We start from the raw sequence: 144179 nt of genomic DNA, 5'->3' as shown, positions 1-144179 counted from the left end.
CAACAAGACTATAAAATAAGAGCTATTTTCTATTTTGATATTATTAAGACTATAAAATTAGAAAGTTATTCTCTACTTTGATACCAGCAAGACTACAAAAAAAGAGAGTTATGTTTTACTTTGATATAATCAATACCATAAATTAAAAATTACACTAATTACACTTCTAGAAATCGATTGTGGTATTATGCACATTTCAAATCGCTTTATTTTATAAAGCGAAACAAATACCACAAACTAATGATACGTCACTCGACCACACTTCTAAATTTTTAATAATCTATACTTCAAATCTAATAAAATCAAAAGTCCTTAAAACTTCTGTGATTATAATGCAGTAAATTATAAAGTATCTAACCACGTGAAATCAAAAATAATCTTTCAACGGCTCTTCAATAAAACCCTCTCCTTGGAATTTCTTGGAATTGCTATAGAAATCGCGAGAGAATACTTATATGTGGAATACCAGCCACATAGTTACAGCTGTTGAAAAAGTAAAGCAGTCACTAGAATTACTTAGAAGCCTTCAGATTAGAAAATGTGTGAAATCTGTGTTTAGAAACCTACTGCTTTCCTTTCACGAACTTCGACTCTGCGGGAATTGTTCTATACCATGTAATGATACGTGTTTCAAAATGTCGGATATGACCTCGTGATAAGAATATTCCTGGTGTAAATTCCAAGATCCGAGTCACGATGTACTGTTTTACAGGGTCCATATTTTCAACTGTGGGGACATTGTACCTCTGAAAGTTAAATCCGCCATTCACTTAAAATTATATATTTTGTTGGTTTTTTTTGTTTTATAAAAATGCTGTATTTGGCTATCTGCTGTGTTTACCACAGAAATAGAAACCTGGAATGTAGGTTCTTAGACTTACCTCTGTCCCCGCCCTAACAGAGCGACTATGTACGGTCTTATAAAAATATTGAAGAGGCAAGTGAATGATGGCTTACCTTCTTGATCGATCTACATATTTACAATAAACTCAGAGGTTCGATTCCCCTCGGTAGATTCAGCAGATAGCCTGATGTGGCTTTGCTATAAGGAAAACACACACCTTCTTGATCAGTGATTTTAAATTAGTAAAGTGTTCAATAGAATGCTTTACATGTTAAAAATACTTTAAAAATATATTTTGGATATTCAAAACTTGTGAAACAACCAAAAGAGATAAAAACTTAAAGTTTGTTTGTTTTTGAATTTCGCGCAAAGCTACACAAGGGCTACCTGCGCTAGCCATCCCAAATTTTGCAGTGTAAGACTAGAGGGAAGGCAGCTAGACATCACCACCCACCACCAATTTTTTGGGCTACTTTTTTACCAGCAAATAGTGGTATTGACTGTAACGTGTTAATGCTCCCACGGCATAAAGGGTGAACATGTTATCAAAGGAAACAATATATAAAAAATTTCAATGCATCATACAACTTATTAGCTCTTCTTTTGTATTTTCTATGGTAATATTTAGTCCTGTTAAACAAGTTCACCATCTGTCTCCATTACTCGTGGTTTGCGAGAACTGCATTGGTAGCGCTTCTGTCTTTCCGTAATTATTTCTTTACATAACACACACACACGTATCCAAATACTTTAGTTTCCTACAAATTTTCATCATCTCAGGAAATAAATTAAGTTTTGAGTTTGGTAAGCTTCCCTTGGTAACACCGAGAGTGAATTATACATACTTGCACAATGGTTATAATTTCTATTGTAAACTGCATTGCTTTGTTGACGAGATTAATCAAGTTGCTGCTTGGTGCACCTCTGGGACTGTAATAATGCTCTAGGCATTTTCCTGGAAATATTAAATCATGACAGCTTACTCAACTTTAAAACAAAAGGAAATCGTACTGTGACTAGCATCGCGTAGTTTGGAAACCTTCTTAGCAGTTTTAATGTTAGACTTTGATCGAAACAGTTTTCATGTGTTAGAATATTATTGGTTTTGTTTGTTTTTAATGGACTTGTTGTATTATCCCATCTGCATATTGCACTTGCTATTCTTTGTCTCAACTGAAGCTCTGTATTGGACTTGTCAGGCTATTCTATCAGTATATTGCACTTGCTGTTGTTTATCTCAACTGGAGCTCTGTATTGGACTTGTTAGATTATTCCATCAGTATATTCCACTTCTTACTGTTGTTCGTCTCAACTGTAGCTCTGTATTGAACTGGTTAGATTATTTTATCTGTATAGTGCATTTCATTTTATTCCTGCAAAATGGCCTATCTCCACAGTACCAGTCACGAATATCTGATCAGTGTTTTTAGTATTGTAAGCCTAATATATCCCGCTGAGCCACTGGTAAGCATAGAATGTAAAGAACACCCGATAATACAGCTATATTTATCTTACTTTTTTCTTTGTTTTTTGAATTTTCGCGCAAAGCTAGTCGAGGGCAATTTGCACTAGTCGTCCCTAATTTAACAGTGTAAGACAAGAAAGAGGGCAGCTAATAATCACCACCCGCCGCCAACTCCTGGGCTATTCTTTTACCAACAAATAATGGGATTTACCGTCACAATATAACGCCCCCTTGGCTGAAAGGGCGAGCATATTTGGTGTAATGGACCTACCACCATCAGATTACGAGTATACTAACTAACTGGGCATGCCAGGCCATTTTTAGCTTATTCTAACAGTTTAGGTTTAACTTGGAGCACAAAACACGTAATGACATTTTTATATAGATTCTAAAGATAGAAGTCCTCTAATTTTATTTAACATTAAGTGTTTCACAGTTGTCACCTGCTGACACTCCAATGATTGAACGTTTCGGTTGCATTTTGTATAGTTATTCAACACAGTTCCAATATATCGGGCCACGAAACGTGAACTAATAATTCATCTTTTTTTTCAATCTGCTCCTTAAAGAGTTGAAAATAAATTCACTGTGTTTGTTGTCGCAATACAAAGAAAAAAATTTTGCTATTGTTATAACATATGTTTTTAAATATGCATTCATAATTTTGATAGAAATGTGTATAAATGTTGTATAGAGGAACAGTTTGTTCTATTTCTGTTGTGTAGCATAATACAATAAGGAAATTATGGAATGAAAACATAATGTGAACTGTCTTAAATGCTTTTTTTTCAAACTGATCTCAAAGGGTAAATTTTCTATTCTTTCATTGAAAAACGAAAGGTAAACTCTCAATGAAGAATAATTGAAACTACCATAGGTCAATCCTCATTATTGTATTACCGTTGAACCAAGTTTACGAAAACCGAATGTATATTTCATGGAAGAAAACATAAACATTAAACGAGCCACATCATCATTGGAAACCAAATGCCCAGTTCTTTTACGTAATTTTCCGTAATGCTAGAAATAGGGGCATGACCGGTCGTTTTCTTCTTTTGAGCTGTGGCTCAGAAACCTATCGTTGCAACGATACACATCTTAATCACAACATTAGGAACCACTTTTATAAGTTTTCAGCTTCGCGTGGTTGTGGTCTCGTTTCCAGCATTAAGGCGGTAAAACTAAAACTAAAGTAGTTGTTAGCTGCATAAACTATATTTTAACGAAAGCGTACAAAGTCCACGTTCAACAAACTCAGAATTTCAACACAACTATTTGAAAACGCCAACACTATCAGGGAGATTTTTGGATAACTAACTTTAATATTATAAGCATAATATTAATAAAAATGAAATGATGAACAAACTAGAAGTTACATAATACATGATGAACCAAGCACTAAGTAACTTACAGACCAGTGTCAGGATAATTGAATCGTAAGCACAAACGTAGCTTTATTTTAAAATGATTTTGTATGTAAAAATAAAGTTATGTGTGTGTGTACATGAGTGCTAAGTAGAACTGTATTGTGAACATGGATTAATAGTGTAATCATACATACGTAAAGGTAGTGAAAATATGTAGAACTGTATTGTGAACATGGACTAATAGTGTAATCATACATACGTAAAGGTAGTGAAAATATGTAGAACTGTATTGTGAACATGGACTAATAGTGTAATCATACATACGTAAAGGTAGTGAAAATATGTAGAACTGTATTGTGAACATGGACTAATAGTGTAATCATACATACGTAAAGGTAGTGAAAATATGTAGAACTGTATTGTGAACATGGACTAATAGTGTAATCATACATACGTAAAGGTAGTGAAAATATGCGAGTTAATATTACCTCATGAACTGGACATGGCACCAACAAGGTATGTTAATCAAAACTGTGGACAATGGACAAAATGTAACATACCATTGTAAATGGTAAATGTAAATGAGTGAAGCAACAACATAACAAGGGTTATCACCGAGGGTTGAGAAACAGTGTAAACAAAATAACAATTCCTGAGACGGAACCTGACCCTCCCTTGTCCACAACGTGGATCGAGTTTCGATGAAGTCCCATTCCAATTGTTTGCTTCATTCAAACACAATCTCTGATGTAGTAGTGAGAGGCTTCCATCCGAGTTTCTATCGGAACTTGTTAACATCAGAACAGCAAAAAGACAGACATACTGACATTCTTGCCTGACACGTATAAATTATGTTCCTAGTCCGAGTCTGAAACTCGTCCACAAAAGCAGGAACACATATCTGTAGTAGTTATTATTTACAGTCTCCTGAGGTCAACAACCTTGCTCTTGTGTGTACACTATCTCGTATGATATTTCTTAATTTCCTTTGTGAGGTGCACGCATAAAGCGTATTATACACGTCTCACTATCTTGTAAGATCCACGCTCGGCACTAATGAATGAATCACTAGTCCACGGTTAGGCTTGAGTTTTTTTTTTGTTATAAAGTATTTAAATAACAGTATATGCATTAAACTAAGGAAACTTGAATAGAATTAGGTCTTAGATGTAATCTGCTAAAAAACATGATATAAAACCCGAACCGTTCAGTAGACTCAACTTTCTTCTCTGTCTACTATACAGAGATGATAAGGTTATCTATTTCTCTGATACGTAATATATTTTATTTTTGCTATTATATATGCACTCATGCATAGTCGTACTTCTAAAATTAAAATACGAGTTTGTAGAAATATATAAAGAGCTTAGTTATTCTGGATCGTGTCAGTTTATGGTTACTTGCCAAATCTATATTTTTACAGATTCGTACTGAAACTTATTCTTGACTAAAAACCTTGGTTTAAAAGGACTCCACTCTCCAGCTTTTGACAAAGGTAGAGATTTCAAGGAGATCTGGCATGGCCAGGATTTTAGGGCGCTCGACTGCTAATCCGGAGATCGCAGGTTTAAATCCCTGTCACACCAAATATGCTCGCCTTTTCAGCCATGGGGGTGGTATAATGTGAGGTCAAGCCCACTATTCTTTGTTAAGGCCCGGCATGGCCAGGTGGTTAAAGCATTTGACCGGTAATCCGAGTGTTGCGGGTTTGAATCCCCGTTACACCAAACATGTTCGCCCTTTCAGCCATGGGAGTGTTATAATGTGACGGTCAATCTCACTATTCGTTGGTAAGAGAGTAGTCTAAGAGTTGGCGGTGGGTGGTGATGACTAGCTGCCGTCCCTCTAATCTTACACTGCTAAATTAGGGACGGCTACTGCAGATATCTCTCCTGTAGCTTTGCGAGAAATTCTAAAAACAAACAAAGATTTCAAGTAACCCCTATTGTAAGAATTTCAAATATATTAGATGTTTTTTTTACACAGAAATCCTTGGCTTGAAAAACAATATACTTCAGAAATGTAGAGTCTAACATTAAAAATATATTGAAGCTCAAGTACCAAGAATTAATTCGCTAAACCATCGTTGCCGGTGGTTAATATAATAGAAACGAAAGAGCTGAAAACGTTAAGATATTTTTTATAAAGAACTTAAACTACTCTATTAATTGTATTACTACATAAATTTACTTCAGTTCGGAAGAACTTTTTTCGATGGATAGATATTTTATGTAGTAGTTGTTGTTGTTTTGAAAAAAGAGTACCCTAAGGTCTGGCGGTAGGTATTGATGAATAGCAGCCTTTTCTCTACACTTTCACTGGTAAATTAGGGACGGTTAGGGCAGATAGTCCTTGCGCAGCTTGGCACAAAATTCAAACCATATAAATAAACTATTACAGAATTCAATATTATCTTTCTCGAAATTTTTGATTAAAATTTCGGACAAACTGTTAAAAAAGTCGTGTTACAGTATATGCATCTCCTACTGTACATACCATAATTATCAGCCAAAATAAACCGACTGTTAAACAGTGAATTTGCAGGAGACAGGAAGGAGAGAGAAGTTCATGCGTTACGAGTAAACAGTAATAATAAGGACAATAGTATGTTGGAATCGGTAGTTGATCAAACAACTGTGATTATTGTAGTAAGAATGGAAGATTATGTAAAACCGTCTTGCTTCAATACAAACAACCACACAAACCGTCCAGCTTAAATACAAAAACACACAAACCGTCCAGCTTAAATACAAACAAACACACAAACCGTCTAGCTGAAATACATACAACCACACAAACTGTCTAGCTTAAATATAAACAAACACACAAACCATCTAGCTTAAATACAAACAACCACACAAACCTTCTAGCTTAAATACAAACAACCACACAAACCTTCTAGCTTAAATACAAACACACAAACTGTCCAATTTAAATACAAACAAACACACAAACCATCTAGTTTAAATACAAAATAACACAGACAGTCTAACTTAGCTACTAATAAACATACAAACCGTCTAACTTAGCTACTAATAAACATACAAACCGTCTAACTTAGCTACTCATAAGCATACAAACCGTCTAGCTTAAATACAAACAAACACACAAACCGTCTAGCTTAGATACAAATAAACATACAAACGGTCTAGCTTAACTACAAACAAACATACAAACAGTCTAGCATAACTACAAACAACCATACAAACCGTCTAGCTTAACTACAAACAAACATACAAACCTGTAAATATTTATTTTTCTCAAGAAGAAGGATCAACTGTTCGAAACTCGATTTTTTGTTTTGTTTTCAGTTCGACTTGTCTGTGAACCTGCATGCTAACTGTTATCATAACTGTAGACAATAAGTGGTAAAACTACCCTTATGAAATCAGCACATATTTCGGTTATAAATTAAAATGTAAGAGAAGCATTTAAACATACTTGGGTATACGTTATATACTCTCGGTGTGTTCATTCGATTAGTAAGTATTGAACTGTACATAACATTTTGGTGTGTTCATACAGTCAGTAAGTATTGAACTGTACATAACATCTTGGTGTGTTCATACGGTCAGTAAGTACTGAACTACATATAACATATTCTTGGTGTGTTCATACGGTCAGTAAGTACTGAACTACATATAACATATTCTTGGTGTGTTCATACGGTCAGTAAGTACTGAACTACATATAACATATTCTTGGTGTGTTCATACGGTCAGTAAGTACTGAACTACATATAACATATTCTTGGTGTGTTCATACGGTCAGTAAGTACTGAACTACATATAACATCTTGGTGTATTCATACGGTCAGTAAGTTCCGAACTACATATAACATATTCTTGGTGTGTTCATACGATCAGTAAGTATATAACATTCTGTCGATGTGTACATATTGCTTCTCAGCATTTCGTTCAAGTATAATATAAAAGCTGTGAATGTACCATAGGCAAGATAGAACTTTAAGTTATCTTGCCTATTAAAGAAAAGTTGAAGTTTTCATTCCCATTATAAAACAATATCGAATAGTTTCCATGTTAGATTTTTAGAATGTGTTACGCTGATTTGTATTCACAGGTTAAACTAACCCAAGAAATTACAAAATGGCGAGCACAGAGTTTAGAATAGAAAAATTTTCTCTCACTGGTTGTAGTAGAGTTATCGTCGTCTTCTAGTGAAATGCGTGCCTTGCATTTGGTATGTCTTACATTCTATCTCGTGCAGTAGAATAAAACTCCAACTGGATCCGTTGTCTAGACAGCAAAGCTGTCCGAAATTCCCGTGGCAACAATACAATCTCAACTGCGAGTTTTTTATTCCTGTTACTTCGAAGATTTTTTGTATCCTTTAAGATGTTGCTTTTATTTTGCATTTAGGCACAGAAAACGAAGGGTAAGATGTAATTCTAAGGTATTGTGGTGAACGAAATGAATAGTAGTAAAAACCCTTACGTTTATAATGCACTCTAAAGGGAAACCACGCGAAAATGATTGGGAGATTTTAGGGGAAAAAATAAACATATATCGTATTATGAATTCTTCCTGTTGTATTAGGCGTACTTATCTATTCGTATTTCGACTTAAATTACTTTAATACGTCTTCCTTACAAACTGATGACAAGAGGCTCTGGATCGAGAATATGACAGGTATGTAAGAAACGCTCGACAGCAAAAAGATAAAGTTTCATAAAAGTTTGAAGAAGAGACTTAATATTAAATTTGAATGTTGCACGAATTACTATGAATGATAAAAACACACGTTAGAAAGAATTGTAACGAAACACCTAACACAAAATATGTCAGCTTTTTATGTAGTGAATTTTTGTAAAAGTTTCATAAACGTTCTTTTAAATTATAGGCTGTCTCGTAAATCTGTTTCTTAGCAAGATGTTAATAAAATCTGTCCAACATTTTCTACTATGTGTCGAAAATCTAGCAACCTGGTCGTTTTATTAATGTCTCAAGACAACTTTGATCATCAAAAAACATTCTTGAAAATAATTTAAACTCCTGAGAATGAATAGAGTTCCTAATGGTTTTTTCCACACCTTTGACTAATGCGAGTATGAAGTTTTTGCGTGTGTTTTTTTAAGTTAGTATAAATAAAACTAGAATGACGGAATTTCATTCTTTATACGATATAACTGTCATTTGTACTAAAATTCGAACACGCTAGTTACTCTCTGACGATCGTTGCGTTTTGCGCGTAACATTTTGGATGAGAAACTGATTGTTGATGTATATAACCTCTCGTGCTTTTCAGCGCAAATAATCGAAATTATTGGAATATTTTTTTTTTTACCCACGACTGAAACATCTGATATTATTACCAAAAGCCTCCCAGTGACACAAAGGTATGTCTGCGGGCCTCGCACTGCTAAAAACTGGGTTTCGATACCCGTGGTGGGTAAAGCACAGATAGCCCTTTGCATAGCTTTGCGCTTAATGACAACAATATAATTATCACTTATTTCGCTATTACTAACCAGAAGGTTAAAGGTCAAGTCACCCACCAGCTTACATGTATGTTAAGTACCACGGCTAAGCTTTAAATATAACAATTCAACATTAAACTAAACGAGTACTTTGAAACTTTCTATTTATTTTATGTATAATAAGACCTCTGGAGATTCATAGAAACGTTTCGATCGCTGCATATCATAAAGCAAGTCTTTTTGTTGTTGTTTTTGTCAACTAGTGTTTAAATGCTAGATAATGTTTAATTTAAGAAATCATCTAAAAACTACAAACTACAAGATTCATGCAATCTTGAACTACTTATAAATGTATAGTCTGAGAAATCATTTGCTAAAGTAAGAGAAACGTACGTTGTTCCTAAACGTTAGTTTTAAATAATTATTACTGGTTCGGAAGGCCACGGCCAAACAATTAGAGCGCTCGACTCCTAATCTACGAGTCCTGAGTTCGAATCTCTGTCCCACCCCACATTCTCGCGCTTACAACCCTGAGAGCTGGCCAATTAAATTGTTATAAAAAAAAACGTAAAATATTTATTTGGAAATTTAGATACTCGTTCCAAACAAAGAAAAATGTAAAGTAATTTAAGTTTAAAAGACGTGTATTGTACAGAGCAGCTCCCCAGTGGCTCAGCGGTATGTCTGCGGACTTACACACTAAAAGCTGGGTTTCGATACCCGTGGTGGGCAGAACACAGATAGCCCATTGTGTAGCTTTGTGCTTAATTCTCAACAAATGTACAGAGCAAGCAACTAAACAATGCTATCGTTTTAAACACCTTTTTCCTACACCTATTTTTTATCTATACGTAAAATCTTGGGTGTGAATTTTTTTTTAGTTTATTTATTTGTTCTTTTCTGTAGTTTTGATCGATTTTTATAAAGTCCAGCGGATACTTACCACTCAAACAATAGTCCAGTAAATAGGCTGGAGAGTAAAGAAAAGGAAAACCGTTATAATAAGAAATAACTGTAAATTTTCAAAACAAGTGGGCTGAGATGTCTAGGTAAGGAAGGCCTATATTATGTTTATTCATTGTTCCTTTCATTAATAATAAATTCGAAAGAATCTACTTTTATTTCATTTGAAATCTTTGCTCGTTTTTTATATTTTTATTATAAATTACTGATTTTTCTTGTTAACCTTTTTGTTTAGTAGTAACCTAAATCTCCAAAGCTAGCCGAACCTCGTGAGATATTGCTGGGTTTATGGCCGAAAATATTGTTACGAACAATGATACTCAACTCATAAAATAATGAATTCTGATCTTTATAAATAAGAATAATACAGTTGGTTTGCTATATTTATGGCCAGGTTGATTTTTAGTTTGGATTTGGGTACATAGATTACTCTTATCGGAAATTATTATTATTTATGAAATTAAAAATTGTTTTCCCTAGTGAGATAGCACTAAAGCAATATTTTCTTCAATGTACGGTTAGCGTTTTCGCAGTACATAATTAGTGTTTATTTTGCGACTACTGAAATAATCTAAATTTAATGAAGTTAAATTGTTTTAAACACAACAAGTATTTCATATAAAGAATGTCCATACTGTTCTCTCGCGGTGTTAACTTCGTGTATACAGTAATACCTCGAGTGTTCGTTCCCTGCAGGCAAAACGTACCCTAACGTCCAATATTCTTGGAATGTGAAGTCGGTGGTTCATGGTTCGTAATCCGTGGTTTAAAAAAATTACACCTCGTACTTTGAAGCAGTTGATGCGTATAAAAGAGAAAGTATTAATTCCCACTATTCGATCTGACAAGACTGAATATTTAAGAGTTAACGACGGGTGCTGTCAATTCGTTACCTTTCTTCTAATCTATCGGCTAAAAGATGGGGTCAGATAGGCGGCGGTTATACCTTTGTGAAGTTTTGCACAAAAGTTGTAGAATAAACGAACAGTCGTTCACCTGGTGGCATTACCAATGTAAGTCACGGAGTTTTAGCTACGAATACCAGTCTTAAACGTTCGTTGTAGTGATTAATGTGCTAACCAAGTCGGTTTTTTAACTTTTAAATTTAGAGCCGTTAAAACATGCATTTATAAACTAACACTACTATAGACAGATTCACGATAAGCATTTATAAGAGTTCAAAACATAATCATCCGAAAACATAATGCGTGTTTATGTCCCAATAAACTATAAATTTAGGAAGTTAAAATTTAAATGTATCTGAATTACAATGATGCGTAGACAGACTATGGAGAGAAAACAGAAGATAAGAATGACGCTGATTATCTGCGATAAATCAAGTAGTTCTGACATCTTTCTTCATTATAACATAAAGATACTGATCACCAGACCTGGAGCTAATGGTGATGCCAACCTGACACCATCTACATGATCATAAAAATATCGTTAAACAGAAAACGAGCGTCTATATTAGGGAATAACAGTGAAAACATATCTTGAAATATGAATTTGGGTATTATATGATAAGATTTAAACTAGCGCTATATGATAGAATTTAAACTGGTATTGTATGATAGGATTTAAACTGGTATTGTATGATAGGATTTAAACTGGTATTATATGATAGGATTTAAACTGGTATTATATGATAGGATTTAAACTGGTATTTATTTCTACGTTAAGAGAAGAAATGTCGCCGTGTGGTAATTTTAAATCAAGACCGAAAAAGATCGTTCCATTTTGTCCTAAGAGGGTAGGAATGGAGTTTAGTTCGCAGGAGTAGGATTATTCTTGTTTTGTTTTTGAATTTCGCACAAAGCTACTCGAGGGCTATCTGTGCTAGCCGTCCCTAATTTAGCAGTGTAAGACTAGAGGAAGGGCAGCTAGTCATCACCACCCACCGCCAACTCTTGGGCTACTCTTTTTACCAACGAATAGTGGGATTGACCGTCACATTATAACGCCCCTACGGCTGAAAGGGCAAGCATGTTTAGCGTGACGGGGATGCGAACCCGCGACCCTCAGATTACCGGTCAAGTGCTTTAACCACCTGGCCATGCCGGGCCAGGATTGTTCTTAATAAAATATTTGGAAAACAAGTTACCGTCAGTTTATATAGGGGATATTTGTGGAACCCAGTTTTGGAAATATAAAAGCACATAGACTTACTGTTGGAAATTACAGACCCCAAAACCAAGTTCTGAAAATGACAGGACCAAAAACCCAGTGTTAGAAATAACAGAGCCATAAATCCAGTGTTGGAATTGATAGACCCGTATACCCAGTTCTGGAAATGATAGGACCATAAATCCAATGTAGGAAATGACCCAGTGCTAGAAACCCACATATCTTAAAATGGTTTGTCACCTTAGTGTGGATCTATACATCTACTGTTCACGTTATCCAACAACGATACGATTGATTTCACGTTTTCTGTAATTTATTACTTCATTGGTAATGCAGAGAAACATAGACACACCCTCTGTTGTTATCGAGGTGTATCACACCATTCACACTCGTCTTCGTGTCCTTTATGCAAATATTTATGATTTGTTCATTGTCCAAAAAATCCATATTTTTAGGCTTAGCATTATTACTCTCTCTGTAAAACCTATTTAATAGCAGATAGTCCGATGTGGCTTTGCTCTAAGAAAACAAACAAATGTATTAAAAAATATTTCTATAATGCTCGATTCATCGGTAAATATAACTACAGAGTGAAACTTTACACTGTTGAGTACAGTTGAAAAATACGAAAATTTTCACCTGAGCGCATAATTTACTGAATCCTGGACAGGATACATTGACAATTATAACGGTACTTTATACATATAACATTTATCTAAATTGTGTTTTACGTTATTTAAAACATTTTAATGCTCTTGACATAAAAAATGAATTTATTTAGTTCTGAGCGTGAAACTTCGTAGGTCCTAGATGTTATGTATTATTTTTGGGGGGTATTTTCATAACATGTGAGTTATAAAAATGAAAGGTCTAATTATTATTTGATCACAAACCGCTCATGGATTCATGTTGATAGTGCGGTTAAGGTGATTTAGCATTTTCAGATTAACTTGATAAAAAAAAATGTAAAAAAACTTTTCTGACAAAAATCATTTGGTCATTGAAGGAACGAATCACGTTCTGGTATGGAGATCTAGAAGATGGAATCTTTCGCGGACCACATTGCTTTCGTTATCCCTCTGAGACAAAGATACGAATGAGATAGTAGGTGACTGACACTTGCTTACGGCTAGGAAAATTCGATCTCTCGGTCTAAGTTGGACACTTTTACCCAAGGGGCGTATTTCCATTTCATACGTCTCTGCTGCTGTCCCAAAGGAAAAGCATCAACGCTAGTTGAATGAACAGTGGGAAAAACTATCGAACTCTTTGAACTAACGATCACACCAAGACAAAGGAAAAAGACAGTCATTTGTAATTTTGGTTTAAAGACGACTTCACGAGAAATTTTCTTAGATTAACTACGATTTTACAAGTAATGTTACTAAATTTCCTTTGTTTTAATACATTTTTACAAAAATATAACATCGTTCAATGAAATACCATCCTCCAAGAAATTATTAAAATGTACACCATTTCACAACTAATATTTTTAGTAATTATGCCCTAAGAAAAATAGTCCAAAACAATAAGAAGTATACATCCGATGAAGTGATTCTGTTAATATTAAAATAAAATATTTATTGTTAATTTCCCAACATTATCCTCCAACAATAATGCATTTATTGTAATAAATTGATTATCTTTGATATAAAAAATATTATATTAGGTATATCCTAAAGTATTGTTTTTCTTTACACATCGTTTTCGTCTATGCAATAAACATAATATTGATCTATTTCTATGAGTGCTAGTGATAAGAGTTAGTAGCAAGCGAGTATTTTTGATCGAACACATGTGTGTGTGTTTATGTAGTTCTTTCAGTTATCTCCCGGTAGAAATCACGCTTTATTCTTACCGGACAATCGGAACACATATATTATGTAGGGGGGAGAGAGTTAATGCCTTAAAAAGAACATTCCTCCTGATTCTATAATAGTGCCTTCAGGCTCTTTGAGCTCCTACCTGAGAGTTGCCATGGTGTTTAGATAAACGCAATCCTGGGCTGAAAGGTGATGCTGTGAGCGAAAATAAAACTAGAATATCCAAAAGCAGAAAAATGTATATGAAAAACATAAATTTTAACTGCAGAGAAAGAAGTATTTAAGAATTCTAAATAGATATTCTATTGTTTTTATAAGCGGACGATTCTTAGAATCTAAATAAGACGTAGAATGACTAAACTGACTATTCTTTCAGCCTAAATGAGACCCGAAACGTACGAATGGAAGAAATAAACAAATGCCATAATAATAACAAAATTTAAGTTATATTCTTAATTGTTGTTGTTGTTGTTGTTTTGAATTAAGCACAAAGCTACACAATGGGTTATTTGTGTCTGCCCACCACAGGTATCGAAACCCGGATTTTAGCGTTGTAAGTCCGCAGAAATACTGCTGAGCTACTGGGGGGGGGGCTTAGATTCTTAATATCATGAGCCCGGCAATGCCAGGTGGTTAAGGCACTCGACTCGTTATGCGAGGGTGGCGGGTTCGAATCCCATCACACCAAACATCCTCGTCCTTTTAGCCGTGGGGGCGTTATAATTTTACAATCAATCCCACTATGCGTTGGTAAAAAAGTAGCCCAAGAGTTGGCGACGAGTGGTGATGACTAGCTGCCTTCCCTCTAGCGTTACACTGTTAAATGAGGGACGGCTATCGCAGATAGCCCTCGTGTAGCTTTGTGCGAAATTCAAAAAAGAAACAAACAAATTCATTTCCGGTTCTCTTGTATGTACCCAATGGTGGTTTTACTTGCTAAACCATGGTCGTGAATAAATAATGTATTTCATGAGGACGATAGACCCACTTGAATAAAAATGTATCTCGGAATAAAGCAGAGAACCACATTTCGACCTTATAAGGTCATATTCAGGTTAACAAAAAAAATCATGTTTTATTTTAGTAAAAAATGTCAATACCCATACCAGCCGTACTGAGATGCAAATAATGTATTTGTGAGACGTACAGGTGTCTTATTTTTCTTCAATTTTGTAATTATATTTCACCAAGTTTCTTACGGTTTCAAGGATAAAATACATGAAACTAGAAAGATTAGTTTTAATGTTATGTTCCAACACTATTGCTTTCTGATGTCTGTAACTTAAAAATCTTAGATTATTAATAATTTATCGAGAGGGGAGTGTTTGTAACAAAACCTTTAGCTCCGTATGTTTGTTTCACTCAACAAAGCCACATTGAACTATCTGCTCATTGAGGACAGTATTAACAACATTGAAAATGGTAATAATTTTCTCAGTCACAGACTTCAGTTATGATTAATAATGTGTTATTTCTTTCTCACTCTTCTTCACCCATTAGCTCAGCTGATTTCGATACCCGTGGTAGCCACAATACAGAATGGCCATTGTGTTGTTTTACGTTTATGAACAAAGAAACAAAATTCTCTCTATGTAACGTGTTCTTGGTCATATTTAATATATTATTAACCTTGCATTGGTCTGCTTGTTTTAAATAAAAGTGAAAAAACATATACAGATAATTGTTCACAATGGAAAATGAACAATAAACTAGAACTATGTGTCAATGGTAACAAAGATTATATTAACCCAGGCTATTGTACAGTGCAATTATATACAACTTGTTTCTATGTCTTGCATTGTTATACCAACATATGAAAAATATTTTAATATTTATACTACACACACAAACACACATGTATATTTACATATAATTCTTTAGTTCAAGTGTAACATTTGAGCTGTTACACTGTGGGAGAGCTGTGACTTTAAAATCTTAAAACGCTGAAATTTGGGGTTCGATTCCCCCTGCTGGACACATCAGTTAGCCCAATGGTTCTTTGTATCAACCGTGTGGTGGAAAACGTAGCTGAAAAATATATTAACACGATAAAATTTCGCTACACACTTTGGGGTCGCTGGGGTGTTATAATAAGTACAAAAGAAGCCCAATAATTGGTGCTAGTGGTGATGACTAATTGCCTTCCATTTTGTCTATCAGTTCCAAATTAGGGACAACAAGACGCAGAAAGCGTTTCAAGACAGTTGCACGAAGATCCGAAAATAAACAAAACCATTGTTTATAGATATAGTCCAAGTTTACTATAAGATACACTGACCATATTATCAATATAGAAGATAACAGAAAATTAATTAACGACGAGATGATAAAATCCCATAATCCGAGCGTTTTTCGCAAGGCTTGCCCCTCAAGGTCCATCTTTCGAAATTGCTCTGGTTATAGAGTTTTTATTATCTTACATCAATACTTCTTGAACCTACGTGCTTTTCCGACATATTTCACAATAAGATATATTCGCCACATTATCATTATACTATTAAGAGTCCTTTCAGTTGGGCCCGGCACTCGACTCGTAATCTGAGAGTCGCAGGTTCGAATCCCGGTCGCACCAAACATGCTCGCCTTTTCAGCCGTGGGGGCGTTACAATGTGAAGTCAATTCCACTGTTCGTTGGCAAAAGAGTAGCCCAAGATTTGGCGGTGTGTGGTGATGACAACTGCCTTCCCTCTAATCTTACACTACTAAATTAGGGACGGCTAACGCAGATATCCCTCGAGTAGCTTTGCGCGAAATATAAAAACAAACAAAGAAACCTTTCAGTTGAGGGACTTCTTTTATACTAGCTTCAAATTAATTTGAAATTGTTTTCTTAAAAGAAAATATTCAATAGAAATAGACCAGCTTTCTTTTTTTACAATCTGTAATATATTTGGAAATATAGATTTAAGAGATTAAAGAAAGCTTACCATTTGGTTATAGTTCCGTGGGTTAACGAAATTTTAAAATGACAAATTATCGCTTCTACACCATTATTTTATCTTATTGAAATATTACTGCAATCTTTGCTATTGAGTACCATCTCCGGTGTTGTTTTCATTAAAACTATGCGTTATACTCTGTAGTATCCCATGTATGTTTTCATTAAAACTATGCATTATACTCTGTAGTATCCCATGTATGTTTTCATTCTTCTCTGCGCTGAATTATGTTTCAAGAAGAAATCATGACTCTTATATCAGAAAATCCGTATTTCTTCTTGGCTGTAAAGTTTCTCTACCTAGATTGCATATGGACTTTTCCCGATTAATTCACGCATACAGTTATTTAATAAATTTACATTAACGTTCAACCCTTTCCAAAGTTATCAGTAATGCCTGAAAATAAAGTAGTGAGAACAAAATGCATGTATTATACTTGAGTGCTAATCTTCCAAACCTTAAATGAAGTAGGAGTGTTATTCATGTGGTATTATCTGACAATCTCTTCCATGCAACTTAACAATAGTTAGTCAAATTTGGCCAATAGTCTGGCTTAACTCACAAGATTTATTAATGCAAATCATATTGTTGTTGTTGTTTTGTCTACTTACAGAATTCGAAATGCAGCAAATACGTTTTTACTTTATATACAACCCACCGATGCCCTCCTCTGAAAAATCACTGGCTTTTTTAATTAAACTCGTTGAAATATTTGTGGTACATATGATCAAAAAGTAGTTGTTATTAACTCAGTAACAATCATAATGGTAGCATTATTATTTCTGTGGCGATAAAATTACAGTTTTATTAAATCTGTGGTGATAAAAACCAGTAATTTTATTAAAACTGTGACTATAAAAGTGGTAGTTTTATTAAATCCATGGCAATCAAATAATAGTTTTATCAAAACTGTAGCGATAAAAATTGTAGTTTTATTAAATCTGTGGGGATAATATGGTAGTTTTATTACATATATGGCGATAATAATGGTACTTTTATTAAATCAGGGGCGATAGAAATGGTACTTTCATTAAATCAGGGGCGATAGAAATGATAGTTTTATTAAATCTGTGGCGGTAGAAATAATAGTTTTATTAGGGTAAAACGTATGTCTTTGTTAAATAATAACTGTCCTCCAATTCGATTATAAATGTTTTAAACAAGTGTCGTCACCTAGAATGCCGTATAGCCTGCCTGTTAATTGTAAGTCATTTCAGATTAACTCGACCGCCGGGTATTTTGTGTTTCATTGTTTGTTTTGGGCCTAGTGTCAGCCCAGTCGCGAGCCCGCTAGGCTGTGGATCCAAGATTCTGTGATTCGTTCCCCGTCATATAAAAAATCAAAAACCACACTATGCAATTTGTGATCATTGTGTTTTAAGAGTGACGGTCAAATCCCACCACTTCATTTGAGTGGTCCTCTAGTTGACGGTGTGATGACTAGCTTCCTTCTCTCTACTCTATCACTTCAAAATTAGGGACGACTAGTTCATGTAACCGTTGTGTAACTTTATTTTAATATCATAACACAAGCAAACAAAACTCACTGTTTGTGGAAGGTTTGGGTTAACTCTACTTAACGGGAAGACCAAGTTAAGTACGAACAAAATAAATATATATAACAACTTCTAAGTGCATGAAGAATAAATATTATCTTATTGAGGTCACCTGAGGTCTTCTTGTAACACAGTGGTACATCTGCAGACTGACAACGTTTGAAACCGGTTTACGATGCCCGTGGTGGGCGAATCACATATAGTCTATTGTGTAGGTTTGTGTTTAACTTCAAACAAACGAACAAGTCACGTAAGTAGTGTTTAATAACGTAGGTAAAATATGAAAGTTGCTATTTTTGTATTGAGCACATATAAAAAAACGTACTCTTTCCAGTGTTACTCAAGCCCGGCATGACCAGGGGGTTAAGGCACTCGCCTCGTAATCCGAGGGTTGCGAGTTCGAAATCTCGTCACACCAAATATACTCGCCTTTTCAGCCATAAGGACGTTATAGTGTGACGGTCATTTCCACTATTCGTTGGGAAAAGAGTAGACCAAGAGTTGGCGGTGGGTGGTGATGACTAGCTGCCTTCCCTCTAGTCTTACACTACTAAATTAGAGACGGCTAGCGCAGATAGCCCTCGTGTAGCTTTGCGCGATACTCAAAAACAAACAACCAATCAATCTCTTCAAGCCATTTCATGTTATTTAACGTAGGATTGTTTTCTTTGCACTAAATCAATTCAAAACACGAATAAAACTAAGAAATAACAAAACTTCATAAACTTCATTGGTGTTCTCTCATTTTCTATTTTTCGAACACTTTAATTTGCTTTTTTTTTATCTTCAGATCCTACACCAATAAACTAGAAACATAATACATGTTATTACCAATAATCCAATGTGATCGGCTTATTTTCATACGAAAAAACATAATTTTTAATTAATAAAAGTAGCTTGTTCAACGCCATCTGCAAATTAATATAATTTCTTTCTTCTGCGTAACCGTAACTATAACTGTGTATCTCGAAAGAAAAACTAACAAACAAAAAAAGCTGTTTGGACTCCAACTATATTGTTACTCATCGTTAAATAAAACAAATATCCTTTCTGGGTTGGATCGGATTGGATTTAGGATCTTATAAAAAGGCTTTGCTATGGAAATTGAATATGTTAATCATTCAAAGTCAAGGACTTGAAGTCGTTGGTTCCACATGGTTGGCAAAGCTGAATCACAATTTTGTTTGTTTTGTTTTTCAAAACTTGTGGTACTCGAAGTTTCGAGATTAATATAAGCTTACATATAACTTATCCTTGAGACTTAATATACAGTGCGATGTTTTGTTCGTATAGCAAGATTTGCTTTGTAAATCAAATATTGTAGTAAACCAGGAATGACTTGAGTTCAGTATAATTAAGGTAGCTATATTTTGCAATCTCTTTGCCTCTTCATTAAGTTAATTAGATTCACAAAAAACAATTTTAGTATAGTGGTTTGAATCAGCTCAGATATTCTAAGTAACGAAAAAAAGGTGTAATTTTATTTTTAGAATTCCAAACCAGTATGTGTTTCTTTGTTGGCCCGGCATGGCCAAGCGCGTAATGCGTGCGACTCGTAATCCGAGGGTCGCGGGTTCGCGCCGCGTCGCGCTAAACATGCTCGCCCTCCCAGCCGTGGGGGCGTATAATGTGACGGTCAATCCCACTATTCGTTGGTAAAAGAGTAGCCCAAGAGTTGGCGGTGGGTGATGATGACTAGCTGCCTTCCCTCTAGTCTTACACTGCTAAATTAGGGACGGCTAGCACAGATAGCCCTCGAGTAGCTTTGTGCGAAATTCCAAAAACAAACAAACAAACGTTTCTTTGTTTAGAATTGTTTGATTATAACTGAAAACTGTTTACGTTATTAAAATTATAGCAAAATATTATCACTTGAGAACTAACAATCAGTTATCCTCGGTGAGGCTGGATTGACTTTTCTTTTAGGCCCAGCATGGTCAGGTGGTTATGGCCCTCGACTCGTAATTTTAGGGTCGCGAGTTTGGATTTCTCTTACATTCCACAACACGCTTTTCAGCCGTCGGGACGTTATAAAGTCCCGATCAATCCCACTATTCGTTGGTAAAAGAGTAGCCCAAGAATTGGCGGTGGATGGTAATGACTAGCTGCCTTACCTTTAGTCTTACACTATTAAATTATGGACGGAATAACCCTCGTGTGCTCTGCGCGAAAATTCAAAACAAACAAACTTTTATTTTATTATATGGTTAAACTAAAATGAAAATATATTGAGACATTTATTTTCTCTTTTAAATAAAGCTAATAAATCAAGAATCCTTGATAATTGTTTGGAGACTTTTTAACAATTTTAGTTAACAGATTTTTTTTTACAACTTGGTAGAGCCTGGTGGTTAGGGTGTTCGATTTGTAACCTGCAGACAGTCGCGGGTTCGAATCCCCGTCATCGAACGTAGTTGCCCTTTCATTATTTATGTGACGATCAGTTCGTTGGTAAAAGAGTATCCCAAGAGTAGGCGGTGGGTAGTGTTGACTAACTGCCTTCCGTCCAGTCTGTTACCGGTAAATTAAGAATTGTCAGTTGGATAAGCCTCATGTAGCTTTGCGCGAAATTAAAAATCAAGGAGAGCTTGAATATTTTTTGTAGGTTTTACAACGAAGAAGTTCCTTTTACGTATTTAAAAACAAACTTTGGTGATTTGAAATGTACTGATGTTCACGTCTCTATCCGTTTCGTCTGTATAAGAGTTATTACATCAACTGTTCTTTCGATGTAATATTTTCCATCAGTATTCCCTGTTTTGAAGCCTGGTTTTTGTCGAGTTAAAGCAAGCTAATGTTTCATTTCTATAGATCGATAAGATTTTGAATGATTTTTAACAGTGGATGTTTCTCTCTGTATGTATTTTTTTTATAGTAAAGCTAGTAAAGCCACATTGGGCTATCTGCTGAGTCCACATAGGGGAATCGAACCCCTGATGTTAGCGTTGTAAATCCATGGACTTTAGCAGTCCTACTTGTGGTAATGATAATGTTTACAGCTTGTTGTGGTTATTTATTGACTTAGATACTACCTTTTGTTCTGTTAATTATTCTGTTAACAGTTTTTAAAAGATAATCGTCTTTAGGCTTAAGGTTGCAGTCTATTATTAAACTTGTTTTGAGAACAGGTATCAAGAGTCAACTGAATAAGTCCGCTTCACAATTTTCGTCGTTCAGAGTATGAGGATTTTCGGTTGAGGAATTGCCATAATTGCGCACGTCAAATCCTGTTCGTTTTCTGATGATATGAACACCAAAAGAGTGAATGGAAAGCTTTTCTTCTTCTTTTTTGTGAAATGAATCCTGGGATGAAAACTGTTGATGTGTTTTGTTTTTGGTTGTTAAGTAAGCAATATGTAAAGAGACGTGAACATCAGGCTAAAATATATTTAAAAAAAAAAACTCAGTCGATTATGGTACGTTTCTGAGATTCTCGAATAAACGAAACATACCTGAAAGAAAAATGTTAAACGTATATGTAGATAAACCTCACATAGACGAATGGAAAATGATGAAGTTCTGTATTTTGAATCATGTATTGGTTATTATTTTGTTGTTAAGCGCAAGGCTACATAATGGAATATCTGTATTCTGCCAACAGCGCATATCGAAACCCTATTTTTATCGTCTTAAGCCCTCAGAAATTTTGCTGAGCCACCAGCAGGTTTGAATCTTGTAAAAATTCTTCGACCGTAATTAAATAGTAAAATATATTCCTACTGGAGTTATTTATTACCCATCACTTAGCATTCTAAAGTTTTGACAGTGTTTGAACACTAGGTGTAAAGAACTGAATAAAATATTGGGTGAAACCAATTATGTTCTGTCTAAAATACTAAGATAATTTATAATTTTACCTATTGCGATTAACTGTAATATTGATATAAATTTCATTTATTTTCTGCATGATTTATAAAGTATTGTGGACCCTATTAACACAAACATAGACTCAAAATAAAATTTAATGAATGTAAGCTTCCGAACAAAGCACGGCTTACTCAGAGCGAAACTGAAATTCATCCTGGTATTGATTTTAATAATTAAATATACGTTCCAAAATATTCTTTCTGTATAAAAATTATAATACATTATTTCATCAGTTGGTTACCATAGTTGTTAGCGATATTTTCGACCGTAATCCAGTAACAGCTCACAGGGTTAGGTTCGTCCTAAATTTGTTTAGAAAAAGCCTAATGAGGTCCATATAGATTCCGTATCGGCAACTATAGGGTTAAAAGTAGTAGAAAATGTCCATACCTTATAAACTACAGAATTTTTAAAATATGTAAACTAAAAAAAAAAAGAAATAGGGTGTGATGAAAGACCACATAATCTGATGATTTTATCACATACATCATGCCTATTAGTTTTTTATGTTTCAACATTTAAAACGTAACCTTTAATCTTTAAAATCTTTACATATATGAATCACTTGCCAAGCTGACAAGTAACAGTGGTAGGATTATAGTTTCTTTTGAATTTCGACCAAAGCTACACGAGGGCTATTTACGCTAGCCGTCCCTAATTTAGCAGTGTAAGACTAGAGAGAAGGCAGCTAGTCATCACCACCCACCGCCAACTCTTGGGCTACTCTTTTACCAACGAATAGTGGGATTGAACGTCACATTATGACGCTCCCACGGCTGAAAGGGCGAGCATATTTGGTGTGACGGGGATTCGAACCCGTGACCCTCGGATTACGCGTCGAGGTAGAAGTCTAATTCCTCAGATACTCGCTAAACCGCAGACCCGGCATAGCTAGGTCGTTAGGACGCTCGACTCGTATTCCAAGGGTCGCGGGTTCGAATCCCCGTCGCATCAAACATGTTTACCCTTTCAGCTGTGGGGGCGTTATAATGTGACGGTCAATCCCACTATTCGTTGGTAAAAGAATGGCCTAAGAGTTGGCAGTGGATAGTGAAGACTAGCTGCCCTCCCTCCAGTCTTACCCTATTAAATTAGGGACGGCTAGCGCAGATAGCCCTCGTATTGCTTTGTACGAAATTTAAAACAAACAAACTCTAAACCTCAGTACCGTCCAGTGAAAATATGAAACAGAGGTCACACGGTCAACTACAAGTCTGGAATAAAGAGGACTGAAGCGGAACGGGAACGTGTGAAAAGAACGTGCCAGTTTCGGTGCCAGACTCTGCAAATGTCTAATAGTTCTAAAAATTGATGGTAATGAAATCATATTTAATTACCTGAGTGTTAGAGTAAAAAGTAAAAGTAGTTCCTGTTGGCGCTTTAGCTCAAGATAGTCAGTTTTGTTTTTGGAATTAGGGACAGCTGGACTCAAATTGATAAAGGTGCTGTGCTTCTTGTGTGTGTGTGTGTGTGGATGGATGAGTAGGGACATGTTGTTTAGTCAATGCTAAAAACTCATATGTTGTATAAATAGATAATTAAAATTCGTATATAAATGACAATTTAGGTAAACTGTTGTCTCTCATTGACCATCCCTGCTCGTACATAATGCTGTTAAATGAGAAATCTTCTGGGCAGTGGCTTGTGGAGATAAAATATAAGACTAAAAATCCACTTTTAAGCACCTCTTATCTGAGATCGAAGCAGACTTAATAAGATGATTTAGGGGACAAACGTTTGTACTTTACGTATTTTTTATGTCATATATTAGAGCTACTAGTAATATTAACGTCCAAAGTTCTCTCTACTACTGCAGAACAAAGGCGTCAATAGGCAGTGGCACACGTGGCTCTTTCCCCAATTCTAGTTGACAGTACCCCAAGTCCTCAGCTCGTGTCTTGAAAAATAAATGTAAAAAAGCATGATCGGTATTATGATGGAACATCGAAAATTCCCGCGCTTATGGTTTCGAGCCTTAGATCTTTTAAGCACCTACTGAAACCTAGCGTGTATCGATATAAATACAGTTTAAACCATCTTTTTATTGTCTGACTCAAGAGTGTCACACAAAAGTCTCATTTTTTCCTTATTATTGATCAACTCGTGGCCAGAAAGGTCAAAACCTCATAAATAATCTATAATCGTTTAATACATAAGATATCATATCAATCCACAGTGTTACTAATCAACCATACTAAATATTTTTTCTCCTATTAATACTTATAAGACGCAGTTGTCACGATGTCTTCAAATTAAAAAATGTATCGGAATGATGGCTATGAATAAAGCCATCATTTAGGGATGTTATGTATTCTCTGATGGTGAAGAAGAAAATGGATATTTGTTCTTCTTTCGTCTTTTTAAACAATGAGTTAATTTGCTGCTTTGGTTCTGTTGTGCTTAATGTTTAGTGCTTTTGTTTCGCAAACATATGTCACTCAAACTCATTAGATGTTTCAGATATAGAACAGACGTGAACGGCAACTCACTGATGATGTTACTGTAATCTAATCTTTATGGGAAATATTCGTGTGAACCAACTCGTTATCGATATAAAGAAAAACCACGGCCTTATCCTACTTCTAGATGCAATGATTGTCAAACTGCAAATCAATTTTCTATTACACAATACCTTAGAAGCAGTGAGTGAATAATGCTTTATATGGAAGTTTGTGGCACATCACTGTTTGCCCAAATATCTAAAATATGAAATCATTTCTTTTGTCGTAAAGATTAATATTACAATAATTATTAATTATCCTAATCCTTAAACCTTTAACGTAGATTACAGTTACCTATATAATTACTTATTTCTGGGTTATTAATGCTAATCAAATCGTCATTATATAAAGGAAAATAATTTTAGATTTGAAAAATTACTTGTGGATTTATTTTCGTTTGAATGAAGATATAAAATTGACAAAACAGATCGAATAGTGAGCACCCATTGATATGTCTATTTGATTATAAACGTGCTTATTAAAATAAATATCATTATTATATACCGAAAACTAAATATGCTTTTGATCTTATTTGTAGTAAATGTTTGTTTGTATGTTTCTGTGGGTATATCTGTAAATTCGTCTGTAATGGTATAGACATAAACAAATAATGGGCTGGCACAGCAAGGTATTATGGGTATTCATCTCACACTAGATAGGTAAAAGGATCAAATCTCTTCACTATGTAACTTTTCGGTTGCATTTGTATTAGTTCTGAAACAAGATATTGCTCCTTGACTTTTGGACCTTAGTGTATTGAAACAAAGCAGTCACTCTGTCGTTAACAGTTTGTTACTAGTGGGTGTTTCTTTTAGCACAAAGCTATGCAATGTATAATCTGCGATCTGTCTATCGATGAGAATCAATCCTCGGACTTTATGGTTGTCAGTAAAACACATACTGTAGAGGAGGACATATACTAGTGTTGTTGTTGCTTTCTTATTACGATGGGCCACGTGCACAACCTGTCCACCAGAAAAAAAGTTTTATTTTGTTTGTTTTTTTTGGATTTCGCACAAAGCTACTCGAGGGCTATCTGTGCTAGCCGTCCCTAATTTAGCAGTGTAAGACTAGAGGGAAAGCAGCTAGTTATCACCACCCACCGCCAACTCTTGGGCTACTCTTTTACCAACGAATAGTGGGATTGACCGTCACATTATAACGCCCCCACGGCTGAAAGGACGAGCATGTTTGGTGTGAAGGGATGCGAACCCGCGACCCTCAGATTACAAGTCGCACGCCTTAACGCGCTTGGCCATGCCGGGCCCCAGAAAAAAAAAAACGAAACCCCATATTATGGCGTCACAAGTCCATAAAGTTACCGCTAACCTGCAGGAACAGAAATGGAGAGAAAGGGTTTTTTATTTGTTGCTAAGCACAAAGATCTATAGAGGATTAACTAAGCTGTACCTGACATAGATATCTAAGCTCAAATTTTACGTTATAATCCCTCTGATTTACCGCTGAGCCAGTACAGGAGAATAGCAAACTACACAATTAGTTTCCATCTATACTTTATCCTCTAACTGAAAACCAGCTTTTACAAAAGTAACGTTAATAACATATGCTTCTAAACGCAGTGCGAGATAAAGCAAAAAAAAAAAAACAGCACAGTTTTGTAAGTTAACTAGTTTAGACACCTACATCTGTGTGCATTTTTTATTTTACACTCACGCTTAACAGATTCGACAAATAAATCACGTTGGCGGATGGCATTTAATTAAGGTCATTAGGAATTGTTTCAAATACGAACATGTGACGAATAATCTTTATTTACATACAAGAGAGAAAGAGCGCGTCACTTCTGCTGTTCTAGTTGCGAAACTTTGAACAAAATGTACGATAACGACTGCACCCATTTTTGCTTCGAGTAAACGTTATTCTATACACATGCGCGGTATACAAATCACGTCACGTGCTGTTACGTAATATAACGTTTTACACGTCATTTAACTGTTTGTTTGTTTTGGAATTTCGCACAAAGCTACTCGAGGGCTATCTGTGCTAGCCGTCCCTAATTTAGCAGTGTAAGACTAGAGGGAAGGCAGCTAGTCATCACCACCCACCGCCAACTCTTGGGCTACTCTTTTACCAACGAATAGTGGGATTGACCGTCACATTATAACGCCCCCACGGCTGGGAGGGCGAGCATGTTTGGCGCGACGCGGGCGCGAACCCGCGACCCTCAGATTACGAGTCGCACGCCTTACGCGCTAGGCCATTAACTGTCTGTCCAGTATACTAATGTATAATTTCACTTGTTTGTTTCAAACCTTCAGCGTTCCTGATCCTATTAAAGACCATTATGGGTTCTTTTAGTAAACTATGTCTTTATTTTTCTGATCTTATTATATAAAAACTATGTGTTCTTATGAACATTTCGTACTTTTCTAACCCTAGTATACACCACTATGTTTTCTGTTAGTGAACTATTTCGTGATGACGAGAAACCAACTTAAAACCAAGTAAAAATGTATTCTAAAGATGGCTGGTATGGGTATTAAAACTTTAATTAAAATAAAGTACAGAACAACGTTTCGAGCTTCTTACATCATCCCTATATTAACCTGTTAGTTTTACTTTGTTTAATTAAAGTTTTAATACCTATACCATCCGTATCGCGAATACATTGTAAACAAGCTGTTGATATTTCTAATCCTATTATACACCAATACGTGCTCTTCTAGTGAATTTTATTGTATTTTTCTCATCATATTCTACACCACTACAAATGTGTTCTTCTAGCGAACTATTTCTTTATTTATTTTGCTAATTAAATCAAATTTCAGGAAAATCTAAAATTAAAACTGATCACCGAATAGCTGTTGTTACTTAACAAGAACAAAGCTACAAAAATGGCTCTCTCTGCTCAGCTCACCAGGGGTATCGAAACCCGGTTTCTAGAAGTGTAAGTCCGCAGATATACCGCTGTACAAATGTGAAGGGAGGAGTGAATAGTCAAAACTAACAGCAAACCTGAAGTCTAAACATTAACTATGATATAATTTCGAATACTCTGAACTAACTTTCATTCCAGGAACTCTGTGTAAATCATTTTCACACGAACAGTTCAAAATTTTTGGCAATTACCAATTTTTTATTTTTCTATGCTACGAATTGTAAATCATATCGACTTGTAGAATTTATTCTTTCTCTAGCAAACGACATGACTTTGTAAAGATTAAAATGGGATTTTATGAATTGGATGTTGGCCGGTCCTCTTCAATATTTTGAGCAGTTGAATGCAAAAGGTACCGGTCTTCCCTATGGGTTACAGCAAGTTTATGGACTTACAATTTTAAATCCCGGGACTCGATTCCCCGTGTTGAACTCAGGTGATAGTTTTAAGTAGATTTATTCAAACAAACAACCACACTACAAATATCGAATGTTAGGATACATAATTCTCTCGAGTTTTATCGCATTGTAGTTCTTCGTATATTTTTTAGCTGTATTTTGTTATGTATAAAGCCGAAAAATGAACTATACGCACCTATGGAATCAAACCCTAAATGTTAGGATGTTAAGCTCTTAAGTGATTTAAGGATATCGTCCGAGTAGGTATATAGATAAAAATGATAGCGATAATAAATACCACAGAGATCAGCGATTAGATATAACAACGACACCTACATTAATAATTAATTACTTACCTTCTGTTTGTACTCAAATAACTGAATTGAATAAAAAGTCACTCCATTAGGTATACATTGATTTTAGCGTTTAAAGTTTTTTTTAATAGTTGTAAATACAAACAAAATGTACTTCTTTCAGTCAGGTGATTTAATTTATCCTATAAATTTGAACGTGTCACGGTTTCTTATTGTCAGGAAGGACTAAATGAGTGGTCCAGCATGTTCAGGTGATTAGGGCTCTCGAATCTTAATCTAAGGGTCGGAGATTCGAATCCTCATTGCACCAAACATGCTCGCCCTTTGAGCTGTGGGGCGTTATAAGTGACGGTCAGTCCCACTATTCGTTGGTAGATGAGTAGCCTAAGAGTTGGCGGTGGGTGGTGATGACTAGCTGCCTTCCATCTAGTCTTACACTGCTAAATTAGGGACGGCTAGCCCTCGTGTAGCTTTGCACGAAACCCACAGAAACATTAAAAACTAATAACAGGAGGTTTCACTCAATTGAAGACATGTTTCAAATAATTTACTCCCGCCATCTCTTTTTGAAGTTATTAACGTTTTCCGTGAGAGGCTATAGATAAAGCCATTACTTTCAAATGTATATATACATATGTATATATATTTTTTTCTGTTTAAACTAGGTTACGTTAGTATCGGGCGTGGCCCTACAATAGGTATTTCGGTCTGTAAGTACGTTATAAAAGTGACAGTGCGCCATGCTTTTCAATTCAAGAAGCCAAATAAGCTCCTCTGATGGCGAATATTGCTTTACTCGAATCTGAGCACGGGTTGACGCTTTCAAATTAACATAGGAATCATCTTATACATCTAGAAACATCTAGTGACAAGATTTGTTTATCTGTGCAACTCGCTGACGCTCAAAGGAAAAGATAAAAAACTCTCATGGTTGTCACTGTGTCACCATGAACGACTGGCACTTTCTGTGTCAGCAGTTTCACAAACTCATTTATGTTGCTTTTTATCTATTCTGACTTAATAGTACCTCAATAGAAAATCCCTTTTCATTGTTAAAACTAGTTGTTTATCTTGAATTAGGATAAGTCATATACGGATATGACATAGTATAACTGTATAATCAACACGTCTTCAGTATTTTTAAGCGAAATTGGAAAACACCCAGGACCTAAACCGCATCGATAGCATTAAATCTAATACGACATCGTGTTTGTTTGTTTGTTTGAAGTTAAACACAAATCTACACAATTGGTGATCTGTGTTATGCCCACCACCGGTATTTGTAGTCAAAGTTATAAGTATTGCTTCTATCTCCTCTTACCATTTTCGTTACAAATTTTAAATGAGAAGAATGTATCACAAGTGTTAAGCCTAATGGTTTCCATTGTTTTGCCAATTTTCGAATTCAATTTATGTTCGTTTTATTAAATTTTGTTCAAATTTATTCAAGGACTATCCTGCGTTAGCTGGTTTTAATTTTGAATTGAGAGAAAGAGAGAGAATGCAAGTAGTCAATACCCCCCACCGCCCACATCTTGGGCTGTTCTTTACGAATAAATTATAACTTCTGCAATCTCGCCAACAACGGATTGCAAGTCCAGCATCTTAACAGCTGGGCCACATGAGGTATAGACGTTTAACATTTCATTTAAAAATAAAACTTAAACATTCTATTACCTATATTTTATGTTTGGTAAAGACTATATTCGCCGTCTATTGAAAGTATCTAACCAGAAATCTTCTCACTAGTGTTATTTGACTATAAAACTTCAAGACTTTTACTCCTCCTCATCTAAACCGATTGTATCTGTTACATAGCAGAACAGTATGGTCGGAAAAACTCTGGGAACAGGTTTATTGAATTCGCAGTTCTGATATAAATTCTAGGTGATACTAAACCAAGGAACAAAACAAACCTAGCAACCACTTTTAAATCTAGGTTAAAACACCCTATCCAGTAAGAGGGACTAAACGTTTAGACATTCCAGCACATGTGTACATAAATATATATTTTAAAATCCAAAGTAACTTGGGTATGTCGGATAGAGAAGTAAAGCTCACTGTTTTGTTTCTTTTTATCTGCCATCAAAGTTGAATGAAACGTTTTGAGGGAGTAACTCCTTGAAGTAGTGTGTTTTAATCTTACCGTTCAGTATTAAGACACAATTGAAGACATAGCCACGCAGGAAGTAGCACTGAATGATTCAGACAGTACCTTTCATGTGAAGATCAGCTATATGCATTAAGTTGGCTTTTCTCTTGTCTGTTGAGTGTTTAACTTGTTGCAGCATAAAGTGGCTCAAGCAAAGTTTCTCGAAACGTTAAGATGGTAGATGGACTTTTTTATGCAAATATATAGAATGGGCTGTATGGGTTCGGTCCATCAAGAGAAATCCAGTCTCATAGTTTAGCGTTTGTCGTTGTTGTTACTCTTGTTGAATTTCGTGCAAAACTACATGAGGGTATCCGCGATAGCCATCTCTAATTTAGTAATGTAAGACTGGAGGGAGGGCAGCTAGTTATCACCACCCACCGCCAACTCTTGGGCTACTCTTTTACTAAAGAATAGTTGGATTGACCATCACACAAAAACGCCTTCACGTTATAGCGTTTTACACATGGAAACTTTGCAGTTACCCATGAGAGGCCAAAATAGTTATGTGTCTGTGGAACATTCTCTATGTGTTTCGTAATTAAGTCTTTCTGTACAAGCTTATGATTATAATTAACGGTCTTTTAATTAACTAGAAAATGTAAAGCAATTAAGGTGAACTTAGAGAACATATACGGTTATTAGAATTATATATATTTAAATACGTGTTATAATGTGTAAAATAAACGTCTCCACCATACAAATGTACCTCTAGTCCGAAAGACCAGTAATTCGATAGCTTTATATTCAATTCATATATTTTATATTTATATCTGATTTTTGTTCAGCACTTTTTAAATATGTTTGCAAGTTTCTTTTGTAATGGAAATTTGAAAAGTTTAAAATATTACAACCATATACAATACTTCGGAATATAGCGTTAAGAATGAGGACATCTTGTGTTTAAAAATCAAACAGTTGTGATTAGCATAACACTTTCATACCAAAGACAGGTTGTTGTTCCAGCTGACGAACATTTGGCACCGTTTTCCCTCAGAGAGGACATTTTTACGATTTCTTCTCTTATTCGATGGCCGACTTCTGTTTGGCAGATATACTGAAGTTTGTGAACAACAGCAAAGTTTGTCAAAGTTGGAGAAAAATTCGATCGAGTGTAAAAAACAACAAAAACTTCATATAAATTACTTTAGAAGTTAATACTATAGATATGAACGTGTTTCGTAAGTCATATGGTTAAACTTAGTCGCCTAAAATCTATGAAACATATTACTATAACCATAACTTTGAATACATTGGTTATTGTTTTAATGATAACTGGTTATGGAAAAAGGTTTGCATTACTATAACATTAACTAACGTTACCTAATAAAGTCAAGTGAATAATGTTTTGTGGTGAATGTAAATGACAATCCAACTCGTTGATTCTATGTCTGGGAAGGTTCTGCAAGTCTTGGACAAACATGGAATTCTTGGCAAAAATTAAGCATCATTATTATAACTTCAGATTGAGCTTTGTAGCTAAATAAGACGTTTAGATTATGTTCATATAGATTTGTTTTTTCATGACGTCACATTTCTAAAAGTATTGTCATATGTAAAACATTTGGTCATAGTTGTTAATTATTTTATTTACATAGATGATGCTTTAAGATAAGATTCCTTAGCTTGTATTATGTTTGGCCAAAGGAAAAAAAGCTTTTAGTGCAGTGGGTTTACTACGCTAAAAATCGAGTTTCGATACCCGTGGTGGACAGAGCACTGATAACCCAATGTGTATCTTTGTGCTTGAAATCAACCAAGCTGGACACAATAACTGTTACTAATCCTTCAGATGTGTTTACTTTATATTAGACTTCTGTAAAATATATAGTTCCATGTATAACTGTTACCAATCCTTCAAATGTGTTTACTTTATATTAGAGTTCTGTAAAATATATAGTTTCATAATCAGGCCAGTTATAACTATTACCAATCCTTCAGATGTGTTTACTTTATATTAGACTTCTGTAAAATATATAGTTCCATAACCAGGCCAGCTATAACTGTTACCAATCCTTCAAATGTGTTTACTTTATATTAGAGTTCTGTAAAATATATAGTTTCATAACCAGATCAGTTATAACTGTTACCAATCCTTCAAATGTGTTTACTTTATATTAGAGTTCTGTAAAATATATAGTTTCATAACCAGGCCAGTTATAACTATTACCAATCTTTCAGAGTGTTGTAAAATGTTGGTTTTATGTTGTATACAACTCAAATATAAAGTAAAAGCTTCTGAAGGTTTACTAACAGTTATAACTGGCCTGGTTTTTAATAATATATATTAAGAAAGCTTCCTTCTCAGTAAAATTACAAATATTAAAAACTAAAGGTTTAGGCCTATCATATAAATAAAATCATAAATCATTGGAACTGTTATAAAGCCAGGTAATAATTTATACCGAAACACATTTTAAAAACAATCAAAAGCATAAGCTAAACAGAAACAAATTGTTTGTTTTGGCAAAAGTAGAAAGTAGAGTCAATTAAATACAGACATTGGTTAAAAAAAACACCCAATGAATCCTTCAAAAATTCACTTTAAAAACACAAAACTTCAAGAACTATCATTTGAGTTTTAGAATAGCTTTACTTATCATTTAAAGGAAATATTTGTTTTGAGGCATCAGTTAAATAGATCTATTAGCGTCAGCAAAAACCGATTTAAAAGTTATTTAAAGAAAACGATTTGTTCTAGAAACAGACGTTAGTCGACGAATAATGTAAACAAGTTTTGATAATGTATAGTAAATGTATAAAATTCGGTTAAAAAACAAACAAACAAAGACGCCAAAAAAGAACATTCAGGAGAATCAGTTAGCCGAAAGTATTAGTTTAAAAACAGCATCTATGACCACCATTTAAACAAAACCATCAGTTTTGGAACAACCAGGGGTATTATTTAAACAAAACCCATCATTTATTGAATAACCAGGGATATAATTTAAACAAAATCACATGTTCTGGAACAACCATGGGTATCAGTTTTAGAATTTAAAAATAACCATAACGAGTAAGTAAAATCTATCGTAACCAACTGATTACCGTTTCGAAGGCACGAACAGTAAGTGAGTTAGTGGTAAGTTTGAATCCTAGCACTGTCACAGTGATGACTGTTTGTTGTGAAAATAAGTTCAATGATCATGGCAGAATAGTAGAACTATTGCCTGCTTTCTTTCAGACAACTGCAGAAGGAAGGATGAAAATATCAAGAAAACAATAACTTTAAGTGTGTAAAAAATAAATATCCAACGTCATCATTAAACAAAAAAAACTTTTATTTTAACAGACAGGATTATCATAAAACAGTTTACCGTTATTTCCTTTCGTAATGGTAGCCCTCAGTTTTAGGACAAGGAGAAATAAATAAACTATAGTCATTGTGGATAAAGCATTAGTTTGATTTAAAAACCAACTGAAGTGTTTTTATTTCAATAAAATTATCAAATTAATTTAAAAACGAAAAAAATATAATGAACCAAGCGCAACCATCAGTATCGGAAACATGGATTCAAAAAATTAAAATATTTTATATGTTGTTTGATAGTACAGCAGCGTTAAATTACAGTCTGTCTTCTATGGCAGCAATAACATAGAACAGTCATAGTTACAAATAAAAGTAACAACGATTTGATATTCTTCTGGTTGACTATTAATGTGTTCACTTGAAAACGAATCAAACAATCTAGCTTGTATTCATCTTTATAAGACTGCTAGAATCCGGGTTTAGATACCCGTGATGGGCAGAGCACAGAGAGCCAGATATGTAGGTTTGTGCTTCAGTTCACACAAACACATTTCAAGGATAATTTAAACATAGCGGGGAAAATAAACTCAGACAGCTTAACTTTTACGTAAACCTTTTCAAAATTAAAAAGAGAAAATTTAGTTGATTTCTTCCATCATAAAATATGTGTTTATTTTCGTTCATTTGATGCAGAATGGTTAATTGTAAAAAAAAAAAACAGTCTTTCGTTCATCAAAACGAAGAGACCGTTTTTGAAAAGCAGTTACCAGTTTTGATCTCCCTTTTCTTAACTAATTGGATATTGAGATCGAACTTCGTTCGTGAAACTTTTCTGCCTCACTAACAGTCAATTCGTTTTGTTTTCTTTCCTCTTCCCCCAGAAAACTCGAGGAACCGTGAAATAGCATGAACAGGCTTTTAAAGTAATAAGATTTTTTATAGAACATTTCGCTGCATTTTTTTCTTTTTAAATTATCTATGACAACAACAGTTGTGAATTTCTAGCCAGTCGTTGTATTTGGATTTATTAGGGTTAAAAACGTAGTTAAATATCTGTATATGTTTTTGTATTTTACAGTCACTTTGTTCAATTATGCTAAAAATATTACTTACTTTTAAATAAGCGAAGGAACACTAATTGGTATCACTGACGTAGGAATACGAGGGCTATTCCCTTCCCCACTTTGCAGTCTTTCTCAGTAAAAAACATGCACCACAGTTAGAAAGGTTCCTCTCAGGAAAAGCAAGAGAATGCAAAAAAATGTAATCAAGAACCTGAGGGGTACCAGAGCTTTATAGCACGCCCTGGATCATAGTCGTAATGGATATATCTGTGGGGCACATTCCCTCACTTTGCTCGTTCAAATAATCTTTGACTCCCTAACACACATACACACTTTTAATTTGCCTCCTACATCTCTGGATATCGAGATAATGTGTTTGTTTGTTCGTTTGTTGTTAAGCGCAAAGCAACAGAATTTGCTATCTGTGCTGTGATCTCCACAGGTATCGAAACTCTATCTCTGAGTCTCTAAGGGGTGATTAGATGTGTGTTTAAATAAATTAGTAAAAAACAACGACACCTATGTTAAGTTTGTCATTGCACTCTACTGTAACGTAATCAAAATGAAATTATTTCAAGGTTTGGATTTAAATTCAGCACGGCCTGGCATGGCCAGGTGGTTAGGGGGCGTTCGACTCGCAGTCTGAGGGTCGAAGGTTCGAATCCCCCTACCGACAAACATGCTCGCCTTTTCAGCTGTGGGTGCGTTATAATATGACGGTTATCCATCATGCTTTGGTAAAAGAGTAGCCCAAGTGTTTCATTACTAAATTATGGACTGATAGCGCAGATAGCCCTCGTATAACTTTGTGCGAAATTTAGAACAAATTTAGAAATTACGCAGATACTTTTAACTTTGCGAGTAGCTTAGCTTTTTAGTTATTTTTTGCTTAGTTTGGTAAACACAGGCTTGAAGAAGCATATATTTTGCCTTAAACACTAATATCGTATAGGTTTTAGTCTTCTAAATTAATAAGAGCAGCATGTGACGTAGACATGACAAGTATATGTTCGCACTTAAGGACGTTATTTTAATCACAAAAAGAACTCGATGAAAACTTATTTTCTTAGTACATTCTTCCCCTGTCTAATAACAATACAGCGAAACACAAGCACAGTGCTCCCAAGAGTTACAAAAAAAATCCACATGATTCGAGTCTGCAATACGTAATGAATAAAAAAACAACAGACCACAACAATACGTGCTATTTCATTCCAATCCCGGGAGGAACTGACTGGCCAGTAGATGGTTACAGCGTCTCGTTGGCCAAACGACTAAAATACAAAACGAAATATAAAGAGATGGAAGTGCAAGGATAGGAAGAAAAGTGGATGATACGGTTCAGAATAACTCAGAGAATGAGGTACATTCAAGGAACCAGCAGTGGAGTCCATGAAGTTTCGGGATAGATGAAAGATGGAAGAAGGGACGTCTGTACCTCAAGGTGCTGGGGGTTATCAGGCGAAAGCAACATAACAAAGAGGTTAATAAGATAACAGGCTGGTGCCAAAATTACTCTTCTGATACGAACAGTGAACGTAACTCTTCTGGTACAAACAGCGGTGGTTTGAACGTAATCCTTCTGGTAGAGACAGTGGTGACGTGAACGTCGGAGAAAATAATATTTTGGTCATGAAAACATTTATTAGCAGAACGAGTTCGAAGCTGTCAAAGGTATAATAGTATGTGACAAAGGTTAAGAGGGCTATACAATTCTCGAGTAGTTCTAACTAGATTAATGTGGAAAACATGGCACTACAAAACCGGAAGACCAAAGAAGTAGTGATCCAGGTGGTATGTTCATAAGTCAAGCAGAGTCTGATAAAGGTCTTGTACGTGTATCACAGAAGAGGATTCAGGTCTCAGAATGTACCAGCGAGAGATTGGAGTAGATTAAGATGGCGAAAAACCTTGATAGGGGTAGTGGACAGGTGTGGTTTACATTTAAGATTCCTATCAAAGACGATCACCAAGAAAGGTCACCAAGTCAGAAAGGTGGGCGAGGACGATTTCAAAACGAATATCAAGCAAAGACAGATCATAGCGGAAGTAAAACTTACGTTTCGTGGGACCAAAGATAGTGTCACGTGTTTTGGGTGCATTGTGGGATAGATCACAGCATCTACACCAACACAAAAACAAGTTCACAGCAGACTGGAGCAGCTTATTTAGGACAAACGTAGCAAGACACCAAGACAGTATCATCAGCGTAGTGATACAACTGAAGAGTTGGACGAGGAAAAGGCATATCGGTAACACAGAGAACCTACAGAAGAAAGGATAACACTGAACTTTGGGGGAGGATTCTGACATGGAGTGTGAAAGATCGAAAACAACAATTAAGAGAAATCAGATATCTCCAATTGATGAGAAAAGGTAAATAAGACAAGTATATGGAACAGAAAAGTGAAACACATGTGAGCTTCGATGCCAAACAGAATCAAAAGCTCACCAAAAATCAAAAGGTACCACACAGAATGGTCTGTGAGTGATGAAATATTTGTAAACGAGTCATACAATTTAAGACATTGCTTCAAGGTAGAAAGATGTGGACAAAGCGTCGCTTGCATATTCAGCAACAGCTTGTATCCAACAATGAAGTGATGGAGATTGGCAACAAGAATACAATCAAAGGACTTTCAGCAAATACCAGTGAGACTAGTGAGGTAACAAGAGCCAATCTCAGAGGCAGACTTACCTGGTTTGAGGAGAAGAGGGGCAGTGGAAACTTTCAAAACCTAAAGAAAACCCCTAGGGAAGAAAAAAGTGCAAAACAAACTAAGAAGGAGAAAGAATCGTGATATTGCATTGTGAAGTTGGTAGTAAATGATACTATCTGAGCCAGAGAAGAGTTATATCGGTTTTTGAGCACTCAGCAGATATCAGCAACAATAATGTCATCATATAAAAAAATCAGTGTCTTGAAGATGGGAAGAACTTGGAGTGAGGTCAGAGAATGAAGCAACAGTTGGGACAATAATTATGTAATAAGTAGGAAGATCTGTATAACAGTTACACGGTTGTTCATGGTAAGCCTAGTTAGTGGGAAGCTGAAAATAAACATGGTATATGTAAGGTTCTGGCATTGGAGTTGAGAGTGGTGAGAAAGGTGGTAAGCGAGTCAACATATACAAGAGTAGTAGGACGAAAGTTGGAATAATTCATTCGGAAGCAAATGGAGCTGAAGAGGACAGCAAGTGAATACAAGTTTTAAAGGGAAGATGATTGTTACCAACAGCAGAACACAGTTGTGGAGATATAAGAAGGATCAGGTTGGCAGAAGTTGTGTGTGGATTTCAAATCTTAACGACAAGCAGATGGAGCAGAGAACCAGATAGGGAGCATAAGAATGACTTTCAGCCAAGCATGTTTAGTAGAATTCCTACTGTGGTAATTAACGTGGACAACAAGGATATAGCTGCGAAAAACCTATCCAGAGAGGAGTCTTGAAAGTCTTGAAGCAAAGGGATTCCAGGATAAACATAGATCATAAAAAGAGTGATGATGCAGAAGGGGAAGCACATGGTAACTATCATGTGCTCTGGAATATAGAACTGTGAAGAGAATGTAAATGTACAGGAAGATAACAAGTGCCAATGGTCACACATATCCTAGTCAAACTCAGAGGATGACCACAGTAATTAAGAGTATAGCCTAACTAATCAATCTTATAGTGTGCTTCAGAAACAATTCATTGAAGAGGGTGCATTTATATGATCCAACATCATTTAAAGTATATAGAAGTGGAAAGTTGTAAAGGAGAGAAAGAATGTTAATAAACAAAAACATTAACATGTAACCTCGGTGGAATCCCATAAACGACAAAACACAAAGTGCAAATTAAGACCAGAATAAATAGCCTCCATGATGATGTGAAATATGGTGCGAGCAGCAGGGCTGATAGCATCGAAAGTAAAAAAGTACATTGGAACTTGAGGGTAAACATGATAAAGAAAATAACATCTTCATTGATGAGAAATATACTGACGAAGTTACAAAGAGGGGTAATGACACTGGTGACTGGAGAAACAGTAACAGGATCGTCAGGCTTAGGGAGAGGCTTACCTTGACACTTGGAAAAGTAGATGGGATGATTAAAATAACAGGTATTACATAGTGGAGGAAAGTCTGAGCAGATACACTGTTGGACCAGATGAGATTTACAACAATGGGAACAAATGGATTATGATACTTTTCAGTGGTGTGTTAATTGTAAGTGTAACGTCCCCCTAGGGACGATGAATAAAAGCTCCATGAGACACAAGAAGGTCAACAATGTCATTAGTTTTGGCTAAGACACAAATCAAGAATGTAGAACCAGAAGACTTTTGGATATAAATGGCACATTTGACAGAGATTTGTTTGAGATGCTTGGAAATTATCTCCTTCTCGGTGATGGCAGAATCAACACCACGGATCATATAAGAGAAAAGTCTTGTATGACGAGATGGAGGTTGCTGCTTGAGAGAGGGAGAGAAAACGATTGTAAGACTGGTGGATTGACCAAGATTAAATGGAACCATCTTGGTTCGTAGAACATCATATAACATCAGTAGTCTTTACATGGTATTATTTGCTGAGTGTCAGAAGACAAACAATATCAAGAGAGTTCAATGAAGAGGGTTCTGGTAGAAAATAACTAAGGATCCATTCCAGAAAGGGGCAGCAATGTAAGTGTAGGAGCTACAATAGTATCCATGGGGCTAGGAAGACACTCAAGAACGTCTGATAGGGTGGTAGCAGGTGGAGGGACAGAATGGACTACAGTAATAGAACCAGTTGGAAGAACCAGAAATCTACTATGAAATGACAGTAACATATGTAAGATGAGGAACACAGGGAAACGAACTGTCTCAGGCCAGAAAGGAGAAACACCAAAAAACGTTAAGTGGCTTGGGACAAACTCGTCGAGGAGACTGGTCCAGTTCGTTGGACAGAAGACAGGGTACTAAATAACGGCCGGCAGAGTAGACCTGAATGCATAGGAGAACACAATAACACAAAAAACATAATCAACAACAAACATTTACACAATCCAGATCAATCCAGGAGTTGTCTCCAACTTGAAAGCAAGATAATCTTCTGTGGTTTTAAGCAAATATGAGTCTTCAAACGTACAGTTGGTATTAACATAATTTGTAGTTTATACGAGAAAAACCTATGCATTGAATAGGTGAAGAAAAGGTGTCATTAGACACTTCAGCTCTTCACTTTCTATAGCTACACCATAGCAGGTATAACAAATAAACTTAGCATTACGAAAATTCTTTCATTTAGAATTCTAAATTCAAGGAAGATCCAGTTCAATGTCCCTTTTGATCAACTTGTGTTATTGAGTTACACCAGTTTAGGAGAATTCCACTCCTCGTCACTAACTCTGAGCACAAGTTAAGCAAAGAAGAAAACTATGGCAGATATTTAGTTTTGAGAAAAGATATTCCACTTTCCCAACTGGGGTGTTCAGGGATACAGATTATTACCCTTTATTACGCTTACGAATAAATTTTTTTTAAAAAAAGGGAAGAAATTCATTCTTTCGGAGTTGGTAGAAAGTTGTGTTAATGCCTATTGCGAGCTTTGGTGAGACTTAGTAAATATTTGGAGGACGTCAAGGCAAGCGAAGACCAAGGTCTTCAGCGATGGAGGTGGTGACCTCAGAGATGTCAATAGAGTTGTAAAAAAAAAAGCAAGATGGCAGGATCTGGACAAACCATTAATTTAAACGATTGACCTTTACCAGGGTGACTTGGTGGCAGGGATCTATAAATCCAATGTCTAGGTAATGGTAGAGCGAACGAGCCAGAGAATTAGATGTGGAGAAAAGGGGAGATCCCCGAGAAATCTCACTTTCACAGAGCAGGCGCCGAATAATCTAACTGGTTAAACAAAGAGAAATAAGCTGGACCTATATCATAATGAAAAGTGTCAGACATGTTGTTGGTGTGATCATGCGTTATACTAATTATAAGGATAATCTATACACTGGATAGGTGGAGTGAAGAAAAAATGTCATTGGTCACTGTTTAGTTCTTCGTATTACATCGCCGCACAACAGCATGGTTACTGATTTGGAATGGAATTCTCCTAAACTGGTGTAACCCACTAACACATGTTGATAAAATTGTAGATTAAGCTGGATCCCCCTTGAACTTAGACCTAGAAATTAAACAATTTTCGGAATATTGTTGGTCATAGTTAAACACAAAGCTACACAACAGCCTATCTTGCTCTGCTCACAACATGTGTCGAATCCCGATTTTTAGCGTTGTAAATCCGCAGACCAACCACTGTGCCACTGGGGGGAGCTTTCGGTTGTTGTTCTTGGTTTGGAATTAAGCACAAAGTTACACAATGGGCTATCTGTGCTTTATCCACCACGGGTATTGAAACCCGGTTTCTATCGTTGTAATTCGCAGACGCATCGCTGTGCCACTGGGAGGCTTTCGTAACACTCAGTTAATTTATAACATGGACATTATTATCTGTGCATAGATTAAGGTAATATAATTTCTTCAAGTTTTAGCTAAACGTACGAAATTTACTATAACAAGGAGTCAAACACCGGATAATTTTAATGATTCGTCTAAATGTGAATTTAAATTGGCCAAACATTTTCCTGTCACCAAATGATTATATACTGTTATTTATAACACTTTACTAGTAGCTAATATTGATCTCCTTGGCATTACCGCCTAAACAGTTTAGCTTAGTGAAGCAAGTAAGTCCCGGCCGTTAGTTCAGTGCTATTAAGAAAATGAATCGCTGGAAGTTTAAACTTATATTAGATATAAGTATACACCGCTGAATACAAAGTCAATGTATTTCACTGAATCGTTCGTCTTTTGATCTATTCCTCAGCGGCTTCTCCTCGTGATCTAGTAACAATCGTTTTAGAAACAAGTGATTATGTTGCCGTGGCTGTCGTTCCGTTCCGGTGTAAATAGTATGGAAAATAAAACGAGAAATTCAATGTTGTGAGACAAGACGATCAACCATCTAACTTACTGTAAATGACAAAGAGATATTATACGGTAAAAGTTATGAGAGTCATAAGATATGCTGGATGCTGTAATCTGTATGTTATTTTTAATATTTAAATGAGTTACGTTCTAAAATCACTTTCAAAAGCCTCTGAATTATCTTTATAATACTCTACTCACTTATTACTTTATTTTATGTAAAACAGCTACGTAAACAATGTTTTACGTTGCTGGTGTTCTGGCGTAAATCTTAATTCTGTGTAGAGTGGGAATCAAGCTCCGAATTTTAACGTTGCACGTCCGAAATTAACACCCGACTCGACTCCGACAAGGGAGAAGGGCATAACAGTGGGGAAAACAGGCTTTAAGGCCTCAAAATAAATGTTGAAGAAAATAGTACAGAGAAAGTAACCATTGAACCACCCACATCTAGAATAGTACAGAGAAAATAACTATTAAACCACCTACATCTAGAATAGTACAGAGAAAGTAACCATTGAACCACCCATATCTAGAATAGTACAGAGAAAGTAACCATTGAACCACCTACATCTAGAATAGTATAGAGAAAGTAACCATTGAACCACCTACATCTAGAATAGTATAGAGAAAGTAACCATTGAACCACCTACATCTAGAATAGTACAGAGAAAGTAACAAATAAACCACCTACATCTAGAATAGTATAGAGAAAGTAACCATTGAACCACCTACATCTAGAATAGTACAAAGAAAGTAACCATTGAACCACTTACATCTAGAATAGTACAGAGAAAGTAACCATTGAACCACCTATATCTAGAATAGTACAGAGAAAGTAACCAATGAACCACCTACATCTAGAAGTAGTACAGAGAATGTAACCATTGCATCACCTACATCCACAAGTAATGCAGAGAAAGTAACCAGGGAACCATCTACATCCACAAGTAGTACAGAGAAAGCAACCAATGAACCACCTACATCTGGAAGTTCTAGAGAGAAATTAACCATTGCACCACCTACACCTAGAAGTTATAGAGAGAAAGTAACCGTTGAACTACTTATATCAACCTCAAATCTTTTATGTTAGATGCTCATTTGTAACACCATTCCTAAAGAGACAGACAGACTACACAGAACGCTACAAACTTGGTCCCAACAGTGACTGAGAGACAATTTCTGTGTTCACGAAGAGGAACAAGTATTAATAGCTACTAAGCACAAGGAAATAGTTCTTGTGGTTAACATCAAAAAGGCTTAAATAAAGAAGTTCGTGGGTATTTATTCATTACAGAATTTAATGAGATTTTATAGCTTTCTTATGTTTAGAGCAAAGACACATTGTGTCCACCGAGCCCCATGTTTTAGTGTTATAAGTCCAAAAACTTTTCACTGTTCCACCAGGGGGCTATTTGTCAGCACTATGAAGTTTGAAAATCTTGTCATTACTGATTTGATAATATCTTACAAATTGATATTGTTACTTTTCTACTATACAAAGCAGTTGTACATCTAGAAATTTATAATATCTGTAATATACCTTTGCTATAAACGATGTCCTCCGATGGTATAGCGATAAATATGCAGACTTTCAATGCTAAAATTCGGATTCAATGCCTCAGTAAACACAGCAGTTAGGCCAAAGTGGCTTTACTTCAGAATAATTAAACAACCAAAGTAAATCGATACTTCAATTATTAATATCGACGTAAATAATAATTATATAAATAAATAAATAATAATAACAATTATTCATTGTGAAAGTAAATTTAGCCACAAAAGTATCCAAGAAAATAAGACACAAAATCGTTTTTCAAACACTTTAATCAAAAGCCATTTTACAATATTACTCATAATAATGATGAATACGAAACCATACGCTGTTTTTCCATTTGTTTTATATAAGCATCTTACAACAATGAGAAAAATTAAAATGTTTAAAGACAATATTCCTGTAACATTTTGCATCAAAAAGTTTAATATGGTGATTTTTGAAAATGATTTCAAACCAATAAAAATTACTGGTATTTAGTTTAATAGAAGGGCCCGGCATGGCCAGGTGGATTAAGGCGTGCGACTCGTAATCTGAGGGTCGCGGGTTCGCATCCCCGTTGCGCCAAACATGCTCACCCTTTCAGCCGTGGGAGCGTTATAAAGTGATAGTCAATCCCACTATTCGTTGGTAAAAGAGTAGCCCAAGAGTTGGCGGTGGGTGGTGATGACTAGCTGCCTTCCCTCTAGTCTTACACTGCTAAATTAGTGACGGCTAGCACAGATAACCCTCGTGTAGCTTTGTGCAAAACAAACAAACAATTAATAGAAACTCGGAAACGACACCTAGTGCGTTAGAACTATATTTGAAAGTTAATATAGGAAATCTGTATTTGGCAAAACGACTTATAATGTCAACAAAGTTCAATTATTATCTAGGGTGGGGGAGACAGCTGGTGCGCAGTGTCCTACGACCCACTATTTATCCTCGGGGATTGACTTCTCCCTCGTTGAAGTGCGGGTAATATTTTTATTGTAGCGTACTTATTATTTTAATCTAGTCTGCTTGTTACAAAATCCGGAGATTTACAACAAAGCCAACTCTCACTCGAATTGTAAGTAAACTTTCCAAATTATCGATTTAGTTTTCGGGTTAGTATTTACTTACTTATTACGACTTATGCCTTTTCACCGAGAAGAAAATTACAAGTGTAATCCAGAGCTCTTTATTTCTCTACCACAAAGCCAGCCCAAGCCCCGTTAGAGGTATTACACATTTCACAACCACTAGGTGTCTACAACACAAACATACCTGTATTCAATTTTCATCACAGGTTAGTATGTCTTATTCAGTCAGAAAAAAGGCATTGCTAAACGCTAACAAAACAATGAATACAATTGAATCCTATTTCGACATCTAATACGTTTATGAAAGTATAACCTTGATGGTCTACATTTTCCTGAAAGGTTAAACGTTCTATATTAATTAGGTACATAATTTAAAGGTTACATAATGGCCATTTCCATTATTAAATATTGATGACCAGAAACACGAATCAAGCACATTTTCTTATGCATAAAATTAGCAAGTGTTTATTGTTAACCATCATACGCAAATATTAAAATATATTCAAAAGTCGGTTGTTGCAGACGAAGAAATAATGGATTTAACTCACGTTAGGCCTAATTTTAATTTGCTTAAATGTATATGTAAATATTAACATGAAATACGTTATTAGAATTGTTTTGTTTTAGCACAAATTATACAATGGACTGAATATTTGGACAGTTGTCTCACGTAGATCAAGTCCTTATTATTGGAAATAGTAAGGTACAATAAAGCGTTAAATATAAAGTTCATAATAGTTAGATATAATATGTAAGACTTATTCGAACAAATATGCAAAGATATTAAGGCACAAAGAATCTGTCTCTAAAAATACTGTTTCAATGTACTTTTGGTAAAGTTTCATCCATCTAGGACTAGCAGTTTTTAACATATAATTATGATAAATAAGTTGTCTATACTTTTCTTTTTAAGTTAAGACTAAATAAAAAATTCAGCAAATTGTTACGTTGTTTATTACTCATATTTTGAAACTGGCATAACAGAAAAAGTTATTCAAGCGTTATGATTTTATTGTTTTATTTTTATAAATTATATAGTCTGGGCGTGGCGTAATGGTTAGTGAGTTCGTAATATTGGTTCGTGGCTCTTGACCCATGACACCATAAACGCGTTCAGCACTTCCTATGTTTTCAAAACCATATAATTCTAATTTATGGTTATTACGTAAGAGAAAATAGTCAACAAGAATTTATAAAGTAACTTAGATTTTATATTATATATATGTATAATATGCCTACATTTGTATCTTCGTATGTGAGAAAACAGAAAGTATAGATTATATTTATTACTCAAAACTAGCGGTTTATCATATCCTAAGACGTAAATACCTCAATTTTTATCTCGCTATGTATTTGTTTAGAATAACATTATGGACGCCACTTTCTTTACCGTCCCACGCTAGTACAATGCTTTGTCTTTGGATTTACAACGCTAAAATCAGTGGGTCGATTCCTCTCAGTGGATTCAGCAGATAGCCCAATATGGCTTTGCTATAAGAAAAATACACACACATACACAGATCCGTATTAAAAATATTCGAGTGGGTCAGCCACTCAGCAGTGTTTAAGGACATAATTATTATTCGAGTAAGTAGATATATGGCTGTTGTTACATTAAGTTGACGTTCATATTCTCAGGTCTTTATTCTTGGTGTTCTATTAGGATAGAATGTGCAAACTAGGTTTCATATCGAACTCGTACTTAAGTATTTCATTATTGTCAAATATCTGATGGTCTGTTGAATTTCAGAATAAGGTTATTCATCTTTTCCGCGGGAACTGTTGTCAACATCGCTTAATATTTAAAAAAAACAAACTAATATTGCTCTAAGGTACCATATTTTAATACATACACGCTTAAGGTTTGCCATGTTTTTTTTCTTTTACTTATATTCCCTGTAGATTAATCTTCTCTAGATGATTTTGGTTTTCAGTGAAATCTCCAGTCTTGAGAAACTCGTTTTCTCTTTTTTTTTCTTTATCACTGTCTTCTGTCGGTCCTAAATGAAAAATTATTTTCGATTGTCAAAGATATTTCTTCGATACATGAACGATAAAAAAATTAACAAACATAAATCAACAAAACGAAGAGCAATGTATACATTTTTCTGAAATCTGTAAGAACTGAACATTAAAATCAACAAAAACACAGGGTTTGATTCCCGCTTGCGGATGGAACGTAGATTAACTATAATATATATAGAGCTGCGCTAAAAAGACAAGCAGTAATAATATTTAGGTCTTCAAATGAGTCGGCGGTAAGTTTATGGAATTAGTGCATTAACATCTAGGGTTCGAGTCCCTGTGCTGGCCAGAGAATAGACAGTCTATTCTGTATTTTTGTTCCAAAAAGCAAACAAAAACGGTAGAGCATAAATCAGCTCTTATATCGACTTAACGTTTGATGTTAACTGTTCTCAAAAAATGAAATTTATTTTTATGTTTTCAATAACTTGACTTCACTTACCAAACATTTTCACAGGGAAACGATCTTTATTTTTTGTCATGAGTTTTTGTTAGACTTAATTATAAGCAGATTATACACTTGTTATTTGATATTTAAAGCAAAGGTTATATATGCTGTGCCCAATGCGAATATCGAAACCCGGTTTTTAGCGTTATAAGTCTCAAGACTTAGTACAATGTAAGTAGAAGTAGCAGTAGAATAAATGGATATTTCTTTCGTTTTTTCTGGTTTTATTTATTTATATGGTTCCTTCGAAGTTACTTTTTACTTGTAATGTTTAATAGTAGTCTTAAAATACTATAATGCAGAATTACGCATTATGCCTTTCCCCCAGTGTATCAGCGATGAAACTAAAGGCTTATAACGCTAAAAATTAAGTTTCGATACCCGAGATTTGCACAGCGCAAATAGTCAAATTGTATAGCTTAGTGCTTATTAAGAAGCCAACAAAAGGCTCATTGTGAGATTGAATCTGTAAAATCAATAGTCGTTTTTGAAGAAAAGTAGAGATAGAAAAGTGGCCCAAATTGTTTTTGAATCATTTCTACCAAGGTTATTCGTCACGAAAGGTGGGTACATCATACAGTTCTAAAAGACGTTCATCTATTTATTTATTTTTTTCTCAACGTTTCTTTAAAAGATACAAGGATAAATATGAAAACCAATAGTAACTTCCCAAACCTTAACAACAGTTGAGTCTCCGTGTTTTTCTTCTCCTGAGGTTTAGGGCTAACAGAAACAAATATATTACTTTACTACTTTCTGCAGGTGATTACGAAACAATCTTTTATTTTCCCTCCTCTCCCCGGAGTAATCTTTCTCTTCCTTCTCATTTCAAACTTCTAAATTCGTTGCACCAAGAGTCCGTCCCTCAATAATGGAAAACAGACACCACGTTCTTTCCATGAACAACTTACACGAGTCTTATAACAAGAAAAAAGTGCCGAACAAAATGCAATAGATCTGTTTGCTGGGAGCGTTAACTGCTTTATGAATTACTTGCGTATTTGCTAAATGCACTAATTACGTTTTTTGGGTAACGTGGTTTTGAACTCAAGTGGATAAAAACAAAACCGATCGAAATGACTAATTTCATGCTATTGTTGTTTTCTCAATACGTAAATCAACCGTTTCATATTTCTTTCCATATAATTTTGCAATAATTATCACCATATAATGATCAAAAGAAGCCAAGCTTCCATAGGTAGAAAAGTGTCTATTTAAAGGCATCCCTTCAATCATAATTGATTCAACTTCCTAACACTAGTATATTTTGCTTCTATTTTATCAAAACTCTCCTATCCCGCATGGCCAGGTGGGTTAAGGCGTTCGACTCGTAATCTGAGGGTTGTGGGTTCGAATCCCCAGCACACCATAATGCTCGCCCTTAGAGTAGCACAAGGCTTGTCGATGGGTGGTGATGACTAACTGTCTTCCTTCCCTCTAATCTTATACTACTAAATTAGTGGCGGCTAGCGCAGATAGCCCTAGCGTAACTTTGCGCCAAATTCAAATCGAACAAACAAACAAATATTGCCCCTCCCCCCAATTTCATAGAGAAATTTTCGAGAGCTTATACCGCCAAAACCAGGTTTCGATATCTGTGGTAGGGAGAGCACATATAACCCATTGCGAATCTTTCTACCTAATTTCAAACAAACAAAATCATCGTCAAAAATACAGAAAATATCTCTTAACTTGAACAGACGAATTTCCGTAATGCCTTTACTTTACTTTCAGAAATTATGAAACAAACCTACTTAATTATTTAATTAAAAAATGACAAAATGTTGTCATATTCAGAAAAAGAAACCTCTAAAAATTGCAACATTTAATTAGCATGCTAAGTAAGAAATGATCTCCCACTTTGACCTCAATTGAGCTTTTTTGAAAGATGCGCCTTTGGTGAGCAGCATTGAGGTTACAGACGCTAAAATTCGGGGTTCGATTCTCCACGGTGTACAGTGCACAGGTGAACCTATTTATTGAGGTTTGCACTAAACAAAACAAGTGTGTCTGGCAGATTTATATTGATGTTTACCTAATTATTTATGGTGTTCACTAACATTATTGTCAAAGAAATGGGCATGACAAGGTTGTTATGGCGCTCGACTCACAGTCTGAAAGTCACGGCTACGAATCCTTGTCGTACCAAACACGCTCACCCTTTCAGCCATGGAAACGATATAACATGACGGTTAATCCCACTACTTGTTGAGAAAAAGTAGCCCAAGAGTTGACGGAAGATTGTGACGACAAGACGCCTTCCTTCTAGTCTTACACTGCTAAACTAGGGACGGTGCAGATAGGCCTCGTGTAGCTTTGCGCAAAATTCAACAACAAACAAATAAAACTATAGAAGTGTGATAATTTACACTAGAAGTACTTTTATACTAACGATTTTTGAAAGTCATTAAATTAGTGTTGAAAGCAGTCTATTTACAGGTACAAGAAGAACCATTATGAAGAAAATATACTCTTTGAAAAATATCAAACAGCATAGTTTTAAACCATTTTGTAAACCCAACAGAAACCTTACAACAGTTCTTCATTAAATACAAGATTTCTCTAATAATACAAAATAATTCCAATCAGAAACACCGAAATCTGTTATTTCACTTGTCTTAGGCCTAGAAATAGCTACGTTTTCAATAAATAGGGTCTGTATTCGATAAATAGGTAAACTGGAACAGGAACTTAAGTACGTTTCTGTTTGTTTGTTTTTCGCTTAAGTTTAATTAGGCCTAAACTTTACCGTACTTGATACTATCAATAATAATCTGAGGGTCGAGGGTCCGAATCCCCGTCGCACCAAACATGATCGTCCTTTCAGCCGTGAGGGCGTTATAACGTGACGGTCAATCCCTCTATTCGTTGGTAAAAGAGTAGCACAAGAATTGGCGGTGGGTGGTGATGACTAGCTGCCTTCCCTCTAGCCTTGCATTGCTAAATTAGGGACGGCTGGCGCTGATAGTCCTCGTGAAGTTTTACGCGAAATTCAACAAACAAGCAATGCTATCGATAAAAGTTTATATTGTTATTGTACGACTTAAAGTTACACTTCTTTTAGAACATGCGATAAGCTTTTAATATGTTGTGGTACAAAATATCTACTGAAGTATATTTACATCCCGTAAAATGAAATCTACGCACGCGCAATTACATGGTAAGATGAGCGCATATTTTCACTACTAGAATGGACTTTTAAGGGGTATAGAATAAATTTTCTGATATTTTTTACAGTTGTCTGTCACCGCAAGAATGACTAAGTTTCTAAATACATTCAACTACATCATTGTTTAAGGCATAACTAGAAGTTAACAGAAATAACAAATATATTTTAAAATGTTTAAATAAACGGTTATTATACGGATAATTGTTTTTAATTTCGAACTGATGAATGGGAGGAAAAACATAATCAAAGCTATCCACCACTTGATTGACCTAGTGTAACCAGTGCCCCAACGTGCGGATATTGTTTATACGGCGACAAGACGCAAGCCATGAACCTTTATATTCATAGTACACGATGGACAAACACAAGAAAATTCACAGGTAAAACAAATAGTACACTTACGATACACACAAATACATAGAGAGAGAGAGATATAGAAAGATACGGTGTATCCCTATTGCTGTAAGAACCCTACCCCTAGATACTTCTCTAACTTACGTAATATTTATTGTAGTTTAGATTCACCCACTTGTATTTTATGTGTCAGTTCTCTTGTTTATCATCTTGCTGTAGGTAAAGTTTATTTAAAATAACATGGATATACAATTTACAGGTCATTAATCTTTGAGTTAACACATGGTAACTGACCTTCAGGTGAACACGTGTTTAGAAGATATCAAACTCGGGTCAAGTTTGTTGAAGAAGGAACGTTTTAATATTGCTTACTGTTCTTTGGCTGTTAACTTTAGTGTGGCTGTTGTGTACGTATTTAGTAAGCAAAGTTAATAACTACAATTACATATATCAACATGTTCCAATTTATTAAAGAATGATATTATGTACTAACGTTACCAACTTTTCAACATATGGGAAACCTAGAAGAAATTTCTAAAGATATTCCGTATAATCATTAAATGTGTTACAGCAGTGACGTCATACAGCTCGTGTTTTTTTTTTTTTTCCTTCTTTTTTGCTTGAAGGTAAGAAGTCATAAAACATAATACTTTTAGATGTTTTATATTTGTTTAGTGAAATGTTTATACATTGATTTGTTATCACTCACACATTGTGTTAAAAACATTTGTAAGGGGAGGAGCGTGACTATCAGTGACTTATGTGCACAACGCCTCTGTATTACAACGTGTACCATTACACTACGTAACAAAATTTTTACTTTTTCTTGTTCCTGGGCAGAAAGTGTTATTTCCCGATTACTTATGCCTAAAGTAAATGGAAAAGACCTATTTTTCTCTTCAAACTTTGCTTTTGTGATCTGAATAATGAAATTTTCAAATTTACCCATTTTCCAGAACATTCTAAGTAGATTCAGTGCTGAGTAGCTGATAGAGAATTTTTTCGAACTTACAGAAATTTTCTAGAATGTTGTAGACCTTACGAGAATTTTCAAAAACCTTTTAGAATTGTCTAGAACTTTCCATAGTAATATATATATATACAGGAGCTCACCACCTCAGTTTAGTTCTAGATGCCTAAGTGAACACGTAGACCTATCTGTATGAGTATGGCTGGGAGGTTATCGAAAATTTCAAAATGGTGACATTCCTGATGGGTCTCCAAGGAGGCTTTATCAAATTTCTCTGTTATCTTTGCCTTGGGACAGCAGGAACACCACAGCGCACTACAACAGGAAGCACTGGTCACGACGGACCGAGTTGTCTATGGGGAGGCACAATGTCAAGTGTGAGCCACTAGTGGACCTACAGAAGGTGTTGTTCTCACTATTGCACATAAAATTGGGTTTTATGAAGCAGTTTGTTACAGTTCTTGATAAGGAGTCTGCAACCTCAAAGTACCTTTGAAACTTCTTCCCTAAGCTGTCTGAGGCACAGGTCAAAGCTGGTGTTTTCGTTGGACCACAAATAAAGATGATCCTGGAGTGTACAAAATTTCCCAAGAAGCTCAGTAGGAAGGGAAAAAATAAACTTGGGACAGCTTTGTCGCAGTGGTTTGGGGCTTCTTGGGTAATCAATCACAAGGCAAAAAATTATGTGGAACCGGTTGAGGCTCTGTTGAAGAACTACGGCAAAATGGGCTGCAGGTCGTCCCTGAGAGTCCATATGCTTGATACTCATCTTGATAAATTTGAAAAGAACATGGGAGCATACTCAGAGAAGCAAGGCGAGCGCTTCCACCAAGATATACTGGACTTTTGAACGCTGCTACCAAAGAGCGTATAACGAAAACATGATGAGAGACTATATTTGGAGGCTGATACGTGAAAGTGATTTACATTACAGTCGCACATCTCGAAAAACTACTCACTTCTAAACATTTTGTATAACTTTAATACAAATACATGTAAATCTTAATTCATATGTTGTTTTATTTAGACCTTATGTAAATACAAATGTGCAAATTTGCTCGTTTTACATAGAAAATAGGTTAATTTCTAAATTTCATTATCCAGGTCACAAAAGCAAAATTTGAGGGAAATAATGGTCATTTTCTGTACTTTTACAACATGTATAATTAAGAAATAACACAATCCAAGAACAAAATTTGTGTTACATAGTGTTATGGGTCAAAATAATTATTCCATGCCTGATACAGCGTGGTGTATGTAATACAACGGAAGGTAGGACAAGGTTTGTAACAAAAGAACAAACGCAAAGTCAACGGTTTACTCTAGGTTTGTTTTCAGAAATTAGCACACTCTTCATGTCGCAGAGTTTCTATGACTCAGTTGTGCGTGGTTCTGCTCCACACGTGCTCACTAACTCCGCCAACAAATGTAATACAATTAAGAAAGGAAGTCACCTTGTTAACAATTAGCCTTTATCGTAATAAGTACAGTTCAGACGTTGATTATTTTATTCTCTCAGAGTTAGGTATGAAGACATATCTGTACCAAAGCATCGTTCGGTTCGTATCTGCTTAGTTGAATTTCATTGTTTCGTTGAGTTTATTCTACTGAAAAGAACATCTCGTGCTAAAATTAAAAAAAAACAAAAAACAACAGCTCCTTCTATGGGACAATATCACATTCATTATGTAGAAATGTGTATATTATAAGTAAATGTCCCCTTAAATCCAAAACTAAGCCTATAGGTCATGACACAAGACCTCAGATTATATTAACACAACAGAGAACGTTACTTAGTAAATAATCAGGCCGTGACTATTTTAGTGCGCGTAGTTATTACAAATATCACAGAGTGTTATTGATAAATTTCGTTTTAATGTTAATGTAAATAAGTCGTTTATTTTATTGTGATTTTTTAAAAGTTATCTTGAATGTAAATTGTGAGCAACGTTTCTTCAGGTATCTTAAAAAGTTGTTTTGTTGACACACTATCATACCTTAGAAAGTTGTTTTGTTGACACACTATCATATCTTAGAAAGTTGTTTTGTTGACACGCTATCATACCTTAGAAAGTTGTTTTGTTGACACACTATCATATCTTAGAAAGTTGTTTTGTTGACACACTATCATATCTTAGAAAGTTGTTTTGTTAACACGCTATCATATCTTAGAAAGGTGTTTTGTTGACACACTATCATACCTTAGAAAGTTGTTTTGTTGACACACTATCATATCTTAGAATGTTGTTTTGTTGACACACTATCATATCTTAGAAAGTTGTTTTGTTGACACACTATCATATCTTAGAAAGTTGTTTTGTTGACACGCTATCATATCTTAGAAAGTTGTTTTGTTGACACACTATCATATCTTAGAAAGTTGTTTTGTTGACACACTATCATACCTTAGAAAGTTGTTTTGTTGACACACTATCATACCTTAGAATGTTGTTTTGTTGACACACTATCATATCTTAGAAAGTTGTTTTGTTGACACACTATCATATCTTAGAAAGTTGTTTTGTTGACACGCTATCATATCTTAGAAAGCTGTTTTGTTGACACACCATCATATCTTAGAAAGTTGTTTTGTTGACACACTATCATACCTTAGAAAGTTGTTTTGTTGACACACTATCATACCTTAGAAAGTTGTTTTGTTGACACGCTATCATATCTTAGAAAGTTGTTTTGTTGACACACTATCATACCTTAGAAAGTTGTTTTGTTGACACACTATCATACCTTAGAAAGTTGTTTTGTTGACACACTATCATATCTTAGAAAGTTGTTTTGTTAACACGCTATCATATTTCACGTCTCTTAATATTCTCGCCACCAGAAATTTGATAAGCTTGAGGGTTTGTAACAGTAACATTCAGTGTCTGATCCTTGCGATTGTCACAACTCATTTTGCAGTTTTTGTGCTTAACAACAAAATGAGCAAATAAAAGCCATAAGAAATGTAGTTCGTATTTAAAACCAACCAAAAGCCATTAGAAATGTAGTTCGTATTTAAAACCAACCAAAAGCCATCAGAAACGTAGTTCGCTTTGAAACCAATCAAAAACCACTAGAAATGTGGTTTATATTTAAAACCAATTAAAAGCCTTCAGGAACGTAGTTCGTATTTAAAACCAGTAAAAGCCGTCAGAAACGTAGTTCGTATTTAAAATCAAATTGTTGATAAACATGACAAAAATAAGACTTGATTTCTCCCCACAATAAAAAAAGAAAACTTTCAAATTTCATTTAACTAAAATACAACAACGCTCCGATGGCAGTAAGATAAGCATGTCCAGTATAACTAGCTATAGATCAAAAAATTAACTAATGGTAATTCTAGTTCTTTCCGTTCCTATACATCAGAATATTCTTTACAGCCAGTCTCGTGCAAAGACATTGTGACATGTTTTAACAAAAAACGCTGTGAAAATCACGGTGAAGGCTATGAATATATTTTCCCCTTAAACTATGTACTTCCCAACTTGATATGAGTGGCTTTCAGTAGATAGCTTGTAAATTAATTTTTCGTCCTTAGTTTTGTAGCAACCAAAGAAATTTTGTAAACTATAGAACATTTCCTGGTAAACTTCCGTTAGCTGCGAGGCTTTTTGTTTTCATCGAGCGTTAACATTGGTCCTGGAACTAGTTACAAAGCAGTCAACCATTTATTTCTAGATTGCTGACGTCATTAAAACAATGCTGGACAAACACCGTGTAAATGTATTCGTTGAAACATCATCTTAATACATTTAATGTACTCAACCTCCGTGTATGCGTTTGTCATAAGAACGGATCTTTGACTCAAAATAAAAATGAATGGGGTCTTAGGTAATTGTCCTTTAGGGTGTCTTTAATGTGTTGGGAGGATAAAAAACAACTATAGTTCCTTTACTGGCTTTACCCAGAATAGGTTGAAATGATCTTTGTCTATAAACAGCGAGCCCAGTTGTGAGCGCACGAGCCTTTCAATCTACCAAGACAAGTAGAATATTATATACTGTTTTTCTTTTTTCTTATATTATTTCTAAAGCCTAAGAAATGTGTTTTCTCCCACAGAAAATAAAAATAACTTTAAGATCTCTCGCTTAGCATATAATTCACTTTAAGTTATCACAGCAAATGAAAATAAATATTTAGATTCTGAAACACCTGCTCCGCTAATAGTTTTATTCGTTGCTTCAGCTTTGCAATATTTTTAAAGCAAAGCAAAATATATCTCTGTGATTAACGCACGTAATTCAGAGAAGCAAAATATTAGCTAATAAATTTAACTCTAGTGATCTCATAAAACATGATAAAAGCTTCAGTATAATTTTATATTATTCAGCCTAAAGCTATAATTCTATTCTAACTGTAAGGTTTATGAACGAAAGTGTAAACATTTTGTTTAAATTTATATGTTTTTTTTAAACATTTCCGATGGGAATTAGCACATGAATTTTATGCCGAATATATAGGTGTTCAAATTCATTCGTTCAACAAAGAATACACACTTCAACAGAATAACAATCAGGGTGGACGATGGGTAAGTTTTCAGTGCTTGATTAGGGTGAACTATGGGCAAGTTTTTATTGTTTGGTCATGACAGACGATGGGTGTTTTTAGTGCTTGATGAGAATGAACGATGGGTTAGTTTTAAGTGCTACTCTTTTAGAATATGAAAGGAAATGTTTGTATTTTATTCGTCTAATAATATTATTTTTTCAGCACAAGGGTCTTAAGTTTTATTGCACCCATTAAGTAGGCACGTGACAATTATAAAGACTTGAGTACCAACCACAGGAAACAAACCTCCAGTTTCCCCCACATCCAAATCTCAGACATTGGATCTTCTGTTTACTGTTAATTAAAAAACCAACAATTTACGAATAATTTAAATACATATATACTTTTCTAAGTTGTACATTAAACCATAAGATACTCTGTAATATTATTTAAAATATTCACACTAGTACAATATCTACTTTAACAATAATAAGTATCACGTGGTTGTGATGAGCCATCTTTTGGCCGAAATATTGATGAAGTCTATTTTTTTACTTCAGCTTTCTTGGTCATTTTCAAATTGTGATATTGTTTGTTTGGAATTTTGAAGCTAATTTCCATTTTTTGCTTGTTTCTCCAATACAGAAATCGTGGCAGTTGTTGCATTGTATTTTATAAAATATGTTAGTGTTGTGTTTGTCAGTGTACTTTTTATAGTATGAACTTTAGGTTTGAACCTGGTTTTTGAGTAAATTTTGTGTTTACTGTAATATCAACATTTTAAATCACTGTTCACATAAATACCACGAATATAATTTTGTGTTTTCATGACCTAGTCAGCTGGTGCTGTTATCTTTCATTGTGTCTAAACACATTGTGATGGTTCAGTTCTAATAGAAGTTGTTATAATAAAAATAAATATGAAACCAAATCGATCATTCGATTCACCACTGAGTTCTATCGGGTTCAGAAAATTCCGCCCCGTCATCAGTAACACTGAACAAGGGCATATCAAAAGACAAGGTTGTGCTTCTTGTAATAGAGAACTGAATATTGTATGTAAGGTCTTTTTAACTGGCTTTCACTCACCACAGTAAACCTATATGTATACAGAATTCATTGATGTAGAAATAGGTTCACTGTGGCGTTTTTCATTATCTTTTGCTGACCACAGTGAACCTATATATATATATGACTTCTAGATATAAATATAGGTTCACAGTGTCATTTTTAATTCATTTTCATTCACCACAGTAAACCCATATCTACATAGAGTTTATTGATATAGAAAGAGATTCGCTGTAGCGTTTTTAATTATCTGTTGCTGACCACAATAAACCTACATAATCATAGGTTCCCTGCAGCATTTTCATCTGACTTTAAATCACCACAATAAACACATATATTTAGAATGTGTTCACATATGAAGATTGTGATATTTTCACATCGCAATGTAAATCGTTTCTCTATCAGGTTTTTCTGTTTTATTGTTCATAAATAATTAATTCTCACTTAATTAATTCAGTTCCAACCTGCAGATCTTTCTTCCTACGCTATCATTTAATGTGAGAACAGATTTCTTTAATGGATTTATTTGTCTCACGTAGTTTTGTGCTCGTGTTATTGTATATGTTTGTTTCAGAACAAAGCTAATACTCAGCTGTCTACAGTGTACAACGCGGGGAAACTTCCTCGATATTTTGAGAGTGAGAGACTCGGTGTAAAGTGATCACAGGGCAAAAATTTGTGTGTTCTATATTACGTTAATTTCTTCGTCACAAAATAAAAATTATTTTTGCTTTTATGACACAACTCAAGGTGGCCCGGCATGGCCAGGTGGGTTTAAGCGTTCGACTCGTAGTCTGAGGGTCGCGGGTTCGTATCTCCGTTGCATCAAACATGCTCGCCCTTTCAGCCGTAAGGGCGTTATAATGTGACGGGTCAATTCCACTATTTGTTGGTAACAGAGTAGCCCCAGAGTTGGCGGTTAGTGGTGATAGATAGCTGCCTTCCCTCTAGTCTTACACTGCTAAATTAGGAACGGCTAGCGCAGATAGCCTTCGTGTAACTTTGCGCGAAATTTAAAAAAACAAACAAACAAATAAAGGTGATGCATTAAAGTACAACAACGATACATGTTTTTTATTCGTGTTTTTCTTTTTAGCTGAGCCCTAGTGATTTACCTTTTATGCCAGTTTTGTGGCTGTAAGTTTAAAATATACAGCATCAGAAATTTACATATTTATATACTTTCTTGTCTAACTTTTCTTGCCTTTCAGTGCAAGAGTTTCTTGAGAAATTTTATAGAAAAGTAAACACAACTATTTAAAAACAAACTACTGTTAAGATACAATATACTTAGAGCTCATATCACTCCTCTTAAAAAAACGCAAAAAACAAGGTATGTCTACAAATTATAAAGAAAATCCCTGAAAGTGGGAAGAAAATAGCTTTGAGTTGTCACTTGTTTTTCCCACTTGTCCCATACAGTAACGTGTTGTCTGTCAGTAAATCGGTAGACACTTGAATAACGTCACGTAAGGGACGCTTAACGATACAATTCGTACTGTCGTGGCATCAGTAAAACGTGCGCATACCATGCATCCCGAGAAGACTATGCTCTCTATAGGCTACAACATAGGATGACATATGACTTTTAAAAACAAGGAATAAAAGTATTTGCTATTTAAAATTGATTGTATTTACCCTTAAAATAGAACATTTTCTGGGACCCTTCGGAAGTACATCTAGCTTTGCGTATTTATATATCGACATTGTTTTTTGAAGTACCAAAATATATCTGTTAATTGCTTTTTTCAGAGTAGTCGTTATTTACAGACAGTTTAATACAATTCAGCGACTTCAGTGATGCTGTGATTCATCAAGTATCAATAAGTTTAACTTATTAAATCTCGTGCACTAGAAATGCTAAATTTACTTTTCTCAAAAAGTTGGGTTTCGAAATAGATATAACTAGACATTAGATTCTGGTGTTGTAGTCACAGTCTGTTCTATTGATTTATATGGAGAAAGATGTGGTCAACATGCCCACCAGGTGACGGATGACTACCAAACGTGAGTGAAGATGAGAGAGAGCTATTTTATAGTGCAATATAATACACTTTTGACATGGAACCAAAGAAAAAGAGAAAATTATTTTCTTCGGAATTCTCGAAAAATAGGAGAAATTTGTAATGATAAATGACCCAAATCTCAGCATTTTTTAAACTTCTATATGTATCTGGCGAAAAGAATGGCGAGACGGGAATCAGAAAGGGGACGTCCATATAATAAAAACAAACAAAAAACTTTTATTTCCTTTCCTCGTCACTAGGTGAAAAAAGTTGTTTATAACTTTAATATAAAAATAATGTTACAATCTGAGTGTGTTTGAATTAATAAGTGTTGTGAGTTTGTTTTTCAGGACGATTTTGAAGGTTTCTTATAAATACTTTTTGGTGATAATTAGAACTTCCACTTCATTTTTTTTATCCTAATAATCGAAAAAATTCGATTATAACAATTATATTGAAAGATAGGTCACAACTATCCACCCATTATTCTGCTGTCTGGCATCCAGTGTATTTGAAGTATTTCTGAAACTAATACTCAGGTGTGATTACACACCATTTTACCATGTGGTTGAAACCCGCTGGTAGCCAAATGTTATGAACATTCCAGCCACTACCATATTACCATCCATGATAATCCTGAATGCGATTTCGCGGGAACAAGTAGCAAGTCTTGACACTTAAGACACACGGCTCGAATGCGCTGAGCACTTAGTCACGTTCAGCTCAAGTATCACTAACTGATGATAATGTATCATTGGATGACAAGAACCTTATTAATTCACATCAAATAAATCTATATATAAAACAAGGTTGTTCTTCTGTTTGGCATCTGATGAGGAATTTGACAAAGAAATACCGAAATAAATGGCAAAAGAGGACAAGGGGATTTAGTTTATTGTTAAGTCCGAAGCTACACAATACGCTGTGTGAGCTCTGCCCACCACTGGTGTCGTAGCTCTCTATCTAGTTTTGTAAACGTGCAGACTTACCTTTGTGCCACTGCGGAGTAAACACTGGTACATTTACCAGTGTTATATCTAGTCATATATTGTCATGTTTGAATAAAATATCATCGTGTTATACATTTAACAGAAATAGAGAATAAACCAGCAATTGGTCTTTACATTACGAAACATTCTGTTTTAATAACACTATCCTACCCCAGTGGCACAGTGCGGAATTGTACCTCTAAAATCCGGGTTTCGATACCTGTGGTAAGCAAAGCACAGCTAGCTCTTTGTGTAGCTCTATGCTTAATAACAAATAACAATTAATAACACATATAATAAAAATAGCAGATTTTTTTAAAACAAAGTTTGCATTTTCGATAAAATAACGAACTTCTATTCGTTTTCGCAAGCAGTAGTCATGTTTTACGGAAAGGAAAATAAAATAAAAGCACTCTGTGTTTATGGCAAAGTTACTAAGACTGCCTGTCGAAGACCCTAATGTTGAATTAGTTACTAGTCACTTTCTTAACGTACCCACAGTTTAAACTTCAAGGAACATTCTGGGATATCGAGCAGGTTCGAATCCGGTTTACCAACTCCAAAATCTAGAGCTCTACCACGCGACCCTAAAAGATGTTGGAATATAGCGACAGCTTACTTGTTATGAAGCCATTTCTAGGGCATCATCACGATTCTTATTTGAGAATACTTTTCTCATCAGATGGTAGGAAAATACATAGAACAACAAATAAAGTGGATACATCAGGTTGTTTTGGCAAATGTCAATACAATCAAAACCAAATGTGATCTTAAAGTGGAAAAACAAACAGAATATTAACTGTTTACCTATACCTTTTAGCCATCTTTTTATTTATGGTGTTAACAAAACTTTTTGGAATTATTTTTAACACGTGATTTTTGTAACAGACTACCGAATGCAGGTACAAAGATGGTTTAGTGTTTGACCGTGAATATATGTGAATAATTGTTTGAGTCCCGTTACCACAAGAATAATAAACATACTATGGGTCCATGGGAGCGTTATAAAGGCGATGGTCTAATATCATTATTAGGTTATTTATAAAAGTTAAAAATAAGTACAAAACAATACCAAGTGTATTAATATTCATGGCCAGGTAATCTGATGGACGCGGGTTCTAATCCCCGTCACGCCAGACATACTTGACCTTTCAGCCGTGGGAGCGTTATAATGTTACGGTCAGTCCCACTATTCGCTGGTAAAAGAGTAGCCCAAGAGTGAGTGGCGATGACTAGCTAGCTGCCTTCCCTCTAGTTTTACACTGCTCAATTAGGGACAGCTAGCGCTGATATCCCTCATGTAGCTTTGCGCGAAAGTAGAAAGAAAGAAACAAACAAACTAATATTCTACCTGTTAAAAGGAGCTCATACATAATGTAATACAGACCACACTAGAAACTCGTAGCTTTCCAATGTCAATAATTCTTGACTTAGCTTCAACATGACATCGCTGAATCTCTAGGTGGGAAATGTTCTTTCAGGAGGTTTTATAGGCATTACTTTGGATATTTCATTTTTTTGTTGTTTTTACATAATAGCATAACATAATATTTACGCATAACAAGGGACCTGTTGGTTCGTTTCGAAAGGGACCGCGGCATGGCAACGATGTTAGAGCGCTCGACTCAGAATCTGGATGTCTCAGGTTCGAATTCCCGTCACAACAAACATGCTTACCCTTTCAGTCGTTATAATGTCACGGTCAATCACGCTATTCGTTGGTAAAAGAGTAGCCTAAGAGCTGGCTGTGGGTTGTGATGACTAGCTGCCTTCCTTCCCTCTAGTCTTACATTACTAAATTAGGGACGGCTAGAACAGATAGCACTTGTGTAGCTTTGCGCTAAATTAAAAAAAAAAAGAACAAATCGTCTCGGGAGAAAATCAAAGACCTCTTTATTCGGGTGTATCTCATGATAGTTTATTCATTAAAATATCTAAGCAATATAAAATTAAAAAATGCATTTTAGTTTTTTTATTCTTAGAAAATTTTTGGATTAGTTCACACGGAAACAGATATCGATTTCCTTGAAAAACGGAACTTAAATACATAGTTGTTTCTTTCCCTTTGATTCCGTTTGTAGTTGTTAGTTTTCGATATATCATAAAACGTATATTGTTGCGTTTGTACACTTTCAAGAAAAGCGCCAATTCCTCAGGTAAATATAAGATAAATCTGTGATGGCAAAACATATGCTGAATAGATAAATACATGTACTGGTATACTTCCTTAATAGATAAATACATGTACTGGTTTACTTCCTTATTTATTTTTATTCATTTACAGAGTAATGCTAATAATTATGAAAACACAGAAGCACGAACAACGAGTTATGAACACGAAAAAGAAGCACGAACAATGAACTATAACAACTGGATGGCAAGTTTATTCATTAATGGTACAAAACATTACAGCCAAAAACAAAGTACAAAACCTGTGTAGTGTTAACTGTAATAAACTAGTCTCTTTCATACGACGCTTTGCTTTACACAGAACATTACACTTTATTATCATGTTCCATATCATTGTAGAATATTGTTATAAGTGTTCTATCTTTTACTCCCCACGATTCAACCAAATTGTTTTGGTCACTTTTAGAACTTTTTACTTCCTACATAAACCCGCACAGCATCAATAATGTTTGTGTGGAGACATTGTGTAGTCTCAAACCAGCGGCCTTTTACTCTCAAATCTTCACTACACATAACGTGCGATGTGGATTATTCTATTACCGGAAGAGAAATCTCGACCCGGTCCGCCGTTCCGCCGTGTTCCCGAGGGAATAGAATGATGGATCAGAATCTTCCTGCCCTTGTCAGCAGTTAAAGTGCTGTACGTTTCGTGTAATCCTTCGGCTGAGATGTGGCCCACACTTGTAGTTCTTCTTCACAGGGACTACGGTACATAATTTATGGTACTATTCTCTTCTACAGAGTCCAATAATCACTCGTTCATTGCTGTCGAACAATCATAGCGTGGATGCGTCTGTAAAGAAAACCTGTCTCTAGTTTTGTTTGATTTATGGTCCCACACTCATTTCGATCCTCAGTACATTTTTCTAGCACCTAAGTTTCCAGTTAGACGACTTATCACTTTGGCATTTTACTGCCCCACCTATCTAATGGCATAGCGGTATGTTAGCGGACTTAACAACGCTAGAAACTTGATGTGGATTTGTACATAACTTCAGACTCCCGCTGTCACAGCGGTAAGTCTACGGATTTAAAACGCTAAAATCAGAGGTTCGATTCCCCTCGGCGGACTCAGCAGATAACCCGATGTGGCTTTGCTATAAAAAAACACAAACACAATACTTAACTTCAAACAAACTTTTTAACTGTATTCAAGGTAATTTACTCCCGTATTTACAGTAATACCATTAATCAATCTGTCTTACATGCTCGTCATTCTTGTAAAGAGCTTAACATGACTTATCTAACATAGCTTTTGGAGGGTACATGGTCTTCTATCTTAGCCGCTTCTGTTATTAACAGTGCCAGTTTCACATACTCTCCTTAGGGTCGTGCTAGGCCCTACTGTAACATGGAGCTGCCCCAGCATGGCCATGATGTTAGAGAGCTCGACTCGTAATCTGAGGGTGGTGGGTTCGAGTGCCCGTCACACCAAACATACTCGCTCTTTCAGTCATAGGGACGTTATAATGTGACGTTCAATCCCATTATTCATTGGAAAAAAGTAGCCCAAGAGTTGGTGGTGGGTTGATGACTAGCTGCCGTCTCTGTTAAATTAGGGAAGGCTAGCGCAGATAGCCCTCGTACAGCTTTGCGCGAAATTAAAAAACAAACAAAAAATAGGGAAGGACATAAAATGTGGAGCACTAATCTTTTCTACAAGATATGTAAACACGTTACTGACCAACACAGAGCAAAAGGGTATATTTTATAAAAAGCAAAGCCACATCGATCTATCTGCTGAGCTCACCGAAGGGAATCATACCCCTGATCTTAGCGTTGTAAATCTGTAGACTTACCGTTGTACTAGTGGGGGAAGCAGAGCAAAAGGATGGCCCCCAAAGTGCTACAGTAATATGTCAGCGGGCTTACAACGCTATAATCCGGATTTCGATACCCGTGGTGGGCACACCACAGATAACCCATTAAAACTAAATAAGCAAGTTAAAGACTGTAATACAGGTGTTAACTCTCTACATAGTTTGCGATAGTGTGTGATTCCTAAATAAACCAGTGCTCTATTTACTTATATCAAGCGTGTGTGTGTGTGTTTTTTATAGGAAAGCCACATTGAGCTATCTGTTGAGTTCAGCGAGGAGGATCGAAACCCTCATTTTAGCATTATAAATCCGATGACTTACCGCTGTACCAGCGGGTAACTTTCTATCAACTGAACACTGGAAACAAGTTCAATGGCGGAAATGATTATTCATACAAATGAAACCACAAACTGAGAGACTTTTGTTGTGTTTTACTTTTGTATGAAACGTACGAAACTTTGAATTAATCTACAGTTAATATTTTATATGAATTTTGAGGTAAAAGGTAATGTAAAATAATTTTAGAATACAAATTTAAAACGTGGTTAAATTTCGCAACTGAAAACTATTTCAGAAGACTTTAAACTAGTTAAAAATATTTTTAAGATACTGTTAAATAAGTGAAAACATGTCTTACTCTTTCAAAACTGCAGGAGCACATTAAGTTTGTTGTTTTATGTTTTAATTAGGGCTGTGTGCAGAGCATCAATAGCCCATTACGTAGCTTTAAGCTTAAGAACAATGAAATAGTAAACACTACATTTTCGTACCAATCAGAACAGTTCCCGATTCTTTATTTTTTTCTTTCTAGGACGAACATTACATAATCTGTCATCCATTCTATTAATTGTATACACTTTATTAATCCGGGACAACCGTAGAAAGGTGGGTAATTAAGTGTTAATAGCCTATACATATACGTATACACGTGCGTGAGTATATACCACTACTGTTTCGTTTGCATGTTGTTTCAGGCGATAACAACAGCGTGACAAACAACCCTTCAGACCAATTATGCCTGTCGACGAGATATTAAGTGACACGGTCTCCTCGCTACTAATTACAATAGTCCTACCGAATGTTCCAGAAGAAACAATTTTTCTTTTTTTTTTAAACGCAAATCCGACTTAATAACTTGCAAACATTTCCTTAACAAAGATGGGAAAAAAAAACATCTATAATTCTTATAATGCTTTTGCTAGTGACTGCTGTAGTTACATTATGATGAAGTATAAATTAACAAAGCAACTTCCTTGTCCTTAAAGGAAATACCGTTCAAATAAAAGAAGACATAAAAGAAGCGATACAAAATTCAATAAAATCATTGGTTCGAACACACTATTGTGTAATTAACTTCAGAAATCACCTTGTTTTGTGGCATTAAATTCCAATGGTTATGTAAAATATTAAGCACCTTTTTAATGAGGTGTTTCAATCTCCTAACGTTGTGGTTTTGACAACACTACGTAACACAAATTTTGTTCCTGGATGGTATGTGTTATTTATTAATTGCTTATGTTATAAAAGTACAGAAAATGGCCATTATTCCCTTTAAACTTTGTTTTTGTGACCTGTATAATGAAATGTAGAAATTAACCTATTTTCTATGTAAAAATGGACAAATTTGCACATTTTTACATAAGGTCTGAATAAAACAACATATGAATCAAAATTTACATGTATTTATACTAAAGTTATACAAAAATGTTTAGAAGTGAGTAGTTTTCGAGATTTGCGACTGTAATGTAAATCACTTTCAAGTATCAGCCTCCAAATATAGTCTCCCATCATGTTTTCGTTATACGTTCCCAGGTCACAAAAGCAAAGTTTGAAGAGAAAACTAGGTCTTTTCCTTTTACTTTAGGCATAAGCAATTGGAAAATAACATTTTGTGTCCAGGAACAAGAACAAGTAAACATTTTGTTACATAGTGTTATTATTTACCTTTTTTTTTATTCAGCATCTACTTAATGTGTTAGTGTTAAAATGCATTCAGATCTTATCAATATTTCTGTAGCTCAAATCTTTTCAGGCAAATACTACATTAGATATAATATTTGTTGTTAAGCGCAAAGTTACACAATGAAGTATAAGCGCAGTGTTCACTACTGGTATCGAAATCTTGTTTATAGAGTTATCAGCCTTCAGACTAACCACCGAAGCTCTGGGAATAATAAATTACATAAAGCAGATGCGAGTGATTTAGTGGAGAGCTTACACATTTACAAACCTAACATTCTGTGCTCCATCCCCGCTTTTGAGCAGATCGCAGATAGCCTGTTTCTCTTTAATATTATTAATTTTACTTAATATCCAGTAGTACGTTTAACAACCCTTGACTCTTTACTTAATATCCGGTAGTACATTTGGCAATCTTCAGCTGTAATGATTTTATTAAAATATGATTTTGTAACTTCCTAAGTTTATGAAAATATCCAGCAGCCTGATTACCAAATACATTTAGATTCATCTTATTAATTTATTTTATGATCACATTTAATATCTTGTTGCTAATAAAATTGTAGAATAATAATAACATTAACGACACCGTTACAATGCTACAAGATAGTGGTCTTATCAAGCTAAGAATCGATAGTTGCGTAGGGGAAAGCACAGACAGTTCATTCTGTAGCTTTGTACCTTAGAATAAATAAACTTACTGTATTATTTACCTCAACATGGTAATATTTCTAGTAAAAATAACAATTGTACTTGACCTACATGTTTCGTTTATAATCACGTGCAAACATTTTTGCCGAGATTTCCTCAACAAAAACCGTATTTTTAGCAGTAGCATTGCGGCTCAGAGAATTTTTCTGAGTGTTTTTATTCTTTTCAGGTACAAACGTTTAGGCCACAGTTCCATAATTTTTTGAATGTTATTAGTTCTAACTACAATTTTGAACACAGTAGGTCAAATCCTTACCATTATTGTACTTGACTTCTCCCAAGGTCTTATACATTGATTTACTCTAATACTGCCTAAAAGAATTTCAAGTGTCTTGGCTATTGAAGGTTCCCTCTTGTTCTAGACCAGTAAAGTAATCGTCCATAGACAGTTATTCTATGAATAGCAACAACTTTCAATAAAATGTAAAAGAGAGAAGGTTTTCATGAACGCAGATTGTAGACTAACAGAAGAAGTGAACATTTATTACTCACATAGTTCTGACGTAAGTGCAGGAATAGTCAGGTGAAAAACACATTAAAAGTGAAAAAGACAGAATGAAATGGAAGAACTCGACTATCGTAGGCAAATGTACTCAATTATGCTAAGAGCGCGTCTGTCGAATGAATTTTCTAAGCCTACATTCTTTCTGACAGTTAGTAATAGCACTGAGCCTAAAAGCCGCTTCTGATTATCGATAGAATTTTTCTAAATTCCGTAAAAAATGCATTATTTTCTTCAGCAGAATTACGATAAAGAATAGCAATGCTTTTAAACACTCTCAAAATACCCGGAAAAAAGAGGTTTCCAAACGTTTATTGAACTTCACGGAACGGTTTACTGCAACGTTAAGCTGGGTTGTTCGAATGTTGAACGATTTATTCATGTAGTATCTATATTATCTAGTATAGATGAGAAATAGGTGAGCCATAATATATATCATAAAGCATGAATTACATTTGAATAATCATGTGATTATTTGTCCGTGTTTCCAACACAACCTTCGATATTTTTTCAGTATTGTCAGTAATATTCTTATTATTTGTCCGCGTTCTCTACAATAGCTTCCAATAATCTCAAGTATTATGAGTCATTTACATGGAGTTATTTGTCTATGTTTTCTACCTGAATTGATGAAACCTAATTCTGATAGAATTATTACTAAGCTATTCACACTGGAATATTTCGATAGAATAACAATGTTGTTTTTGTTGTAGCTTCCAATGCCTTATTAATGTTACAGTGGGATTTAGATTTCAAACTCTGGTATTACTTCTTATCGAATATTAACTCTAATTACCGACATAATTTTAACCTGTTCACTTCTGGTTGAAGTTCACATATTGTATCATGCTGAAACCCACTTTACAAAAACTAATCAAATCAGTAGAGTAAAATCACATTTTCAAAATAAGTTACAAGTCTAGTAGTTAGTAGGGTTAACAACAATTTATGCGAGATATTGTATTGTGAGATGTATACTCTATTAAATATCTTGTTACGTATTATAATATCGGACGAGTTTCCGATTTATTATGCTACGTATACTAGGTATTAAGATTTCAAATAGTCAGAAATTTGAAATTGAACTTAGGAGTTAATTAAATGTCCATATGTATTAAATTTGTGATATTTACCAACAAGACTAATACACACAATTTTCTTTCTTAGTACAAATGTATTTTGATATACAAAGAACAATAAAATTTATAATAATGATCATCACGAATAACTATTACAAATAATTATTTGTATGCAAAACTTTTACACAACTCACAAACAATGGTCTTCTATCTGGTCTGGAAATGAATATTTTATCGAAGGTCCAGGTCCACGAGGCGCTAATAACTTATATTTTGATACGCACTTCACTTCTGTCTTTCACACGTGAGTTTTTTTTTTTTTTTCTGCTGAAGTTATGCGATGGCTTCGTAGAAATATTAACGTCCGTAGTTGATTTATTGAATGATCAACAATGTTCGAAATCTATAAACGTTCCTGATCAAATATCTGAAGTATTTCATTTAATAAGTGTTAATCACAATTATATATTCCGATGCTACTGAATGTAGCGACCAAACAATACTTCGTTACTGTCTCTCGACGTCTTGTTATGGTTTGCTTTTATATACTCATAAGACAAGATTCTCGAAAGTTCAACAACATTCGAAGATACGCTGCTGTTTTCGTAAAATATATATTGTTGATTCTTACCCAAGGAATTCTTCTACAGACTTAGAGAACAGGAGAAACTTGCTCAATCCAACAACATGCGTCACATGCAACAAACTGAAAGAGACGTAGAGATCAAAATAAATGCATAATCAGTTAGAGTTGTAACGAACCACGTCATGGGCCCGCAGAGCTAATTTGTACACAAACCGTTTACAAATATGTCTCTAAAAATCCGTTAAATCTATCAGCATTTCTGACATTAATTAATAATAAATTAAGTATCACGTATCTAAAGGAAAGTTATTTTCTGTGGCTAACAGACCAAACGTAAGAATGTAAAATTATTGCTAACTCTCATTTTGTTTAGAAATATTTCATATTTGTGAGGCTTATACATTCGATTGAAATTCTAATTGCAATGAAAATCTAAATACACGTCGAAAATGCTTACTTAAAAACCAAAGGAGCCCCACTCCCCTACTCCCAGCAACCAGCTACAACAGTAAAGGTGTAACTTAAATATTTTACATTCTTATTATCTGATCATGTTTTGATATTTTCACCATTATTGTCATATACATGGAAAACAAGTTAAAGTGGTTTTGGTTTGTTTTGAAATTTGCGCAAAGCTACACGAGGCTATCTGCGCTAGCCATCCTTAATTTAGCTGTTGTAAGACTAGAGGGAAGGCAGCTAGTCATCACCACCCATCGCCAACTCATTACCAACAAATAGAGGGATTGACCGTCACATTTAACGCCCCCACAGCTGAGAGGGCGAACATGTTTGGTGTGACGGAGATTCGAACCCGCGACCCTCAGATTACGAGTCGAGTACCTTAACCATCTGGCCATGCCGAGCCTGTTAAAGTGGGACAGAGAAAGCGTGGGAAATATTAGATATTTGGGAAGTTTCTCTAACATAAAGATACACAGAACTCTCCTTTTATTTTCCCAGAATTCCTGTACAACTCTATATATACATATACATATTACTCACAAAAAGTGTGAGACTATTTATTGTGACCCAGCGTCCAGTTACAAATACTTAGGATGCTTCGACTGCAATTGAATGTTCTGATACTTTCTATACGTGACGATATAATAGCACGTGTCGCTTTTCTTCCAGGTTCGCTTCATAAAATAATTTTATACAAAAATTTATAATACTGAAAAAGCTAGACAACTGTTTAACCATCTGTTGAATGAGTAACTTTGAGTTAAACTAGTGCTGTTGGTAATTTATCAGTGTGATATTCGTGAGTACTCCTGTACAACTTAAACTGATCGGTCATAATTAAGGCCTTACATTCTGTCTGTGCCCCATCATGGCCAGATGGGTTTAGGCATTCGACTCTAGTCTGAGGGTCAAGGGTTCGAATCCTTGTCACACCAAACATGCTTGCCCTTTCAGCCGTGGTGGCGTTATAATGTGACGGACAGTTCCACTATTCGTTGGTAAAAGAGTAGCCCAAGAGTTGGCGGTTGGTGGTGATGACTAGCTGCCTTCTCTCTAGTTTTACACTGCTAAATTAGAGATGGCTAGCGCAGATATCTCTCGAGTAACTTTGCGCGAAATTCAAAAACAAACAAAACATTCCATCTGTGTGTTTTTATCGAAACATTAAGAGCCCTCAGATAACCCGGGTAAATGTCTTTTGCCGTTTCGTTTTTTATTTGTTTGTTCTTAAACGCAACATTTTGTTTGTTTGTTTTGAATTTCGCACAAAGCTGCACGAGGGCTATCTGCGCTAGCCATCCCTAATTTAGCAGGGTTAGACTAGAGGGAAGGCAGCTAGTCATCACCACCCACTGCCAACTTTTGGGCTATTCTTTAACCAAATAATAGTTATAAAGCCCCCACGGATAAAAGGGCGAACATGTTTGGTGTTTCGGGGATTCGAACCCGCTACCCTTAGATTAGGAGTCGAGCGCCCTAACCACATCTTAAACACAAAGCTACGCTCTAGCCAATAAGACCAATGACCGATCATAAAACTCAGTTGAAGCTTCAATCGAAATTTTCGACATAACTTGAGGAAATGATTAACTAAGTAGTTTGAACTTTAAAACTGGTAACAGTCTCCAAAGAAAACTGTATTTATCATACTAGACATACAGCAATAAATAACTTTATGTATTTCACAAGAGACTTCGATACTAATGTCATTTAGCTAACACTACATCATTTATAAATCTTCTGTGCGGCATCCACTTACATTTCGTATTCCTATAATTAGATAAAAGATTGAATTGTTTTCCAAATTCAAACAACACGAGGAATTCGGCTTGATTAATGTTAGTAATTATCTTTACATAATTTTAAACTAATTTTATCATATATATATTCTAGTACGATCTTTTAGCTGCTACATATGTTGACGTCGTTCTCGTAAAGACTGACTGTGGTGGTCTGCGATGTTGTGGGATTCCAACCTAGAATCTAATCTTTTTGACATTTCTAGTGATAATTGATGTGGTTTTCTATGATGCTGTTCGATTTCAACCTACGATCTCGTCTTTTAATCAGTTCTGATGGGAATCAATGTGGTATTTGTGATGCTGTTGGACTTCAGCCTAGAATCTAGTCTTTTTTATCTGTTCTAATGAGAAATAATGCTGTTTTCTGCGCTGTTTAACATAATAACCTTGTCAGCTGTCTGTGATGCTGTAGAGTTACAGTGTTTTACCTTCCTCATGAAGAATCTGTTATATCATTTGCTTTATCCAAATCACAGTGAGTCCTTCTGTATACTTCAATAGAAAAATATAGAGACTTACCTAGAAGAACAAGTGTGATATATAGGTTAACCAAAATAACAGGGTTCGAACCCACAACGCGCCGCTAGAAACACTCTAGATTGTCAGCTCTGGTCATGCTATAAAAGTGACAGAAATCTTGTTTTGTCATTAAGAATACTCGTGTCAGTGAATGGTGTTATTGACTGGTTGTCATAGAATCCCAACCACACTCCAAAATAGTTGTTCACATAGCATACGCAGTTTTTATTAATGCATTATTTTTACAATAACAACCAGAATAAGTACTTGGCGTGTTTGACTCACTAAAAGTCACACAACAGTTAAACCATTCCCTGAAGACACTTGTTACGTAGATATGGATACACTCTAGTCAAATATACTTTGTTTAAAGTTCTTTTTTAAGATATCGAAATATCCATAGAGGCTCGAAACAGATAAAACGCTTATCTTTTCGCTATTTAATATAAAACGGTTACACAGTCTATGAGAAACAGTATTCTTGGTTGGAAGCAGGATTATTTATTATTATTCCTGGAAAGAAAATGTCCAGAAAGTTATAAAATATAAGTGTTTTGATTTAATTTTGTTCGATTTTCCCTTTCATTCCGGATAACATTTTTTTTTCAGACTTAAAACACAAGCCCGCTATACAGATATTTATTTTATGTTTCATTCCACTTTGTGTATGTTTCACATTAGTGATACAGTTACTATTTTCTTTGGTTTGGCATGGTCAGATGGTTAAGGCGCTCGACTCGTAATCCGAGGGTCGCGGCTTCAAATCCCCGTCGCACCAAACATGCTCGCCCTTTCAGTCGTGGGGACGTTATAATGTGATGGTTAATCCAACTATTCATTGTTAAAAGAGTAGCCCAAAAGTTTGCTGTGGATGGTGATGACTAGCTGTAATCCTTCTGGTCCTACACTGCCCTGTTAGGGACGGCTAACAGAGTTAGACCTCGAGAAGCTTTGCGCAAAATTCTAAACAAACCAAACTATTTTCTTTACAAAATTAAAAAATAAAAACAAAATTGGACCATTTATCGGTTGTAACGAAGAAACAGTAAACCAAAGAGCTTAATAAACCAGTGTTTAATCTAAATGAATTTCTTTTAATGTATGAAAAAAAACACAGCTCTATTTACCATCCGTAGCACCAGGACACAAAATGTATACATAAATCTGATAAATTTGATCTTCCTTTCAAAAATCGTTTAAAATTCACTAAACACGAACAACCACCTGTGTGGTACACACAGTAGACTCGTGGACGTCTAGTTCCACTGTTACTGAAAGGTGGCCGGTTTACCAAGCTATGTGAAAATGTTCACATAAGCTAAAGAGGGCTCTAAATAAATTCACTTATAAGAAAGAATTGGCTATAATATGATTTCTTCCTAATTCTTTTGCTCTCACGTTGAATGTTTTTTAAGGCAATTCTGTCGGTCATCTGTATTAACTACAATAATAATTTGGGAAGCAAAATCGGCTGAAGTATTTTGTAATTACGTCAAGCTTATAAATTAAGCTCCTTGTTCATGTATTTTTACGTATTAGTAACCATAAGAGTACAGGACAGAAATAATAATTTGATTGTTATTAAGTAAAGAGCTACACATTGGGCTGTCCGTACCGTGCCCACCATGGTATCGAAATCCAGTTTTTATCACAGTGTTGTAAACATTCAAGCTTACCGATGAGCCATTGAGGGAGGAGGGAAATTACAAATATTCTCCATCTACATCTCACATATTTTCACTAAAATACTTGTGGTTGAACTTTACTTCATACTATAGGCTAAACTGTCACTGAAGATTGTCTAATAAGAACAGAAGTTAATTAAATGTGATTAAGTTTGAGATTTATGAATTATTAATCTTCTTCAAGTGGACTGTTGTGAAGGTTAGTTTTGTCTAGAAGTCAGAAAAAGATAAGCAGGAAAGTAAATACATAAACAGCGAACAAAACTGTAGAAACAATGGCAGAGTTACCATGTTAACATCATACAAAAACAGCGAACAAAACTGTAGAACAAAGGCAGAATCATCATAATAACATCACTACCAAAGCAGCGAACAAAACTGTATATTGATTTTTAGGAAATTCTTAAAATGATTTGGATGGGCTTATAAAACGGTTTTCCATAATATTAGTCAACTATGTTTTAACTTTATTCCTGCATACAGGACTTGGAACAACGTGCTGATTCTGTTTTAAAGTATGTCTTTTAAAGGATGACCGAATTTAATGACAGAAGGATGTTTAGAAGACTAAGCCTTGCAGTACACAACTAATATCAAAATATTTTGTTATTCAGGGACGTTACGGCTAGAATATTAAATCTACTACAGATATTAAGTCAAGTGCAAAGTGATCCCCTAAGACGTTTGTCTAGAAAGCCTGATTGAAATACCTTTGAAAAGATTTAAGCAAACTAACTACAATAGAGTCAAACAGTTGATCCCAGGACTTCTGTTTAGTGGAGTTCTATTAACGTTAATGACGTGTCGAACACCTCACACTTTTCAAAGCTGGCTTCAAATCTAATTAATTCACGCTTCAATGAATATATTGTCTTTCAAGAACTTTAGACTTTTATAAGATATACTAATACTTTTATTCAAGTCTAACTTCATCAACTTATTTATATACATTTCTACTCAGCATTCTTCAGTTGTTAATCCTTAAAAGATAATGTAAAATAATTCTAACTTAAAATGCTTAAGAGAAATGACAGTTTTATATATACTTTCCAGATATCTTTAACCGCCTCTTAAAAAGAGCCAAAACGTTTTAGTGAGCAAATTTTCAGAACTTAGTTTGTTTGTTTGTTTGTTTTTTAATTTTGCACGAAACTACACGAGGGCTATCTGCGCTAGCTGTCCCTAATTTAGCAGTGTAAGACTAGAAGGAAGGCAGCAAGTCATCATCACCCACCGTCGACTCATGGGCTACTCTTTTACCCAAGACTAGTGGGATTAACCGTAGCATTATAACGCTCCCACGGTTGAAAGAGCAACAATAATTGATGTGACAGAAATTCGAACTCGTGACCTTTAGATTACGAGTCGAGCGCTTTAACCACCTGGTCATGCCAGAACTGATCCGTTAATATTTTATATAAAATTTTGTACCTCAAAAAATATTACGATTTTTGTTCTTTAATACAATTTAGAAATGATTCAAATTTTAGTTATGATTTATAAACTGTATATGTGTGTATTTGGAGGGAAACGTCGATAAATCTGAGAGAAAACGACACCCTATTGTTTTATTTTTCTTTAATTAGACATAATACTTTTGTACGTTTACAAAAATTCAGAAAATGTATCAAATTATGGTTTTATTACAACTTTATATTATCTGTATTACGTTTCGTATTATTAGTCATCTCGAGCGAGTCTTCAATTTATCATATCACGTAAGCCACGTATTACGATTTCAGATAGCAGGGAATTTTAATTTAAATTTAGAAGTTAAGTGAATTTTATTGTGTATCAGGTTTATGATACTTGCCAACAAGATTGACAAACACAATTTTCTTTCTTAACAAAAATATATTTTGATATACATACAACAATACAATGTATAATAATGGTTTTTTCTTAGCTGGCCTCGCACCGGTTATAAACCGACTTTTTCAAGCGGAGATATTTAATGTCTTCGTAGAAATAATAACGTCCGAAGTAATTCACTGAAGCTGAACGGTTTGTAAAGTTTGAAATGTATAAATGTTCCTGGTCAAATTCTGTAGTTTCCGATTAATAAATGTTAACCACAATTATAGCTTCCGAGGGTTTTTTGTGTACTGACTGTGGTTGACCAATAGCATTCTGCTAGTGTCTCTCGGCTAGCTACTTTTATACGAATTACATGAGATTTTCTAACGTTTAGAATGCTCGAAAACACGATAGTGTTTTCGTAAATTAAATATTGTTGATTCTTGCTCCTGAGAATCTTCTACAAATTTAGACGATAAGCGGGACTTACGAAATACATATTTAGCAATATACGTCATATGCATCAAACTGAAACAAAGGTAGGTATTAAAATAAATGTATAACAGTAAATCCGTTACATCTGTAATAACTATTCTGAATACAGTAACTTGGATCTTTAGAAATAATATATTGGAGCACTTAGCAGAGTTCTTGCGTTGTTCAACACATAGGCTTGGATTAGTACAAACAATGGTTTGAAGCGTTTAGTAATAGTCTTTATACCTGTCTTTCAAAACTTACTGAACATATATTTGTCTAAGTTAAAACAAGCTGATGCCTACGTTAAAGTTTTATAAATGTATTAGTTTCTTTCTTTCTGTATTATGTTTTCAGCTTTGAACTATAACCAGCAACCAGAGGTTTGGACCACTCCTATGAAACATGATGTCAAAGTAAACAGAGATGTGGACCATTACTGTGAAATATAGCGTTTGTTTGTAAGTACAATAAGTACAAAGCTTTACAAGAGCTTATCTGTGCTCTGCCCACCACGTGTATCAAAACCCGGTTTTTTGCGGTGTGAGTCCGCAGACATCCCACTGTGCCTATGGGGACGAAATATAGTGTCAAAGTAAACAGAGATGTTGATCCTTCACGTGAGATTTGATGTCAAAGTAAACAGAGGTATTGATCCTTCCCATGAAAAATGTGAAAACTAAATTCGGTTGTTGATTAGGAACAGTACCCCTCTAAAACCAACGTAATTGTAAAAGTTGTATTCAATAAATGAGACGGCCATTTTGTAACAAACTTGTTAAAAGTAGTTTGACTGTATTAAATTTCAAAATTGCATAGAACTAATATTATAATACAGTTCTATAGCCAAGTCGTTGCCCAATAAATAAAAATAGATTTCTAACTAACTAAATTCTTGTTTTGAGCTTGAAGCTATCTCATTACAACTTAAGTACTTTAGGATAAAATTGTATTATTCATGACCGAACCTGACCTTTTGGTTACAATGTTCTCATTGTGGATTTGTGGATACACGATCAAACCTCATTGGTCGTTCACTCAGGTAAAGATGAATGACATTGATTAACTTACGTTATTTTATTCCATCAGCCGAAATTAGAGACGGCTATGCACAGATAGCACTCGTGTAGTTTTGCGCGAAATTTAAGCTACATGCTAAAGTTTTGACAGTTAATCCTGGTGAGATGGTTGAAGCACATTTGTTGAAACAAAACGACTTCTGAGTCATAGGAAGTCCAAGGGAGTGGATGTTGTAGCTGACAGTGATATAATATAATGTCCAATATTTTTAGATCATTGATGCTTTAATTTCTTTATTAGAGCCAATACCCAAATAAGGCAGACTTCTGTTAAAATAAAATATAGAGCTTACCAGCTGAGATACGGATGTAGAATTGAACAACTGAGATTCGGATGTAGAACTTAACAACTGAGATCCGGATGTAGAACTTAACAACTGAGATACGGATATATCATTGCGACCCTTATTCATCAGATGACTATGTATAACAGGTTTTAACGGCAAGAAAAAAAAAAATTCGTTAACTTCGTGACGTTCCCAGTGACACGACGGTATGTTTGGGGTCTTATAATGCTAGAAACCAGGTTTCAATATCTGTGGTGACCAGAACACAGATAGCCCATTGTACAGATTTGTACTTAACTTCAAACAAACAAGTTTCATGTTTTTCTGCATGGATTCTTTCCAGATGTACAAAAGTTTATTGTATTCTCGTGTTGGTAACTACACGTTTGAACTAAAAAAAAAAAAGTAATACTAATATGTGTCATAAGTCTGTGTCGTATTTTTCTAATAAATCGATGAATGGAAGACTGCGTACGTTGTATGCACGCGATTAACAATATCGAATTTTCTTAATATTCCAATATCATCTGTATTCATTCCAGGCAGGAAGACGGCTGATTCACGTGTCTCTTTAGTTTTATTTTATTTGATGAAGCCAGTTATATGAGATCTGGTTAAAAACCAGCAAAGAATGCTTGTGAACTCTGCTATATACAAATTTGTTTCTTCAAACTTTCAAGTCTGAGATGTTCTTTAAAAAAGACATTTCAATTTATCTATCGTCGTTCACATAGGTTTCATAACAGACAGATGCGATTGCGATCGACAAGTAATTATTTTTTTTAAATTTCGCGAAAAGCTACACGAAGACTATCTGCGCTAGCCTTCCCTTATTTAGTAGTGTAACGCTTGGGGGAAGGCAGCTAGTCACCACCCACCACCAGCTCTTGGGCTACTCTTTTACCAAAGAATAATGGGATTGAGCGTCACATTATAACGCCTCCACGGCTGAAAGGGCGAGGATGTTTGGCGAGGATTATTTTTCATTGGTTTCTCAGAACTAGTTAGGGTTTTCTTATTGCTGTCGTTATAGTGTCGATTAATTTTAGTTACACGACATTTTCGATCACAGTGACTGAAATGATATTTCCAGCCTTAAAATAAACACTCAGGTTATAATGATATAGTTTTTGTATTAATTTACATAATAAATATATTTTTAATTCTTGTACTGCAACATTTAGATGAAGTTCTGCTTTTTTCTTTTACAAAAACCATGAAATAAATGAGAACGTTTAAGAAACACAATCATTAAATACGATTGGTTCCTATCAGACCGACCTAATTAAATGACACATCTTGTATCAGCGACATAGTTTGATCTCCTTAATATAAATTTTGCTCGAAGGCAACCTGTGCTAAAACAATTGATAAATAAGACAAGATTAATAAATAATTTTGTTTTCGAATATCGCGCTAAACCACACGAGGGCTATCTGCGCTAGCCGTCCCTAATTTAGTAGTGTAGGACTAGAGGGAAGGCAACTAGGCATCACCACCCACCGCTAACTCAGGGGCTACTCTTTTACCAACATATAGTGGAATTGACTGTAAAATCATAACAGGCTGAAAGAGCGAGCATGTTTAGTGTGAGGGGGATTCGAATCCGCAACCCTTAGATTACGAGTCGAACGCTTTAATCCACCTGGTAGAACTATTTAAAAGATAAAGACAGATCTGACCTCACCATCTATTTGTTATATCTCGTGTTATCTTTGGTAGATATCACGTACCTAAAGTAGAATTAACTAATCTTTATATAGGTTCTGGCATGGCCAGATGGTTATGGTACTCGACTCGTAATCTGAGAGTCACGGGTTTGAATTTCCTTACCACCAAATTTGCTAGCCCTTTCAGCCGTGGGGGCGTTAAAATGTACGATCAATCCCACAATTCGTTAGTAAAAGAGTAGCCCAAGTGTTTGCGGTGGGTAGTGAAGACTAGCTGCCTTCCCTCTAGTCTTACATTGCTAAATTAGGGACGGCTAGCGCAGATAGCCCTCGTGTAGCTTTGCGCAAAATTGGAAAACAAACAAACATTAGAGTCCGTTTCTTGTGTCCAATTTTGTCAAATCGTTAATGGATGGATTAAGAAAGTTATTTTTAAAATTTAAATTCTACCAACAGTATATTTCATTTATTTTATGTGTGTTTTCCTCTCCTTGTTCAATAGATATTTATCTGAATTTAAAGGAAAATATATCCATAGCGTATATTAAATGCGGCTTCTTGTTGTTTTTCTTCCGAAGAGCACATTGGTAGTGGCTATTACGAAACCTCCGTTTATCTCCCGTGCTATATTTTTGCCAACTTTCACAACAACATCAGATATCCATTAAAGTCAAAATTGAGAACTGGATGTTCGAGAGCCATCCAGAACGTAGTAACGCATTACTGACTTTGAATGATACTCAAACCTTCACAGAGAAAGTAAAAAAAAAAAATTGGCAAGTGTGAAACTTTGATATAAACAGAAGATTTTGTTTCTTGTTTCGCACGAGAAGATTTTTTTTTTACTTACTTCCAAGAAATGTCTGTCTGTGAGTAGAATGGATAACGTTTTAATGAGAAACTAAAACTGTTGTTTAAACAATGTTTGTTCTTGTGCTGAGTGGTTACACAAAATAATCCGACATGTGTCAGCCACATCCTGGTTTCGCTTAATCTGCATCTGTTTGTTTCCACTCATTGTTTTATGGCAGATTTTCATGTACAGAAATTTCCAGTAAGACCAATTCGGACGTTGGAAAGCCATCTTCTCTACTCGATATAGTGTTGTTTTTATTCCTCTCGAGAATTACGTTAACACAGAACATTTAAAATACCATTGTCCAGTTTAACTTATATTTTTTAATATTTCTCTTTGTTTCTTTCTGTTTATAAATTAACCAATTAACCAATGCGATTCTCTTCCAACAAGAACCAAAAAATTCGCAACTTGTGACCAAACACAAGATCAGTCCGAAAAGGAAATTTCTAATTGTGAGTCCAATTTAATTAATGACTCCATATTTAGTGTGAAACACACTTTATAATCTCGACTCATAATATGAGGGTCTCGGGTTCGAATCCCAGTCGCACCAAACCTGTTTGCCTGTTTTAGCCATGAGAGCGTTATAATGTGTACTCAATCCCACAATTCGTTGGTAGAAGAGTAGCCCAAGAGTTCGCGGTGGGTGGTGATGACTAGCTGTCTTCCCTCTAATATTACACTGCTAAATTAGGGACGACTAGCGCAGATAGCACTCGTGTAGTTTTGCCCGAAATTCAAAACAAAACAAATCATTTCATAATTAGAATAACACATTCTAAAGTAATTAGAAGTTATTCCCAGTGAAAAACCATGTATAATCTAGAACCCAGTAGCTTTTGCTGTTGTTTATCGAAGTTGTAATTTCTTATCTCTGTGTGAAAGAGATGTGTTTCGTGTCCCTCACAATATTTCAAGAATACTCCAATTATATCGCTAGGTGGCGCCAAGTAAGTACATTTTTCAACTTTTTTGTATGTTTCTCAGTGCAAAGTAATATAATGGACTATTCGTGTCCTGTATCTCGAAGAGCATAGAACCCTAAAATGTCGCGTTGCATCTCCATAAACGTATTGCTGACCAAGCAGGGGCATTCATCTTTTAAAACTCGTGTATTTTTACAGTGGTTTACGGACATTTTAACATATAAATGAAAGTAAGAATCTGTAATAATTTTCTTACATCACAACTAGTTTCCTTTGATGTAATAATGAATAGGGGGTCTTTGGCCTCATCACCTTTCATATTTTTTTATAAATCTTAAATTGTAAGTTACTTTTAATTATTTATCGAGAGATAAATATAATGTAATCTCATCACAAACTTTCGAAGGTACGTTTTTTCTTCTGTTGTTGTCATTGACTCATTCTTGCAAATATCACGTGTAAAATATATATATATATATTCTGAAGCATCAGAAGTTTAAAAATATATCATAACTTAAAGTTATTTTAACGCAAAACGAACCCCGGATTTTATCGTTAAAAGTGTATAATGCTACTGTTTATTCCCCAGGGGGCCGGTTACTAGAATTGAACTGAATTTACTTATTTAAATTTAGTTATTTTGTTTCCGTGTTATTAATACGTATCTAAACAACGAGATACAATTTGGTTTCAAAGAAAAAAAGTTGTTCTTATATTTTTATTGTTTTTAATATGAATAAATGATAAACAAAATAACTCCACAGAATGTCTGGAACCATAAGAGTTTTGATTGGTTTGTTTGTTTGTTTGTTTTGAAGTTTGCACAAAGCTACTCAAGGGTTTTCTGCGCTATCCGTACTTAATTTAGCAATGTAAGATTAGAAGGAAGGCCGCTAGTTATCTCCACCCACCGCCAACTTTTGGGCTACTATTTTACCAACGAATAGTGGGATTGACCGTCACATTATAACACTCCCACGGCTGAAAGGGCGAGCATATTTGGTGTGACGGGGATTCGAACCCGCGAACCTCAGATTACATATGAGTCGAGTGCCTTAACCACCTGTCCATGCTGGGCCAGGAGATTTGAAGCTTTTTCTTAGTTTCAGATTGTGACTCACTATGGCGCTGTTAAAGCATCAGATGGTCGAGTTAATTCTTCTCTTAATCCCAACTTGTTTCGAACACATTCTATAAAATCGCTTTAGCGCCTGTGGTTCTAGTCATTTCGGACACCCTGTCGTGACAATTTGTGATTTCAATAAAAGTCGTTTAATATATACCTCTATACCTTTATTTCGTTTAAAAATTCCGGTGTCATTCTAGCGGGTAAAACCGCATGATTTTCAAGATAAGCATATGTGTTTGCCATATATTTATCACTTTTAATGCGAATATGATAAGGCAACTTTGCTTCGAGGAAAGAACCGACATTTGGTAATTATCATTTGTTGTTCTGCCTCCCATAAATGCGGTGCCCAAGTAACTCAGCGATAATTTTGAAGACTTATAACGTTAAAACAGTTTTCGATACCTATGGTGTATACAGTACGAATTTTGTGGGTTTCTGATTAGAAATTAATAAAACTACCCAATATATTTCTTATGTATATACCCACACAAGTATAAATATTTCTCAAAATATGGTACTTTTGGCTTAACTTATGAGGAAAATAATATATTGTGATATTTAGACAGGCATTCATTCTTTTCGTGACTGTACTTTAAATTTTATTATAGTTTGAGTTTTTACAAATCAGAACTTATACATATGTATGTATGTACGTAAACCAAATTTTATAAAACTAAACAGGGTGTAAAAACTTGTGTTCTACTTTCCCAAAGAATTTCAAATTGTTGGTGACAATTATTACTTTTTTCTCTTACTTTTAAAAGGGGCCCGGCATGGCCAAGTGTGTTAAGGGGTTCGACTCCTAATCCGAGGGTCGCGGGTTCGAGTCTCGGTCGCACCAAACATGCTCGTCCTCCCACCCGTGGGGGCGTTATAATATGACGGCCAATCCAGCTTCGTTGGTGAAAGAGTAGCCCAAGAGTTGGCGGTGGGTGGTGATGACTAGCTGCCTTCCCTCTAGTCTTACACTGCTAAATTAGAGACGGCTAGTGCAGATAGCCCTTAAGTGGCTTTGTGCGAAATTTAAAAAAAAAACAATCTATTATTAAAAGACAGCACACACCCCTTTCTTGTAACGTTTAGTACAATTTTTTATAGTCGGTAGAAAACTTTTAACGAACAAACGATGAATTTGGTTGTAATCGCTAAACCAAAGTTTCTTTTGTTTGTAAAACAACGTAAAATGTTAACGTTGTTATGAATGTCCACCAGATTATTTTAATACCCATCATGTAAGAAACAAATCAAACAGAAATGTCACAATAAAATTAATCAAGTTTGTTAGTTTTTGAATTTCTTTTACTTGAGAATGTAAAAAAAACAAAAACTGTAAATCTTTTCATACTTGGATCTCTTGAATGTATTGTTTATTGTTTATAAGAGTGCTTATACATATGATCTTACTGATGGGCCAGCTACTAATGAGACAAAGCCAGGGAGTTTCTTACATTGTATAGTTCTAATTGGAATAACTTATCAAACAAATATTACATTTGCAAAATGAATATCTTAAAACTTCTCAAAACTGTCGGGCACAATAAGTGTGTTGTTTAGAGTAAGATAAAATATATATTTCTAACAGTTTTAAACACCTAAATATATACTTTATTGATTAGGTTGGAGAGGATATCCAGTTCGTTTGTCTTATAACATTAATTTACAGGAATTTCAATTTTCATTCTTTTGTAAGGAAATTGCTTCCTCGTGAGTTGATGAAATAAGTGCTTGATTGTGGTCAAACCACAAGATTTGGTGAGAAGTTTTATAGAAACGTACAAAGCAAACACTGTACTTAAAACAAGGTGTTAGTTACATGATAGTACAGTATCTTCTACTACTAACCATCCCTGATGAAACCGGAACAGCAAGACGGAAAGTTGGTAGAAATAAAAAAGCTTTTATTTTATTCTTACCTGGAAAATAAAGATCGTTTGTTTTTCTAACTTATTGTCACATATTGCATATTCGAAGCTTAAATAACAACGCTGAGCAACATAATAATCAATATTCAAAGAATGTTTAATAATCAATGATATGATATCAGGAGAATTGGAGAACCAGAGGCATAAACCTGAGATTCGATGTTGTTCCCCTTTTCTGGTTTGCTAGAGTGTGAGCTCTAACTTTCTATAATATTCAACACTGATCGTAAAGAAACCTAATTCCATCTTTCGATGGTGAAGTTTTTATTAGAGGTTGTGAAAAGAAAAAATTATGTTATTTAGGTTTAAATATTATTTATATTCATAGTTATTCTTCACGAAATCGAAAAATTATAAATCTAAAATAGAAGATTTAGCAGAGCCTTCTTAATTATATAACTAGATTGATTAGCCGTAGACGCTTTCAATTTGGGAAATTAATCATTGAAACGTTTTTACATTGTCTCTGAACAGTCTCCAAAGTTTTTGTTGGCTTCTCCTTAGAAAAGGCCCGGCATGTCCAGGTGGTTAAGGCACTCGACTCGCAATCTGAAGGTTGCGGGTTCGAGTCCCCTTCACACCAAACATGCTCACTCTTCCAGCCGTGGGAGTGTTATAATGTGACGGTCAATCCCATTATTCGTTGGCTAAAGAGTAGCCCAAGAGCTGACGGTGGGTGGTGATGACTAGCTGCCTTCTCTCCAGTCTTACACTGCTAAATTAGGGATGGCTAGCGCGGATAGCCCTCGTGTAGCTTCGCGCGAAATTCGAAAACAAAACAAACCTCTTCAGAAACATCACCTTTTAACTTGTGTTGCCATAAATATAAGAGATAAAACACGTACTCTTTGAAATAAAATATATAATATCCAATTGTGTTATTTATGATTGGAAATATTGTAACTTTTGTAACACCAGGCGAGTTTCGTTTTTCCTCGTTTGCACAATAATTTGGGTATCACCCTGCAGAAAGTCAGGGCCAATTCCAATAAAACGTTATCCACTGGGAGTTTCCGCGAAGCCTGTTCTGTCAAGTGTTCTTTTGTTGATCCAAACATATATTTATTCTCTCTACCTCTGCACGTGTTACTAAGAAATTAAAAAAAAAATTAATTCGATGTTGAAATTCGACATGACATCATTCTTCCGTCTGAATGATTTTCTTGGACATCTGTTACGTTTAGTGAAATTTATTTTTGCAAATTGAAAAAAAAAAAGTGTTTGGGGCAACATCCTTTCGAAACGTTATATTCTGAGCTAAATCCTTTTAAAACACTAAGTTTTTTTTGGTAGTATCCTTTCGAATCTTTATACTTTTGGTTAACATCCATTTGAAACACTGTTTTGGGACTAACAGTCTTTTAAAACATTATATTTCTTTAAGAAGGAAGTTTAAATAGGCTATTTTGTGCAAATATGTTTCTAAATAGGCTTTCAATACTTTTGTAGTAGAATAAGTTGGATCAATCAATAAGTGTGTGTGTGTTTTTCTTATAGCAAAGCCACATCGGGCTCGCTTCTCAGCCCACCGAGGGGAATCGAAACCCTGATTTTAGCGTTGTAAATCCGGAGACATACCACTGTACTAGCGGGGGACAATCAATAAGTATCTGCTATAAGTTTCAACTCCAGTTAGTTCCCTTATAAGACCATATTACATTTGATTTTACCTGTTTTATCTAGTACTATAATACTACATTTTTGTTTGTCCTAAAATGCGAATGCATCTTACTATCCAAGTACGCATGCGCACCCATGTCATTTCAAAAAACGGATGCCAACAAAAGTAGACATTTTGTATAACAATATATTAAAATGTTTATCAAAATCAAGTCTAATATGAGGCTGTCGAATAAAATTATAAGTTTATTTATTGATAGCATTAAGTACGATAAAGTCTAGACCTAACTAATCTACAGCAAAAAAAAAGTACACAAGCTACAGTGTTAATTTATCTCTTTATCGAATATAGGCTTAACAGTTAGGCCTAAGATAAGTAGAGTTACAGATTTCAATGTCTAAGGTTAAAATTATTTTCTGTTCTTATAGAAATCCTATATTTAAAGAATTATTACTACAATAAATATGGAAATGTTTTGCATAACTCCGCTAGTATCATAAACTTATTACGTAGAAATCTGTAACTCTATATAAATCTTTAACTATAGAAAGCATAGGGAACAGTGGTTTTAAGTTTAATTTCACTATATTAATTTCAACACAACATCACAAATCTAACAACTATTAATTTGTCAATATATTTAATCATTTTCTGTACTAAATACAAATGTGCTGCAGTTGGTAGGAGAAAAAAAAACAGGTATAAGTGAGGGGGTAGTTAGTTAAGGCTGTGAACTTTTACGCTGAGTCAATATTTATTACATTAATAAATAGAAGAGATTGAACGTGATTAAATAACCTATTTAAACTTCCTTCTTAAGGAACATAATGTTTCAAGAAGATGGTTTTGTTTGTTTTTTGTTGGTTTTTTTGGAATTTCGCACAAAGCTACTCGAGGGCTCTCTGTGCTAGCCGTCCCTAATTTAACAGTGTTAGACTAGAGGGAAGGCAGCTAGTCATCACCACCCACCACCAACTCTTGGGCTATTCTTGTACCAACGAATAGTGGGATTGACCGTAACATTATAACGCCCCCACGGCTGGGAGGGCGAGCATCTTTAGCGCGACGCAGGCGCGAACCCGCGACCCTCAGATTACGAGTCGCACGCCTTACGCGCTTGGCCATGCCAGGCCCTCAAGAAGATGGAAAAGTGTTTTCAAAACAGGCATAGACTTAATGTAATATTTCATTAATTTAGGGGGGGGGGAGAATTCCAGAAGCTAGGAGTAGCTCCGATATTAGATTTTGTCTCCATGTCCGATCCCCCATATCTATCGAACGTAATTCTCGAAACTGTGTCCATAATCCTGTTCATACGATAGAGGAATAAAACCTAACATACCAGGAGCCTGTGGCCTAGATACACGCCCCTTGGGGACAATGGAGAAAACTAAATGATACATAGGACCTTCGTGAATCATGAGTGGCCTTTGAACCAACCGAAATGCTGATATTTAACGAACATGCGTCTTTTGTAAATTAATGGATCTTAGTTATAGAAAACTGTTGTGTGTACATCATTCATAAGTAATAATCTCGTCTATTTTATGTGTCATCAAGTATTACTGGTTGTAACAGGTAAAGCACTTTTTGAATTACATATATGCTTATGCAAGTTACTTTGCGTTGTTTTCAAATTCATACTCCCCTGTTTTGGAGCCTTAGAAGCGTTATAAGAGTGACAGTTAAATCCTAATATCCAGCTGTTAGCTGTGTTTTTTTCATTTATTCTGTCGGTTGAATGAGTATAACAAATAAATAAATAAATGATTTTAATGCAAGAAACAGTGAATATCAAATACAAATCTTTTTAAGTTTGATTTATTTTTAATCTGTGTTACTTACGTTCCGGTCACCTACACGTGAACTCATGACTCAGACTCAAAACAGTTTACTTGTTTTTTATGTACATTTTTGTCGTTGCACTATTTCGTTCCATTGTTCTGATAAGGGAAAACAAAAGTCCAATTTCTTCCTTAAATTTTAAAATACAGTTAGAAGATGAAATTTTATTTCATTTTTTTTATTGCTTTCACCAGTTTTAGATTTTCGGAAATAACGTAAGTATGATGAGCAAAAACAGTCAAAAAATATAATTTAATTCCCAACTTTAGTCAATATATGATGGGCAGAAACAGTCAACATACGAATTACTGTTACTGAACAGTCAGTTGAAGCAGGTTCCCCCGCTAGTACAGCGGTAAGTCAACGGATTTACAACACTAAAATCAGGGGTTTGATTCCCCTCAGTGAGCAGATAGCTCGATGTGGCTTTGCTGTAAGAAAACAAACAAAAAGTGGAAGCATTAAGAAAGAAGCGCTAACAACAATCGCGAAAGTTTCATTTAAAGAAATTTTCTTTTTATTACTACTGAAAAGGAAGTTGTTGTAACTAGTTAAAGAAAATTCCCATATCCTGATTTTAAATACCCTTTTAACATTCATCCTTACGTAGTTCGATTTTAAACATTTTTTTACGAAAACGTAACATCATCAATGTTTTAAGTAAATCCTTTTGTCGAGTTTTATCACACCTATTTAAACCCTAAATATAAATTTCAGACACAAATATGGTTTTACAACGAAGATAACAACTTGTGTTAATTAACTAAGTAATTAACCTAATTGTTCTCTCGTTGCTACATGTTTGAAATGCTCATTTCATAAAGCTTAATTTGTGTATATAATTCCGGTGTTACAGGGTGCATAAAAACAATTATTGAAAAACACACAAACAAGCGTACAAAGAAGGTTTTATCGATTTATGTAATAAAAGGATACATGAGCCAGTCCTTTCAGGATTTGATAAATATTATGTACTCCACACATTAAGAATCAAAACATACATAATATTGTATACGTTTCATCATTTCCCAGCCTAAAGACATCAATAATCAATATTCTTAAAATGCAGTATTTTTTTCTTCTTTCACAGTAGCATTGACTATTAAAAGAATACGCTGTTTGTCTGTCTTTTTTGTAAATTGTGTTTTAAAGAATTACGTGTAAGTCGACCTTCCAGTCATAGATGACATTTTTAAGAGTGACTGACAGATTTTAGACACTTGCAAGTCGAATACCAAAGCATACAAGTAAACATAAAACAATAAAAGATATTTTATTTAATATTAGAAACATTAATTTTCTTGATATAGGCAGATGTCAATTTAGGTTGTGTGTCCGAACAAACACTTAACCATTAGCTTTAAGGGTAACATAGTTAAATATTTTTATACATACTAATCATATTTCAAAGTTACTTATTCTTTGTTATCGTAAATATAAAAACAACTTATAAACAGATAATAGAAACGTACGAGAAAACACATCTTGATATCATTCCAATGAGATTTGAATGCGATGGCCAAATTAGGCATTTGTTCATTAGTAGTTTTGAACACCAGCCAACGTGGTTTTTGACAGTGACTTAAACACAAAGGTTAGATAAAACTGGAAGTTTTGGATCCAGATAAACTTGTGTGAATGTGAGTGCGAATTAAATAACTCACCGTCAGGGGTTCGAGTAGTTTGCCAAAATTCATATATTCATTTGGTATATGGACAATAAACACATTTCAGACTTTCCTAAATTTTAAAATGCTGAAATTAAAGAGTACATAGCTTTGCGAATCGACACAGGAATATTTATTTATAACTTTCTTTGTTCGAACACGTAATTTACTTTTTTGTGATCTTTCAGCGTTTCTAGGACACCATTTTTCATTTTTATAAATCTAAATGTTACAAATATCATATAGGAGACAACCATTAGACAAAATAATATATCATTCTTGAACTCGCATATATCACACAAGAATTTAAATTATAGCCAATCGAAGAAGCGAAAAGAAAACCGAAAATAATTAAACTAAGAACCACGGTCTGTGTGTATCAGATACTTTATAGCATTAATAATCAACCTTGGAGATGAATTTCTATTTTAAACACAAGCTTTTAGCTGGTCAACAGCTGACCTTAAATAAAACGTTCTTAATAACCAAAAGTAGAAATTTGTTTAAACCTTTTTACTGCCTGTATTTTTGTTGGATTTTGTCTTTGGGACAAGCAAAAAAAAATTCAAAAGAGCTCCTATTCTAATAATACTCTATTTTGTGGTCGTCACTTTGAATTTAAATCCGATCTCCACGACACGATTTAGTTATTTATTCTTAGCACCCAGAAAATAATCTGTTTTATACCTAGTGTTCATTGGTTGTTATTCTGAGGAAGTATCCAATAGCAATCGTTTAGAAGTTTCCAAATGTGTCCGATTTTAAAACGTATATTTGGAGCTGATTTGCCAAAAATGATTGACTTTGGAACTCATCTCCATAAAGCAGCAGTAGACACACAAACACACAACGTTTATTAAAGTAGACAACGGTAATGTTCTACTTACGTCTACTCAACCAGTTGTTGGTTCAACCATTTTATTCAACCAATGGTTGTCTCCATCTGAACCTCTTCTGTCGGTACAGGCTGAGAACCTTTCCTTAGGTCGTGGCTACAAAATCTCGTGGTAACCAGCAGACAAACAACAAAAAGCAATATGACACTTACACTGACTCCAACAGCGACATAAAATGTAGGAAATGCGTGGCAGCGGTCAGGCACTTCATCACAGCCAGATGGACAATGGACTTTTCCGTCACACCAGAGGTCTCTGCTGATACACGCCTGAATTTCAGGACACTCGTATTGACAATCAGTGTTTCTCACCAGTTTCCCTGTGCTTGACCTCACATAGGGCTTCATGACCTCTAGCCAACTAAAGGACAGTTCCCCAGTCGTCACAGAAATCCCTTCAATTAGTAGCTTGTCAGAAAGACCCCTGTGAGACTGGTTTAGTAAGTAATGTTCTGATTTCCAGAGTGGACTAAACATTTCAGTTGTCTTTCCAAGACCAACCGACTTGTTTTCTAAACATATGATATTCATACGCCTGTTTTCGTACACATTGTACACTAAAAGTCTGTTTCCACGGCAACCTCGATCCTCAAAACTCCCTTCTGCTGAGAAATATAAAAATCTATGAACCTGAGCTTGGATGATCCACCTACACCTAAATGGCACCCTGTTTTCTAAAACTGCAGCGGGGATCTTTAAAGAAACGTCCCCAGCGGAGCCGCTATATACTTCCTCATTGGCACAGTGTCTACGGACGATAAATTCGTAAGTTCCAGAGAAGTAGAAGTGATTAAAATCGTCCTTAGTGGTCATCTCCTTTACGACGAAGGACAGCAGCATCTCTTTGCTGACCGACTCTAGTATGAGAGTGCTAGGTATAACATGGCTTGATCCACATACGCAGTCCCCTGGAATGTGAAAACCGCCGGTTTTCTCTGTGCTGTTGAGAATTCCGTAGCTCGAAGTTGATGTCCTCGAGTGGCAGGTGTAGCGCTTACTGACCGGATCAAAATGAGTCTCGCAACCTGAATCTGGACTTCCCAGCGATATGTTTTCTAAGGTGACCCGAACTTTCTCTCCTGGTAATCCTTCGAAATGAAACAAGCACCTTAAATTGAAGTTCCCACCCCTGCCGTAAAAAAAGAGATTTCTCGGTGATCGTAGCTTTCCAGCGGTACTTATCCTGCTGACGAAACGCCGGTCACACAGCGCCCCATTAACAGGATAGCCGTCCAGCATGGTGTCGATAAACTCGTATCTTGCTAGGAACGTACTTGGAACTGGTTTAAGTTTGGAGTTTTCGTAGACCATAAACATCACGCTCATCTCAGGTCCGGCTGACAAGTAGCTTTCTTCCGGTACACGACACGGACGGAGTGGGGAAAGATCTGGGGCGTCGCGCGCGTGAGTGCACATTCGGGGGTAAGATTTTTCACAGTAATTGCTTACTAAGCCTCCAAAGCCGAAGCCTCTGAGTAAAGCATTCTTTCTCTGGTCATTTACAAAGGGATCGAATATCTGCAACTTTGCCACGTCACACTTCTCTTCCTTAGACCATGACTGAGAGTCGGGAATATAAAATGAGACGAAATATAACCATATTTTTGAAAAAGGTGCTTTTCCGATAAAATTGAAGATACAAGTTGTGTTTGTGGCAAGACTGTGGGAAGGGCTGTATATAGATCCACTTTTGTTCTGGTTACCATATATGTAGAACTCGCATTTTCTTCGCTTAACCCTAAATTCGAAATCAGGACGAAACCTCACCGAACTCTTGAGCTCGAGGAGAGATGTCCGAAGAGGTTGAAAGGGATGGCTAATAAGCTGTACCAGGGCCGTTGACCCGCTCGTGACGATCTTTGGGACAACTCCTGATCCGCAGAATTCCACCAGTAGGGGAGCTGATGTCGTTCTTCCGTCATAAACACGAACGACGTCTCCTGGGCAAGTGGTGGTCAGTTGGCGATGAATTACGTTTCTGGTGCTGGAAAACCCACTTCCTACATCAACCTTAAACTCGTTTTCTTGGAAAATTTCTATTTGGGCGATGTGTCCAGGTAGAGCATAAGACTGTTCAATCCAGTAATTACAAGTAACATTTCTCAAGTAAAACCCGGGGTAGTTGGGTGAGCGTAACAAACACTGTCGGGTGTAGCAGTCACTGAAAAACCTATCGCAGGTCCATCTAGATAGTCTCGCGCCCTCTGTAACTCTCGACTCTACTACGTCACTGAGTAAACTTAGAGATTTCCGATGAAACCTGTATGTGAGAAACACTCCGGGAACAGCTAGGTACGGATACAGGACCTGAGGAAACACCGCTGTCACAATCACAGTTCTCGTAGTACTATAGAAAGTTGACCTTCGACCTGACATTTTGCCGCAGAAATAGCCATAACTAGGTATTCCATCGCTACTAACCGTGATGGAATTGTACACCGGTTTATATTTGTCCTTTTCTTGCTCAACGATATACATGGATCCGTCTTGACATGTCCATTTCTCTCTCCTGTTGAAAGAGTAAACCATAACGGATTTGTAATTATCAATCGCATTCTTGTACAGGGGGCATATATTCATATAACAAAGCATTATATTTCACAGTGAAGATGAAAATGATTTAAATGAATTATGACAGCATTTACCAAGCTTGAGATCGCAGTAAAACCTTAACACACTTAGTTTTAAAATATTAATAATGTATCTACCCATTTGAACAAAATAAAACGAAAACATAGTACTATCAAACGGCTCCAACATGGCCAGGTGGTTAGAGCGCTAGACTCACAATTTTAGGGTCGCGAGTTCGAATCCCAGTACCACCATATATGCTGTGAAGGTGTCGTAAATTTACAATCAGTTCCACTATTAGTTGGTAAAATAATACACGAGGGCTATCTGTTCTAATCGTCCCTAATTCAACAGTTTAAGACTAGAGGGCAGGCAACTAGTTATCACCACCCACCGTCAACTCGTAGACTACTCTTTTATCAACGACAAGCGGAATTGATAGTACCGTTATAACGCCCCTACGGCTGAAAGGACGAGCATGTTTGGTGTGGCAAAGATTCGAACCTGCGACCCTCAGATTGCGAGTCGAGCGCCCTGTTGCCGGGCTTATTGTTGTTTATAACAAATAACAATGTTAAACTGCCATTGCTTTAACGTTAAAAATAAAGAAATAAGAAAATATAAACATGTTATAATAATAATAACTATGCTTTATTTTCTAAACTTAATAACAACAAAGCTTTTACTCGAATCTTTAATAAAAAACACATCACCAAATTTATTTTATCGACATCACAGTTCCTAGTGCCTTAGAAGTAAGCTTGTATGCTAATAACGCCAAAAACCACATCTCGCATTACAGACCCTTCGATCCGCAGCCCGAAATGTAAACCACCAGACTACAGACACTGCGCCAATTTGTAGAGCGTCGAATAATATACTATAAATGATGATTGTATCATTTCAGAGAAATTACGGTGTACTTTTAGAGGACAAATCAATCACATTCTTACTTTTGTTTGTACTCTATGTTGTACACCTCGCTGGATTTAGCAGATTGCCCAGTATGGCTTTGCTAAAACAAAACACACACACAAAAACTCCATGTTGTACACGCTCACATAAATATAACATGTTCACACTAAGCTGTTTCGCCTATTTAATCTGTCATGCCAAAATGGATCTTTTATTCAAAAGTTCAGAAGTCCTACTTAAAATAAACCACATCCTTTAATTCTATAGTTCTGGGCCATCATTAGATGTAAGTTTTATGAACCCAAATGGTACACTTGTAATTGCGTACTGTTATAACATCTGGTTCATTCAAAGAATACGCACAAGTAACAATACAAAGCCATTGGTAAAATGCGTATCAGAGTATAAAACTAAAAACTATCCGTTTTGAAAAACATTGCTAGAGGATTCTATTACAATTTACTGTTACACTTTTGTTTATTGTTATAATAGCTGGCGTGCCTGTTTTTTTGGATGGAAGCTATTTAAATTCATGATTACAAATCGCAAAAAAACTACCATAAGAACTGCAAAACATAAAAACTGAGAACTCAAATCTGTGTATTTCTCTGCACGAACACAGCAAACCTTTATGTAAATTGTGAATATCCATCAACAGGGGACGAAGCAGTGGTGAAAAAAACACTCATAAAAACAGTAAGTTTCTATGTACCCCCGAATGGACCTTAATGAACCTCCACATCAAATGTAATGAAGATCCATTTATACACGTTGGGAAGTTTGTTTGTTTGTTTATTTTAATTTCGCGCAAAGCTACACGAGGGTTGTCTGCGCTAGCCGTCACCTAATTTAGCAGTGTGAGACTAGAGGGAAGGCAGCTAGTCATCACTACCTACCGCCAACTCTTGGGCTACTCTTTTGCCAACGAATAGTGGAATTGACCGTGACATTATAACGTCCCCACGGCTGAAAGGGCGAGCATGTTTGGTACGACGGGGATTCGAACCCGCGACCCTCATATTACGAGTCGAACGCCTTAACCCACCTGGCCATGCCGGGCCTCACGTTGGGAGGTAGTTACATGGAATTACAACAGACAGTTTTATAGTATTTGTATAGATGTTTGTATTTATTCGTACGAAACTCGTTCACAGTAACTAACGCATACATTGTTGCATGAGTTAAAAGCATTTATCGTAGCAGAGCTGTTAAATTGACCTAAATAAAGGACGGTACTAGCAGGAACAAGTAAAACAATAATTATGGGGTTTTAATAATACAACTTTTATTATAGATGCAAAAATACCTCCTGATGAAACCCACTGGTTAAAGTATGGTACATTATGTATTTTATTATGTACACTATGTTCTACTTATGTTCTCCACTAATAAGTTGCTTTACATTATTCTGTATTACACATTTTATCTAGAAATTTCGTGTAGAAGAAATCTGATCGAGCTGTGTGCAACATAATACCAAAAACTTAGTTATCATAACTGGTAGAAGTAGAACATTATTTCTATCTTTCTCAGGTTGTGTGATAATTATCACATGTACGTAGTTTTAGGGGGTTCTTAAAATTAATTAAGTAATTACAGATAGTTGTACGTTTAATTTTTTGTTGAAGTTTTGTTTGTTTGTAGTTAAGTGCAAAGTTATGAAATGGGTTATCTGTACTGTTCGCACCATGGGTATCGAAACCCAGTTTTTAGCGTTATAAGCCCACAGAGTTGCTGCTGAACCACTAGGGAAGTTTTTACCAAAGAATTGAAAGTTATTAGAAAACACTACTTATTTTCAGACAGTATTTTTGAAATATAGCGTGTCACCTACTCCACGAGTTTTTAGATGAGCTGACACTCATGAACTGACACGAAACGTTTTGCAATGTGTAAATAATAACTGAAGTAAAATATTATAAATAGCTGATGATTAACAGACGTTTGAAAGAGGTCAAAGTTCATGCTTTGCCACACTTTGTTACGTGTTGCCCTTAAAGTTTTTGTTGGCTATTGAAACTCAAAGGTGATTGTGGGTAAAGTATATATACAATGTGCTAATTATTACAATTACGCAGTTGTCCATTAATTAGAATATGATCTTTAAATGTTTTCTTACACGAAATTATTAGTACTTCATGTATTTACTTCCAATTATCGTTCACTTCTCTTAATCCTCAGCACTAACTAAATCGTTCACTTCTCTTAATCCACAAAGTTAAATCAAACGTTCATTTTTCTTAATCCACAACACTAAATAAATTGTTCACTTCTCTTAATTCACAACACTAAATAATTTTTTTATTTCTTTTAATCCTTTTAATCCACAACACTAACTCACTGTTTTATTTGACTCACCAGAATGGTTGCTATCACTGCAGTAACTATTAATTTCGGAATTCGTGTTGCATGCTATATATACCAGATCATTACAAAGTGCATGCACCGTGAAGCTACATGAGAAAATATTGTCTCTGTAGTTACACGTGAAATTCAAAACAGAAAAAAAAAACTCCTTTTAAATGTCACTTCGTCACGCAAATAATGTAGTTGCCAACGTTTTATAATTTAAGCAGTACACATTAACAAGCGAAACCTAAACCTTTTTCTTTTTAATTTCTTTATTATTTTTCACTCCATACACAGCAAGTGACGATTTCTATGGCACAGTCCTTCTACATTAACAATGTTTTGTTTTTCAGGAAGTTTTCATGTGTTTATGTTAGAAGAACTTTATTGAATTTTCTACAAAACTTGCTGATTACAAAGGTATTTCATGCACAGAGAAGATCGCCAAACATTACTGTTAATTAGTTTGGCTTGTTTTGAATATCGCGAAAATGTACACGAGGGCTATCTGCGCCAGTCGTCACTAATTTAGAAGTGTAAAACTAGACGGAAGGCAGCTAGTCATCACCATCCACCGCCAACTCTTGGGCTACTCTTTTACCAACGAATAGTGGGATTGACCGACACATTATAACGCCCCCGCGGCTGAACGGGCGAACATGTTTGGGACGATGGGGATTCCCACCCACGATCCTCAGATTACAAGTCAAGCACCCTAACCACCTGGTCATGCCGGGCCTTACACAGATAAAATTTTACCGTACGTTTTTTTGCTGATAAAGGAAAAAAAAAGGAAAAACTTCCAAGCTACGCACAACATTGATATATCTGCGGACGTATAGTGCCAAAATGTGGGTTTCGATACTCGTAGTGTACAGAAAACAGATAGGCCTTTGTGTAGCTTTGTGCTTAATAACAAACAACAATAGCTGAGACAACGTTAAGCCTTTAATAACGCCAAAATGCTATGGTTCAAATCCCCGCGACGAACGCAGCAGGTAGCTGAATTTCCCTTTGTTGTAAAACGGGTCAGTTGTACATTACACAAAATAGTAGAATATTGTGCAAAACTTTTAGCCTAATCTTCTACTCTGGTTAGCTGGTTAGCTTTAAGTAGTTGCTGGCAAGATGTCTTATTCGCAATATCCACAAGCGATTTAAAGATTCCTCAAAAATTAGCAAAGGCTACGCAGTGCATTAAAACGTAATTTCCGTTGGGCGTCAATTTCTTGTTCTACAAATTGAAATAGCTAGAATCTCGAACTGTTCTTCCCATTGTTCGTTTACTCAAACATAATATTCGAGATGTTCCAGCTGATTTCTTCTACCAGTTTCTCAAAAGTCCCGGCATGGCAAGGCGGTTAGGACACTCGAGTCGCCCTTTCAGCCGTAAAGGCAATGTAATGTTACGGTCAATCACACTATTCGTTGGTAAAAGAGTAGCCTAAGAGTTGGCGATGGTTGGTGATGACTAGCTGCCTTCCTTCTAGTCTTTCACTGCTAAATTAGAGACGGCTAGCGTGGTTAGCCCTCGTGTGGCTTCACGCGATATTCAAAATAAACCAAACTAAACTAGATTCTCAGAACTCCACTCCAGTGGATCATCTCATGGCAATTCTAAATCCTGTTTAAATCCTTAGTGATTCTCCTGTCTTTACACTAATAATTCTTTCAAGACACAGACACTGGTCAGGTTGACCTCACGGCGCACAATCAGTGAAAGTGGGTTTCTTCCTCCCCCACATCTCACTGTAAACACTGAGCTCATTGATCCTTGAAAGTCCCGAAGTCCTACAAAAGCTGTCTGTTTCGGGAAGAACATCAGAAGTCCACATCTATCGAAATATCAGACATCAAGAGCTAGGCGAAGAGAAGTTAAAGAGCTTCTGAACATCCCAAAATCTTTCGAAAGAATTGCCATGATTATGATGTAAATAGAAACAAGTTCATGGCTCAACACTTAACAACTGTATGCAAGATGGGTGGGGGGTAAGAGAATAGGTGATATTAGGAAAGTGCAAAAGACTTATCAGCCTTGTATATATATATACCATAATAACAGTTGAAGGCCTAACAGCGCAATGTTTGTCTTAACCGAATTGATCTTTTGTTTAAAGTTTTAGGCCCTGTTTACTTTCTCCTAAATAATATTAAATCGCAGATCACCAAATGTTATCTCAGATAAAATAATCATTTGTTTGGTGTAATAGTTAGTGTTTTTGTTTCTCTCAATATAACAAAGTTAGTAAGACAAAGTAACCAGGAATCCCTGGTAAAACATTAACAATATATTTAGATAATATCAGAGCTGGCTTAAAGACATGTTTCAAAACAGTGGCAGGTGTAAGGCATGGCCAGATGGGTTAAGGCGTTCGACTCGTAATCCGAGGGTCGCGGGTTCGGATCCCCGTCACACCAAACATGCTCACCCTTTCGGCCGTGAGGGCGTTATAATGTGACGGTCAACCCCACTATTCGTTGGTAAAAGAGTATTATCCCAAGAGTTGGCGGTGGGTGGTGATGACTAGCAGCCTCCCCTCTACTCTTACACTGCTAAATTAGGGACGGCTAGCGCAGATAGCCCTCGAATAGCTTTGCGCGAAATTGAAAAACACAAGCAAAAAACAAAGCTCATAAATGTTTTCAAAGTAAATGTTTCAATATAAAATCTAACTCCGAATAGCAATCAATTAGGTATTCCTACTTTACGTAAAAAAAACAACAACTAAACTTTCCAAGTTTATGAAACTACACTGCAGAGAGATTCAATTTGGTGCACTGCTTTAAGTCATATCTTAAAAAAGTGAAAACATCGAGAAACCTGGGCGTTTTGATGACTTTATAATCAGTATATAAAACCGTTAAATAATGAATGTATAAGCGCCAGTGCCATATTGTAAAAAGTGTTCATAAATCATAACGGAAATTCTTCCTACAGAGTTCAACGCATTCGTATTTCTGACAATATAATTACAGTCTTTCGTCATAACTCTTGTGCACACGGATTGGTACCGTGTGTAATGAGGAAACGGCAAGCAATTTCTTTAGAGAAAAGATAATATAATGTAATATAACTTTTATATAATAATTTGACTTGTTTGAACACACATTTGTCATTGCATTTCTTTAAATTTAATAAGCAGCATATGCCCGTCTGAGGTTAGGGCTGACGCTTAGTAGCAAATATTGAAGGAGTTTACTTTTCATGAAATAACAAGAGATTATATATATATATTGCTAGAGATGTGAAGCAGAGATATTTTTGGTTAGATAATAATTTACTTGAACAAGACTAAAAATATTCGAAAGTGTGTCTTGGTTATTTGAGTTTTTCTTTCTTTTTGATTTTAAGATATATACACTCCAGCCATCTCAGGGAATCGAACCTCTGATTTTAGCGTTCTTAAACTCACTGCTCACCAACAAAAATACGGGAATGCTAATTAAATATTAGTTCTCAAAAAAATTTATTTGATTTATCGTAAGCCACTCGGAAATATCACTAAAGTAAATAAAGAGAATTGATAGCGCTACGTTATTTCATGGGATGTATTTATTTGTGAGTTATTTATACCGTTCAATTTTGGGAAATTACATTAAACATTCACGTTCTCTATTAATGAAAAGAGCGAATAAGATTAAGGCTTTAAAAAGGCTTAAAAACAGTATGTGAACATCAACTAAACTTTGTTTAAAGTTAGCTTGGCATCTTATGAGCTCAGAACCTTTGGTGACGTAGGCTCTTTTCTTCACTGTACGAGCTAACAAAATCCACGAATAACTTTTACATTCTAAAACTTACAGAACTGTTTAACTGTGATCAAACGGTGTGGCTTTGATGTTTCTTTCTCTCTTATTTTTTGCGTTTTGTCTAATTCATAGCAGGCATCGAACAAATGATCGTAAACATGGTTGAAACTTTGGCAACATTAAATCAACAAGGTCTCGTAATGGTTCACTGGTAAGTTTGAGGGGCTTATAATGCTAAAATTCGAAGCTAAATCCCTCAGATGGAGGACAGCTCATATGGCCCATTATTTAACATCAAACTATGGCGACTAAATCTTTGAATCAAACTGTATTTTCTGTCAATATCCAAGTCACAACGTTTAATTTCGTTATATACTTATTTAAGCAAATTCGTTTTCATTATACCCTCCACCACCATCAGTAGTTCATTCATATGTCTGAAGGTTTTTAAAATGTGGAATCGATACTCGTGGTGGGCTTAGCACAGATAGCCAGTTATGTAACTTAGAGCTTAACAGCAAACACACTCTATATATTCAGTGCTATAAATATTTAGAGAATTATCTAGCATGGATTCATTTTCTATATCTTCACTCCATTGATATACTATTAATAACCCAGAAATACTAAATTATTATTAATTACACCGAGATGTTATTTTTAAAAACTCTTAAGAGCACAGTTATGTTCAAGTGTTGTTAAGGGCACAGATATCCTTAAATATAATTTTATTTTCTGTAGCTGACAGCAGTTAAAATCAAATGGAGTATGTATAATTATTTTAGTTAAAATCTAGATATACCCAAATAATCCACAAAGATGTTTTTGACTTGTAATTGTAGTCTACGATAGCGTGACAAATTTTTAATTTTCATTAGACTTTCCACGTGATTTCTTTCCCCTTAATTAATACTGACAACATGCTTGAAGTGTTGTATAATGGTAAAAAATTTTCATGAGACTTTACAACCCTGGTAAACATAGTAGATGTGGATACGCGATGGTATAATATCGATTTGTTTGTGTTCTTGAACTCTAAGACGGATGATATTTTTAATTAACTATTGGATTTCTACTTGTTTGTGTGTCAAAACCATTGTTTAAGGTTTCCAAACAGGTTTATTTCAGTCGTTAAGTTTGTGTGTGTGTGTGTGTACAGCTCTCTGTTAAATTCGAGGGGCTTATAACGCTAAATATGAAAGTTTGAAACCCGCTGTGTGCACCGAACACATATATCATTGTATCATTTTTGCTTTCAAGAGGTGTAGCTAAGACAGTACTCTAAAATATTTATTTATTTTATAACAACAATGTTCTATTGTATATAATGAATGTGTTAACCATATCTTGTTGTGTGTGTATATATATATATATATATATACGTGATAAAGCAGCGAACAAGGATTTGTGCATGTTGTAAGTGCTCTAATAATTTCAAATTTAATTAATTCTCTTCCCAAGAATTTTATTTATTATACCTAAAATACAGTTACATACGTATGAAGCCATAACGGCAAAAAGCTGGCTAAAATACGTAGTCATCAGATAAGTTGAGCATGGTCTAAGAATTAGCGTATCGGGCTGCGGATCAGAACGTTGACGGTTCGAGCCCGAATACATTTCGCTGAACTTGCCCCGTGCATTCAACTACAGGAGCCTTAAATCAACTCCACTATTGGAATAAGAGTAGGCGAAGTGTGCTGGTAAGCAGTTCTTAAAGGTCCAACTGTTCCTGTACAGTACAATTAATAACTAACACGGACTAGCTTGGAACCTTTTTTGTTTGTTTGTTCCTCAGTAAAACATTAATATTATTTTTCACTAATGTCAGGGTAAACTTGTAAAAACAACATTCAAGATAATAAAAGTACTGTATCTCAGAAGTATCTCATGTGTCAAGAACACTTCTGCAGTCAGTATAAAGATATTTTATCACCTACGTCCTTTTGTAAGTTAATCACAGTTCATCGAAAATGTCTAAAGTAGTTAATTAACCAACTATCATAAACGCAATCAATGTTAACTTACTTTGCTTAAAACCTAAATTATAATCACTGACACTTTAGATAGTTATTAAAGGAGTAGTTACTAACATAAAATGGGATGGTAATTCCATGCTGAGATTAAAAACTCTGGTTTTTTGAATATTAAAAACGTTTTTGAAAAGCCATATCAACTGGATACAGTAGGATACAGGCACTTCCTCCACGCAGCTTTCATTACATTTACCCCTCAATAAAAAAAACATGTTTGTTTAGAATTAAGCACAAAGCTACATGATGATCTGCCCACCACGGGTATCGAAACCTGGATTTTAGCAGTGTGAGTCCGAAGACATACCGCTGTACCACTGGGAGACCGCAAAAACGTCTTAATCAACGTTATCCGTCGTTATCAACGGATACGGGCCATTTTTTGACAGGGGGTGAGAAATAATGTTCTATGTACGTCAAAATATAATCATTTTTGACAGAGTTTATGAACAAAAATTGTGTGAAAAGTTGATCTTCATGTTAACAGGTGGAGATTTTTTTTTTTTCGTGATCTTGCTGTGACCTTAACCCTCCAAAACTAACCACTTCTAAACTGGGTCATAGTTTGTTTGATTGTTTGGAACTAAGCACAAAGCTGCACAATGGGATATATGTGCTCTGCCCACCAAGGGTATCGAAACCCGGTTTCTAGCGTTTTAAGTCCGCAGATATACCGGTGTGCCACTGGAGGGAGAGCAGTTGGGTCATAGTCCGAATCGATTCAGCCTCGTTTCTTCCATATTCATTCAGCCTTTTTCCGGAGAAGTATTACTGAACAAACACGAAAACGAACACACACACGCACACACTCACGCACGTAGGGGTGAAAACAGGACCTCCAACACCTTCGTTAGAGAAGGTAATGACATGCTGAAATGTTCTAAGTGTTATTCAAAGTAATAACACATATTTAAATATGACAGCATTCCTCTAAAAGCGTTCTACTAAATTACTCGTTGCATAAATGTAATTAAATATCTAGGAATATAAACATATTTATTTATTGTATATAAATAAACTTATTGTGAAAAGATGAGAAAAGGTTATAAGTGTAATTACTTTATGATTATATTATTGAAACAATAATCTTGTAAAGGACATACGTTAAAGAATCCACACTTTAGTGAACAGTTTCGCTATTAAAGCAAATCATCAGTTAATTCTTTTTAAACCATTTGTTGATTTGGAATACGTGACCGAATCAATACAAATCAGACGTTTCTGAAAGCTCAGGAATACAATCGGTTATACTCTAATGTTACTGTGGGGACTCAGGAATACACTCGGTTATACTCTAATGTTACTGTGGGGACTCAGGAATACAATCGGTTATACTCTAATGTTACTGTGGGGACTCAGGAATACAATCGGTCAAACCATAATAGTTATTGTGGGGGACTCAGAATTACAATCTGTCTACTATAATATTATTGTGCCAGTTAAGATACCAAGTAATAAATGGTGCATAGTACTTCATCCAATGAAAACAATGTCTCCATCTAGAGCCACGATAATTTAGAAATTAAAAAGTAATGGTACTATACATATACATACATACCTACATATTGTTCATTATGAAAATATAACTCTGCTAAACCCAATGTTTGTACGGTGGTACGGGATACCATTGAAATGCACGTTCTTGAGTCTACACCACGTAACTGCAACGAAACGTCATCCCTTGTCCGAGCTCTTTTGACGAATCCTCCATAAGCTACGTATTAAGTGAACTCAGACTGTTTTGTCTTTATGTCAAGGGTCATTAATTCAAAAGCGAAGAAAAACTGGACATGATGACCACAAAATGTCTTGAGAAGAGAGTAATATATTATATGTTTTCTTTAATTTTTTGCCCCGGGATGGCCAAGAGGTCAGTTAGCGTGCTCGGACTTTGATTCCAAAAGTTTTTGCGTCGTAAAATTACTCTACAAACTTTGAGACTAGTTGTGTTATAAGAGTGATAGTGATATCCTACTATTCGGTTAAATAAGTGGAACCAAAATGTTTTATAGCTGCCCTCACTTCAAAATTAGGGACAGCTGTGAGCAGATAGTCCTTTGTGTAGGTTTATCCGAAACTTTCAAAATAATCATATGTTAATATTTCTTAATACTATTATTATTATATTATCTTGTTTAATATTACTATCAATAATATTAACATATGAATTAAATATATTTTCTAGAAGTTATATCCATTATATTTTGTGACGAACTATATCTGAGATTGAAGTAAATAGTTTATTCATACCAAATATTCTATTAATGTCATATTCTGTGCCATGATTAAAAAAAAAAAAATCTAGGAAATGTACCTGTGAATGGCCCGACGTTTATTGGCTTTACTTCGTAGGGATGACCAGCTTGTGAATAATTCGTAATGCGGGTATACAGAATAGGGGCAAGCACTATAAAACATCCGTGCTACACGCGGCATTAAACGTCACTTTCGTTTTGGATCACCGTCTTATCCTTTAAATAAAAATCTCTCTTTTGATGAGCAAGCACGACCTGATGGCCAGGGAACTGAACTTGTAATCTAGGTATCACCCAACATTATCACCCTTCCAGCCTGTAGAGGGAGGGGAGAGTGATATAATTAACGATCAGTATCACTATTAGTTGGTAAAAAAGTAGTCCAACAACTAATTGCTTTCCTTCTAGTCTACGGACAGCTAACACAGATAGCTCTCGTGTATCTTTCCGTGAAATTCAACAAACAAATAACCTTGAACTTTAAAGGTTGAAGACGGGACCATCCAAATTATTGTTATTTGTTCGATATTGATTAACTCAGCCCTTCAAAATAACTTGTGAAGTAAAACTACCAAACAGATAAACAGACAATTGTTCTTTATATAGATAGATAAATGAAGTAGATAAATGATACAATCAAAATGCACAGTAGTGGTTACTATGTTTCATTCAGTTGTCTTTTAACAAATTGGTAAACGTAATCGAAATTAATTACCCAGGCTTAATAGTATTTTTATCACTTCTATTATTCTACTAAGAAGTGTAAAGAAGTGTTTTGTTCAAGACATCCAAATGATATGTTTGTTCGTTTAGAATATCGCGCAAAGCAACTCGAGGGCTATCTCCGCTATCCGTCCCTAATTTAGCAGTGTAAGACTAAAGGGAAGGCAGCTAGTCACGTCACATTATAACGCTCCTACGGCTGAAAGGGCGAGCATGTTTGGTGTGACGGGGATTTGAACCCGCGATCCAAATGATGCAAAATATGAATTAATTCAGCCACCTCACCAGTTTCATATTCTGCATAGGTTCAGTTAGAAACAGGGTATGCATCCTTGTAGCATTTATTCATTACTGATAAAACTAGAATCCACGAGTTTTTGTAAGCGAGAAGGAAGGTGGATCAAGTATTGTTTGTTTGTTTTGAATTTTCGCACAAAGCTACTCGAGGGCTATCTGTGCTAGCCGTCCCTAATTTTGTAGTGTAAGACTAGAGGGAAGGCAGCTAGTCATCACCACCCACCGCCAACTCTTGGGCTACTCTTTTATCAACGAATAGTGGGATTGACCGTCACATTATAACGCCCTCACGGCTTGGAGGGCGAGCATGTTTAGCGCGACTCGGATGCGAACCCGCGACCCTCAGATTACGAGCGCATGCCTTAACGCGCTCGGCCATGCCGGGCTGGATCAAGTATCAGTGACACTACGAGTATTCAGTGTTCTTTGATAAGCAACACACTTTATTTCTTATAATAAGCACCTCAATACCAAAAATATATTTAAGCTTCTGTCAGTTTACAAATCATTATTCACCTCAATTTCGCGCAATACATTAATATGTTCGGTTTTCTATCTATATTAATTTGATGTATCCGTCCTCAAAAGTAATTATAAAATTCTTGATTGTATCTTAATAACAAAGTGAGTGTTTATGACAATTTAATTAATTTAGGAACTTCTCTTGATGTATGTGTCTGGCTCTGATTCTGAGAGTTAAAATGTATGGTTGTGGTTCTAATTTACAAGTTTTCCTTCATGTATGTTTGTGGCTGTAGTTCAAGGAGTTAAAACTTGTTTGTGGTCTGACTCAGGAACATCACTTGGTTTATGTTTGTGGCACTGATTCAGGGACCTAATGTATCTTTGTGATTCCTAATTCAAAGACTTGATTTATAACCTTCGCTTTACGAATAATGAAACTTAGTTCGATGAACAACCTGAAAAATGAAAGGAACTTGTCTTTTCCTTATCGAACATTTCCCCAGAACGTCAATTACATGTGTAGCGCACGAATCAAAGCAATGGAAAAACAAAATCTTTCTGATCAATAGAGTTGATTTTCCTTTGTTAAACCAATCATTTCGTCACGCAGATGTATATACCAATGGATAAATACCACGTGGCACAAACACCCTCCATAGTTAAGTAAACTTCTTCATTTACATCCAACTTTGGCAGCCCTTATCCGTGTATACAGATGTATGTTAATGTGTTTTTTCTTCTACAAATGTCAAACCGGTGTCAGAGTTCAAGACAATTAGCAATCGCATTATTCCATAGGTTTGTTTGTTTTTTTTTCAATTTCGCACAAAGCTACACCATGGCTCTCTGCGCTAGATGTCCCTAATTTAATAGTGAAACATTAGAAGAAAGGCAACTAGTCAACATCACCTACCGCAAACTTGAGCTACTCTTTTACCAACAAATAGTGCGATTGACCATAACATTATCAGAGCGAACATGTTCGATGAAGGAAATTTGAACTAGCGACTATCAGACTGCAAGTTCAACGCCTTAACCACATTGTCATGGTGTTCCGAAGGATATTTAAATTATTTTCCCAAAGGGGACCGACAACCGCTTAGAGGAGCCGCCCGCCTGTTTTAAGCACTTACACCTCCATACAATAATGTGTTGTCTGTCAATGAGTCACTAGACACTAAAATGATCTCACATAAGGGACGCTTATCATTAAAATTAATTGATAATTTGATGCCTCCGAGAACTATTTGCTTTGAAAGAAATATCTAAAAAATATTTTCGACGAAAAATATTAGTGCGCTCTAATCGCAAAGATGTGTTCAATTTTGGGATTTATAATTTTCAAGAGGAGAACATCATCTGCATTAATATCATTGCAAAACGAATATGCATCAACTTAAGGTACCAAGACCATCCAAAAAGAGGCCTGCAACGAGTCAAACCCACACTATTGTAAAAAAAAAATGCAGAGTCATGTAACAGGTGAAAATACATGAGCGCAAAGGTAAGTGACGAAAGTTGTTCGCTCCTTAAGCAACAGTACGAAGTATAGAAAAGAAGGATACTCCGTCTGAAAACTAGGACAGTAGGATATGGTATGACCACGAAAGTGTTTCCAGTCATACCTCTTGACCAACCAATGCATATCTCAAGCATATGGAAGAAGTACTATATGCGCTATTACACATTAATACAAATCGGTAAAGTTGCCGGACGTAACTTCTATAGATTTCTTTTCAATCGGACTGTTGAAACCAGCACTGGAAACCCCTCATCTTTGTGTACTAGGTAAATTATAGAAGTCTTATAGGTAGATTTGGTACCATTTGGACAAGACAGCTTTACAACTGAGTGTTTTGTCAATGGAAAATGCGCTGCAGAGCTATTCACAACATGAACAGTCGTCAAATAGATCATAACAAGGCGTGGCGATGTGTATTTTAACGATGTAATAATGCCCCAAATCGTTTCAATATAATATCCTTTAGTGTCTCTATAGAGTCTCGAATTATAAAGCATCAACACCCTAATAATGGGCCCGGCATGGCCAAGCGTGTTAAGGCGTGCGACTCGTAATCTGAGAGTCGCGGATTCGCATCCCCGTCGCGCCAAATATGCTTACCCTTTCAGCCGTGGGGACGTTATAATAATTCGGTCAATCCCACTATTCATTGGTAAAAGAGTAGCCCAAGAGTTGGCGGTGGATGATGATGTCTAGGTGTCTTCTCTCTAGTCTTACACTGCTAAATTAGGGACGGCTAGCACAGATAGCCCTCGAGTAGCTTTGTGCGAAATTCAAAAAACAAACAAACAAACCCTAATAATGGTAACAATAAACAGTCATACTTGCAACGCCGCTTGCCGAATGTAGATATTAAAGAAAATAATCAGAATGAAAAGTTTCAAATACTGAGAAAGAATTCAACAATGAACAGCATTCTATGACACGAGTTATTCTGTGCATAGATTATTTTTATAAAACCTTATGTAGCAATAGCCATAGTCTCCTAAGATAATAGATTAGCCTCTTGTCTATAAGATTATATATTATCTTATTTTCATTGAGGTAATAAATTACCTTACTGTCTATAAGGTACTAAATTAATTCCTTGTTTACAAGGCCTTAAATTAGTCTCCTGTTTATTAAATAATTAATTAAATGTTTGTCTGTAAGATGAAAAACAATCACCTTATTAAAATACCTTTAAAATAATTATATTTTGGAGCTAATCTTCTATAGCAGAAGTCTTTAACTTTTAAAGTAAGATTCGTAGTGAATTTTCATCCACTAACACTAACATGTTTCATGTACGCTCTGTAGCAAATTTTTATCATGGGAATAAAATCTGAAGTGCAAGTGTTTCAAGTGTTTGAGCTCGTTACAGTTTTGAAGAATATTTTATAAATCAAGTCTGACGATTCTTTGGATATTTTATGTTTGACAAAAAAGAAATAAACTTTTAATTTTTGAACCACCTCTAAAGTAACTTCAGTAACACTCTGGTGTTTCCCAAGCTGGTTAGAATATAAGCTGTTAGAAAATATTTTATCTCTCCATGTTCTACTATTAACGTCGTTCGTTCACATTTTTTCTTCAGAGTAACAAAGCAGAGAGGTAGCTCGAGACGATTTTTTTTCTCATTGAATACAACACTCGCCATAAAAATGTAAAATTTACAAGTTCCAAAGATATCTTACGTAACATCAAGTGTAAACGTTCTTATCACGATAAACTGTACGAAAGTTAATTTTATAAAATATTTTTAAAAACTGCTAATGGTTTAAGCTTCTCTGAATTAAAGAAGGACTTAGCTCCAGCGTCATTTCTAATTTTAACCACTTTGTTGTATCTAACGATCCTAACTCATTCCAAAATGGCTGAGATTCTGTTCAAAGAAAACGTAAGAGTTTTTTAGGAGGGAATAACTTAAAACTGTACATTACTTACGTGTTTCTCATCTTCAAAACTGTACATTACTTACGTGTTTCTCATCTTTAAAACTGTGCATTACTCACGTGTTTCTCATCTTTAAAACCATACATTACTTACGTTTTTCTCATCTTTAAAACCATACATTACTTACGTTTTTCTCATCTTTAAAACCATACATTACTTACGTGTTTCTCATTTTCAAAACCGTACATTACTCACGTGTTTCTCATCTTTAAAACTGTACATTACTCACGTGTTTCTCATCTTTAAAACTGTACATTACTTACGTGTTTCTCATTTTCAAAACCGTACATTACTCACGTGTTTCTCATCTTTAAAACTGTACATTACTCACGTGTTTCTCATCTTTAAAACTGTACATTACTTACGTGTTTCTCATTTTCAAAACCGTACATTACTTACGTGTTTTTCTTCCTTAAAACCGTACATTACTTACATGTTTCTCATCTTCAAAAGTGTACATTACACACATGTTTCTCATCTTCAAAACCGTACATTACTTACGTGTTTCTCATCGTCAAAACTGTACATTACTCACGTGTTTCTCTTCTTCAAAACCGTACATTATTTACACGTTTCTCTTCTTCAAAACCGTACATTATTTACGTGTTTCACTTCTTCAAAACCGTATATTGTTTACACGTTTCTCTTCTTCAAAACCGTACATTGCCTACATGTTTATCTTCTTCATTCACATTACGTATTATCTTTTCTTTCTATAAAAGCGTAAAACAAATTAAAAGGTGAATGTACGATAATTAAAATAATAGTATAAATGAAACATTTTTTCCCTGAAAGGCACAACTATATAAGATAATTATATTTGCAAGTGGTGCATAAGCTAGTAAACCCTTTTAGTGCTTGCGTCTCTGGAGAAGTCATTCATAGAAAATATTCAATTTTTTATCATTATAAGTGTATTATTTTATTAAGTATAACAAACGTTGAGCAGTAATTAATTGTGAAGTAGACATTCATTTATGCACGTCTGACCTCTTTAATTATTATTGGTACTCATTTAAGATAAGTTGTTTTTATTCCAGTTATTAATTTTTATCCCAATGTGCACTGCTGTGTGGACCTCTTAAAGGGTCACCAGTTGCTATGGCCACCCAGTGAAAGTAAAGATGCTACTGGAAAGTAATGTACGACTATTCTAGATGATGAGATGAAGAAATGTTAAATCTGTTTCCAGGATGTTGATGTTTTAAAACATTTAATTCTACGAAGTTGTTCTTCCAGTACCTGCTGACGCCCTTAAATATGTACTGCAACCTATAAACCAGTCATAACGGTTCTCAATGCAAGATGACGACTCTCGCGGTATATTAAGTGTTACATTTGGAGAGAAGAAAGAAAAAAAAACGCCGTGTGTAAATCATTGGTTATTTTCAATAAATTAGTCTCGTTTGGCAACATCTTAGAAAATGTTTTGGATACGACACTGTTGTTCCAACAGTGAAAGTTGGTAAAAGTAGTGTTAAAGTATAGGCTAGAACTATTTAGTTTGAATTTCATCAAAGTAAAATCTTAACATCCTGTGACATTTAAGGCAATGCTGGGATTATACAGGGGAGAGCATGTAGTGTTAGGCTTAGTAATAAATAGTCCCTCACTATGTAGTCATTTGAGGCGAATAATGCCCAGCATTTGTTTAGGCAAGTTAAGATATCTAACCCGAATCCAATGAAGTCCTCTGAAATAATCTGGAACGTTTCTAGGGAAACAGACTTAACACACCCTGAAATATCTTTATACCTGGCAGTATTTCACCAAAGAAGTATAAAACTATTCCACCAGGTGTCTATCACAAGGCCCTACTGAAAATAACGTCCAACGTGTGTTTTTTAACTATTACACTAACCACGAGGTACGAAACGTCACAGCTTCTTCTTTTCAAGGCCACCCGCTAGTACAGCGGTAGTGTCCACGGATTTACAAAGCTAAAATTAGATGTTCGATTCCCCTCGGTGGGCTCAGCAGATAGCTCGATGTGGCTTTGCTGTAAGAAAATACACACACACACACTTCTTTTCAAGGTCTGTTCTTTAAATTAATTTAAGCTTCAGGAACGAAACGCCACAAGTTTTTATTTATGTTCTTCAACTATTAAGTGAAGCCTTAGGAACGAAACGTCACAGCGTCTTTTTTTTGAGTTATGTTCTTTAACTCTCAACTGAAGCCTCAGGAACGAAACGTACAGTTTCTTCCTTTCAAGATATGTTCTATAACTATTAAATAAACCCTGAGGAACGTAAACACTACAGCTTTTTTCAGTAGGTGCTCTTTTAATGCTTTTGGTAAAATACGTTAATTTTGGATATATGTCATATTCCATTAGACTTAAACTAGTAGTTATTGTATAAATCATTCTAATCTATTATACACATAGCGTTGTGAAAAGGGTTTAAGTATTGTTTTTATTACACGCACTGTGTTCGTTTATTTACTTGGACCTACATGGCCTGGGTTTGGAGTTTTTTTCAGCGCAAAGCTGAGATTAAGTAACTTCGTTGTCAAGTCGCGCGCAAGTCGTAGAACTCTACTAGTTTGTTTCTGTTAAATTCGGCGAAGACAAGTGACCTTTGAACTTCCTCTACGTATCTAAATGTTCGTGATAAAATAATAGGATAAATCAATCAGCCAATAAAAATACACGGAACATTTCTAATTTACATATCATTAGTTCGTGTCAGATGTGGCATCGATCTGTGTCTGAGTGCGTTATTAACTCATAACTTATTTTCGAAACTGTAGTAATAATTCCTAATAACTATTTACTGCAACCATTTTAATACTCAAGTCTTTCGCCGTTGAATAATTTTTATAAAGATTTTTTTGAGTCACCAGTCGATTTCACGATTAAAAGAAAACAATTAATTGTAACTAAATTAACTTCGTAGCCCAAACTGTTCGATAAGATAATTCTTCCATGTTAGTTTTTTTTTCTGAAAAAAACTAGGCTTGGTTACTAACAGCGGTTAGGCTCTCTTGTTTCTTTAATTTATCACTGACTTACCCATCTAACTGGAAGGAACCGAGCTGAAAGGAGAGAAAGGAGATTTCCACGATGTCTCCGTAATCTCCTCCTTCAGCTACGAATGTAATCCGGCAGACGTATGGAAATGAACGCTGAAAAGGTTTCGTCATACGTAAGAGATACTTTGTTCCCACGAGACCGAAGTACGTCCGGTTGCAATCTGAAGAAAAATTGAACAAAATTGATAATATGTTTTATTGAGGATTAGAATATTAAACTTTACAATCATACGGAGTGAAATTATTTCCGTGAGGCGAATTAGAGGTGGTCCAGAGAACAGCTTGGACTTTGAGTGGAATTTTCGTTATATTGTAGTAGATAATTAGAAAAAAGAAAAGAGAAAAAAATTTTAAGAAAATATTTAATGATTAGGTCTAATCCTATAATATAAGTAACTGAATTAGGGTAAAATGTCAAACATTTGAAAACTCTTTGAAACATACTTGGCCACCTAGTGCCTCAATGGCGAGCTTGGGAGCATATAACCTTTAAACTTCAGGATTTAATGTCCGTGTTTGGTAGAGAGCAACTAAATGGTGGGACAGCTTTGCGCTTAAACAATAAAACAAACGATAAGTTTAGGGTGACTCTAATGCAATAGGACTCATAAACGAAATGTGCATTTTAGGAATTAAAGTAGCAGCAATCCGTGATCAAACACACCTGATTGGCCTATTCTATTTTTCATATGTGTTTAGAGCGTGTTATCTGAATAGAGGTCGCTGTCAGGAAATATATTTTTCCCACGTATTTTCTGGAGTTTGACAAGCTTCGTCCCACCCTTTATATCGAACGCAGAAATAAACATAACTGAGAGAAAGAAGGGTTAGTTTTCGTTCAAGCAATTTCTTTATTACATTATTTTAATGCATAAGAGAACAAAGAATATGTACTTCAATTATTTGAAGTTTCGTTGTTTTTTGTTTTTTTTTTGCTGGAAATGCGACTTTCTTTGACGTCTAAACAGTATAATAGGCCCGGCATGGCCAAGCGTGTTAAGGCTTTCGACTCGTAATCCGAGGGTCGCACGTTCGAATCTCCAAATATGCTCGCCCTTTCAACCGTGGGGGTGTTATAATGTTCGGCCAATTCTACTATTCGTTGGTAAAAGGTTAGTCCAAGAGCTGGCGGTGAGTGGTGATGACTAGCTGCCTTTCCTCTAGTCTTACACTGCTATATTATGGAGGGCTAGCGCAGATAGCCCTCGTGTAGTTTTACGCGAAATTCAAACTAAATTAATAGATTTCACATTGTTGTTAACACTTAATTCTAAAAAATCGTTGTATTAACTATGAATTTTAGTGCAATATTTTAAGGTTTTAATCACTAGAGACCAAATTTTTTGCTTAGTCGACGCATTAAACTGAATTTTATTCGAAACCGAACTTTAACCTAAACCTCTTAAAGCGAAATGTATTGATATGTATAGCCTGTAAATACAATGAGTTCCCCGTTGCGACAACAGTAAGTCGATGGATTTACATCGCTAAAATCAGGAGCCCGATTCCCCTAGGTGAGCAAAGCAGATAGCCTGATGTGGCGTTGCTTTAAGAAAACACACACTAAATACAACGAATCGGTAATTTCAACAAACGATAAGGCTTAAAATAGGCGAAAAGTCACACATCGCAGAGGCCAAAAATTACACGAATAGGTTGTTTTGAATTTCGCGCAAAGCTACACGAGGGCTATCTGCAGTAGCGATCCCTAATATTGCAGTGTATGGTCAGAAGGAACGCAGCTAGTCGTCATCACCCACCGCCAACTATTGGGCTACTCTTTTACCAACGTATAGTGGAATTGGGCGTCTCACTGTAATGCCTCATAGCTTAAAGAGCGAGCATACTTGCTGAAAAGGGGAATCGAAATCGCGACCCTCAGATTGCGAGTTGAGTGCCCTAAACACCTGACCATACTTCACCTTGTGGGCTGTGGGTAAGTTCATACTTGTGGCAAAGAGGCTTGAACCATGAAACCTTGCATTCAAGGTTCCAGCAGGCTAATCATTAGTAAACGCCCAGACTTTTACAGTATGAGTCACTTGCATCACTAGCGCAATATAATGAGTTAAGACTAGCCTGCACTTTCTAAAATAAGTGGATCTAATATTGTGAGCATAAATATTGAGAATGACGCCCTCTATTTTTTATACTGGTTTAAGTTTTCGCGCGGACTAACAACATATACTTTTGTTTTCGGCAATCCGATGTTCTAACAAACTATAGCGAATATACATAGATAGCTTCATTTTACGTTTAAAGCTGAAATAAAAATACACATACACTGCTCACAGTCTAAGAGAATCAAACAGAATAATATTACCTTTTATAATTTTTTGTAACTTAACCTTTGATTTAAAATCAGGATCACAGTTCAGAGATAGATACAGAAGTTTCTCTCACTCTATCTTTTCAGTCTCCACAAATAACAAATAAATTGACAGAATACTTACTTGTGCAACCCGTGGGTTCATCACTCCCGTCTGTACAGTCGTCAGTCCCGTCACAGAAACGGTTGTGGGTAATACAGTCACCGTTATCACACCGGTAATCAGCTAACCTGCACCCGACGGTGACTGGAATCACGTACAGACTAGACACCACAAAGAGGACAATCCATAGTTCGAATCTCGATGTAGAAGCGAAGCTTTTCATGTTGAAGTCACGAGTAAACAGACGTCGACGAAGTTATTGTGTGTAGTCGCTTAACCATTTCGCTAAAAACGTCTCAAAGGGAGGTTCGTACGTCTGAAAAACAAATGGAGATTAATTCTTGGTAACAGAAGCCTAACATTTTTTATTTTCAACGTCAGCGGACGAATTCATGAGTACAAAATGATTCGAATGTTTTCTTTGAAATTTCTCAAAGCAGAAAATAACTCACTCCGTCCGTATGTTCATCCGTCTTGCTGTTCCAATTTACTACTTGCCTGTTTGTTTGAAAGAAAATATTCTATGTTTATGGTATGCGATAAGTGTTATGTTTCGTTGTTACGTTGAATTTCACACAAAGCTACACGAGGGCTCTCTGCGTTAGTCGTACCTAATTCGGACACGATAAACTAAAGGGAAGACAGCGAGGCGTCACCACCAACCGCCAATTCTTGGGTTACTCTTGTGAGATGAAATAGTGAATCTGACCGTCGCTCTTATAACACACCCTCAGCAACGCTATACACGACCGACTCCCACGAATCATTTAATTAGTGCGTTACAGTCATCGTGTTTCTGTTTTCTTGAAGGAAAAACGTTCCTCTCCAGCTTAGCATTTTCATTCTCTGCCAGAGTGAAACTGCACGAATGGTAGTTTTGTTTTCGCCCCACATCGATTAAACAAAGTACCAAATGCGACGTTATATTCGTCTAACTATTATGTCACTACTTACTGGCACAGTTAAAGCATAGACAAGGTATATACGCCAAGTAAAACACAGATAACACACACACACGCCCGATAAAAACATAGATAACGTAGATACGTCCGATAAAAATATAGGTAACATTCACACGCCCAGTGAAACACAGATAACGCTCATACGCCCATCAAAAGCACAGGTAACACACATACGCCCAGTAAAACACAGATTACGCTCTTAGGCTTAGTAAAAACACAGGCGCCATACATGCGCCCAGTAAAAACATAGGTAGGCCCATATTCTTCTACCAGAGACTAATTCAGTATAAACACACGCAGTATATATGTATTACGACAAAAACACTTATTAGTTCTTTAGTGTACCATAAGTGCTTGTCCTCACCTTTTTCAGATTCATTATTTAGTGTCCCATAAGCACCTGTCCTCACTTTCCCAGTAGTTTGCTTTAGTTTGTTTTGAATTTCGCGCAAAGCTATTCGAGAGCTATCTGCGGTAGCCGTCCCTAATTTACCAGTGTAAGACTAGAGGGAAGGTAGCTAGCTAGTCATCACCACCCACCGCCAACTCTTGGGCTACTCTTTTACCAAAGAATAGTGGGATTGACCGTTACATTATAACGCCCACACGGCTGAAAGGGCGAGCATGTTTGTTGTGCGACGAGGATTCGAATCCGCAACCCTCGGATTACGAGTCGAGCGTCTTAACCACCTGGCCATGCCGGGGCTTTTCCAGTAGAAAACTCACTACCACTTATCCTGTATACGAACACAGATGTCTTTCTCGCTGAATTCGCTAACAGGAGATGTCTTATACTGTGTGTGTGTATTTTCTTATAGAAGAGCCGCATCGTGCTATCTGCTGAGTCCACCGAGGGGAATCGAACCCCTGATTTTAGCATTGTAAATCCGTAGACTTACTGCTGCACCAGCGGAGGACTGTCTTATACTGGGCGAGAATAAAACTGACATTCATATAGTGTCTCTCTGGTAGAGAATCGAAATGTAGAGGGAAATTATTCCTTTTGTTGTTGGTTTTAACGATTAAACTTTCTGGTCAAAGCACTGTTATTTACACAGATAAAGACTGAAAACCGATCAAGAAATATCTCAGCTAATTTAAATGGTTATGTAAATGTTTGGCACGTTTCACTTGATAATTGACAATAAATTTATGCCATGCATTGAAAATGTTGTTTTTTTAAGTCTTAAAAGTATATTGTAGAGGGAGCTAAGGTATACAACAGACTTGAATGTTTCCATCTCAACGAACAGTTTATGAAGTGAATAGTGTCATTATATTTGAGACGCTAGTAATAAAAAGCATCTACTTACAACGTATCAGTTTATCACCTGTTGTTATATTCGAAAATGTTACAGCGTGAGAGTGTCCTTTAATCTTTTCCAGTATCCATAGCAACAAATGATGTTCAACGAGTAACGTGATCTACAATGCTCGTATCTCCATCATTTCCAGCCGTGCTATTATTACAGAAACTTTACCACCTGTGCTGAAGCAAGGCGCACACGACAGACGTTTCTCATACATAGGTCTTCATTATTCTAACGACGGGTCGTGTTGAAATACATACAAATCTATGTACCACAGCAGGCTTTAAACCACAGTTACGTGTAATACAGGCATGGAAAGATTGCTTTATTACACTAAAAACAAACTGCGTAGAAACTGGGAAATATATAGATAGACAGGTAGATCGTTAATATCACTCGATCACTAATAACACTTCTGCTTAGTAAGATAAACGTAGTTATAGAAAAACGCTAAACTATTTTTTTTTTTGTATATCAGATATATTCGCACAAAGCTTCTAAGATATGTTTCTTATGTGAGATATCTACGCTAGCCGTCCGTGCGTTTGTTTGTTTTTGAATTTTGCGCAAAGCTACATGAGGGCTATCTGCGCTAGTCGTCCCTAAAGTGACGATCAATCCCACTTTTCGTTGGTAAAAGAGTAGCCCAAGAATTGGCGGTGGGTGGTGATGACTAGCTGCCTTACCTCTTGTCTTACACTGCTAAAATATGGACGGAATAACCCTCGTGTAGCTTTGCGCGAAAATTCAAAACAAACAAGCTTTATTTTATTATATGGTTAATCTATTAAATCATCCCTTAAGTAATGTCAGATTTTAGGTTCAGGAAAAGAAAAAGGATTTCAAACGCTTTTAATGTTACTTAATCAATAATGTATATTCCATTATTATCAATTACTTCCTGCCAACAGTTCACAAGCTTCTGAATGTCACTTCTATTAAATTCTTGTGGTTTGGAGGAATAGTATGTAGAGAGGGCAGTGTTGACATCTTCATGTATTCCTTCAAGATAGTTCTGCAAACTTCAGAATAGATGATAATCAGATGGATCAAGGTCTGGAGAATAAGGAGAATGTGGAAGTTTTCCCAGTTTAGCTCTTCAATCTTTGCAAATGTGATCCTTGCTGTATGGGGCCGTGCATTATCCCGGTGTAACACAACACCTTTACGATTGATCAAAGCAGGTCTCTTTTCTTTAAGTACAACATTCAAGCGCTCTAACTGTTGACAATAGAAGTCTGATGTAATCGTGACATTGAGTGGCAGCAACTCAAAGTGGATCACACCAACAATATCCCACCAAACGTTTAACAAGACTTTCCTAGAGTGGAGGTCCATTTTGGGCTGTGCTTTAGCCAGTTTACCTACACTGAGCCATTGTCTGCGACACTTGACATTTTTATAAAATATCCATTTTTAATCTCCAGTCACTATCCTATTCAAAAAAGGTGAGTTACGTTATGAGAGTGCAAAGAAGTGCAAATGTCCACTCTTGCTCTAAGGTTGGCTTCGGTCAAATCATGGGAGATCCATTTTCTAAGCTTTGACACCTTTTTAAGCTGTTGCAGATGATGGTGAACTGTTGAATGGGTTGAAATAAGCTACTATTCTTCAACTGTTACAGCACAATCTTCATCAAGTGCAGCCAACAGCAAGTCATCGTTAAACTCAACAACATGGCCTGAACGTGGCACATCGCTTAAGCTGTAGTCACCTGATCTGAACTTCTGAAACCATCTTCGACATTTTCTTTCATAAAGAGACTCCGCACATTAAACACCTTGAATGTTTCGTATAGTTTCTGCTGTACTCTTGACTTTTTTAAACTCATAAAACACTAAATGTCTAATGTGCTCCTCAGACACATCCATCTTCATAAGAGTTTATTTGATTAATGATCTGAAAAAGTGGAGTTGGGATAGTTTCTTTTATTTCTCTGAACGTTTTTATATACGTTCTACTACATAGTTTAGTCATTACGGCGCACTTTCCGTATTAAATATTCGGATATTACTTATGAGATGACCTGACAAAACGAAAATATATTGAGACATTTATCTTCTCTTTTAAATAAAACTAATAAATCAAGAAAGAATTTTCTTGACAATTGTTTAGGGACTGTTTAATAATTTTAGTTATCAGAAATTTTTTACGGCTTGGTAAAGCCTTGTGGTTAGGGCGTTCGATTCGTAACGGTCGCGGGTTCGAATCCCCCTCAATGAATGTGGTTGTTCTTTCATTATTTTTGTTACGGTCAGTCCCACTAATCGTCACTCCAAACAAGCTCACCCTTTAAGCCGTGGGGGCGTTATAACCAACATTCACATTATAATGTGACGGTCAAAAGAGTAGTTGGTAAAAAGTCGTTGGTAAAAGAGTAGCCCAAGAGTTGGCGGTGGATGATGATGACTAGCTGCTTTTCCTCTAGTCTTACACTGCAAAATTAGGGATGGCTAGCGCAGATAGCCCTCGTGTAATTTTCACGCGAAATTAAAAAAACAACAACTTCTTGTTAAACAACAGTTGTATTTTGCACTTCTATTAAAACGAATTAATTTGCAACGTATCTAAAAAACACATACATTTTATATGTGTTAGCTGTTGTAGATCTTTAATTTTCTCCAGTTTTATTACTGAAGATTATTAGTCAAAGAAACAAAAGTTACAGTTATAGTTGTTGTATGTTTCTTTAAGCCTAATATTACAGAATTTTTCAATTATTGTTTAAAATTGGCCGAAAGTTGACGTGGTTTGTTATTTAATTAGCCATGTATGTTTCACTGAGAAATTTGGAAATGACCTATGTAGGTTAATATTTAAGAATGTTCTATTATGCAAAGTAAAAACAATGATTTTATTCTCTCAAATTTTTTTGTCTCAGGTAAAACGGCCCCCAGTGGTACAGTAACATGTCTGTTGACTCACACCGCTAAAAACCTGGTTTCGATACCCGTGGTGGACAGAGCATAGGTAGTCCATTGTGTAGCTCTCTGCTTGAATCAAACAAATATACAAAGTAATTTGAAGCGAACATATTTAAGCGTTGGTTAGGTTATGAAAATATGTTCCCCTCAAACCCGTTTAAAATACATATATATGTATATATAAAGTCTTTATTTAATTAACAGAAAATCTGAGTAGATGGGAAAGTCCAATGTCGAGTCCATGATATAGTTCAGTCGAGCACGATCCAAAGTTTCAGCTGTAAACATTTTATTGAAATTAAGGTAAAATCCGTTTTTCACTTAAGAGCAAATATGTAGGCGGCAGGTAGTGCTGAGTGATTATCCTGTCTTCAGTAGGCTCAGCATGGCCAGATGGTTAAGGCACTCGACTCGTAATCCAAGAGACGGAGGTTCGAATCGCCGTCACACCAAACATACTCGCCCGTTCAGCCGTGTGGGCATTATAATGGTACGGTCAATCCCACTATTCGTTGATAAAAGAGTAGCCCAAAAGTTGACGGTGTTGACGATGGCTAGCTGCTTTCCCTCTAGTCTTACACTGCTAAATTAGGGACGGCTAGCGCAGATAGCCCTTATGTAGCTTTTGCAATATTCAAACCAAACCAAACCTGTCTTCAGTAAGCAGTTATAAATTATGGACGGACGCTTAAACCTTGAAACTTCTAGTTTGGCGCTTTAGCTTATGTGTCACATTTTAAATAATTAATAGCAAAGCATTTGCTTATTTTAAGCTTAACGAAAATAACCGATTTACTAACAGAACTTTAAAATATAGTACTACAAAGCACTTCGTTTACAACTTACACAAATTAAAATAAATAATAGAAAATTATGGGCCCGGCATGGCCAAGCGTGTTAAGGCGTGCGACTCGTAATCTGAGGGTCGCGGGTTCGCATCCCCGTCGCGCCAAACATGCTCGCTCTTTCAGCCGTGGGTGCGTTATAATGTGACGGTCAATCCCACTATTCGTTGGTAAAAGAGTAGCCCAACAGTTGGCGGTGGGTGGTGATGACTAGCTGCCTTCCCTCTAGTCTTACACTGCTAAATTAGGGACGACTAGCACAGATAGCTCTCGAGTAGCTTTGTGCGAAATTCGAAACAAACAAACAAACAGAAAATTATGATACTGCTTCAAATAGCTTCGAAAACTAACATCGATTCTTTATTTTGGAATTTCGCACAAAGCTACTCGAGGGCTATCTGTGCTAGCCGTCCCTAATTTAGCAGTGTAAGACTAGAGGGAAGGCAGCTAGTCATCACCGCAACCTACAGATTACGAGTCGAACGCCAACCTGGCCGTGCCAGGCCAGCTAATATCGATGAAGTGGTAGAACTAGAGACTTGTTTGTATGCTCATAAACAAAAAGCTTCACAACAGGTTATCTACCTGTGCTATGCCCATCGCGGGTATCGAAACCTGATATTCGATAATAAGTTCTCAAATTAACCGCTTAGCCATCAGAGAAGCAAAGACCACTTAGAAGTCATATATGTCGTAATGCCTAATAAAAGGAAAAATCAACGTGGTGAATGAGTCGTCATCTGGTAACTGGATATTAAAAAACAATAAAAACCTAGAATATTTCTCTATAAGATTGACACGAAAAAGGTTATTGAAAGAATCAAATATAATTTCAAATTATAACTCTATAATTATGATTTGCATGTACTTCAGGCTCTCAGAATACATGAACTCAATAATTTCTACTCCAAGGAAAAATAGTTCGTGTCTTAAACGGCAATTTATTGAGGTTTCCCGTCCCTATAATTAATAGGAAGGTTTAAGGTGGGATTGAACAACTTGGGAACCGTAGAAAGTCTATCAGTGTCTGAAAGAGGTGGCACTTAGTCACATAAAGAATGGGACCTTAGGTGAATTTCTACACAGTTTTTAAATACATTGAATAACCGAGAAGTACCTTGAGAAATTTCAGAGTGGTAGACTCTACTTTCCAGCTGCTAAATAAGTCATACTGCTAGGGTGGAAATGGAATACAAAATATCAGAGCAACGATGGATAAAATTCGAACTTAGTCTTAGTAGACACAGAAAAATAACGTGAAGTGTTTTATGTGACTCATAACAACTGATCAACAGTTGAAAGGACATTAGCTGTATCAAATAGTTATATTCGAATAATACAACCTGCTTATTTGTTTAAATTATTCAATAAACAGTGTAATAAACGCTTTATTTGTTGTTCAAATATGCAATCACTGATACTAATATTAGCACGCTATTGGCACAACGGTATGTCTGTAGACCCACACCCCAAGAAACCGGGTTTCGATATCCGTGGTGGGCAGAACATAGATAGCCCATTGCGTAGCTTTGTGCTTAATTCTAAATAATCAATCATTCGACGTCAGTATTGTATTAACCTCAGTACGTACTCTGTTGTTATAATCTTAATATTAATAAATATAGACGTTAAATCGTAATGCATTGGTGTGCTCTTAGAACAATGTGAATGAATCCCAAAACAGATTCCGTATCTTTGCATTAAAACATAACATTGATTCACTTAAGATACATATTCGTATTCTGTAAACAACAATGTGTACAAAATGTACACTTTTCTTCTTTCTCGTTAAGGTTTCTGTATCTCTGAAGCACACATTTACCATCACCCATAGTCAGAGATGTGATTAAATTGTAGAACCAAGGATATGTTTTATTAACATTCTATAAGATATTTACAAACAATAAGATAAGTTCATTGAGTGAAAGTGTATTAAACTCATTCTGAAACTGACGTAAAAACTAAACGTATCAATCACTTCACTCTCCACTTGATGAGCTGCTAAAGAAACCACTAGGACAAGACGTCATGCAGTTTTGTTTTCTTTTTTTTATTCTTATCTTCAGTGCGTGTTAATTTCTTTTAAGTTTAAATTATCGCAGAATAAATCAATATCTTAATATTCCAGCTTTTATTAAAATTAAAATGTGTTGTGAAAAGTTTGTCTTTTTAAAAATCGTGAAAAATAAAAATCTAAAAGAAGAAAACGTAATTGTGTTCCTTCCAAGATTTTTTAAAATAAATAACTTTTTTCATACATTTTAGTTTTCATTACGTCCTAGGCCTAATGAAGTTGATGCTCGACTAACTTAAAGTGGCTTTACACTGTAATGAAACATTACTTCTTCAGGAAATTCAAAACGATTTTTTTAAAAATAATTTATGATACTAAACCTGATAGTGAGAGGATAGATAAACTTCCTTCTTTATTAATTTTAGTTAACTATGCTGCAACGGAAATTTTAAAGGAAGTACACGAGCTTTGTTCGTGCGTGAGTTATGAAAAATGAGTAATTTCAAAGAGATGGCGAATTTATTAATGGTATAAAATGTTTAACACAAAATGCAAAAGAAAAGCTAGTAAACTGTAGGATGAGTTAGTATTTTGTGTTTTGACTTATACATTACAGCTTGTTTTACAGTTTATCAATGTATGATTGTGGAATAAAACTCCAAATGTCATTATTACTCCCCACAGCTTATCAATGTATGTTTGTTGGATAATGTTCCAAATGTCATTATTACTCCCCACAGTTTATCAATGTATGATTATTGGATAATGTTCCAAATGTCATTATTACTCCCCACAGTTTATCAATGTATGATTGTTGGATAATGTTCCAAGTGTCATTACGAGGGCTGTTCAAAAAATACGCGAACTGTTTGAATTGCGCGGCTCCAGTTGGTTCCAGGGGAATCCGCTTGGTGTCGCTAGGTTCGCACAGATCAGCTGATTACGACGCCATTTCCCGATTGCAGATATCTTCATTTGTGTATTAGCTACGCGGTTTTAAGTGAAGTGCGATTTTTTCGTTTGGCGGATTTCAGAATAAATGACCTGAAGGAGCAACGACTCACTGTGAAATTTTGTGTTAAACTTGGAAAATCTGCGACTGAAACTTTTGCTATGCTTAACACGGCTTAAGGTGATGTTGCTATGAAGCGTACGGCATGTTTCAAGTGGCATGAACGTTTTAAGGATGGTCGACAGTCCATTGAAGATGATGAGCGTCCTAGACGTCCTTCCACGTCAACTGACGACCCACACGTCGACAAAATCAACACCCTGGTGCGGGCAAATCGACGTCTGACTGTCAGGGAGCTTGCTGAAGAGTGTGGGATATCAGTTGGATCTTGTTACGAGATTTTGACCGAAAAATTGAAGATGCACCGCGTTGCTGCGAAATTTGTGCCTCAGAACTCGTGAGTTTTTGGCCAAACACTCGATCACTATTCTTCCCCACCCCCACCCCCTACTCACTTGACCTTGCTCCTTGAGATATTTTCTTGTTCCCCAAACTCAAAAGACCCTTGAAAGTAAGAAGATTTGAGACGATTCTCGAGATTAAGGCAAATGCGACGAAGGAGCTGGAGGACATTACAAAAGAAGCGTACCAGGACTGTTTCAAGAAGTGGAAACACCGTTGGGATAAGTGTGTGCGTTGGGGAGGAGAGTACTTTGAAGGGGTCCCAGACCTGTAACTTCTAAATAAAGTACATTTTGTTTTATGACGTCAGTCCGCGTATTTTTGAACAGCCCTCGTATTACTCCCCACAGTTTATCAATGTATGATTGTTGGATAATGTTCCAAGTGTCATTATTACTCCCCACAGTTTATCAATGTATGATTGTTGGATAATGTTCCAAGTGTCATTATTACTTCCCACAGTTTATCAATGTATGAATTTGGAATAATGTTCCAAATGTTTCTATTAACCCCACAATTCAGTCAAGTTGTTTAGCTGCCTTTTGACCTCCTTAGGTGTTACATAAATCCACACAGCTTCAATAATATTTGTGTTGGGTTTTTATGCAGGCCAAGCCATGGTCGTGAGTGTTCCATCTGACCTCCCTTTCCAAAATCAAGAATTGCTGTTTCACATTTTCTGTATGCTTGTCTTGTTGGAAGAAGAATCATCAAAAAATAAATCGTATTCCACAGAGCATGATGAACCATAACTTGCCTGTACTTTTCAGCAGTTAGAGTACCATCAATTTTGTACGCATTACTGATAACGTCAGCTGAGATGCGACCTCAAGCTTGCGTTGATCCCCACCATGCTTCAGTGTGGGTATTGAGCTCTGGCTGTGATACTGTTCTCTCCCAACTCGAACAAACTGTCACTGAATGCCACCAAAAATTCAAACTTAGGTTCGTATATAAAGGACTTATAACCATTTCAAATTTTTTATTTGGTCACTTTTCTCAGTAGTGTTTTTTAAATCTTTATTCAAACAAGTTTTTGCTCATATTTTCTTACCATTCTCGACGTAGCTTTCAAAGCTGCATTTACAGAAAACTCGTTGTCAAGACGATCATCTGCCTTATAAATAACATACCTTGAAATGCTTGGCATTACTTTTATAGAGTTTGGTTCTTATCTTAACAGTGCCTTCTTCATGTACCTTATTCATAGAGTGAAACATGAGGTCTTGCCACTCACACACCTTATTCATAGAATGAAACATGAGGTCGTCTTACCACTCACGCAACTCATTCATAGAGTGAAACATGAGGTTTTGCCACAATTTTTCTAAGCCTCATACTTTATTAGGACCTTACACGCCTGTCATGCGGTACTTCAGCTTATGAATCATGACTGGAATCACGCTACTATTACTACTACTACTACTGGGCATAGTATGATTACCGTAATTTTAGAGGTTTTGTAGTGGTATGGCATTTTTTTATTGGTTGGACGGCAGTCATTGTGTATACTATAAACATGTAATCGTAGTTCGGTGCAGTTCGAGAGAATAACATACCCTTAATATTTCCCTTTTATACCCATTTTCTCACCACTTCCACAATTATTTTCAATACTGTATACACATATTGTCCATCACAGGAAATAGAGCTCCGGACTTTAACAAAGGAAACAGTAAATACCGCTGACCAACGGGAAACATTCGTCTATGTATAAGCTTGATTTCTCTATAAAATATGCCCTCCTAGTAGCACAGCGGCATGTATCCGGATTCAACTGCTAGAAACCAGGTTTCGATACCCTTGATGGGCAGAGAACAAAGAGCCCATCGTATAGCTTTGTGCTTAATTCCAATCAATAAGTCTATAAAGTACTAATATCAAAACACAACGTGTACATATGCTTTAACATTAAGTTCTGTAAAAGCACTATCGTTTCTAATAAGCAATCAAACAAGTATGTATATATATATATAACAGTTCTAAAGCTATAAAATACATTAATTGTAAATAGGCGATCTTTAAATAGCACTATAAAACAACGGATAAAAATGATATAAATCAAAAACATTACAGATTCTTAAAAATCAATATTAATACTTCCAATAACAGTTCTTGTTGTTATCTTTAAAACTCATAACGAATAATGTTTGTGATCATAGCACCCAAACGTGTTGGGGATAATCCATCTGTCAAGACGTCAAGCCAAAGCAACCAGCAACTAACAAAAAAAAAAAAAAAAATTGGTCAAGGGTAGAAAGTTGAGTGCTTGAATCAATAACGTCTCAACTCCTTTTGCTGTGTCCAGTCAACTGGGGAAGAGCAGTTACCCTTAATATTTGGAACCAACCTTAAAGAAAAAACAAGCCAGAATAACTTCTTTCGATGTAAAACTTCCAGCGTCCAACCTTTAATGAGAAGTGCAAAACAGACAAAAATATTATCATAGTAAAAATGTAATATTTGTGTATATGTACGTGAAGGGTACAATTTTACTAATATTTATATAATACTTTAAACCAACACTGTATGTTCCACACTAATTGTTGTTGTCGTCAAAGTTCGTTATACGTCAGCAGACGTTTCTTTTGTTTTGTTTTACTGTTGTGGTTGTTTGTTGAACTTCAGAAAGAGAAAGACGATACAAAAGACAGTAGGTCAAAATCATCCACCGCTAACTCTTGGGCTACTCTTTTTCAAGCAACAAGTGTGATTCAGCGTGACATTGTAACGCCCCCACGGCTGAAAAGATGAGCCTGTTCGATAACGTGATTCGAACCCACGATCTGCAAATTACGACTCGAGCTTCCCTAGTCACCTTTTACGTTAACTTTCCCGAAAGTCTCCTACATATGTCTTGAAACATTTAAACAGAAAATAATATCATAATAATACACATTTAGATTTTTTTTTTTCCTGTTTACTTGTTTAATCGGGCCTGCCACTGGCTCAGCGGCAATTTGTGTGTAGTGCATAGATAACCAATTATGTAGCGTTGTGCTTAACAATAACCAATCAATCAATGTTTGAATAAAAGAGTAAACAACGTCACCAATAAGCGTGGCTTTTAAACGGTGAATTCAGTTACTAATAATTTAAGGTTCTTGTTTTCCTTTACGATATCAAACGTCATTTTCTAGAATAAAATGAAATAAAAACATTGAAACAAAACGACATTTTCTCAATGATTATCCATAATTAAAGTTTAAATATTTATTGCATCTAAATAACGTCAGGGGTAAATAGAATCAATAAATCGATTCTGGTAAAGTGAACAAACAGATGAGTCAGTTAGAGAATGAAAAATTCAATGTTATAATGGTAACAGTTTCTTAGTTGTTGTTTTTTTTTTTTTCCTAAAAGCACAAAGTTGCAAAATAAACTATCTATGCCGTGTTCAACGCGGGTATCAAACTCCGAATTCTAGTATTAAGGGTCTGTATTACAGAAGTGTAAAGTACGTTTGTGGACTCCATTCTTCTCGATAACCTGGGAGGGTCAGGTTCTAGCTTGACCACCACTCACCCGGAACTATCGCTAATTGTTAATCTTTAGTTTGCTTATTATACAAGCTGGTTGAACATCTTTTTTCCTTCTTGATGACGAGAAACCCACTTGAAATAGAAATGTATCTCAGGACGGCTGGTATGGGTATTGACAATGTTATTGATAAAGCAGAGAACAACGTTTTGACCTTCCTAGGTCATCTTCAGGTTAACAAAAATGAACATCTTTTGGTGTTTCTGTTGCAACTTCTCTTTTTAGGACGTTTATTTTCTCTAATTAAGGTATTGATTTATACGGTTATTGTAGCTGTTTATTTGTGTTTGTGAGTTTGCAACTAAACGTATTATATGAGGAAACAAACGTATAAATTCTTGATTAGCAATTTTTACGATTAAATTCAGTCTTGTTAATTTTGAAAGTTTCGGTATTGTTTTATAAATTCGTAGACTATGTTTTTGGCTTATTCAGTTATTTGATTTACTGTGTCTTATTGATGCGTTGCAACACTTGTGTCCCGACAATTAAAATCTCTTATTAGTTTAAAGCTACTTTAAAATAAAATTATTTAGTGAACGTACAATTCTTTTTAATTATTTTACTTCGGTATTTTTCGTGTTTAAGTTACATGAAAATCTAGACAAACAAACTAGTTTATTGGTTGTTGTGACTTGTTTTTACCATTCTTAGCTTCTTTTTTGAGTTCGTGTGGTCGGCTAGTTGTGATGTTGCATCACAGTCTAGCTACTGCAGTCAGTATTGATTCACAAAGCAACGTTTTCTTTGGTAGCAACCATCATCGAAAAGGTTATTACCGAGTTCTATAGGCGGCTGTGAGATTCTTCCACTATTTACCTTTATTTTCCCTTTGAATGATAGATCTATGCTGTTATGTTTTTTCTTCTTCTATGTGGTATGTTTTGGGACTAGTTGGTAAAAACCTGTAAGTGGAAAGGATCGATTTAGTGTTCTAGAAATAATTGTTTAAGGGTTTCATCAGAAAGTGTTTCTTCCTTTGTGTCTGAAAGGGAGGGGGATTCAGTTTAGGTAGAAACGGAATTATATCAGAGTTTCGTTAAGCATTAATAATTCAACGAAACGTTATTACTTTACTTTCCACTGATAACAAATTAAATATTATCTCTGTGTGAGGCTCAAAATATCATTGGATTATCTTAGCCTATTCTGACTGCATGGTGGAGAGTGCCTAAATATTGTTCCGTTATTAAAGGCCTTTGTGAGATCGGAATTGGTGTATGTTAAAAATTAACTGTACGCATCGATTTTGTCTGTCTCCTTCCTCTTTAGGAAACACAATTTGAAAATGGTAATCAATATACTTTACCTGCAGTCTCGATAAATAAAAAAAAAATGTATGTTTATTAATGTTGAAAATAACAGCGAACAAAGCCTTTTGCCTTGTTTTATTTTAGCGCAAAGATGTATATATATATATGCAATGGGCAATTTGCGATCTCTCTATCATCGAGAATCGAACCCTTGAATTTTACTGCTTAAGGTACTTTATATGAAATATTGGATTTATTTTCTAGGCGAGTCACCAAGTGAATCACAGACAGGATTCACAGTATTTATTTCTTTTTGGCGAATAGAAACAACTATTGTCAATTATATTTATATTTATATGTAGAAACTGTTTTTTAAACTAAACAAATTTAAGTCGGTTTTCAGATTTCATACGACACGAAACAGCAGCAAGTTTAAAGATCAGTTCAATAAACCGCTTATAAAAATTTCTGTGAAAGAGAAGAGCTTATGGATTTTAAAAGTAACACTATTGTAGTGTTCTAAATCTGATGAGGCCAATAAGTAACACTATTATAATGTTTTAAATCTGATGAAACTAAATTTAACTACCTCTCTATATATTTTAGCTTCTAAAAGACCATAAAAAAAGGACAGAAACAGAAATGTTTTTGTATATGTTGACAAATTAACCATAAATCGCTAAAACATCTAAGTACATAACAATGGAAGCTTCATATATCTACAATATGTTTTATTGGACTTCTTTATTTTATCTTATGTTTAATTACACATACACGATATATACAGAATAGGGTTTCATACATCACCACTACATAAGATACTCTAGTAAGTATTCCATAGTAGATGTTGAATTTTTTTTATTCATTAATTGATGTATTGGGTGTTTAAATTCTAACCCACGGATCTGATGTACACTATTTCACTACTTGTTTTACAGCACTCTCTAAGCTACTAATTATTCATTCCAATTATATTTGCATGTGGATTCCGTGTTCCTTAAGGCCTGGCCCGGCATGGCCAGGTGGGTTAAGGCATTCGACTGATAATCTGAGGGTCGTGGGTTCGAACCCCGGTCGCACCAAACATGTTAGCCCTTTCAGCCGTGGGGGCGTTATAATGTTACGGTCAATCCCACTATTCGTTGGTAAAAAAGTAGCCCAAGAGTTGGAGGTGGGTGGTGATAACTAGCTGCCTTCCCTCTAGTCTTACACTGCTAAATTAGAGACGGTTAGCACAGGTAGCCCTCGAGTTGCTTTGTGCGAAATTCAAAAACACACAAATCCTTAAGGTCAATAAAGGTCAGCAGCTGCTACAGACACGGTGAATGAAGATGCTACGAGGAAAGGAGCTCATGGGCTTTAAATAAAAGAACGTTAACGGATGAGGTATAGATAGTATGAGCCCCCAAAACAGTTCAGCCCGCCTAGTTTCTTCCAAATTCAACGAGTAATTTGCTAGAAACATGGAACTCTAACGAATGTGTTACTGTGACGTTTCGGCTTAGCTACCCCTAAATTAATCGTTCATTTGTATAAGAGAGCCTAAAAAGATACTATGAAACATGTCCATAACAGCTGACAGTAAATACCCCACTTACTTCTTTAATCAAAGTTATGGACTCATGGCTCAGTCTATTAGTTTTGCACTCAAGACGATGCACTGATATGAGTGGCTAATGGGCTGCAGGTTTCATAAAATCCTGTGATCCTTGGTTTGGTTTCAGATGGACGAGTCTAAGTTCGACATCATTCTGGACAATGCCTTACATAATTACCAACTGCGTCATCCCAGCTGTGAAAAGGGTTATAGTAGAATCATGGTGAGGGCACATTTTAGCTTGCTTGAATTTTCTGCCCTTTTGGTCATTGCTTGATAACATTCAGTAACAGGTCATTGCATTATAATAAACTAAGCCACGTCTCGCGCTTCAACTGGTACTAGTTTGAGACAAGGAAGTTTCAGTAGTCGACTTGAAATGCTCAAAATCCCAAACTGCGACGCTATAAAATAGAATAGAATAGAGTCTGTAGTTCACAAAGAAAGGAACCAGAACTGTCACTACACTTAGAGCTGCCTTACCAGAGGTTTAGTTTGATATGTTTTAAATTTCGCGCAAAGCTACACGAGGACTATCTGTGCTAGTCGTCCCTAATTTAGCAGTGTAAGACTAGATGGAAGGCAGCTAGTCATCATTACCCACTGCCAACTCCTGGGCTACTCTTTTATCACCGAATAGTGGGATTGACCGTCACATTATAACGTTCCCACAGCTGAAAAGGCAAGCATGTTCAGTGTGACGGGGATCCCAATCTGCGACTCTCAGATTACCAGTCGAGTACCTTAACAGCTTGGCCAGCATTCCCAGAGAATTGGCGAGGAAATTCGCGAAATAATCATAAACAGTCCATAGTTTCGTAGCCTAGGCTGTGATCTATGACAACACTTAATGGCTGGTCCATGTTAAAATGGTTACCTGAAGTTTAAAATCAGCACACACATACACATCTTACATAAGGCGTACTTTCTTCATTCTTTTGATTATGTAGTGTAAGTTAGTAACAAATTTAACATTGTAAAACTGTTGAAATAATTTTTTAAAGGCTGAGATATTTTCAAGATTTTGGAAGTGGCGTAAGTTTCTAATATACTTAACCCTATAAACACCGTATACTAGTGAACCTACGTTTATAAGGTCAGTTTCAGGAGTAACAGAACCAAAGGAAAATCCTCAAACAAGTACAGAGTGGATATTTTAATCATTCTATGGAGTTTTCAGTCTCTAATAATTCTTCAAACGTTTCAGTATTTCATTTCGTAACATCACAACTTCATTACAATCACGTGATCCCTTTGACAAATACAATTACAAAATAAATATATAATTAGTAACCAATGGCATGCATATTTCATCACAATAATTATGAATATTTTAAATAGTATTCAAGGCGTGTAAAAAAGGACAAACTTACGTCCAAGTTCATTAAGTGTTGAAGCGGCAGTTAATATTTAAATTAGATTATCATGTCTTGCAAATGCCTAATTAGAACTTTCCAAAGTATTTCTTAAAGCAAATTAAACAAAGAAATATAATTATTACATGTCACGTGATATCTGTCAGTAATGCACAATATCTCTATGTGCGGGTTCATAAAATGCCTTTATTATAAGTATCGACAACAATATGTTTATTAGACAATTTACTCTTCCATTAAATTACATTAATACATTTATACTCTGTAAAATGGCCAATTGGATTTTATAAATAATTTTATACCAAAATATATTATGATTTAAATTGATTTTTAAAGTAATTTGTAAACGTACTTTGAGCATATATATTCATCAACTATTTCGTAAATAGAAATTCCGCCTTCAATAGACAATAATCACGTGATTTATGATGATTTTTGTTCTTTTCAAATGATAAATACTGATTTTGAAGGTGATGTATTATCCGTTATGTTTTTTTTAAAGACTCTCTTAGATGGATATTATTTTGGAGTAACTAGTCACCTACAGTTGGCAGCTGATATTATTTCATCATACTAATTTTACTTAGTTGTGTGGAAAACTAAAGAAAAATAGGCTTAAAATCCGTAACTAAACTAGGCCTAGTACAGTGTTATGACAGTCGTAAAGCAAATTGCCTCTTTTGTGCTTCGAAGGGAGGTAAGTGCCTTTAGCGAGTGTAAAATATAAATCATTTATTTTTTCCAACGTTACATTTTTCATTAAGCTTGAGAAACACCTTATAACAGGGACAAATGTCAACTAAAGCTGACAGTGTAAAAATATATTTCATATAATTTTAGTGTGGTGAGCTGCGGAATGAGTTAAGTGTTTCTACTCGAAAATGTTTTAGTATTTGAATGTAAATTACGTTAGCTTAATTTATCTAAAATTGGTGATAAAGTAACAAACAAGTTGCAAGACAACAAGTACCGTTATAGGTTCTAAAGTCTCTAAAATTGCGATTCATAAAAGAAACTAGGTGCTAATGTTTAAATATCATTAAATTTCGAGATATGTTATATGGTGACGTCAATATCTCAAAAAGTAAAAACATAACGAAACCATGTATTATTTCGACAGATTTCTCAGAGTTTCAGAACTGTATCCTAAAGAACAAATAAATAAACAAATGTGTTAAACATTTTCTAATTTCGAGACCTTTTAAGTATAGAATTCGTTGAATATTAATATTTATAAGACCAATTAAAATGTAAATTTAAAACAGAATATGATAATGAATGTTTGAACATTAGACCTATAGCAACCTCTTACTTAACCTGAAAAGCACAAAATCGAATCATATAAATAAATCGAATAGCTCATAATTACGTGTATAAAAAAACAGGAAAACCTTAGTTCAGGAATTTTCAGTTTGGTAGCATCACAAACACTGAACAACGTTGATACCCTTCGTGAATAGATAAATCGAACATTTTTTCGATGCGCAATTCAGTATGAACGTGTTTGCCTTTGTGCATTCAACCTTTCGTCACGTGATAAGTTGAAAGGGAAAAGTGTGAAGAACGGTGTGAAAGGACAATATTGTTATTGGCTCCACAGCCTGGGCACTTAAATGCTCTGTTTTCTATACTTAGCCTAATTCTGCGTCAGAGAGTATGGTATAAATACTTTTATTCAGACATGACTCTCGAGTAACGTATATGATATATCTAAAACATATTCCATAGTATAAATGATCCAAAAAGTACGAATCTATAAACGTCCAAATGATTTATTTACTGTCCGGTATGGTCAGGTGATTAAGGCACTCGACTTGTAATCTGAGAGTTGCGGGTTCGAATCCCCATCACACCAAACATACTCGCCCTTTCAGCCGTGGATCCGTTATAAAGTGACGTTCAATTTCATTATTCGTTGGTAAAAGAGTAGCCCAAGAGTTGGCGGTGGGTGATAATGGCTAGCTGTCTTCTCTCTAGTCTTACTCTTCTAAATTATGGACGGCTAGCGCAGATAGCCCTCGTGTAGTTTTGCGCAAAATTTCAAACAAACCAAACGAACGTATTTTGCGATCTTTTTATCCTGTGCAATATGTGTAAACTCAGTTTGTAATGTAAATTTTACAAGCGAGAAAAAAGAAAACATTCTGACAGAAAGCGGACTGTATTGAGAACTACAGATTACAAACAATTTTTTATGTTTAAATAGAAAATCCCAAGTGATTGAAACACACATGAAACAAGTGTCTTCCTCACTATGATAACTATAGAGCTCTTCTTACTAAATATATTTATTCAAGCATATTTCAAAGGGGGAGGGAAAAACATCAGCGAATTAACCTTTTTATAGCTACACATTTGTATTGAAAATGAATTTTTGCACGACATATTTAACAAATCTGGAGTCTGTACTTCCTGTTTCCTAGTCAACCTTTCTTTTCTCACATTGAATTTTAGTACTTTTGAATTCGAACTTTATGCGATAAAGTAAACGGCCACATTAACCTCTGATTTGGAACTGACCAGAAGGAAGACAACGAGTTTACATTACGACTAGCTACGTTACTGCTCATGCGTTTATAACGCCTCTTTATAGTTGAATGTGCGAAACATGATCAACACCCTTTCGCGGCTCAAGCCTTAGAGCTTTTCTTCCGAAACATTAGGTCACTCCAGGCTCAAAGAGATGCATAGTTGAGTATTTGTTTTGTTATTGTGCTCAAAGCTACACAAAGGGCTATTTGTACTTTGCCCACCATGGATATCGAAATCCGATTTTTAACAACCTACGCCTGCTGAACCACTGAGACGCCCGAAGAGTAAGATGTAATAAAATGTCTCTTCAATAAATCATTTAAATTATGTTTCTGTACCATATTTAGCGTTTAAATACAAGACGAAATACTTTCTAGACTTCTGGATTTGGTTATCGTTTCTTAAAATATTTTTAGGTAACTACTTTTTTAATTGAAATAGATTGATATACCAACAGAGGGCGGTCTAAAATACTTATAATTATCTTAGCGTAAAACATGAAATACTGAACTTGAATTTTTGCAGTCGAATAGTATACAAATACAGTCGTCGTTATTCAATATCGTTGTCGTCGTGTATAAACTCAGAAAGAATCTGTGTAAATCTTTGTCGTACTGTTTAAACTTGGAAAGAAACTGTGTGGATTTTTGTCGTACGATATAAACTTGAAAAGAAACTAGTTGAATCTTTTAAATAACGCCCTAATATTTCATACAATTGCATAGTTCATAGCTGGAAATGTATTTGTGTGAAATCCTCCCAAGAGTTATGGGAATACCGCCATTTTATATTAAGCTTTCTGACATCCTATATATAACACTTAAGGCAACATACATAATTCCATCTACTTAATCAATGTGTAACAGAAGAGGGTCACAGTAAAAAAAAATGTTTAATTTGGCAAACCACTTTCTTAATGTTATAATAAAATAAAACTACGCTGTGGACCCATCATGAAAGTCTCATTCAATCCTAATATTCAGTTAAGGAAGCCGATACAACTGACTGGTTAGACACCTTGTCAGCAGTTTTAAATTAGAGACGTCTATGTCTTAGCCTTAGGGTGTGGGACTAAATCGCTTAGCTGATATGCCTGTTAAAGTGGTAATCAAGTCAAAATCATTAAAGCAAACCTTTGGTTCCTGATGACAAAAAACATCACTCGAGCTTATGATCACTTTTGTAGAATTGTATTCCTCTTCACTTCTCTGCTACTTATTCTCATTCCGTTAGTGAACTATTTCTCCAACTGTTGATTTTCTTGATTAGTTTTTTTTTAATTTCGCGTAAAGCTGCACGAGGGCTATCTTCGCTAGTCGTCTCTAATTTAGCAGTATAAGACTAGATGGAAGGCAGCTAGTCATCACCACCCACCACAAACTCTTGGGCTACTCTTAACTCAACGAATAGTGGAATTGACTGTCACATTATAACGCCCTTACGGCTGAAAGGACGAGCATGTTTGGTGTGACGAGGATTCTTAATTAGATCCACGTATCAAATCAGGTAGGAGTGTATTAAACGAATTCTGGGTTTTAATAATAATTTTTTTTTATTTTAACTATGTGCACATAACAACCAAACAACTCTTCTTTATCTGAGAAAACAGGATGAAATATTGAAAATTCATTCTTTTAATTTGTTGCTCACGTTTTTGGTACTGATTTGCATTTCATACTGTATGGTATTACAACTTTATAACGCTGGATACTCAACAGTTTCTATCGAATATTGCTCAAATGACGCACGAAGTAAATGTATCTACCTATTTATTAGGCTTCTAAATGATACATTATTAGAAAGGCACGGATATTAAGTGGTTAAACTTTTATATTCTTTTATCGAGTCGAAACGTTTGATTAGCTGGTCGATAATTTTCTGAGTTTTTCGAAAAATTCAGACACAGTGGAAAAGTAACATATTGAACGACGAACCAAACGTTTAATACTCTGAATCGACTCTAAAATTTGACAGTGGAAAAAGTCAAAGCTGTAGTTGAAAACAAAAATGTCATCGATATATTTGTGGATAGTTAGTTTCGGTTTGGAACATAGAGGAAAGTAGTTATCAGTACGCAGCTAGGACTTGTCAATACTGTAGTAGGAAGGGTTGATTAGAAAAAAATGTGTTATTTCTCATAAGGCATCGAATTTGTTGCACACGCGCACGCGTGCATTTGCGTCTCATAAGGCTTAGAACAGTCTCCACCTTTAACTAAACATACAAGTGTTTAATAATTAAAAATAAAACTCTGGAATGCTCTGTAACTTGATTTGATTAGCAGTTTTTAACGTCTTTAGTCAAGGTCACCGATAAGTGATAAGTCTGAGAGCTTATAACGTTACAAATAGGGTTTCGACACCCGCTATGACAAAAGTGCATTCAATGTATCTCGTGGCTCGACATGGCCAGGATATTAGGGCACTCGACTCGTAACCTGAGGGTCGCAGGTTCGAATCCCCATCACACCAAGTATGCTCGCTGTGGGGGTGCTATAAGTGTCGGTCAATCCCACTATTCGTTTGGAAAAGAAAAAAAGAGTAGCCCAAGAGATGGCGGTGGGTGGTGATGACTAGCTGCCTTCACTCTGGTTTTACACTACTAAATTAGGAACGGCTAGCGCAGATAGCCCTCGTGTAGCTTTGCGCGAAATTCAAAACAAACAAACAATAGCCCATCGCTCAGCTTTTTGTTTAAATAACAAACAAACATATGTCTCCAGTGACACAGCGATATATCTGCGGACTTACAACGCTAGAATTCAGGTTTCGATACCCGTGGTGGGCAGAGCACAAATAGCCCATTGTGTAGCTTTGTGTTTGATTGCAAAATAGCAAAACAAAACATCGAGCATGGTATCATGTGAAATACGATTATGGTTTTTAATCTTAGTTCCATAAATTCAACTCTATAGATTAACAATCTAACAATCAATAGACTCGTAACAGATATCTCTGGGCTCGATTCCCCACGGTGAACAAAGTACATCGTGCAGCTTTTCGCTGAGGAAACAACTACAGATTAATAATTTGCTAAGTTGATCTACTACACTAATAACTGTTAACACGTTATTAGCAAGTAACTTAATCTGTAGGTCTTAATGAATTTGATATCGTAGCAACAAATTGCCCTCTGGACCAAATGTGCAGATTTCTTCTCTACTGGCTCCTACTTCTCAAAATTGCTGCCAAGCTACATTTAGAAATTACTTTTTGTTGACATTTCTGTCTTCCCTAATTTACATGATCTAACCGTCACCTGTGGTCCATCGTTCAATACGCTCGCTAGTTCGATACTGGGAATTAATGAGATAATTAGACTAGAGGTGCTCATAAACAGTGATTTATCCACGTTGGAGTAGCTCCTGTGTCCACCGAGGGGAATAGAACCCCTGATTTTGACGTTGTAAATCCGTAGGCTTACCTTCAATACGATATTAAAACATCTGGTATAAACAACTGTCTGTATTCTTATAATGTTTAACTCCTTTTTCACACTGGCGAGACGAGATTATAATTAATTACAAGAAATTAGTTGGTATTAGGCCTATTATATTTATAACACTACATTGTTTATCTAGTCCATAAGAGTTGATTATACGCTTTTCTAATTCCTGAAAATCCCCAAAGGACTAAATAAGTAATGCAGTGTTAAGAAATATGATAGGCTTAACACTAGTGTCTTATAACAAGTGTTGTTAATTCGGTGTTGTTTGTTAATAGTAACTCGATATCGAATTGGAAAACGAAACTGCACGCATTACCCAGATGGTACTTTTGTTTTGAGATATCGACACATTTTCGAATGTTGTAAACATATTTAAAAGCAATTGTATCCACTGAAAACAGGTACAAGAAAACTGGATGCCCGAAAGTTGTGCTAACACATTGACGTTTAGTTATAAGTGTGTTGAATGGAATTATGGTAACCCTTGGGGCAGAGATTCAATCCCACATTTTCCGAATCACAAGTAAACATTTTTCTTTACACATTCCGGGCATGTTATACATTTACCACTACGCCCAGTTAATTTCAAAATCCATTTTATTTATATGTATATTTATAATGTGTTCGGAAATACGAGTAGTTTGTTACGTATAGTAATTCAAGAACTTTTAGGTATCACATAATTAATTATTTAGAAATTTGGAAGTTTGTTTTAAATATCGAGTTGATAAAGTGTCGAATGAAATAAATTTTACTTTCTTATTTATTGTTTAAAAATAAACCAAATGTAACTTAAGATTCATTTTTTCTTTCATTTTACTGTGATGTATTTTTATAAATTTATTCTAGTGCTACTGAAGTTATCTACCACAATCTCTAATGCCCCCCAGCGGACTCACACCACTAGAAACTGGGTTTCGATACTCGTGGTGGACAGAGCACAGATAGTCCATTTTGTAGCTTTGTGCTTAATTCTAAACAAACCAGCCATCCCTAATATTGAACAGACAAAACGGAAAGCAACTAGTTAGCATTTCTTACCATCCACACTAAGAGATTTATAGTTCCTGTTAAAACGAACCAACAGCATAGAGTATATGGTGTTATTATATGGTATATGAGTTATAACGTAACTCTTTGGCCTAACATGATCTGGTGGTTAGGGCACTCGATTCTCAATTTGAGAGTCGCGGGTCAGAATCTCCTTCACATCGAACATGCTCGTCCTTTCAGTCGAGAGGAGCGTTATTACCTAACGGTCAGCCCCAACTATTTGTTGGTAAAAAGAATAGTCCAAGAGGTGGCGGTGAGTGGTGTGACAAGCTGCCTTCTTTATAGTCTATCACTACAAAAGTGGGGGGGGGTCACCGCTGGTATAGCAGTAAGTCTACGGATTTACAGCGCTAAAATCAGGAGTTCGATTCCCCTCGGTGGACTCAGCAGATAGCCCGATGTGGCTATGCTATAATAATAATAAAAAGCACATACACAAAAGTAGGGAGAACTAGCGCAAATAGCCCTAATCTAGCTTTGCCCAAAATTGAAAACAAATCAAAGCAAAATTGAACCCAAATCCACAACTCTTCTACAGGCCCAATTCGCGCTCTTGAACAGAAAGATGAATGTTTTAATTTAATACCTGCCATAAACAGCTGTAAAGTATCAGTTTGTGTAATTAGAAATGAAATCAACCGAAATAAATGATGCTATACATTGTAAGAATAGCACGAAACTCGATATAAACATCACACTTTATCTAATTTTACAAAGATTACATTTCAAAGTCACCGACTATTGTGATATCGAAATCCGCCTTTTAAATAAGTTATGAATTAGTGAAGACCTTAGAGCAAGATTATCCCTCGAAATGTAGTGAAACGCCTTCGTTTGTAATTAGTGTCGCAGGCTGTTCTGACAAAGTGCCATTCAACTCGTGAACAAGAACTGCATTCAGAAATGTTTTGTTTCTGGTAAGAAAACAAAACAAAATGTTTCTTACCAATCTTTACAGGACGTATGAGGACACTCGAATCAACACTTGTACCAAAAAAAAAATAACACTTTTTCGAAAATTCTAATGATTCGAAACTCATCAGAAAGACTCGATTTTATTTGTTAGTGCGACCTACACATCCGTTATATTTTTATTGTAATACGATAATTGATGAGTGATTTATTTTCGTTTCTACGTACATAAATATGTGTGTTCGTATTATTTTCGAAGATTAAAAGCAGGCAGTTTATAAAATACGGTATTCTTTTACCTTCATGACTTAAAACATAATTAGTAATATTGTTTATTGTTAGTGTCCCAGTGTTTAGTTTAAACAGTTTTAGCCCGAACACTATTATCTCGGTAATTTGTTAGGGCGCCCGGCATGTCCAGGTGGTTAAGGCACTCGATTCGTAATTTGAGAGTCGCGGGTTCGAATCCCTGTCACACCGAACATGCTTGCTCTTTCAGCCGTGGGAGCGTTATAATGGTACGGTCAATCCCACTATTCGTTGGTTAGAGTAGCCCAAGAGTTGGCGGTGGGTGGTTATGACTAGCTTCCCTCTAGTCTTACACTGCAAAATTAGGGACAGCCAGCACAGATAGCCCGCGAGTACTTTCCACTAAATTCAAAACAAACCAAACCTGATACTATTAACTCCTCTTAGAAGAGAATGATAAAGTGGTCCAAACTACGTCATCGCTTCCATATCTTTTTTTTTTCATTTTTCCAGATACAAAACGATCAAGAAGTAGAGTATTAGGTGAATAACAAAAAATAAAGTACGATTTAGCATTTGCTTTTAGGTTTAGTCGGTAACATTTAATTATTATTTGTTTGTTTTTATTTCAGTGACGAAGTCAGGATTAAAAAAACAAATCATCAAATCTTTTATTTCGATCAGAAGTGTTGGCATATCGAATGAGATGCCGTAATTTTAAGACAGAAATCCATTACATTTTAAATTTTAGGAGTGATGTTTTGGCAAAAACATATTTTCATGGAATGAAGAAAATAATGTTGAAAAAGTAAGAATAAGACGAAAGGACCTGAATTTTTTCAATGCCCTGGTGTAGGACATTAATTACCTATTGTTTATTTCACAATTATACGTTATAATATACTCTCTTATTTAACTAAAATACTTTTGTTTGGAATTAAGCTACACAATGGGCTATCTGTGCTCTGCCCACCTTGGGTATCGAAACCAGGTTTTTAGTGTTTTAAATCAGCAGACATAGCCATGTGCCACTGGGGGAGCTGTAATGTAATAATAGTATATAATGAATGGAGTTTAAGGCCTGTTTAGGGAGTTCGACTTTCAATCATCCGGATTGTGAGTTCGAATTCTGCCGCCGAATAATGCTTGACCTTTTAAAAGCGTTTTATGTATTGATCAACCTTTACTTTACGTTGATAAAAATTAGCCCACGAATTGGAGGGTAGAAGATGTTGAATAGCTGTTTTACCTCTAGTTGGTGGGTGGGAGATGTCGAATAGCTGTTTTACCTCTAGTTGGTGGGTGGGAGATGTCGAATAGCTGTTTTACCTCTAGTTGGTGGGTGGGAGATGTCGAATAGCTGTTTTACCTCTAGCTGGTGGGTGGGAGATGTCGAATAGCTGTTTTACCTCTAGTTGGTGGGTGGGAGATGTTGAATAGCTGTTTTACCTCTAGTTTGTGGGTGGGAGATGTCGAATAACTGTTTTACCTCTAGTTGGTGGGTAGAAGATGTTGAATAGCTGTTTTACCTCTAGTTGGTGGGTGGGAAATGTTCACTAGTTCTAATTAATCATTTCAAAATTAGGGACGGCTAATGCAGATAGCGCTCGTGAGGAATTCAGTAAAGAACAAAACAAACAAACTTACCTTTTTATAAGTATGCAGAAACTTGAAGAAATTATTCAAAATTAACATCCTAAAGTGATTTAGACTTTGTTAAATCTGACTGTATAGCTATCAGCTACTAAGTACAATTAAAAGTGGTAACGTGTTTATCTGTACAGTGTCAGAATTCTCCTTCATAACCATTTCTCAATCTATTGGGACTACACTTCTGTCGTTCTAAGTACAGAAAACAGTTCTTCACTCCATTGGTCAATGCTGCGAAGGCTAAAATCTGAAGTGAAAGGCTTAGACATCAAGATTGATAGTCGTATTGTATGTAGAATCAACAGTCTGACCACACACATAAATAAGGTGGATTAGATGGACAGTATCGTAACCTTGCTGGTAAACATTTCTTGTGGGAACTTTTTTATTTGTAAGAATTATATATACGTTGTCCGGGTTTTTCAGCGCAAACAATCCAATCTGAACTTTTCCCAAGTAAAATGTTTATAAATATAAAAGCTCTATTCATAAAAATCTAATCGTTTTTCTCTAATTTTTTTTCAAGGAAAAAAAGAAAAGAACAAAACACGACGAGGAAACGGAACTTGTGAACTGTTAGTTGTAATATGAGGATATAGAAGTTACTGATTCTGGTAGCCACGAATCTAAGACTTTTGAATATTCATGTGATATTTTTTCTTTAATTAATTTTGCTACACCTAAATTAATTAAATGTGGATTTCTCTCTTATTTATTTTATCTTTTATCTCATTAGTGTTTATTTAAATATGCATAATTTTCATTGTATGTAACTTGCGCACCAATGTGAAACAACTCGCGATTTATAAAAATGTTTATAAAAATAAAATAATAATAAAAACCTCAAGACTGTAACGTCGATCTTGAGGGACACACTGTATTCATCTTTAGTCAATAAGCAAAACTACTATAAAAAAGGGCCCAGCATAGCCAGGATCTTAGGCCGCTCGACTCGCAATCCGAGGGTCGCGGGATCGAATCCCCGTCACACCAAAAATGCTCGCCCTTTCAGCCGCGGTAGCTGTATGAGATGACAGTCAGTCCCACTGTTCGCTGGAAAAAGAGTATCCAAAAAGTTGGCGGTGGGTGATGATGACAAGCCGCCTACTCTCTTGTTTTACACCGCTAAAAGAGGGACGGCATTGAATTTAATGATACTGTATCCTCTAAAGAAAGGAAGAGCATTTCTTTTTCAATCAATGTAACTTGTGCTCTGCGTGCAGAGGTATGTTACCTAACATAATCAATTATGTCTAGTCGCTCGACGATACAGGTTATATCTTCATCTCCACAGCATTACTGAAAGTTCTGGGACAATTTTTGTCTTTATAAAACTCGAATTTAATGCTACAAGTAGGAACGCTAGAAGTTCCAAGAGACATGATGTATTCGACTTCCTTGGCTTCGACCCTACACTACATCTTCGTCTATAAAATCTACTATACTGTTTTTATGGCTATTTTAACGGTTTTTTCGACGAGGTTAATTCGGTACAACATTACGTTACAGGAATTACCTTTCTAGCCAGAAAACCGTAAAGCGGGAATTCACACAGGCAACAAACCTGAGGAATATGTCTTTCTGTCTGTTCAGAGTTTTCGCGTAGAGCTACAAAGGACTAGCTGATACACTCCAGGAAAGACGGCTATTCAACAGCATCCACCATTAACTCCTGGTATACTCTTGTCTAAATTAATTATGGGATTTGACCGTCACTTTTATAACACACACAAATTGCGAAACGCATATTTTTATTTTGCAACAGTGAGACTCGAACTGTAAACTTTCAGGTCCATAGTGCGGACAAGCTACCCTTTGATCATGCCCAGTCCCCAAAGTTGTGGTTGGCATGCAGTTCTATTTTCTAGACTTTTTTTCTATGGTTGGAATAATGTAAACAGTGAAACAGTTTTATATCGATATGATATACACAGTGAAACAGTTTTATATCGATATGATATACACAGTGAAACAGTTTTTATCGATACGATATACACAGTGAAACAGTTTTCTATCGATACGATATAAGCATTGGAACAATGATATTGATATAACATAAACAGCGAAGGAATGATATCGATGCTAAAACCTTCAGATAACATCCAATAACAATATCATACTGTGCATCTGGTTTACAAAGCTAAAAAAATCAGGTTAAACCAGCAAATAAAAATGTACTAGGAGACATGTCGTATTTGAGGAATTTCGAATGACTAACTTTTAAAAAAGTCATTATTCTGTTTATAAGCTGTAAAATATAAACACTGTTTCGATATAAACAAAATTCTACATCATTGTCTCTTTTAATTTGAAAAGCTTTCTCGAAATAAATCGTGAAGTGATTAATAGTTTATCGTTACTAAAGCAATCATGGTTGGAAAAGTTGTGTACAAATCTGTTACCTGAGTTGTTAAAGCAAGGGTTGGCCAAACTGACCGCGTTCTCGATGACAAAGGTAGGGGAAGCTGGTTGAATGGTCAGTCCTGCATTTGTCTCATTCCTGTGTTCAGGTACAATAATTAGAATCCAGGTGTCTAGGACATAGTTCTTTAGGAGAGTCCTAAGTGTTCGTTTTGGACGACTGTCTATTTGTATGGGTCCCACGCGTCGTAGAAAGATCATTCAAGACCTTTCACGAATGTCCAGATAATACAGCAAGATTTAACCGTGATTTGCTAGACGTTTGCTCGCTGTCACAGATGCCCAACGACCGGCGACGCCACACGTTAGGCTCAGAAGCGTATAGTTCCATCGATTTGAAATGTCTTCTTCCTCTATGACCGTACGTTACAGTAACTGCTAGAAGGTCCCTTTCAACTGCTCGATATAATCCGTCTAGCTAGTCTAAGAGGTGAGTATTCGCTGTAACTCTAGGTGGCGCCACATACGATATGTCCAGGAGTTCCACAGCACTGTCAATAAGATTATATAATTTCTACACAAATATAAGCAAATTAATAATAATCTTACATTGTAGGAAATAATATTTATTTAAGATACACACACGTATATAAATATATATATTGACACTGCTTTGTAGTTTATCTTTTATTGATTTATATTTGTGTCACTGTCGTACCTTCTTTTGTAAACTGCCAGGTAAGTATTTGTTTCTTTGTTGATCTGCACAAAGCTACTCAAGAACTAATCGTGTTAACCATCCTTAGTTTCTAAGTGATAAACTAGAGGGAAGAAATTTAATAGCAACATCTATTAACACTCATGGACGAAATAAGAGTTAGTGAAGAGTTAGTTT

The 144179-nt window shown here is 35.5% G+C and overlaps 1 protein-coding gene across 1 annotated transcript; it reads right to left on the bottom strand.

Moving 5' to 3' along the window:
* Window positions 1–87878: 87878 nt before the first annotated feature.
* On the bottom strand, window positions 87879–143803 carry LOC143255028 (uncharacterized). The gene is made up of 4 exons (XM_076510041.1): window positions 143326–143803; window positions 113867–114161; window positions 111394–111574; window positions 87879–92071 (listed from the first exon to the last, which is right to left on the bottom strand). The coding sequence occupies exons 2-4, from the start codon at window positions 114066–114068 to the stop codon at window positions 89590–89592; spliced, it is 2865 nt and encodes a 954-aa protein (XP_076366156.1). The 5' UTR covers window positions 114069–114161; window positions 143326–143803; the 3' UTR covers window positions 87879–89589.
* Window positions 143804–144179: the final 376 nt, after the last annotated feature.

The sequence above is a fragment of the Tachypleus tridentatus genome, chromosome 7, assembly GCF_004210375.1.
Source record: "Tachypleus tridentatus isolate NWPU-2018 chromosome 7, ASM421037v1, whole genome shotgun sequence".
Lineage (NCBI taxonomy): Eukaryota > Metazoa > Arthropoda > Merostomata > Xiphosura > Limulidae > Tachypleus > Tachypleus tridentatus.
This window is presented reverse-complemented; position numbering and strand designations above follow the sequence as displayed.

What these genes read in the sequence shown, in the direction of transcription:
- LOC143255028 (XM_076510041.1), bottom strand. Translation starts at nt 114,068, where the DNA reads ATGAAAAGCTTCGCTTCTACATCGAGATTCGAACTATGGATTGTCCTC. An exon ending in TGAACCCACGGGTTGCACAA is followed by an intron (nt 111,575 to 113,866) that starts GTAAGTATTCTG and finishes ATTTTTCTTCAG; the next exon opens with ATTGCAACCGGACGTACTTC. An exon ending in GGTTCCTTCCAGTTAGATGG is followed by an intron (nt 92,072 to 111,393) that starts GTAAGTCAGTGA and finishes CTCTTTCAACAG; the next exon opens with GAGAGAGAAATGGACATGTC.